We start from the raw sequence: 144,179 nt of genomic DNA, 5'->3' as shown, positions 1-144,179 counted from the left end.
AGTTATCTAAGTTCAATATGGTCAAACGAAATCATAGAAAGACTCATAGTGTACATTTCTACCTACCTATTTCTATGATGAATAATGTACATGCATAGGATAAACTTGATTACTCTTAATAAATTCATAGTTTTGGGTGGTCTTGGTGAGAAAGACTTGATAAATTTACCAAATTTGGCTCAATATCTATTCTTAAAAACTTCACAACCCAGAGTTAAGTGGTAGTCCTAATTGAGAAGGATAAGATGAACTTACCGCTAGAAATGTCGAGTTTTATGAAAACTCATAATGAATTCAAATCCAAGAGATTGGATGGTCTTACTAAGAATGACAAATTTAATTCATCGATTAATAAGGTTGAATATTTATTCTTAATGATTTCTTATCTCATAGTATGGGTGGTTCATTTATAATGAATTTGACGAAAATCACCATAACCTTTGAGAGGTTGAGCTATTGTAAAATGCTCTTAATTATTTCATAACCCAATTTTAGGGTGGTTTATGTTGAGATAAACTTGATGAAATAACCTACGTAAGTGAGAAGGACTAGCCACATTATATGAAAAATATTGGGTCGTTTTTCTAATACACTTATTAGAATCATAAGGTAAGATGGACAAATATACACTTGTGTATATATATATATTACACATCGAGGATTTTGGTAGATGAAGGTGTTAGTTGTGCATTATGAGTTTACCCTTATCTTAGAAAGTTCAAGACTAGTTTCACTTATCTAAGAGAATGATTGCTCATTATCACTATGTACTAGTTCAAGATACGTTCACTAGAACTTAAACAACTAATTTCGCTATTGTTCTTCTCAGAAGATTATTTTTTTGAGTTTTAGAAGAATTCTTTCGCATTAGTGGGGGAATATTAGTAATGCTTAAAAACACTATCCCACATTGATTGGGAAATACCACGGGATTGAGTATTTATAATGTTCATTCTTCCTTCTTTTGTTGAGTGATAGAGAACAAGGGACAATCTCGCGTGCCACTGCCCATCCGTCTCGTCTCGACTCGTGGCTCGTGGCAATATGTGTCTTCGACACGTCCACACAGATTCTATCTTTTTGTAGAAAATTCGTAAGGATTTTCTTGAGCATAAAATATTGTGAAAGAATTGTTCCTAATATTTATATGCTATAAAGTGTCATGATTCGATTTAAATTTCAGAGGGTAACAACTAATTAATTAGTTGTTAAATTAATTTCTGAAATTTTAAAACTTGAACCGTCAGTTTCTGAAATTATGTATGTGAAACGTTGGATGTATATGGACAATTTTTCAGCTCTGTTCAGAGTGTTTATTGTTCCAGTTACAGAGTAATTATAAGAGTTACAAAGTGTAATTACATGAGTTACAAACGGCGGAAAATTAAAGGACGAATCTAGACTGCTTTGAGGCTATATTCATTCAATTATAACAACAATCTCAGACAGAGTTTTCATTCAGAAAATTAATCGGATTAATATATGATTTAGTTGTGGATGAGTTTACCCCTAGACTAAGCCTATAAATAGAGATGGTTTCTAAGCTTCTCAACTTACTCTCATTCTCACATATCCTCTCATCCTAAAGCATTTCAAAGTTTCTTTCCTCTACTACTATCAGAAGAGCAGTACCATGTTAACCTCGGGGGACGATCTTCCTGTTGCAGCGATTACACACATCGGGGGGAATTTATTACTAAAGCAGTGGTTTTGACTACAACACAGTTTTGGTTGTTCTTTTTTTCAATATTTTTATATTGTCCTGTCATTACTAACGTCTCATTTTGCAGTATATATTTTCAACAGGTCATGCAGCTAACTCCAGTGGAAGACTGCAGCTGATGAGTTGAAGTATCAAGTGAGATTCCTTCAAACAATTTGATTCACTAGAGGTTGAAGTGGTGGACAAGGGATTGTTCCAGTTGGTAATGCAGGAAAGGTCAAATATCTCATCAATTAGTTGTTTTGTTTGGTGGCGATGACAACTTTTTAGTCCAAGTTGTTCCATGTTTAAGTATATATTCTGAACATATCGAGCAACTTTTAGCCTACTACAATGAAGCTGTAGTGATGGTACGGAGTTAGACTGACTAGGCCATTTCACTCCAGTTACAGGTGAAGATGCACAAATTTTTCAATTTGTCACATTTTGGGATTAGGACCAAGATCATTCTGTTCAGCTCAGGCTTAATGGTGTTTCCAAAAAAATTCCTTATATCATCTGACAAATAGAATTACCCACTATAGGCCATTGTTTCCGAAAAAACTCTGCATGAAGGCCATCCCATCCCAAGGATTTCAAAAGAACCATGTCCAATATGGCTTTATGAATTTCATCGACTGATGGAATATCATCAAAGTGCTACATTTGCTCATAAGGAACGGTCGGGAAAGCTACCCGTAAAGGGAATGAATCGGTTGATGGGACGTCAAGAGTAAAAAGAGACTTGAAGAAATGTGTTGCCTCCATTTTGAGTTCGTCATCATCATCACGCCATGTCTCTTGGACTTTGAGAGCTACGATTCTATTTTTTTTGCTTACGGTAAATCGCTTTTCGATGAAATAACGAGTATTACGATCTCCTTGAGAAATCCATTCAGACCGGGATTTTTGACGCCAAAGAAGATCTTCTTGGTTGAGGAGATGTTCCAACTCAATAAGTAGACTAGATTCAAGATTATGGAGGAAGTTCAATGATTTCATGCAAATGGCTTTTGAATACCGCGAAGCCTCACTAATATGATGCGGTTTTTTTTGCCAATGTAGTAAAAAACATGCATATTCCAAGTATCTGTAGCCTTTGTAAAATTATGGATGGTTTCAGTCATGCTGAGATTACTATTCCAATTGTCTCCAACCATTATAGAGAAGTCATCGTGTGATAACCATCCCATAAAATAACGAAAGCTATTACATAATTCTCATCCCAATAGCTATTACATATAAATTGATCTTGATGGACTTGGGAGAGCCCTCTTGACCACGTAAAATCGGGGCCTTGGTAGTGCATATCTCACAAACCATAATAAAAAATGAGTCTTTGGAAAATTTTGCATGGCTTTGCCGAAATAGAGCAGTTTTTTTTTTATCAGAGGGAAAGAGGGTGGCGTTGAAATCGACAAAGAGAATCCAAGAAGAGTGAATTGTTGAGGCAAGACTTCTGTGGTAAGGCCATAAGTTCTTTCGACCCAAAGCCGAAGGGATAGCATAGGCTGCAGTGGCCAAGAAAGAAGAGTTTGTTCCCTTGAGAGAGATATGATAATGTAGAAATTGAAAGTGATGGAGGAAGTCGACTGTTACAGTATCATACCAAGCAACCCATATTCCACCCAAAAAATCGATAGCTTCAATCCGATTAGAATTTGGGAAGCCGAGAGAAGAAATAGCTGAATCCACTTTTATACCACTGATTCAGGGTTCAACAAATACCACTACATCAAGATTATGATCCTTTAGGCATTGTTTAGCAGCCAAGAGAAAGCGAGAGTGTCGCATTCCTGAACATTCCAACATAATAATTTAAAATCCATAAAACGAGTGGCGACATAGACATACATCATTCAATTATTGCTACAACAAGCTCACTGCCCATGTCATGACTAATTGCATTTGGATTGCCACCCATTTGAATTTTGAGGTCCGTGGTCGTGGGGGTAGTTTCAAAATGAGTAAAGCTGGTGTCATTTGTTGCATCGGGGGATCTCTCAGAGGTTTATTCGGGTCATTTATAGTATCCATGGGGATGTTTGGATTAGCATTTTCATTCATGGTGATGGTTGTATGTTTTCCTTTGTCAAGTAAAGGCCCTTTTCGGCTCAACGTTCCCGAGTTAGAACTGTTAGCTTTGTTCATGTTACGTGATAATATGGGAAAATATGAAATCTTAAGGGTCATGGGTTTGCGATGAAGAGTGACTCTAGTTTGCCTGGTCGTGATTTTACCTTTACTCTTGTTGGTCAGTCGAGAAGGAATATTAGATGTTGGTTCTTTTGATGGCTGTGAGGGTTAAGTTTGAGGGGGATCAGAGGTGTTTACATGCTCATGGTCTCGACCACTGTCTTCTTCAAATATAGGATTAAATCTTGAACCATTGAACATAGTTTTCTCAACTACCGTTGCTTTCCATTAGCAGTTTTTGTTGGTCGACGGGTAGCCACCATCCAAGGACCAAAGACTGCATCAGTGTTGGGAGGACTCTTAGCAGTAGCTTCGGATTGATTGGCTTCAGTATCTTTTTTCGATTGAGGAGAGAGCAAGATTCTTGATGATGACCATACTTCCCACAATGAAAGCAGATTATAGGTAGAGATTCATACTCTACAATTTGTAAGTTACCATTCACCAACAATTTAGATATCAACGACTTGGAAAGATCAATCTGAATCGCCATACGAGTAAATCTTTCGCGTCTGCCCCATTCAGTTTGATAATCTAGTTTAAGGACTAGTCCGATATACTCACCAATTTATGAGATCAGACTTTTTTATATAACGACACAATGAGGCCAAGTAATCTAACCCAAACCATCATCGTGCTTGGAAAAAAAGTTGTTGTGGTGAAGTCTGATGTCCACGGGTCTTCAGTAAGGTAGTGTCCGAAAATTGTTTACGAGAGGATGTAGGTAGTCGTCACGGGTGCAGAAAGTGACTAGGAAGTAGTCGTTTTCAATATCCATCAATTTGATAGCCTGTTTTGGCTTCTATTTTTCGTTGAGTTTTGATCCCAAAGTAGTATATCTTATTCATCTCCCAATGAGTTTGATAACCATCGTTTGATCAAGGCTCTTCTCGGCGAGAGTTTGGATACATTCGGAAAAGTCAATTGAGACAATACCATCAACAATCGAACGAGTGACGTCACCCTCTTGAATCTCAATATCTTCTTCGTCAAGAATTTCCTCAAAGTTTTCTGGATTAGCAGTGGAATCAGTCATCAAGGAATCTTTATAGGACAGTGCGTTGCTTTTTTTGTTCACCAAGTTTTCAGTATGGGGTAAAGGGGATGGAGTGGGGTTTTGTTGTTCAGACAGTGGCCTACTACGATCAGGTGGATCATCGTCGATCCGAAGATGTTTTCTGAGGTTGGGATTAGGGGTGGCTATGGCAGGAGTGTTGAAATTTCTTCAAGCAATCGACGACTGCAAAAACAAGTGGAGGCTGCTAAATTTTTTTTATTTAATAATAGGAATAATTATAAAATTGAGTCATTAAACTTTAAGGTATTTATAAGATTAGCCCTTAAACTTCAACTATAAATACCCTAGCTCATTTAGCTTCAAAATTTTTCCAAAATCAATTACTTTCTCCCAATACTAAAGAGTTTAGAGAGTTCTCTTGTGAGTAGTGAGTGTTTTGTAAACATCTGTAAATTTTCACTCTTTAGTAAAAGATCTGCAGCAGTCCGGAGACGTAGGCAAAAATTGGTTGAATTTCGTTATCAATTTCGGGTATTATTTTTTCGCTTTTATTTCGCATTCTCACTAATCTGGTTATAGGGAAATTACTTGTGGGTTTATTTTTTCTAACAACTGGTATCAGAGCTTTTGGTTGTGAATTTTGTCAATTTTTTGTGAGGTTACTATTCATCACTATTTATGTGAATAGTGAATTTCGTGAATAGTAAAAATTTTGTCGACGATACGAGTTTGTTGACGGATGTGTTATAATACACGGTGGTTCGCATAAATTGTCAAAAACGATCCAAAGAAGCCAGATTCGAGTGGGAGCGATGGCTGTAGACGAAGGGAATGTGAAAATTGAAAAGTTCGATGGTGCGGACTTTGACTTTTGGAAGATGCAGATTGAAGATTTTCTATACCAGAAAAATCTATATCAACCTCTCTCATGAAAACAACCAGAGGGCATAAAGAATGAAGACTGGGCCCTTCTCGACAGACAAGCCCTCAGAGTTATCCGACTGACGTTATCCCACAATGTTGCTTTCAACATAGCAAAGGAAAAGACCACGGCGGGTCTTATGTCAGCTCTCTCCAGTATGTATGAGAAGCCATCGGCCTCAAACAAAGTTCATTTGATGAGGCGATTATTCAATTTGCGGATGACGGAAGGGGCATCAGTGGCTCAACACCTAAATGAACTCAATACAATCACAACCCAGTTGAGTTCCGTGGAAATTGAATTCGATGATGAAGTTCGAGCTTTAATTCTCTTATCATCTCTACCAGACAGTTGGAATGTTACTGTTACAGCAGTCAGCAGCTCGTCGGGAAACAACAAATTAAAATTCGACGATGTTCGGGATCTGGTATTGAGTGAAGAAATTCGACGGAGAGAAGCGGGTGAAGCATCAACCTTGCACACGGAGTCCAGAGGGAGAACTTCAGAAAGAAATTCAAATCGTGGCAGATCGAAATCCAGAAAGGGCAAATCAAGAACAGGAAAGAAAGAATTTACCTGTTACAATTGTGGCAAGAAAGGTCACTTTAAAAGAGATTGTCGAGCACTGAAGAAAGATACCGGCGCACAGGAATCTGCCAACATGACAGAGGAAATAGGTGATGCCATGATTCTAAGCATCAACAGTCCGATTGAATCATGGATCTTGGATTCAGGGGCATCTTTCCACTTTACCCCATGCCGAGAAATCATGGAGAACTATGTCAGTGGTGATTTTGGGAAGGTTCATCTAGCCGATGATGAAACCTTAAAGATCGTCAGAAAAGGAGACATCCGATTAAAGTTGCCAAACCAGACCACCTGGACGCTGAAGGGAGTGAGACATATTCCTGGCCTCAAAAGAAATTTGATTTCTGTAGGACAGCTTGATGGAGAAGGATATAGTACAACCTTTTCAGGCTGTGAATGGAAGATTACCAAAGGAGCACTCGTCATTGCTCGTGGTAAGAAGAATGGTACTCTCTATGTAACCTCAAATTTAGAGAATATCATTACAGTAGTAGATGATGATGGAAAATCAAACCTATGGCACCAAAGGCTTGGCCATATGAGCGAGAAAGGGATGAAGACACTTTTGTCAAAAGGGAAGTTGTCGGATCTAAAGAGTGTAGATGTCGGACTATGCGAGGATTGCATCTTTGGCAAACAAAAGAAAGTTAGTTTTGCAAAGATTGACAAGACACCCAAGGTAGAAAAGTTAGAGTTGGTTCATACTGATGTATGGGGACCATCTCTAGTTCCATCCCTTGCAGGCTCATTATATTATGTCACCTTCATCGATGATTCAACAAGGAAGGTGTGGGTTTATTTTCTGAAGAAAAAATCGGAAGTCATTGATACCTTCAGAAAATAGAAAGCCATGGTGGAAAATGAGACTGGTTTGAAAGTCAAGTGGTTGAGGTCTGACAATGGAGGAGAGTACAAAAATCGTAGATTCAGAGATTTCCGCGCAAACAATGGGATCAAGATGGAGACAACAGTTCCCATGACACCATAACAGAATGGCGTAGTAGAGCGCATGAACAGGACTCTGAATGAACGTTCCAGAAACATGAGGATACATGCTGGATTACCCAAATTTCTATGGGCTGAAGCTATCAACACTGTAACTTACCTGATCAACCATGGGCCCTCAGTTCCTTTGGATGGCAGAATACTAGAGGAAGCTTGGAGTAAGAAAGAAATAAACCTTTCACACTTAAGAGTGTTTGGTTGTATTTCTTATGTACACATATATTCTGCTGAAAGAAGTAAACTTGATGCTAAGTCCAACAAATGTGCCTTTGTTGGTTATGGCAGTGATGAGTTCGGTTACCGATTTTGGGACTATGAAAATCGGAAGATCATCAGAAGCAGAGATGTTATTTTCAATGAGAATGTGATGTACAAAGACAGGGCAACCATAGAATCAAGTAGCTCCAATACTGAAGCTGAAACAAAGGAATTTGCTGAGTTCGAGGAGATTTCTAGAAATGATGTTCAGATCAATCCTGAAGTAGTTCAAGAATAACCAAACACACCAGAACTGAGACGCTCCTCCAGAATTCCTAAACCAACCCAACGATATTCTCCTTCTTTGCACTACTTGTTACTGACTGACAATGGTGAATCAGAGTGCTATGATGAAGCAATGCAAGTGGAGGATTCAATCAAGTAGGAGTCTTCCATGAAAGATGAGATGGACTTGCTTATGTCAAATCAGACGTGGGAATTAGCTGAATTACCACCAGGCAAGAAAGCACTCCATAACAAGTGGATTTATAGGATCAAAGAAGAGCATGATGGGAGTAAACGTGTAACACCCCCAACCCGCACCCGACCTGGATTCGAGTTCTAGGTGTCACATTGACTTTTCAAAACATTTACTTGTATAAAATAGTGAGTAATTTAAAAAAAAACTTTGATAACATTTAACTTATTCAAAACGTTTACAAAATATATCAGAGTTCATACAATTTATATCCTTAGATTACATGCCAACTACACTCTATAACCAGTACATATATTTTCTGATCTGACATTTGGTAAGGAGAACTGACCTGTCTTGATCCGCATTACTCTTTACTCTTCCCGAAACCTACGTGTGAAACAATCACACGCTAAGTCGAAGACTTAGTGAGGTATAACAACTTATAATGCACTTTATAACATATATCAATACATGCATGTTATGTTCTATCATGGTATACCAATTCCATGCATTCTTCGTATCATATAAAATCATATCAGATTAACTACAGTAAATACATACATACACATAATTCATCCTTAACAGTTTATCATGTAATCACATATTTTTATGGTTAATCTTTTCAATCAAACACTATACACACACAACATCATATCATTTCTATAACATTTATCATACCACTAACATATATTTGTTCATATCTCTGGATTAGCCCATGTACATATGTGAGAACTATCGATATGTGAGTCTATAGAGGTTGTGCACTAATGCTGTCACCACAGCTCGTATAAGTCCCACTGTGTGGCATATGAAATTTGTCCCGAAGGACCTGTGAATTTGTCCCGAAGGACCTATGAGTTGTCCCGAAGGACCTATGAAACCCTCGACTCTTGGCATGCCAACTATACCCCTAGCTCTCATGACACATAACATGGGCATTATCATTTATTTCATTTCAAATATTCACATAACATGTAATTCACTTTCACATATCACGTATCACATAGCTTCTTTCATATTATCACATAGTCACATAGTTCACTTACACGTAGATCATTTCCATATAATTCACATGTCACATATCTCATGTTCTTGTATAATTTCTATCATTTCTCACCCAATCACATTTATTCATGTAAACATACTTATCATATCTTGTTCACATAAGATCATATACTTCATATAACATATAGAAACACCTAGAACACTTTTACGTAGCTTATATCAATTTTCAGAGTCCTTTCATATTATCTGATGACATATATCATATAGATATATAATAGCTGATATAATATTATCTACCTTATGCTCCATTTCTTTGTATCCCCTTTTTCATATCAGCATACATTTACATATTCTTATATGTCCTATCAATATCCTATACACTTACTCATATTCTCATATATCATATTTTAATATAATTTGAATAGTAATACTCTATAATTGTATCATATAATGATTTTACCCAAGTACTCCTTTATAAAGTTTATATTACATGTTCAATTAGTCTCATGCTATCTTATAAATAATTTCCATTTATTTTATATCATTTACCTTTTCCACTCACATAAACCATCTATTTATTTAGTTCCATTTCTCATGACTTCCACAATACTCTTTAATAAAACTTTGTAGCTCTTCACTATAATACATAAACCATAGTTTCCTTTAATTTATCAATCTTCCCTATATTACTTATGTATCCTTATTTATGCCCTCGAATTCATACTATTCTCTTAGAGTCTCCTAATATTTCTCGTATAATTACTTATACCATATCATATAACTTATACTTGATTATCTTATTCTCTCATATTCATTTCATTTCTTATGACTCTATCATATAACTTATTTCATGTTCTTCCATTATTACATATTAAAGTCTTACATACATCATATAACATATACAAAGCATATCCTTATCTTTAGTCATGCATACATACAATCAATGTAATACAGATAATCACATATAATTATAACTACACATAATCATGTCCATGACTTCATGCATATTACTCTAGGAAATAGACTCATCACAAGTCTTATTTCCATTAAACACCTCATATCACTAGTATGCACTCACCTGGGCCTCGTTGTTTAAATCAATCCTAATCCTTAGTTTGTTCCGGAACAAGCTTTCATTCTATATCTACATAATAATACATTAATACTTATCAGTGTACTGATTGATATATTCGAAACTATCACTCCTTAGTCTCAAAGAAAAGCCAATTTCATCTTTTAATGAAGGTATGCATCGATGCACTACACCAAGCATCGATGCATAAATCCTATTCGATGTTTGTATTTAATGGGGATGCATCGATGCACTCCTTATGCATCGATGCATAAATCATATTCGATGCTTTATATTTAAAATTCATGCATCGATGCACTGCATGTGCATCGATGCACCTTAAACAATTTCTGGTATTTATCATCGATGCATCGGTACACAATGAATGTGCATCGATGCACATTGCCCAGAACTGACATTTTAGCACGTAAATCATCAACTCTTCCCTTAATTCTTCTCTTTTAAGCCCCTATTTTGACATTAAACTCAACTACTATAACTTGAACCAACTTATATCCATGTAAATCATCTTTAACCTCAAAATCATATCTTCTTTATGAGATTCAAGAATCATACCAAATTTCTATATGTTCTAAATCCAATTCTAACACTTAATACTTCTTAATTAAGCTGATGACAAGTCAAATCCAACTTTAGAACTTCAAAAACCTTTCTATAACAAAAGTTCATTTATAAACCCTTAATAGAAATTCCTTTCTAATTCTATCTCTTTGGTGTTTTAAACTTATATAAGCTTTCCTTAAGCTTATATAACCCTCAAAGACTCAAATCCAACTTAAAACTTTCAAGAAATCATAAGCTAAATCAAACTTACCTTTGCTCTTGGCTTCCACGTGAAGAAGAAGAAGAAAGGAGAAGAGAATTCTGGAGAATTTCTCCCTCTCCACGTGTATAATTCCTTTTTTTTTAAATGATCAAATGACCATTTTACCCTTTATTTCCTTTAATAATTACTGAATAACCTTTATCATATTTCCAAGAAGTCATTGAACTATTCAATTATCCTACTTTAGTCACCAAATTCTGAAACTTTACAATTTGGTCACTAACCCGGTAATGCGGATGTTACAAATCTCCCCTCCTTTTTAAAAAAATTCATCCTCGAATTTTCACTGAACATATCAATAAGAACATATCTTCTAATGTTCTCATACTACCTCTTTCACTTAATTTCTCCTTCCTTTATTTCTTCAGTTGCCTTTTTCCTTTATACATTCATGTACTGACACTTATCATATAAACAGTAACTAGTAACTTTAATCCATTTATGGCTTCTCTCTCCTTCCTTTATGCATTTTCCTTTGACTATTTCTGAAATTTCATATAATGTCACTAATCACATAGACGGTAACATCAATTTTCATCACTTAACATCATAAATTCATCTTTAAATACTTTATAATAACCAAATTCATTTTCCATCATCATTTAACCAAGAATACGACCTTAAATCTTCTTAAATACGATTCAACCTACACTTTCTTACTCATTCACAATGCAATTTTCCTGGGTTTAAACTCAGGCATTACAACTTCCTTTATCTTATAAATCAATCTTAAACCCTTGCAAAACAATACATATATCACTTGATCCTTTGATATGGAATACAACTAATTCAAATCGAGTCTGTAATTGAAAATCATAATCTATGTCTCTCTTCGAGAGTGTTGATGTTTACAAGGTACTAATTCTCTTAATTCTTCTGAGATCTCTCTAGATCTTTAATACAATTCATCACTTCTTGAAAAGAACAAATTTTAACATCAATAATATTCTTTTCGTCTAGGCACAAACCCTCCATACCTCACTTACATACATCATTTTTTCCCCTTCAAATAACTTAATAACAATTTCTTAGACTTATCAAACTACATTCATATCCCTATACGTTACGATTCCTCAGTTTTCAAACTTAAGCATTTTAACTTTCTCTGTCTTATAAACTAATTGCTGATATAATCCTTCTTCAACTTTTCTATTACTTTATAACTTTCCTTAACCATACGAATCCTTATCTCCTTCACTACGTCACATTTACATGATCGAGATACACAACTATATCCATATCCGTTTCATATTCGGTTAACTTATCCTAACAATATCTTCAAATCTCTTAACTCCAATACACTTTTCGTCACATAATCTGGTTAGCCAACGCTAACTCTTTTCATCTAGAATGCAAACCCTTATAATAAACATACTCTTGTTTATGCGCAATACTATCACTTCGTTTCAAACTCATAAGCTCTGACTTTATACATCTTATACACTTGTCACTGATGCACTTATCCTTGAGTTCTTCTATACGTACTCATCACGTCCTTATATCTTTTTAACATTCTTATGGTGACACCTGTTCACCATATTCTATCTTATCCACATAATAACAAAACTACTATATATCGTGTTTCCGATTCCAAACGATGAAAACTTTTATCATTATTCAGATATGATTTCAGCTTTCTGAAATCAACTTTGATCTTACTAGGCATTTCCTGAGGTGTCCGCTCTTCCCCCTGCCTGGCCAGGGCAGGTGAATTGCTATCACAATCAGGAATATCGCATCTTATTTCACTTTGAAATTACTATAATCATACTTCTATTATAACGTAGCAATCTAATTCTATTAGCAAGACAACACACTCTTTACACTATCAGATCAGAAATGTTTCACCTTATGTTGGCATGTACACATTTTATGACACTTTAAACTTCGGTTTATGCCGAGAATCGACTAAACCATAGCTCTGATACCATTAAATGTAACACCCCCAACCCGTACCCGACCTGGATTCAAGTTCTAGGTGTCACATTGACTTTTCAAAACATTTACTTGTATAAAATAGTGAGTAATTTAAAAAAAACTTTGATAACATTTAACTTATTCAAAATGTTTACAAAATATATCAGAGTTCATACAATTTATATCCTTAGATTACATGCCAACTACACTCTATAACCAGTACATATATTTTCTGATCTGACATTTGGTAAGGAGAACTGACCTGTCTTGATCCGCATTACTCTTTACTCTTCCCGAAACCTACGTGTGAAACAATCACACGCTAAGTCGAAGACTTAGTGAGGAATAACAACTTATAATGCACTTTATAACATATATCAATACATGCATGTTATGTTCTATCATGGTATACCAATTCCATGCATTCTTCGTATCATATAAAATCATATCAGATTAACTACAGTAAATACATACATACACATAATTCATCCTTAACAGTTTATCATGTAATCACATATTTTTATGGTTAATCTTTTCAATCAAACACTACACACACACAACATCATATCATTTCTATAACATTTATCATACCACTAACATATATTTGTTCATATCTCTGGATTAGCCCATGTACATATGTGAGAACTATCGATATGTGAGTCTATAGAGGTTGTGCACTAATGCTGTCACCACAGCTCGTATAAGTCCCACTGTGTGGCATATGAAATTTGTCCCGAAGGACCTGTGAATTTGTCCCGAAGGACCTATGAGTTGTCCCGAAGGACCTATGAAACCCTCGACTCTTGGCATGCCAACTATACCCCTAGCTCTCATGACACATAACATGGGCATTATCATTTATTTCATTTCAAATATTCACATAACATGTAATTCACTTTCACATATCACGTATCACATAGCTTCTTTTCATATTATCACATAGTCACATAGTTCACTTACACGTAGATCATTTCCATATAATTCACATGTCACATATCTCATGTTCTTGTATAATTTCTATCATTTCTCACCCAATCACATTTATTCATGTAAACATACTTATCATATCTTGTTCACATAAGATCATATACTTCATATAACATATAGAAACACCTAGAACACTTTTACGTAGCTTATATCAATTTTCAGAGTCCTTTCATATTATCTGATGACATATCATATAGATATATAATAGCTGATATAATATTATCTACCTTATGCTCCATTTCTTTGTATCCCCTTTTTCATATCAGCATACATTTACATATTCTTATATGTCCTATCAATATCCTATACACTTACTCATATTCTCATATATCATATTTTAATATAATTTGAATAGTAATACTCTATAATTGTATCATATAATGATTTTACCCAAGTACTCCTTTATAAAGTTTATATTACATGTTCAATTAGTCTCATGCTATCTTATAAATAATTCCATTTATTTTATATCATTTACCTTTTCCACTCACATAAACCATCTATTTATTTAGTTCCATTTCTCATGACTTCCACAATACTCTTTAATAAAACTTTGTAGCTCTTCACTATAATACATAAACCATAGTTTCCTTTAATTTATCAATCTTCCCTATATTACTTATGTATCCTTTTATGCCCTCGAATTCATACTATTCTCTTAGAGTCTCCTAATATTTCTCGTATAATTACTTATACCATATCATATAACTTATACTTGATTATCTTATTCTCTCATATTCATTTCATTTCTTATGACTCTATCATATAACTTATTTCATGTTCTTCCATTATTACATATTAAAGTCTTACATACATCATATAACATATACAAAGCATATCCTTATCTTTAGTCATGCATACATACAATCAATGTAATACAGATAATCACATATAATTATAACTACACATAATCATGTCCATGACTTCATGCATATTACTCTAGGAAATAGACTCATCACAAGTCTTATTTCCATTAAACACCTCATATCACTAGTATGCACTCACCTGGGCCTCGTTGTTTAAATCAATCCTAATCCTTAGTTTGTTCCGGAACAAGCTTTCATTCTATATCTACATAATAATACATTAATACTTATCAGTGTACTGATTGATATATTCGAAACTATCACTCCTTAGTCTCAAAGAAAAGCCAATTTCATCTTTTAATGAAGGTATGCATCGATGCACTACACCAAGCATCGATGCATAAATCCTATTCGATGTTTGTATTTAATGGGGATGCATCGATGCACTCCTTATGCATCGATGCATAAATCATATTCGATGCTTTATATTTAAAATTCATGCATCGATGCACTGCATGTGCATCGATGCACCTTAAACAATTTCTGGTATTTATCATCGATGCATCGGTACACAATGAATGTGCATCGATGCACATTGCCCAGAACTGACATTTTAGCACGTAAATCATCAACTCTTCCCTTAATTCTTCTCTTTTAAGCCCCTATTTTGACATTAAACTCAACTACTATAACTTGAACCAACTTATATCCATGTAAATCATCTTTAACCTCAAAATCATATCTTCTTTATGAGATTCAAGAATCATACCAAATTTTCTATATGTTCTAAATCCAATTCTAACACTTAATACTTCTTAATTAAGCTGATGACAAGTCAAATCCAACTTTAGAACTTCAAAAACCTTTCTATAACAAAAGTTCATTTATAAACCCTTAATAGAAATTCCTTTCTAATTCTATCTCTTTGGTGTTTTAAACTTATATAAGCTTTCCTTAAGCTTATATAACCCTCAAAGACTCAAATCCAACTTAAAACTTTCAAGAAATCATAAGCTAAATCAAACTTACCTTTGCTCTTGGCTTCCACGTGAAGAAGAAGAAGAAAGGAGAAGAGAATTCTGGAGAATTCTCTCCCTCTCCACGTGTATATAATTCCTTTTTTTTTAAATGATCAAATGACCATTTTACCCTTTATTTCCTTTAATAATTACTGAATAACCTTTATCATATTTCCAAGAAGTCATTGAACTATTCAATTATCCTACTTTAGTCACCAAATTCTGAAACTTTACAATTGGTCACTAACCGGTAATGCGGATGTTACAAATCTCCCTCCTTTTTAAAAAAATTCATCCTCGAATTTTCACTGAACATATCAATAAGAACATATCTTCTAATGTTCTCATACTACCTCTTTCACTTAATTTCTCCTTCCTTTATTTCTTCAGTTGCCTTTTTCCTTTATACATTCATGTACTGACACTTATCATATAAACAGTAACTAGTAACTTTAATCCATTTATGGCTTCTCTCTCCTTCCTTTATGCATTTCCTTTGACTATTTCTGAAATTTCATATAATGTCACTAATCACATAGACGGTAACATCAATTTTCATCACTTAACATCATAAATTCATCTTTAAATACTTTATAATAACCAAATTCATTTTCCATCATCATTTAACCAAGAATACGACCTTAAATCTTCTTAAATACGATTCAACCTACACTTTCTTACTCATTCACAATGCAATTTTCCTGGGTTTAAACTCAGGCATTACAACTTCCTTTATCTTATAAATCAATCTTAAACCCTTGCAAAACAATACATATATCACTTGATCCTTTGATATGGAATACAACTAATTCAAATCGAGTCTGTAATTGAAAATCATAATCTATGTCTCTCTTCGAGAGTGTTGATGTTACAAGGTACTAATTCTCTTAATTCTTCTGAGATCTCTCTAGATCTTTAATACAATTCATCACTTCTTGAAAAGAACAAATTTTAACATCAATAATATTCTTTTCGTCTAGGCACAAACCCTCCATACCTCACTTACATACATCATTTTTTCCCCTTCAAATAACTTAATAACAATTTCTTAGACTTATCAAACTACATTCATATCCCTATACGTTACGATTCCTCAGTTTTCAAACTTAAGCATTTTAACTTTCTCTGTCTTATAAACTAATTGCTGATATAATCCTTCTTCAACTTTTCTATTACTTTATAACTTTCCTTAACCATACGAATCCTTATCTCCTTCACTACGTCACATTTACATGATCGAGATACACAACTATATCCATATCCGTTTCATATTCGGTTAACTTATCCTAACAATATCTTCAAATCTCTTAACTCCAATACACTTTTCGTCACATAATCTGGTTAGCCAACGCTAACTCTTTTCATCTAGAATGCAAACCCTTATAATAAACATACTCTTGTTTATGCGCAATACTATCACTTCGTTTCAAACTCATAAGCTCTGACTTTATACATCTTATACACTTGTCACTGATGCACTTATCCTTGAGTTCTTCTATACGTACTCATCACGTCCTTATATCTTTTTAACATTCTTATGGTGACACCTGTTCACCATATTCTATCTTATCCACATAATAACAAAACTACTATATATCGTGTTTCCGATTCCAAACGATGAAAACTTTTTATCATTATTCAGATATGATTTCAGCTTTCTGAAATCAACTTTTGATCTTACTAGGCATTTCCTGAGGTGTCCGCTCTTCCCCCTGCCTGGCCAGGGCAGGTGAATTGCTATCACAATCAGGAATATCGCATCTTATTTCACTTTGAAATTACTATAATCATACTTCTATTATAACGTAGCAATCTAATTCTATTAGCAAGACAACACACTCTTTACACTATCAGATCAGAAATGTTTCACCTTATGTTGGCATGTACACATTTTATGACACTTTAAACTTCGGTTTATGCCGAGAATCGACTAAACCATAGCTCTGATACCATTAAATGTAACACCCCCAACCCGTACCCGACCTGGATTCAAGTTCTAGGTGTCACATTGACTTTTCAAAACATTTACTTGTATAAAATAGTGAGTAATTTAAAAAAAACTTTGATAACATTTAACTTATTCAAAATGTTTACAAAATATATCAGAGTTCATACAATTTATATCCTTAGATTACATGCCAACTACACTCTATAACCAGTACATATATTTTCTGATCTGACATTTGGTAAGGAGAACTGACCTGTCTTGATCCGCATTACTCTTTACTCTTCCGAAACTACGTGTGAAACAATCACACGCTAAGTCGAAGACTTAGTGAGGAATAACAACTTATAATGCACTTTATAACATATATCAATACATGCATGTTATGTTCTATCATGGTATACCAATTCCATGCATTCTTCGTATCATATAAAATCATATCAGATTAACTACAGTAAATACATACATACACATAATTCATCCTTAACAGTTTATCATGTAATCACATATTTTTATGGTTAATCTTTTCAATCAAACACTACACACACACAACATCATATCATTTCTATAACATTTATCATACCACTAACATATATTTGTTCATATCTCTGGATTAGCCCATGTACATATGTGAGAACTATCGATATGTGAGTCTATAGAGGTTGTGCACTAATGCTGTCACCACAGCTCGTATAAGTCCCACTGTGTGGCATATGAAATTTGTCCCGAAGGACCTGTGAATTTGTCCGAAGGACCTATGAGTTGTCCCGAAGGACCTATGAAACCCTCGACTCTTGGCATGCCAACTATACCCCTAGCTCTCATGACACATAACATGGGCATTATCATTTATTTCATTTCAAATATTCACATAACATGTAATTCACTTTCACATATCACGTATCACATAGCTTCTTTTCATATTATCACATAGTCACATAGTTCACTTACACGTAGATCATTTCCATATAATTCACATGTCACATATCTCATGTTCTTGTATAATTTCTATCATTTCTCACCCAATCACATTTATTCATGTAAACATACTTATCATATCTTGTTCACATAAGATCATATACTTCATATAACATATAGAAACACCTAGAACACTTTTACGTAGCTTATATCAATTTTCAGAGTCCTTTCATATTATCTGATGACATATATCATATAGATATATAATAGCTGATATAATATTATCTACCTTATGCTCCATTTCTTTGTATCCCCTTTTTCATATCAGCATACATTTACATATTCTTATATGTCCTATCAATATCCTATAAACTTACTCATATTCTCATATATCATATTTTAATATAATTTGAATAGTAATACTCTATAATTGTATCATATAATGATTTTACCCAAGTAATCCTTTATAAAGTTTATATTACATGTTCAATTAGTCTCATGCTATCTTATAAATAATTTCCATTTATTTTATATCATTTACCTTTTCCACTCACATAAACCATCTATTTATTTAGTTCCATTTCTCATGACTTCCTCAATACTCTTTAATAAAACTTTGTAGCTCTTCACTATAATACATAAACCATAGTTTCCTTTAATTTATCAATCTTCCCTATATTACTTATGTATCCTTATTTATGCCCTCGAATTCATATTATTCTCTTAGAGTCCTAACATTTCTCGTATAATTACTTATACCATATCATATAACTTATACTTGATTATCTTATTCTCTCATATTCATTTCATTTCTTATGACTCTATCATATAACTTATTTCATGTTCTTTCATTATTACATATTAAAGTCTTACATACATCATATAACATATACAAAGCATATCCTTATCTTTAGTCATGCATACATACAATCAATGTAATACAGATAATCACATATAATTAAACTACACATAATCATGTCCATGACTTCATGCATATTACTCTAGGAAATAGACTCATCACAAGTCTTATTTCCATTAAACACCTCATATCACTAGTATGCACTCACCTGGGCCTCGTTGTTTAAATCAATCCTAATCCTTAGTTTGTTCCGGAACAAGCTTTCATTCTATATCTACATAATAATACATTAATACTTATCAGTGTACTGATTGATATATTCGAAACTATCACTCCTTAGTCTCAAAGAAAAGCCAATTTCATCTTTTAATGAAGGTATGCATCGATGCACTACACCATGCATCGATGCATAAATCCTATTCGATGTTTGTATTTAATGGGGATGCATCGATGCATCCTTATGCATCGATGCATAAATCATATTCGATGTTTTATATTTAAAATTCATGCATCGATGCACTGCATGTGCATCGATGCACCTTAAACAATTTCTGGTATTTATCATCGATGCATCGGTGCACAATGAATGTGCATCGATGCACATTGCCCAGAACTGACATTTTAGCACGTAAATCATCAACTCTTCCCTTAATTCTTCTCTTTTAAGCCCCTATTTGACATTAAACTCAACTACTATAACTTGAACCAACTTATATCCATGTAAATCATCTTTAACCTCAAAATCCTATCTTCTTTATGAGATTCAAGAATCATACCAAATTTTCTATATGTTCTAAATCTAATTCTAACACTTAATACTTCTTAATTAAGCTGATGACAAGTCAAATCCAACTTTAGAACTTCAAAAACCTTTCTATAACAAAAGTTCATTTATAAACCCTTAATAGAAATTCCTTTCTAATTCTATCTCTTTGGTGTTTTAAACTTATATAAGTTTTCCTTAAGCTTATATAACCCTCAAAGACTCAAATCCAACTTAAAACTTTCAAGAAATCATAAGCTAAATCAAACTTACCTTTGCTCTTGGCTTCCACGTGAAGAAGAAGAAGAAAGGAGAAGAGAATTCTGGAGAATTCTCTCCCTCTCCACGTGTATATAATTCCCTTTTTTTTCTTTTTTTTTTTAAAATGATCAAATGACCATTTTACCCTTTATTTCCTTTAATAATTACTGAATAACCTTTATCATATTTCCAAGAAGTCATTGAACTATTCAATTATCCTACTTTAGTCACCAAATTCTGAAACTTTACAATTTGGTCACTAACCCGGTAATGCGGATGTTACAAAACGCTACAAAGCGAGATTGGTTGTCAAAGGTTTTCAACAAAAAGAAGGTATTGACTACAATTAAATTTTATCTCCAGTCGTGAAACTGTCTACAATCAGACTGGTGTTGAAAATTGTAGCTGCAGAAAATTTACATCTTGAGCAGTTAGATGTAAAGATAGCTTTCCTTCATGGTGATTTGGAGGAAGAAATCTATATGAGGCAGCCAGAAGGCTTCATAGAGGCAGGCAAGAAAAACCTGGTATGCAGGTTGAAGAAGAGCTTGTATGGTTTAAAACAAGCTCCTAGATAGTGGTACAAGAAGTTCGATAGCTTTATGAGTAGTAGTGGTTTTACCAGATGCCAAGCAGATCATTGTTGCTACATCAAGAGGTTCGACAACAGCTTCATTATTTTATTGTTGTATGTTGATAACATGCTCGTTGCAGGCTCAGACATGCAAGAGATTTTACACTTGAAGCAAGAATTGTCGAAGCAGTTTGCTATGAAGGATCTGGGCGCTACAAAGTAGATTCTTGGGATGAGGATTAAGAGAGACACAAATTCGGGGACTTTGATGTTATCACAGGCTGAGTAAATCAACAAATTACTCTCCAGGTTCAACATGCAAGATGTTAAACCAGTAAGTACACCTTTAGGTGTTCATTTTAGACTCTCCAAAGAACAGTCACCAAAGACGGAGGAAGAATGTGCACACATGGTGAAGGTGTCGTATGCCACAACAATTGGAAGTCTGATGTATGTCATGGTTTGTACCAGACCAGATATATTGCTCATGCAGTGGGAGTTGTTAGCAGGTACATGAATAATCCGGGCAAGGTACACTGGGAAGCAGTCAAATGGATCCTCAGATATCTGCGGGGTATTATAAACAAAACACTTTGTTTCAAAGGTGGAGATACAATACTGACATGCTATGTAGATGCTGACTTAGCCGAAAATGTTGACATCAGAAAGAGCACTACATGGTATGTTTATACTCTAGGAGGTACTGCAGTGAGTTGGGTTTCTCAACTACAGAAGATAGTTGCTCTCTCCACAACTGAAGCAGAATATGTCGTTGTTACGGAAGCCAGCAAGGAGATAGTCTGACTCCAAAGTTTCTTGGAAGAGTTAGGCAAGAAACAAGAAAACAATGTCTTATATTGCGACAGTCAAAGTGTTATCCATCTAGCAAAGAATCTGTCTTTTCATTCCAGGACGAAACACATACAATTGAGATATCATTTTATCCAGCCTCTTCTGGAAGATGGGATTTTGAAACTTGAAAAGATCAGTGGAGCTCAAAATTTGGCAGACATGTTGACAAAGAAGGTGACTACGGACAAACTGAAGTTGTGTTCAGTTTCAGTTGGCATGCTAGAATAACAAGACTAGAAATGCTGCTGCATCGATCGAGGTGTGAAGACAGATTAAAATTAGTCTTCAAGTGGGAGATTGTTGAAATTTCTTCAAGCAGCCGGCGGTTGCAAAAACAAGTAGGGGGCTGCTAATTTTTTTTATTATTTTATAATAGGGATAATTATAAAATTGAGTCATTGAACTTTAGGGTATTTACAAGATTAGCCCTTAAGCTTCAACTATAAATACCCTAGCTCATTTAGCTTCAAAATTTTTCCAAAATCAATTTCTTTCTCCCAATACTAAAGAGTTTAGAGAGTTCTCTTGTGAGTAGTGAGTGTTTTGTAAACACCTGTAAAATTTCTCTTTAGTAAAAGATCTGCAGCAGTCCGGAGACGTAGGCAAAAATTGGCTGAACTCCGTTATCAATTTCGGGTATTATTTTTCCGCTTTTATTTCGCATTCTCACTAATCTGGTTATAGGGAAATTACTTGTACTAGGTTTATTTTTCCCAACAAGGAGCAAGGAACATGTTAGGTTTTTTTTACAAAATTCTATTATAATTTTCTTTTAGTTTAAGTTTTTCTTGAGTTTCATCTTCTTTTCTAATTTTATTTCTTTTGATTAATGTTGGTTTTTTTCTATCCACATCAATATTGCTAATCATAGTCTCGTTATATATAAGATTTGAAGATTTATTTTGAAGCATAGTTGAATATAGTAGAGGCATTCCAAGAAAAAATCAAAGTCAAAAAATGGATTTTGTTATAATTTGACATGTGGACTAGAGAAATGATCAACACATGCCCTTGAATTAAACAAAGTTAAGCATGAACCAATTTTCTTTAGTGGTTAAAAGAATCGTTGTTGTTTATAGAGGTCACGGATTTGAACACCAGTGACTGCAGTAATGTAATTGAGCGTTCATTATCAAATAATTAAGGGTAGTTAAAATATATATTACCTTGTAATCACTTTAATTTAATAATAAAAAAAAAGACAATTATGATTGAATTTTTTACTATCATAGCAAAATGAATGTAAAAAAATATTTACATTAAAAAGTTAGTTTGACATGAAAGCGTTTGATGGAGGAGGGAGGTGTTGATTGTGAAGTCTGGAAACTGTGGCCTAATCATCTCTAATTTTTTTAATTTTTTAATGATGAACAATTAAAATGAAATTAAAATATACTATTAAATATTTAAAAGAAAAAAAAAGAATTAAAATAATAATTTAATGACTAAATACTTAGTTTACCATTTAATATTTATCCGATTTTTTTAACTAAGAAATTAATTTACATATTAAGTTTTGATATTAATCTTGAATGAACGAAGGCCCATTGAGTTTATTGTGTTAAGCCCATTTATGAAATTGTGATTAAACCAATAAAAGGCGGGAGACCAAAACGTTACGTTGAGTTTCCCGCGAGAAGAAGCATTTAGCCGCTCCTCGTTTTCATCTTTTCCCCCTAAATTAAAAATGTTCTTTTATATATATATACCACCAATATTTTCCCACTCGTCAACCGAATCGAAGCACATTTCTTTTTGTACCAGTTTGTCTAAATCGGTGAAATTTTTTAACAATGCCTGCAATCGCAGATCGCAGCTCGTCTCCCTTCAAGGGGGTGTCGCCCGGATCCAACGGCTGTTGTACTCCTCAGAAACGACGGTTAAGGTCTGACACGGCGGCGGACAAACAGAGTCCGGTTTCAACGCCGATGAAACTCAAGTCACCTCGCCGTCGCCTAATTTCAAGTCCAAACAGCCCTGCAAATGTGGGATATTATTGCTTTTAATGTTTCTTTTTTGTAACTGTATGGTTGTTTTTGTCTGAATTGTTCTTATAATGTCTTGTGAACAATGTTCGGGGTAAACAATGTGAAATTAGTATGATACTTGTTTAGAATTTTTGACAAATTAAAAGAAAAACTAGTTATTTATGTCTTCGTTCCTTTTTAGTGTTTGATGAAATTCATGTTCTGCAAAAACATTGGATGGGGTTTAAAAGATTGCTAATGTTGTTTTTTTTTTTATTTACAGCAAATTAAGGAAGATCTGAGTGGTAAACTAGTGAAGAGATGCTTGGATCCGAGAGGTAGTTTTGTACATAGTCCTCCCCCCCACACACACACATCAACCAACGTGACTTTTTTTTAGCAATCAATGATAGTATTGAATTGGTTTTTGTTTATTTTGTTTAAAGATGTTGAGCAAATGAGGGGTGTGAAGGAGGCTTTACATGTTTCAACAGCCCCATCAACTGTTGTGTGCCGAGAAGATGAGCAAATAAGGGTTTTGGATTTTTGCAAGACGTGTGTTGAACAAGAGAAAGCTGGGAGCTTGTATGTGTGTGGATGTCCTGGGACCGGTAAATCATTATCCATGGAGAAAGTAAAACAGAAAGTTATTGATTATGCATCAATGGTATGTTCATTGTTTTATAATTCCTTTTACCTTGAAACCTTATTGAACTGAGTTATCAGTTTCAATTATTCCCTCTTTTTGTAACAGGAAGGTTTGCAGCCACCTGACATATTGACAATGAATTGCACTTCTTTAGCAAGTACATCTCTGATTTTCAGTAAGGTATTGTTATTGAAACCTTAACAACATTTAAAGCTTTCTATTTTGTAAGTTTTTGCCTGATGAGTATCTTGGCAGATTCTTGACATGCACCAATTGAAGAAGAAAACTACAGGGTCAATGTCACCTTTACAGCATTTACAGAAACTCTATTCAAACAAGCAGGCGTCATCAGGCTCAAAGATGATGTGAGAAATGTGCCCTTAACTACCTTGAAACATCATTCTTATCCTCTACGCAGGCCTTAACAAAATCACGAGGTTTTGCAGGTTAATAATTGCTGATGAGTTGGATTATTTAATTACAAGAGATAGAGCAGTACTTCATGATCTTTTCATGCTTACAACTTTTCCGTTTCAAGATGTATATTGATAGGTATCATTTTGTCCTCTGTGTTATGAATATGCTATTTCTATGTTGCTTGTCCTGATTCATGCTGACATTCACTCATGAATGTTTTTTTTACAGGAATAGCAAATTCCATTGATCTAGCTGATAGATTCTTCCAAGACTTCAGTCATTAAACTGTGAGCCCTTACTTTCATTATTTGGTTAACATTGATATTAGGCTTGATCATTTTGTGATATTTGTTCTTTTCTCGTTTTCATGAAGCCATCCTTGCTTCTAAATAGCCATAACTTTACATTTTCATTGTCATTTTCAACTATAAATAGTGAATTGTCACCATCAGCTTCCTATTTTCCCAACTAAGCAGTTATTTTCTAGGCTCTTTATTGCTAGTCTTGAAATTTTCACTGCTATTTATTTCTCTGCTGATATTTACTTCAATGAATGATGCAATACGGTTTATATTTATTAAACTACCACTTCTACATGTAGGCAAACCTATAGTTGTAACTTTCCGTGCTTACTCAAAAGATCAAATCCTTTCAATACTTCAGGAGAGGCTCTTGGTAATTACTACATTTCACTTTCATTCATGATTCTGAATTACTTGAGTTTGATTTGTGTGGCAAATTCAATGTTTTTGATTTCTACCTATAGGTACTTCCATTTATTGTCTTCCACCAGCAGGCATTAGAACTTTGTGCCAGAGTAAGTTAAACGGCTTCTTTTGTAAACCTAAGTTATACGGCTTCTTTTGTAAACCTCTTCCTGCCTTTAGTTAGTCTACTCTCAATAGATGCTAATTACTTGAATTTAGCAGAAAGTTGCTGCTGCATCTGGAGATATGCGGAAAGCTCTTTCTGTTTGCAGGTTAGTGTTTCATGGTTTAACGGGGATACTAAGATAATGACCTCGTTGCTAGTTCTAGAGTAGATGCTTTTAGTTCAACTAACATTCTTCTGTTGTTCCAGGAGTGCGGTGGAAATTCTTGAGGTAGAATTAAAGGAAACTACAAGAGGTGTCAGTTTGACATCTGCGGAGGGGGATTTCATCAGTCCACCGATGCCTCCTCATGAAGTCTTCCCATCACAAGATAATATTACAGTAGGCTTTCTCCAAATGCTAACCGTTACCAAGCTTGAGCTTGTTACATTTGTGCTTAACCTTCTTCTACAGTTCCTTACATTTAATGATATATTTCAGGTGAGGATTGACCATATGGCTCTTGCATTGTCAAAGACATTCAGATCACCTATAGTTGACACTATACAGTCTCTTCCACAGCATCAGCAAGTAAGCTTGAATTGCATACAACAGAAAATAATTAATATAATAGTCATGTCATCTTTTCTCATGCTGTTAAATTTTGCAGATTATACTTTGCTCTGCTGTGAAGTATTTCCGTGGTGGAAAGAAGGATACAACTGTTGGGGAGGTGTGCTTTCCCTTAAGTTTGATAGTAATGAGCTGAATCATTTCACAGTTTCATAATTGACTTATAATGGCTGTATTCTGCTGCAGCTAAATAAGTCTTACATTGACATTTGTAAATCAGCATTGATCCCACCAGTTGGAATTTCAGAATTTTCAAGTCTGTGCAGAGTGCTAAGTGACCAGGTAACTAAAGTATGCCTATTCTTCATTCTGAATGCATAATTATGTCAAAACACAGAAAGGGAGGTTGACATGATTCAATATACAGGGGCTATTTAAACTGGGCCAGTCTCGAGATGATAAATTCAAAAGGGTAACACTAAAAGTTGATGAAGCCGACATCTCCTTTGCTTTGCAGGTAGGGATTCATCACTTCAGGGCAGATCTCGAGTATTAATCTGTTTCTTACCATTAATCATTTATCTTGAACAGGGAATTCGTTTATTTCGGACTTGTCTGCAGCAATTGTGCACAAACGTATGATGAATTGTGATAGCTTGATATGGTGGCTTAAAAATCAATTAAATACACATTTAGACAGGCATTGCAATCCTAGTTGGTGGTCAAGTTCAGTCTGTTTCTGAAGTCCATGCCAAACCGTAAAGGAAATGACTATGTAATACAAATTGTAAATTTTTCTTTTTCTTTTTTACATGTTGGTTATTTTATTTGTTTATTTTATAACAAAAAGATATAAATTGATTATGCAAAATCCACATCATTATTTATTAACCACTATCTCTCCTCTAATTCCAAACTAAGCCAAAAAGGCAAGCAACATGGTCCTCATCATAGTATACTCCTCTAACTCCTCATATGCCTCCTCTACCTCTTTCTTTGCTGCACCTGAATCTGCCGGGCTGTAGGGGTGCACAAAAAATTCGAATATCCGATTTTGCGAAAAAAATATCCGAAATCGGATTTGGGAAAAACCGGTTTTTTTTAACCGGATCGGATTTTTTTAAACCGGTTATTTTAACCGGTTTGGAGAAAAAAATCCAGACCGGTTTTTTTACCGGATAAAAAACTGGTTTGAAAAAAACTGGTTAAAAACCCGGTTTTTATCCGAAAAAAAAACCGGTCTGGGTTTAAAAAACTAGCCGTTAATATAGCCGTTTGTGATCGTTTTTGACCGTTTTTTTTCTTTAAAAAATTACCATTTTACCACCCTAAACATGTATAAATAGGTTGGGGATGTATTTGGTTGATTACAACTTTCTCAAATCTTATTACACAACACTTAAACATCTCTCAAATCTTAGTTTTGTAATTTTTTGTTCATCATGAGTAACACGGCTGAATCTTCCGTCGGGGGAAACCTTGAAGTCGTGAGAGTGATCGAACACACTCGAAACAAAGATATTTGGGATCACTACGATTTATGTGAGATGTCAAATGGCTCGAGGAGGGCGCGTTGTAAACTTTGTCTAAAGTTTCTTGTATCGGAAGGAAACACAACGTTGAAGAACCATTTGACAAAATCATGCAAGGCACTTCGCTCAAGATCGGATCCTAGTCAATCGAATCTTACACCGCAAGGTGGTGTTTTTGTTTACGACAACGAAAAATTACGAGAAGCGTTTACAAAGTTCGTGATTACAAAACCATTGCCGTTCGACCACTTTGATGATGAAGATTTCACGACAACAATTCAACAACTAATGCAACCACGTTATACTCAAGTAAGTCGTACTACCCTTAGAAGAGATGCTATAAAAATGTGGCGTACGGCGAGGGAAAAAATGATTTTAGGATTCCAAGAACACCGTTATGGTGTGTCGCTTACATGTGACGTTTGGAGTTCCCCTCATAATACCGGAAATTTTTTTAGCCGTTACGTCACATTGGTTAGATAAAGATAATTGGCAAATGATGAAAAGAACAATCGCGTTTGAATTATTCGGTGAGCCGCATACGGTGCTAATTTATTTACACTTTTAAAAAGGGTAATTTGTCTTTATAAATTAGAAAATAAAGTTTTTTCTATATCCTTTGATAATGCATCGAATAATACAAACGCGGTTCCAAGATTGAAAATATTACTTTCACCGATTTTAGATGGTGCGTTTTTCATACCCGTTGCGTTGCACACATAATTAATTTATCCGTGCAAGCCGGTTTGGAGGTTATGAGCCAATTAGATTAGAATTTAAAACAATGATAAAATCAGTTCTTTGTAACAACAACAAAAGACTAAATGATTATAAACGATTTGTAAGTCTGTTAATAAAAAGCTTTGGGTCCTAATTTGGATTGTCCAACTCGTTGGAACTCAACTTGGATGATGATGCATACTGCCTTAAGGCAAAGGGAAACATTGCAAACATTTCACGATCGGCTTTTCGAGAGGGGTCATGTCCCAAACATTTATCCGGATTCGAGTTGGGAAACTATAGCCAAAATAACCGATTTGCTTGAGGTTTTTAAAAATGTAACAACTTTTTATCCGGTGTTTATTACCCTACTAGCCGTTGGTTCTTAATCAAATATTTTGTTGGCTACCCGACTAAATGACTTTGAATTTGAAACCGAAGTTTTTCAAGAAATTGGCTTTGCAATGAAGGAAAAACTTTTAAAATATTTTAAGGAGATTCCCCCCATTTTACTTGTGCCGCCGCTTTAAACCAACGTTAAATGTTGGTGGGGTTGAAACACTAATTGAACAAATTGCGTTTGCTTTAATCTAACCGATGATGAACCCAACTTTGTCCAAAACCAAATAAATTATTTTAACAAATGTTTTCGAGACATGTTTGCAATTTATTTAACTAAATACGGATCAAGTAGTGTAATACACGATCAAATGAGAATGAATGCGGAATCATCTAGTAGACGTCCAAGTAACATAAATTTGAATCTTTTTAACACTCTTGTAAATTCCCAATCCAAACGATCACGTACTACCACCCCAAGTAGCGAGTTGGGAAATTACATGTCATGCGATTTTCTATCAGAAATGACATTTGAAGAGTTTGAAAGTTTGGATATTTTGGCTTGGTGGAAAGAAAAGGAAGCACAATTTCCGATTCTAGCCGCCATGGCCCGTGATTTACTAACCGTCCAAGCTTCTACGGTAGCTTCGGAATCCGCTTTTTCTGTTAGTGGCAGGGTTATATCGCAACGGAGATCAAGACTAAGTCCCGAGTCGGTGGAAGTATGCATTTGTTTAAAGGATTATTGGATGGAGCGGCTCGTAAGCAACATATCACCACCCTAGAAGATGCAATTGATGCCGATTTGGAAGCAAACTTACACATTGAAGAAGTCGAACTTGGAATATCCCTCCAAACGAAGAAGGCGAAGATGATGAAGAAGAGATGGCAATGTAGTTTATTTTATAACTTTATTTCAATTATCGTAAACTTTGTTTCAATTATCGAACTTGAAGTTTTTAAGTATTTGAATTTATCGAACTTGGAAGTTTTTAAGTATTTGAATTTATCAAACTTGGAAGTATTTAAGTATTTCAATTATGTTGAGTTAATTAAGTATTTCAATTAAATATTTGAATTTATCGAACTTGAGGTTTGATGCTTTCTCTTTGATTCTCTCTTGATTCTAGTTGCTTGATGTTTCTTGTCTTTGATCAATGGCTTCTAAGCTTGCTTAAATACACCTTGAATCACTTCTGAACGTTAGTGATAATTAATGAAGATAATATAGCCGTTTAAGTGTGAAAACATTTAATAAAAATGCTTGGAGCGTGGGGGAATCGGTACCCTCTCATAGGGAATCGGTTTCCTCTCATAGGGAATCGGTTCCCTAAGTGTAAAATTCAAATATTTCGACCGTTGAATAGAGGGAATCGGTACCCCTATGGGGGAATCGGTTCCCTCCGAGCATTTTGGAAATCTCGGAGCCAAACCATTCAGTGAGGAATCGGTACCCCCTTGGGGGGGAATCGGTTCCCTATGAGCAATCTGGAATATTAAAATCGGTTTTTTTATAACCGGTTTTTTTAAAAAACCGATTTTTTTAAAACCGAAACCGGTTACACCGGTTAGGATATCCGGCCCTCTAAACCGGTTAGAAACCGAACCGGTTATTTTATAAACCAGTTTTTTTTCTATGAGAAAAAACAGGATCGAATAAAAACCGATCCGGATCGGATTGAAATCCGACAAATGTGCACATCTACCGGGCTGCACGCCCACCAACTTGTTTGGATCTCATCTTTATAAGCATCAAAGGTCCTCTCAGCATTTAAGACAAACAAAAACAAATTAGGGTGTGTTTGTTTGTCATAATTGGAATTACGGAATTGGTTTTCCTCGAATTTTCGTGTTTGTTTCACGTAATTCGTTTTTCGGAAAATATTTTCCCGTGTTTGTTTCACGTAATTCGTTTTTCGGAAAATGTTTTTTCGTATTTGTTTCAAGTAATTGGTTTTTCGGAATGTAATTCATTTTCTTAGTAATAGAATTTTTTCTGTGTTTTTTGTAAAATGACTTGCGAATTCATTTTTCGTAAGTTATTTTTCGAACTTTTTACTTCAAAGAATAAATATTCAAAATAATTTTATTTTATGAATTTAATATTAATAAAATATTTTAATATCATTTTCATCAAAATATTATTTATTTATTTATTTATTTATTAATATTTATAATAATATAATAATATTTTTAATTATATAAAATAATCAATTATATTATAATAATATAAGATATTATTTTTATTTTAATAATATATAATAAATTTTTTATATATTTAATAATAATATTATTTAAATATTTAAAAAATATTTTAATAAAGATATTTAAAATATACTAATTAATATTTTTAAAATATAATATAACACTATTACTTTAATAATAATTAATATAATTTATAAATTTTATTTCACTAAAATATACAAAAATTATTATTTTATAATAAAATTATAAAAATAATATTTAAATAAATAAATTATTTAATATTTTAAAATAATAATATTAAGTTTTATGATAAATAATATTATTTATTATATGTAATATTGTAATAAATAATTTTTAAAAAACTCTTCAACTAGTGGAAAAAATATTTAAATAACATCTTTTAAACATCATAAAACGTTTTCCAGAAAAATATAATTCATTTTACGGAAAACATTTTCCGGAAATGTAATTCATTTTCTAGAATTCAAATTCCAGTAATTCATTTTCCAGTTCCAGTAATTCAAATTTCAGTAATTCATTTTCCGAAAAACAAATTACAGCCAAACAAATAGACCCTAAATGAAATGCATTTTAAGAAATCAACCTTGAGATTCTCTGACTTTCTCTAACTGAGGGAAGGTGTACTCTGTAGCCGAAGCAAGAGCATTCTTGTAGGCATGAATCGCCACAGCAAGAGCATTCTCGTATGCAGGGTTTCAAGTCGCGGTCGCATTTTCGGTTATTTCGGATTTAGACGTCTTTCACTATCTCGGCTATGCTCCGACATGTTTGTACGACTTCGAATTTACTGCTGTAGCTGACGACGACGATGAGTTGGAGTCGGGTGTTGTTTTTCGTGCTCTCCTCGACTCCGTTGATCAATCTTAGCAGCGATGGCGGGAAGCTTGGACGAATCACCGATTACAAACATCCGAATACCACTTCTGTTGGAAGCAAAATATGGTATCAATGAGATAGTTGACTTCCAGCATGTCATGAAATGGAGCTATACTATTTGTCTAAAATTACATTCTAAAGACTCCATCTCCGACTTCAACGCTCTCTCAAACAAACTCAGCCTCCACCTGCACTTTAACAACGCCCCCGATTAATATTCACTCCTTTCTCTTGCCTTAAGTGCGAATAAATTAGTTCCATCACTTTAAATCTAATGTGATCTGAGTTTATTTTGTATAAAGCTTGATTTAAATTTATTTTTGGGTAAATTATGTGTTTAGTATCCAAATAATAAGTTTTAATCCGTTGTAGTATCTAAACTTTTCATTATTTTCAAAAACCATATTTAAAGGTTGGTTTTTGTTTCATTTTAGTACCCGCCGTTAAAAACTTTAATTTTTTTTTCCATTTTAGCACCTCGTTTAAAATTTAGTGTTAAAAAAATTTAGATACTAAAACAAATCAAAAATTGACAATTTAGGTACTAAACATGTTTGTTTTTAATGGTGGATACTAAAATGAAATGAAAATTAAACATTATATATGATTTTGAAAAAAAATGAAAGTTTAAATGTTAAAACGGATCAAAACTAATAGTTTAGATTTACCCATTTATATTTTAAAGAAAAATCTAATTCTATGAGATTGGATCAGATTAGCACTTGTAGGATCCAATCCCATATTCATCCCTAATTACAATTGCATGTATAATTAAAAAAATATTGTAGCATTTAAAAAACAAATCATTTGTAACGTACTTAGCATCAACAACAAATACTACAGCGTAATTTATTAATATGATCATGACATGACGCCGATAAAAATAAATGGAATCAGTAGTATATAATTTACCTTTGGACGAATCCAGTTCTCGGAAGAGAAAGCGAAGACAGTGAGAACCTGGATTCCCCACTGACCGCACAGCTCCACCATCTCCCACAACGACTTTACACCGGCTTCGTGCCCCGCCGAAGTCGGTAATTTCCGCTGGCGAGCCCACCGGCCGTTCCCGTCCATTATCACCGCAACGTGCTTCGGCATCAACTCTCTGCCGCCGGCAGCCCCGCCGGCATCAGCGAAGACTCTATTTTTAGTTCATTTTCATTCAAAATGGTGTACGTGTCATCTACTTTATTTCATTTAAAATGTTATATATTTGAATACGATTTCTAACTTTTATGTGATAATAGAATGTAAATTATAAGATATTTTTATGTAAGGTTTGACAGTTAATTTTAATGTTTTTAATGGATTATTCAAATTCTGTTACCTCCTTACTATTTGAACTGATATTTTCTAATATGATACTCACTTTTTTATTTATATGTTTTAAAAATTATATATTTTAGTATTAGAAAATAACACATAATGTTATACATTTAAGTGATTGTATGAGCAATACTGGCCCGAGAGGGCATGGGACGACCGTTCCCATGATTTTTTTTTAAAAAAATTCATTTAATTATTTTTTATATTTTTAAAATTTTATAATTATGTCTCTTAAATTTACAATATAAATTATTAAATATAAAATTGACAAAATTTTGTATGTTCCTAGTGTGACACTTTTCTTTTATCATATGAACGATTGTGAAAATACAAATATTATAAAGTTTAAATATTAAAATAAGTAAATTTATCAATTATAGATGTTCAAAATGATTAAAATTTTATATCAAAATAAAGAAAATATAAATACAATATTCTAAAAGATGGTCAAATATTAAATCTAAAATTATTGGATTAAAATGAAAAGCACAAGTAGGAAGTTTTGAACCCTAATAAAATAGTAAAAATATCAACTATTTTTAAGTATAATATATATATAAAAAAGTTAGGTTTATTCTGCATAGCTCTAGTAGTCTCTTCTCTAAAATCAGCCACTTTTGTTGTTTTTGTTTGTTTGAACGTTTGGGAACTAGTTTTCATACGCAAATTGGTCCAACTAATATAAAATCTCCACAATTTAATGTAGTCTTTTAATATGAAAGGTACCTTAATCGACTTTTTTCTTTACAGTAGAATGTATGTGTAGGCATTTATTTTCGTCCGGAGCTTATTTAGTATATATATTAATATTATATTTTATCTTTGTATTTTAGTTTAAATAGATGTTAGTATTTCAATTAGGATTTAGGATATTATTTTATTTTATCTTTGTTTTAGGTATTTTAGTTTAAATAGTTTTAAGTGTTTTAATTAGGATAAAAGATATTATTTTAGGAATTATCTTTAGCTTGTTTTTAGGAATTTGAATGCTATAAATACCCGCTCAGGGTGAGCCTAGAAAGACATCTTGTTGAGTTAATCGATCGACGAATCAGCCAAGAGGGGGGTGAATTGACAATAAAAATTTTGATGGAAGCTTTTGCAGAAAATTGAAAATATTTGCACAGCGATTTAGAGTGGTTTGACTTTCTCAACCAAAATCTACGTCCACTACCTTAGCTATCCACACTAAGGATTTTCCAACAAATTCACTAATTTGTTCTTTCTTTTGATGACAAAGAGTAACCTTACAACTCCCTCAAGAATTGTACTCCAAATTCTTGAGAACATTATTTCCCAAAGAGAAGAATACAAATTTCGCAAACTTACAGAAAAACCTCACTAGGCAAGATGTTTGCACAATTCTAGAACAATGAAAGAACACTCAAGAATGAATACAATTGAGTACAAATGGTGTTCTTGAAAGCAAAATGAATATTGAATAAAAAAATAGGCTTGAAATGCTCAAACTTGATGTTTAAGGTTTTCTCTTTGATTCTCTCTCAATTCGTGTTGATCAATGGCTTCATAAATTGTTTAAATACACATTGGATTGATTCTAGCCGTTGGGAATCATTTGGGTGATGTTAGAGCCGTTGTAGTGTGAAAACCCTCTTGAAAAGGATGTTGGGAGCATGGGGTATCGGTACACCTTCAATGGGTATCGGTACCTACAGTGTAAAATTCAAATATTTTGGCCGTTAAATGACTAAGGGTATCGGCACCTTTAGGGAGTATCGGTACCCATTGGGCATTCTGTTTTTCTCAGAGCCAAAATTAACACAAGGGTATCAGTACCCGTTTGACATTCTGCTTTTCTTGGAACCAAAATCAACATTAGGGTATCAGTACCTATGACTTAGGTATCCGTACCTTCTTATTTAAAACTTATTTTTGGCTCGATTAAGGTTCGAAATACTTTTTAAAAATTGTTTCAAAAACATTTGAAGTATGAACCAAAATTTTACACTTAAGTAAGGATTGAAAATGACCTTTGAAAAACTTGGAGTAATATTTTTGATATTCGAATAATTTAATCGAATATACTTCAAAAATGATTATAAAATCTTAAAATTCAATAACACTAAATTTGTTATATTGAAACATCAAAATGTTTTCAACAATCTCCCCCTTTTTGATATAACAAATAAGATTTTCTTTGAAATTCATTTTTGAAATCAATTTTGAAAATTACTCCCTTTACTTTATTCTCCCCCTTTTTGTTAAATCAAAAAGACTCTATAAAACCGTTTAAACAAGATTTTGAAAAATTAGCCAATTGATATTTATATAAAGCTTAAGTTGCTAAGATCACAATCAAGAGAAAGATTAGCCATTAGTCCATAATCAATATTCATGAATGACGTGTAACGGTAATTGGTCATATATGTCTAAAATGTAAATGATGCAAAAACTAATAAAACCAATATAAACATTAAATTCAAACCATTCAAACAACCAAAACCAAAGAAAAACATAAGTTCAAACATCTAAACATCCATATCAAACAAATCCAAAAACATCAAAGTGTTTTAACAATAAGTTCTATCTCAACCTAAGAAAACAAGAATTTCGGATAGTCATCTCGGAGTCATCAGGGTTAGGATTTTGTAGTTGAATAGGAGGTGGATTTGGAGGTCGGTTTGAATGACTAGACGATGTCCTAGAGCGTTTTGAATGAGACATGGTTCAAGAAATCGAAATATGATAGATACTTGCAATTTTAAAACATATGTATGCAACAATTATCAATCCCAAAACTCAATATGAGTCTTCAATATTTCAAGGTTCCCTAAAACTAATCATAATGACAATTTGGAAAACTATTTGAAAAATGATGTTTGAAAAATCATAAGAAGTATAGTTTTAATGAAAACTACATAATTAAATCAAAAACAACAATTTTTTAAAAAAAATTATTTCGAAAATTTCAAAAGATTTTGAAAAATCTGTCTTTTTGATGAAATTAGTTGTAGATTCTTGTTTTAAATCAAAATCTAGTCAATGCCCAATATCTAAATCAACCTATAACTAATTAAAACTAGTCCTAAGTTCAAAAATTAATAAAATAAGAGTTTTGTTTTTAAAAAAAATTACCTTGTAATTTGAAGATTGAGTGGATTTTGATGTTGTTTGCACTAGTTTGATGATAGTAGCAGGAATATATGTTGAAAACTGAACTAATTCCGACTTTGAATCGTTGAAAATGAGCAAAGTGGAGAATTTAGGACAGGAGAGGGGTGAACGGCGGAAGTGTTTATATTTTGGGGGTTTTCAATAAAAATGAAGTTTTTAGGGATTTAAAACCCAAAACCCTACGGGGGTATCGGTACCCTTATAGGGGTATCGATACATATTCAAAGAAGGTATTGATACACGTTGAAGAAGTATCGATACCTAGCAAGGGGGTATCAATACCTGTTTTTGGGGTATCGATACACTGTACACAAAAATGTCAAAATCTGATCTTTAACACTTACAATGCTAAATTAATTAACTCTAGTGGTATTGACAACTCATATATTGAAAATTAACGATTTCAATCAATTAAATCTATCCTTGAATTTTATTTGAACATAATATTAATTTTCATTAAAGATCATAAACTCCCCCTAACTATTAGCAAAGAATGCAATCAAAAACATTATTTTTATAAGCATTTTTCAAAACTAATTAAAAGTTCTAAAATTATTTTAAACACTAAGTCAAGGTAGGTTAGTTAAACCTAATTCTCTCCTAAGTATCCAAAATCTTTATTTATTTAAAGGTTTTGTAAAAATATCAACTAATTGATGCAAAGTATCAATATATTCTAGAACTACATCTCCTTTAGTGACATGATCTTTAATGAAATGATGTATAATTTCAATGTGCTTAGTTCTAGAGTGTTGTATGGGAGTTTTAGTAAGACAAATAACATTATTCACACTTGATAGGTATTGTACCTACTTCAATTTAAAAAGTTGTTGTTTCATCCATAAAACTTGTGCACAACAACTATCGGCTGAAAGGTATTCCGCTTCAGTGGTAGATAACGCAACTCAATTTTGTTTCTTTGAAAACCATGAAATCAACATATTTCCTTGGAATTGACAAGTACCGGAGGTGTTTTTCCTATCTATTTTGCATCCTCCATAATCCACATCAGAGAATGCATGTAAGATAAAGCTAGAGTCTCTAGGATACCAAATTCCTAAACTAGGAGTGTCCTTAAGGTATCTAAAGATTCTCTTAATGGCTTTTAGGTGTGATTCCTTAGGACATGATTGAAATCTAGCACATAAGAAAACACCAAACATAATGTTCGGTCTACTTGCAGTTAGATAAAGCAAAGAGTCAATCATTGACCTATACAATTTATCATCCACGCATTTACCTCTTTCATTTTTGTCAAGCTTTGTAGATGAGCTCATTGGAGTGGCTTGTGGTTTTCCATTTTCCAATCCAAACTTTTTGAGCATATCCTTGATGTATTTTGCTTGATTGATGAAGATGTCATCTTTTTTTTTCTTGATTTGGAGTCCCAAGAAAAATGAGAGCTCTCACATCATGCTCATCTCGAATTCACTCTGCATTAACTTAGAAAATTCTTGGCAAAGAGCATCATTAGTAGAACCAAATATTATATCATCAACATAAATTTGAACTACTAATAAATATTTACCTTTTCTCTTTAAAAACAATGTAGTGTCAACCTTCCCTTTTGAAAAACCTTTTTCTATTAAAAGGTTTGACAATCTTTCATTCAAAGTTCTAGGAGCTTGTTTTAAACCATATAAAGCTTTTGTCAATTTAAAAACATGATCTGGAAATTTTGTATCTTCAAAACCAGAAGGTTGTTCCACATACACTTATTCTTTTATAAAACCATTTAAAAATGCACTTTTAACATCCATTTGAAATAATTTAAATTCATTGAAACATGCAAATGCTAATAACATTCTAATTGCTTCCATCCTAGCTACGGGAGCGTATGTTTCATCATAGTCTATGGCCTCTTCTTGAGTATAGCCTTGAGCAACAAGTCTAGCCTTGTTTCTCACTATATTACCACTTTCATCAAGCTTATTCCTAAATACCCATCTAGTACCTACAGTAGATTTATTACTAGGCCTTTCAACTAATGTCCATACTTTACTTCTCTCAAATTGATTTAACTCTTCTTGCATAGTCATAATTCAATGTTCATCATTAAATGCTTCCTTAATATTCTTAGGCTCTATGCATGATATAAATGCAACATAATTGCATATATTTCTAAGAGAAGATCGAGTTGTTACCCATTTGGATGGATCACCTATTATCTCACCATCCTTGACATAGTTATATTCTCTTGGGTAAGAGACTTTCATTTCTTAAATGGTTGGATTCTCGAGAACATCGTGAGTTTCCTCATCTTTCATTTCTTCCTTTGATGATGGTTCTCCAATTTCATGTCTAACGTCATTTGTATTTACAATACCTACGTAATCATCAACACAAGAATCCTTCGCCGGAAGGGGATTATCATCGAAAACAACATGTATAGACTCTTCTACCACTAAAGTTCTTTTATTAAATACCCGATAAGCTTTAGAATTTAAGGAATAACCCAGAAAAATTCCTTCATCACTTTTAGCATCAAATTTGTCAATGTTGTCTTTACCGTTGTTTAAAACAAAACATTTACATCCAAATGGATGAAGATAGCTAATGTTAGGCTTTTTATTTTTGAAAAGTTTATATGAAGTTTTCTTTAAAGTATGCCTAATCATTACTCGATTAATAACATAACAAGCAGTATTTGAGGCTTCCGCCCAAAAATATTTTGGCAAATTGTTTTCACAAAGCATGGTTTTAGCCATTTCTTTTAAAGTTCTGTTTTTCCTCTCAACAACTCCATTTTGTTGAGGGTTTTGGTGCTGAAAAATTATGGTTAATTCCATTAGAATTACAAAACTCAGTAAATCCAAGATTTTCAAATTCAGTACAATGATCACTCAACACTAGAAATGGAGTAACCTTTTTCGTTTTGGATTACTTTTGAAAATGTGATAAATTTTTCAAATGCTTCATCTTTAGAACTTAAGAATATAACCCAAATATACCTAGGATAGTCATCTACCAATACAAAACAATATTGTTTTCCACCCAAGTTAACAATTCTAATTGGCCCAAAAAGATCTATATGGATCAATTGTAATACTCTACTAGTTGATACATTATTAATGGACTTAAAGGAAGTTCTTTTGTGTTTTCCTTTAGCACAAGCATCACAAATTTTATCTTTATCAAATTTTAGCTTTGGCAACCCTCTTACTAAATCTCTTTGAATTAGTCTTTGTAAAACACTCATGCTAGTGTGTCTTAGTCTCCTATGTCATAACCAACTATCATGTTCATCCTTAGCAACTAGGCACAAATTAGTCATATTAATAGAATCTAAATGCATCATATATATGTTTCCTATTCTATGACCAACAAGCATAATCCGATTAGATGCAATGTCAACAATTTTACAATCATTTGTTTCAAATAAGACATTATATCCTTTATCACATAATTGACTAATACTCAATAGATTATGCCTTAATCCATTCACATATAAAACTTTTTCTATTTGTATAGAAGAGGTATTACCTATAGTACCTATACATTCAATGTAACCTTTTGAGTTGTCACCAAAGGTTACCACTCCTCCATTTTTGTCGTTAAACTCTATAAACCGGCTCTTATCTCTGGTCATGTGTCTTGAGCATCCACTATCAAAGAACCATGAATTTGAACTTGTATTTTGCACCTTGTAGCAATGCTCATTTTCCTACAAACATAGATTAATTTTTTATTTTTGGTACCCAGATTTCTTTGGGTTCATATTCATTAGTCTCTAAAATCCTAGTCCCATTGGGTATCCATTTGTGTAGGATATCCTTATCTTTAGTAGTAATGAGTTCTTTAGGAACCCATATACTTCTAATGATTTTTCCATTTGAGGTTTTTTGGAGACCTCTATGATTAGAGTTTCTAAAACTTTTTCTAACAAAGTTGGATTTTGAATTCTCTCATTTTTCAAAAAGTTTTGTTCCAACTTTATTAAAAGAACCATTAAGATCATCAATTTTCTTTTGATGATCATCATTCTCTCTTGAAAGTAGGTTATGCAAATCAATATTTTTCTTTTCAAATTCATCTAATTTGATTTGCAATTCTTTGACCTTACTTTCAAGATCAATGTTGGTCTTGGATATGAGATTATTTTCGTTTTTCAATTTTGAAATATCATTTTTGTATTTTAAAAATAATTTTTCATAATCCGAAGCCAACCCAGTATATTCCTCTAATAGCTCATCAAAAGAATAATTTTCAAAATTAAATGAGCTAGAGGTTACCTGAGAATCCTCCCCGAAAGCCATCAAGTACAGGTTTGCTACTTCTTGTTCCTCTTTATCGGAAGCTTCATCATCGCAACATGTAGCCACGTGTGCCTTATGCTTCTTCTTGGATTGACCCTTTTTCTTTAATTGTGGGCAATCGTATTTGACATGCCTTGGCTTTTTGCATTAGTAGCAAATGATCGGGTCTTTCTCTTTTGGTTTATTCTTGAATCCTTCATTACGTTTGAATTTTCTTCCTCTATTGGGCTTCATTAATTTTCTGAACCTTTTGGAAAATAATGTCATTTCCTTGTCATCATCATCTTCATCAGAATCACTCTCATCTTTTATGGATTTGAGAGCAACTCCAATGTTCTTCTTCTTCTCCGTCTCCTTTTTTGTCTCGTCCCTTTTCTCGAGGTCTTCCTCATCTTGAAGCATCATTTCATGCGTGAGGAGAGAACCAATAAGCTCATCGAGAGTTAAATATTTTAAATTTTTAGCCTCGATAATCGCCGTCTTCTTTGATTGCCAAGCTTTTGGAAGAGAGTAAACTAACTTCCTTATAAGCTTCTCATTTGAAATGATCTCTCCATATGATTTGAGACTATTGACAATCACAAAAAATCTATCTGTCATAGCTTTGATGTCTTCATCCGGTTTCATCCTGAAATTTTCATAGCTATGAGTTAGAAGACTAATTTTAGATTCTTTTACCTCGTTTGTGCCTTCATGAGTGACTTGTAGTTTATCCCATATTTCCTTGGCTATTATACAAGATGAAACTCTCCCGTATTCATCTGGTCCAAGATCACAAAAAATAATATGGATAGCCTTTGAGTTGAGCTGGAACATTCTTATCTCTCCTTCACTCCATAATCTTAAATGAGTGGAAGGTATGATGTATCCGTCTTCTATGATATTCCAAGCTCTCATGTCACTTGCTTGAATGAAGTACCTCATTTTATTCTTCCAATAAACATAATTTGCTCCATTGAAGAAGGGAGGCTTGTTGACATGCATTGAATCAAGACCGAAGTCGAAGTTTGAAGTGGAGGCCATTGATGACTTGAATATCGATATAACTCTTCCCGAATCGACTCAAGAGGTGGTTAAACCTTTAAATGAGTGTAGCTCTGATACGAATTGTTGAGTTAATCCATCGACTAATCGACAAAGAGGGGGGGTGAATTGACAATAAAAATTTTTGGTGGAAGCTTTTGCAGAAAATTGAAAATATTTGCACTGCGATATAGAGTAGTTCACTTTCTCAACCAAAGTCTACGTCCACTACCTTAGCTATCCACACTAAGGATTTTCCAACAAATTCACTAATTTGTTCTTTCTTTTGAGGACAAAGAGTAACCTTACAACTCCCTCAAGAATTATACTCCAAATTCTTGAGAACACTCTCTCTCAAATAGAAGAGTACAAATTTCGTAAACTTACAGAAAAACCTCACTAGGCAAGATGTTTGCACAATTCTAGAACAAAGAAAGAACACTCAAGAATGAATACAATTGAGTACAAATGGTGCTCTTGAAAGCAAAATGAATATTGAATGAAAAATAGGTTTGAAATGCTCAAACTTGATGTTTAAGGCTTTCTCTTTGATTCTCTCTCAATTCTTGTTGATCAATGGCTTCATAACTTGTTTAAATACACCTTGGATTGATTCTAGCCGTTGGGAATCATTTGGATGATGTTAGAGCCGTTTTGTAGTGTGAAAACCCTCTTAAAAAAGGTTGTTGGGAGCGTGGGGTATCGATCCACCCTCAATGGGTATCGGTACCTACAGTGTAAAATTCAAATATTTCGACCGTTAAATGACTAAGGGTATCAGTACCTTTAGGGAGTATCGGTACCAATTGGACATTCTGTTTTTCTCGGAGCCAAAATTAACACAAGGGTATCGGTACCTATGGGGGGTATCGATACCCTTTTGGCATTATGTTTTTCTTGAAGCCAAAATCAACATAAGGGTATCGGTACCTATGACTTAGGTATCAATACCTCCTTATTTAAAACTTATTTTTGGCTCGATTAAGGTTCAAAATACTTTGTAAAAATTGTTTCAAAAACATTTGAAGTATGAAACACAATTTTACACTTAAGTAAGGATTGAAAATGACCTTTGAAAAACTTGGAGTAATATTCGAATAATTTAATCGAATATACTTCAAAAAATGATTATAAAATCTTAAAATTCAATAACACTTAATTTGTTATATCGAAACATCAAAATATTTTCAACACATTTGAGAACAGACACATACATCAGAGAATAAAACCTTCTTTTTCTCTCTAGCTTTCTCTCTATTTTCGCATATTCCTTTATTTTCCTTTAAATTTCGTTTTCAAATATGCTAAGTATGACATTGTTCATGCTTAGTTAATTTTCTTTTAAGCTGAGGGCTAAAGTGAATGCTCAATTCCAAACGTGAGAATTATAAGAAGGATTGGCTTATTGAAGCACATTCGACTTCCTAAGAACACACTTAGCAAAATTGTTTGCTAAGAGGAAACTGCGATCAGAATCAGTTATTGTTGAAACAACATAATTCAAGTCAGTATCGAAGAATTGTCCTTGTAAGCCAACATAAATTTTAAAGTAAATATTTATTTCAATGGTCCAAGGAATTTGAGGCAAAGCTGAAGTCTGAGGTTACTTTCACTTCTTTTTTATTTTATTTTGTTTTATTTTTTATTTTCTCTTTTAATATTTTTTATATTTTATTATTTTTCTTTTCTGAAATTTAATATTTTCTTTATTTTTTTCTTTTAACATTTTTTATATAATATTTTTAAAAATTTAATATTTCCTTCTTTGATTTTTTTAAAATTAATTTTTATTTGATATTTCTTTTATTTTATAATCTAACGTTTTCAACTTTTTAGAGGTAATTTCAATCGATCAAAGGTAAATAATTCGAATCGAGTATTTAAATTTATTTTTCGCAATTAAGACAACCGATAAATTAAAATGGTACTGAAATGGTAGTTCAATGGTGCTAATCATTCCTTGACTGTAACCGACTCCTGAATCCGACATATTTATGGTAAAACGCAGATCAGGTAAAATGGTGTCCGATCAAGCTAAATATTTTTTAAATGATCGGTGGCGACTCTGACGTATTTTTATTTAAGTCGAAGCCTAATTCCAAACCCACCCAAAAGACAATATGATATCAAAATTACTCCATTCATAATAAATATTTATACATTATATGAATATCCTGTTCGAACTTAACTTTTTTAAAACTTTGATAACTCAATTAACAACTTTGAACAACAAGACATGCAATAATAAAAGAACCCCACCATGAGTTCAAGTCTTATTTATTAACTTAAAGTTATAAATCACTCTTCCCAACTCTATTTCTTTTTCTTATTAAAGCTATGTGATGAAGATGTAATAATAAAATTTGAATTTTATTTTGGGTAAATTACATCTGTGGATACCAATTTTTTAAGACGTCAGTATTTTCATTAATAAAATACTTTTTTTAATCACTATTATCAAAGAGCATTTTCGTCCTAGTGACCCAATTATTAAACCAGACGCATGTGATTACAATATAACAGCAGCGTAGTTTCTTATGATTCTTGTGTTACAATATAACAGCAGCGTAGTTTCTTATGATTCTTGTGTTACAATATAACAGCAGTGTAGTTTCTTAAGCTATATTGCTAAACTTAATGTGCCGAGCTTATTCATTTTAGGGTACACTTGTCCCTTTGTGATGCTTGTTAAAAGCTATGTTATTTAGCTTCGTGTCCGACCTGTATTCGGACATGCTTATGGGGGATATGATAATCTAAACTTATGTAAAGAATTTGAGTTTGTCCTTGTTAGACACGTTTCCGATCCGACACCCATGCCTTGAGAAATTTCCCTTCATGTTTCTGTGAAATTGAAGTTAGTTTCATTACAAGTTTCAGGCTTTCTCTCCTGATTAAGATATTGGTCGGACGTTTTCCATTTCAGCAAGCTGTATTACAATATGTAGCTTTACCTTGTTTCATTTTGTATTTATTTAATGTGGATCCATAGTTTTTCTTAGATTTTCCAGCAACAGCTGTCCCAGTTACATGTATTTATATTCACGCAAATCTCCGAAGAAAACATCATCAGAAGTTGATAATGTAATATGCATTTATAACTCAAGCCCCGTATTAGCTAAAGCTTGATCCGCTTATGTTTCACATGAATGAGTTGCGACTCATCTATCGTAATTAATTATAGGCTTTTGGAAATTACTTTTCTCTAGAAGTATGAAATCTCACATGAAGCTGTATGTTGCGAATTTTGTTATACTGGTGATGTAACATAGGTTAACCTTTGGTTCTTCGATGGTATCTTGTTGCTCAGTGTATGAGGTTACCAGCAGCAAAATGAAGCTGGGCTTTAGAGTGAAAAAAAAAGGCCATCATATACTGTAAATGACGTCTCTAACCACTAATAGGTGAAGCGTTGAATAATGACAGTTAAGGTAGGTACAACCACCGTAAGTAAATTGTCTAATATACTATGTAGTGACATAAATAATACCCTATATAGAACAAAGCAAAATTAAATTAATCAAATAAAAGGGAAGTTTCTTTGAAGAAGCTGGCTTGTGGATAAGATGAAGATATCATCTATAAATGGGAGTTCACTCTGTTCTATATTAGGTTGGTTCAGAGTTGAATCTTTTTTGCACTGTAAATGGAGTACTAGCCCCAATACCCCACGCGGGTAAATTATTTGGCCAATAAGTTAATATAGAATTTAATTTGCAATCTATGATATTTGTAACAGTAAATGACAAATTCATCACATCGAGGGGATGAGTTTGCTTGAAAATATTTTTTACTTGTCTCAAGTATATGGGTCTCATGGAAGAAAATATTTTAATATATTCATTGGGATTTATCACCTCGACGTGACAATCTATTGAGAATTTAATTTTATTTTAAATTCATTAAATATTAATTTTTTTTATAAAAATATGTAAATTTCGTCACATCAAGAAAATAAGTTTACCTTAAATTTAAAATAAATATTCGTTGGGCAATGAGCAACTTTTGAAATTTAAAACATTAACCGTTGAAATTGTCACGTCGACTTGATGAGTTTCGTCGGATATAATTTTTAAAAAAATATTAATTAAAAATAATATTAAAAAAAACTTAAATAAATACAAAATAATTTTATTACAACCTAATACAATGTATAATAATATTTATTTATATTTTCGTTGTTCTTGACAATGTTGAGGAGTGATCAAATGATAATGGCATGTGGCTTGTCGAATATGTCAGGGCCGTCTGCTTTGATCGTATACGTCTTCATCTTCGTTTGCTTCTTGAAGAGCACGTGTACTGAACATCAGTCCACTTTGAGATGCACCTTTGAAATACAGTGATGAGCTTATGGTATTTGACGCTATCATTGTCGTCATTGACTCGACTTGACTATGTTGTTGACCATATATAATATTATCTCATTCATCCTCACCGACATATTCGGTCGAAGATGCTTGGGTGTTTTGCATTACATCCCATGAACCTCTAACACAATTCGGCTAAGTCTCCGTTGAAGAATGATATAGAGAATAAAAATCAAAACTGATCTGAGATGGAAAATAATTGACAGAAGTAGAAGACGAAGATGTTGGTGATTATTATTTGGGCTTTGTGAATTTGACCTTTCCTTGTTTCCATTCTTCTTTCACTTTTGATGTCGTTAAATATGAATTCCCATTTGCTTCATAATTTCGGAGGTAGAGATAAATATTGAAATTAAGGTTAAGGGATGTAATATCATAATGTATAGGGATTGATAAATGACGTTGATTTTATTGCTCAACGTAATTAACATGCTTCCTTGACCAATTGTCTTTATGCTTCCCACGCAAATCAATTCTATGGAGTTTGTCCATATCAAATATTTGAGTAGGAATCGGTTGATGAAACCCAAACTGTATCAACACTCTATCTACGACGTGCATCTCAACAATTGCAAAGTGTAGCAAAGGCGTAACGACACACTACAACTTTGACCTTTCAAAAAATCCCGTGGCAGTAACCAATATATCTCATCATCCTAATATGGGATCCAAGAAAAATATAAACATTAATAATAAAATTTAGTATAAATAAAGTGAAAAAAATTAATTAAATTTTAGTAATTTAAAAAATTAATATTTACTACATGCCGATCGACGATATCGATTCTCATTCGTATATCTTTTTTAATGGTGTCCTACAACTTGGTCTCGACAATTTTATGTTGTCATTTAAATAATATAAAAATATCAAAAAATAAAATTAAAAAATTACGGAAAAAATAATGTTAAAAAACTACCTTGCAGCGAGAGGAAACTCAACTAGGCTGCTATAATTAGCATAAAAACGGGAACTGGTACCACACCCACGATTGTAGCAGGACTAGACAACTAGTTATATCTACTTTGTGATCTCATTCGATGATTGTAGCCTTGTAAAGTTTTGGTATAAAAAAGTCAAAATTATCAGATCTGAATGGGCTAGTTGTTTTTGTAATTCCTCCAGTTTCAGTGGAATTTAATCATGTCCCTTTGACAGCTCTAATGCCCTTTAAATTCTTTTAAATTTTTCTTGTTAGTTTCATGTTTCTTTTAATTTCGTCCAAGTTTATGTTTATTTATATGCTATTTAATCATGTTATTACCATTTATCCTTGTGTGGGTCGCTTAGATTTATTTTTATTTCATTTTAATACTAGATGATGGTTTATTGTTGGTTCAGTCTTGTTCATTTGTTTTTGCATTTCGAATTTGATATGTATTTTTTTTATTATGTTCATTTTAATCTAAATTTGGTTTATTTTCGTTGCCTTCGAATTTGAGTTTATTTTCATTTTTTTACTTTTATTCTATTTCTTCATTATTTTAATATCCATCTTTTATATTTTGTTATTTAACTTATTTAGGTCCTAGTTTGTTCATTTATATTTTTCAAATACGAGTTGCTATGTTTGCATCTTCGTATTTGTGTCCTTCGTCTACCTATTTGTTTAATTTCTTGTTACCTGTTCCAGATTACCATGTTTATGTCATTAAGTCCCAGTTGTCTTCTTGGTACATACGCATGCCATACGTGTAAATATATACCATATAGTTGGATCATAATATAAATATCTGCTACATGGTGATAATTTTTTTAGGAATTACTTTTATTTCAAGTGTTAAACAGGTCTAGTTTGACATTCCAAACAGGCATTGTGATTTGTGAGAAGGGGAATCATAGCTGATGAAGCAGAATCATATTCTTCTTTTGTCTGGTCATTTTTTATGCCATGCGATGCGTTGGTCGTTGGTTCATTCCATATTTTCTTTTCAAAAATGGGTAGTCATTTAATTGTTTCCATATTTAAAGGTTTCCTTTTTAACAACTTTCAATTTCTAAATTTAGTGGGGGATATCTGACTTGTACTGGGTTCGCAGTTCAGAGCAGATCCAAAGCAAGAAGGTGGAGTATTTTATTTTGCTTGCTTATAAATAAATGAATGGATCACACCGGCGATTTTCCTCATAAATCATTTTTTTCCTTTTATTTTTATCTGTCACACATGTATTTTTCGATTTAATACCTCTTGTAGAAAGATACGACTCATGCACCACATCTTATACTAATGCAGCATCACGTGTTGAAAGGTGCGGCTCGTGCACCGCGCCTTATGTAAACATGTAAAAATCATGTGCTAATTTTGTAAATTTTTAAAATGATGCCTAATATGTAAATATTTTTTGTTAGGGTAATTTTTGTGTAAAAACGTCGATTTTTTTTTTTAAATTTGTGTAAAAAAAACTTTCTAAGTTAAAATCTTTAAATTTTCTTTACAAATTATTTTATAACTCGACAATTTTTTTTTGCATAAAATTACACAATATATATAATATAGTATAGTAAAACTTTGAAGGTAAGTAATTTAAAATATGAATAATTTTATAAAAGTTTTATAACTAGTATATCTTTTACAAAATGATGATGATGGTGATAATAATAAGAAATATTTTATAATTTAAAAAATAATAAATTTTATATATTTTTGAAAAATTTATTGACTTTTAAAATTAATTGTTTAAAAATATAAAAAATATTAAAATAAACTTTTAATTATAATTACGGATCAAATGAATTATTATTTATTATTTTTTAACAACAGTTAATAATGTTTATTCATTTTTAATAATGAATGAATAATAATTCATTTGATCTCGCAGTTATAATTAAAAGTTTATTTGATCTCGCAATTCTAATTTATTAAAAATGAATAAACATTATTAACTGTTGTTAAAAAATAATAATTAATGAATAATAATTCGTTTGATCCCACAATTGTAATAAAAATTTATTTTAAATTTTTTTATATTTTTAAACAATTAATTTTAAAAGACAATAAATTTTTCAAAATTATAAAATATTTATAATTTAAATTACTAGTTATAAAATATTAAAAGTTTGAAAAATTACACAATAAATTATATGAAATTTATTTCAAAATAAGTTTTTATAATTTTTCAAATTTTTTTTTGCATGAAATTACAGAATATATATATAATATAGTATAGTAAAACTTTCAAGGTAAGTAATTTAAAATATGAATAATTTTATAAAAGTTTTATAACTAGTATATCTTTTACAAAATGATGATGATGGTGATAATAATAAGAAATATTTTATAATTTAAAAAATAATAAATTTCATATATTTTTAAAAAATTTATTGACTTTTAAAATTAATTGTTTAAAAATATAAAAAATATTAAAATAAACTTTTAATTATAATTACGGGATCAAATGAATTATTATTTATTATTTTTTAACAACAGTTAATAATGTTTATTCATTTTTAATAATGAATGAATAATAATTCATTTGATCCCGCAGTTATAATTAAAAGTTTATTTGATCCCGCAATTCTAATTTTATTAAAAATGAATAAACATTATTAACTGTTGTTAAAAAATAATAATTAATGAATAATAATTCGTTTGATCCCACAATTGTAATAAAAAAATTATTTTAAATTTTTTTATATTTTTAAACAATTAATTTTAAAAGATAATAAATTTTTTAAATTATAAAATATTTCTTATCATCATCATCATTTTATAAAATAAATACTAGTTATAAAATTTTTATAAAATTATTTATATTTTAAATTACTTATGCTCAAAGTTTTTTTATATTAGTTTATACGTATTGTGTAATTTCATGCAAAAATTAAAATTTATCGAGTTATAAAACCATTTGTAAAAGAATATTTAAAGATTTTAATATATAATTTTTTTCACACACACATAATAAATAAAAATTAATTTATATTTTTACACAAAAATCACCCTAATAAAAATATTTACATATTAAATTTATTTTAAAAATATTTACAAAATTAACATTTAATTTTTACATAGAGACATAATACGCGATGTATGGACCGTGAATTGCAACACACGTACGCGGTGTATGGGTCATGATTTTCTACAAAAAAAAAAGATAAATGATCAAAAAATATATCTGAAATTGTATCATAAAAGTAATATGTGACTTTTGGGAAAAATCGCCGAATATCACCCTGTTTGTTGACTCCTAGATTTTTGTCTTCCTTTTAAACCTTCCATGTCTTCCCTCCATCGTTTTTAAAACTGGATCGGTTAACGAACCGGTCATGTTATCGATTCACTAGTTTAATCAATTGAATCGGTTTGATCGGTTAGAAGAATCGAACGATGTGAAAATTATTTAAAAAATTAAATAAAAATATCAAAAATATTTAATAAAAAATAATTTTTTATATTACAAATCATATTTAAAGCAATTTATAATATATATATATATATATATATATATATATATATATATATATATATATATATATATATATATATATATATAAAGTTAAAAGTTCCCTCTAATTCTCTCTCTCTCTTTCCTTTGTTATTGCCCCTTTCTATTTTAAATGAATTCCCTCAATTCCTAAAAGCTTCCCCCATTTACTTTTCCTCTTCATCTCCATGAGCCCAGAACCAAGCTCAACATAATCCCTCCTTTTGTCGCCTTCTCTCCGCCATGGTAACCACCACCATCCCTCAACCCCCAAACACCCAAATCCAAAGCGTTCTCATTGTCGGTAACTACTGCCACGATGTCCTTCTCCAAGGGGGCGCCTTCGTCGCCGAAACCCTCGGCGGAGCCGCCACTTTCATCTCCAACGTCTTTAGCGCTCTCTTCGTTTCTTTCCATCTAACATCGAAAGTCGGCTTCGATTTTAGATACCCGGTTAATCACGACCCCATCGTGATCCCCACCTCTAAAACCACCGTTTTCCACGCCTATTTCGATCAGGGCCATTCCGAGAATGCTCATCAAGATCGGGTCTTGAAACGGGTCGAGGTTTGCGATCCGATTAATTCGTCTGATCTGCCCGACAAAAGGTTCGTTTTCGGAATGGCGGTTGGGGTCGGCGGGGAGATATTGCCCGCAACGCTGGAAAAGATGGTTGCAATATGCGACGCCGTCTTCGTCGATGTTTAAGCTTTGATTCGTACTTTTGACATAAACGACGGGACGGTAAAGCTTGTGGGGTTAAAAGAGAGTGAGTTTTACCATTTATTACCGCGGGTAGAGTTTTTGAAGGCGTCATCGGAGGAGGCGCTCTTTATGGACGTTGATGAAGTGAAGCAAATGTGTTGTGTGGTGGTAACGCATGGGAAAGATGGGTGTGAAGTTCATCGGAAAGATGGGGTAGTGAAAATTGAGCCTTTTGTGGCTAACCAGATTGATCCGACCGGCGCTGGAGACAGCTTTTTGGGTGGGTTTGTGGGCGGATTGGTCCATGGTTTGGTTGTTCCCGATGCTGCTCTGATGGGTAACCTTTTTGGTTCACGTACTGTTGGTCAAATTGGCCTCTCTAAGTTCGACTCGAGATTGTTACAGGTTTGTTGCTTCATATTTTCGGGGTATTTTGGTGTTACATTCATTTCATGAATATGAAATTGTTTCTGCTGACATTTAGGTACTATTTCATTGGATTTGTTCTTTTCCCCCCCCCCCCTCTCAAAATGTGCAGTTTCAGTGATTTGATAGTGAAATTTATTGTGTTATTGTTGGCAAATGGTAATTTTTTTTTACAATATTGATGCTGGTTGCATGCAATGGAACAATTTGAAATGTCCATTGATTGAAAGTGTCATTTTGTGTAGCACAAGTACATGCATGGCAATATTCTTCAAGCAGAGTGAATTATGTGGATCTCTGTGTTGGAAGTTGGGTTAAATGTCTAGAATGTCCATTGTATGTAGAGTCGAATCGATGTAAACTGGAAAGGTGGACCATATGATAGTCATGCTGCTTCTCTTTTATGTAATATCTGCAATTGGAATCCAAGTGCATGATTTCTTCCCATAGTTAAAAATATAGGAACCTTATTTTTGTCTATAGTATATGTTCAGTCGACTGTAATGCGTCATAAGTTGTATATTACTGTTATGTATACGCTTTCGAAACTGAAATTTGCAACTTTCGTAGCTCTATCCTGGAGGAACTGGATAGTATAACTGTTAAATAAATCATTTTTAGGGAACTCTGGTTAGTTTTTGTGTGTATGTTTTTCGACGGATACAACTACTTTGCGTATTTCTCTCCCTTTGCTCTATGATGATTTGTTGATTCAAGATTTTCTGAAATGGCACTGCTAAATTGCTTTCCTAAATAGTTGCTGTGAATTTGTCTTCGTTGAATTATTTATAAAGTGTAAAAGTATTGCTCTATCTTCCCCGTTGTGTCTTAAATGAAGACGTTAGGTTGTTTTTATTATCCCGAGCCAGGCTCTATTTATGCATCGACATTCATGTTAAGACATTACTCTCGAGTCTCGACCGGCATGAGAGGCTTCTTCTAGAAAGTCTTACTCTTGAAACAGAACACATCTGCTTCCTATTTTTTTTGTTCTTTCTATCATGGCTTCTTGGGGAACTTGTAATGTGCTATAGTTGTATAGCATTTGGCTCCTTCAAATGATCACACAATAACTGTCTTCTTTAGGGTTACAGAGTGAAAACCATGCACTTGAGACTCCATAAAACCTGGCGAATGCTTCTTTCATGAAGTGGTGTGTTACTAATCAACTTTTTTTTTTTTTGTCTCTTTGACATTTCAGAGAATTAAGGATGAAGTGCAAAGAAGGAAGCTGCACAGTACAAGCTGGTTTGAGAGCGGAGATGATGATTCGATGAGTTTTACAAAGCCAGGCGGGCATGAAGAATTCCATGGTTCCCTTCCATCGAGTAAATTAGGTTTAACATGCTCTGTTCCAGGGAGCGTAGAGCAGGTTACCAGGGCCCCATGTAACGGGCAGCAGCAGTTGTTAGTAGTTTCTGTTAATGATAACCGATTTAAGCATTAGCGGGAGCATTTCCCCTTTGTGGTGTATTAATCATCAAATAAGTTGGGGGCGAGTGAAGAGCCTTTAAATGAGAAGCGGGTAAATACATGTAGCAACAATGCTTGCATGTTAATGTATATTTTAGAAAAAAGCTGCAGTTTCATTTAATTTAATTAATGGTTGAATTTGCGATTTTATTATTATTAACTAGTAATCAAAATTGTTTTCAAGTCTTTATTTGGAGGTTTGACTTAACCAAAATCACCCGTAATCTTAATGTCATCTTACCTGTCACCCTGGCGAATTGGTTGTAATTGTTTTTATTAATTTAAAATCTTACAAATGATTAAAGATTTTTAATCAATTAACAATGAAGGTATAAATATTTTACAGTTTTTAGTGTTCGAATCTGGGACTTAAATTTGAGACTTTTAGAATATTATTTAGTTCTTGCAATGACAACTTATTGAAAAATTTAGACTAATTAATATATTATCTAAAATTAAATATAATAAGTAATAACTTAATTCTATATATTAAATCAAGTAATAGAAAAAGATGATATATGCATTTGAAAGAAAATTCTAAAATGCATGTCATTCATTATAATTCACCATTAATTTACAAATAGTCATTATGTCAAAATTTTCTTTTTGAACATTAAACTTTTAAAAGTTACATAATGAATATTAAATTTTAACTTTGTTACAAAAATGGGCACAAAACCATTAAAAATATCTCATTTGACCCTTCAGTTATAACTAAAATTTAATTTTACTCTTAATTTTAATTGAAATAATTTTTATTAGGTTCATTGAATTGAAAATGAAAATAGTTATAGATAAAATAAAAATCATCTTTTAATTTTATATTATAAATATTAAATTTATACCATATAAATTAAAAATTATTTGATATGATACTATAATATTATGGATGCATGATTTTTAAATTACATTTAAATTTGTTAAATAAAAGTTAAATGTTTAAATCAAATCATTAATAAAAAATAATTTTATTATTTGATAATATAAATTTTCGGACATCAAAGATTAAAAAAATTATTTTAAAAATACGAAAAATATTAAATAAATAATTAGTTATAAAATGATTTTTTAATAAAAAATTAATTTCATTGTTTGATTACTGAACTTTTTGAAAAAAAATAATTTTAAATTTATTTTCATATATTTTTTAACAAATTATAAAATTTTTATTTTTTTAGAATTATTACTTAAAATCTTTGAAAAATATTAAAATAATTATTTATTTTTAAGAGGTTAAATAAGATATTTCTCATTAATTTAGTGATTGTTATTTTTTTTTTTGACAAAGTTTAATCTCTATTTTGTATCTTTTAAAAATTCAATGCCAAATAAAATCCAATTTAAAAATTTTGTGACTATTTTTAAATTTTATCATATTTTATATTAGTGATGCATTTTAATATATGTTATTAGTAGTGCATTTTGATGGATGTCACTCATGGTAAACTCACCCCGCATTTGAATATATATTTTTAACATTATTTTTCATATATACATAAACATTATTACCTTTGTCTCTAAAATTTTTCTTTATTAACTTTTTAAAAGTTAAAATTTTGAAACTTTGATTATAATTATTTTAAAAATTTTTAAAAATTATATTTTATATAATATATATTTTAAAACTACTAGATTGAAAGTTTTTAAAATATATTTTTTATATTTTTATTAATAATAAAGTTTAAATAATAAAAAATTAAAGTTAAAAAATGACTAAAAATAGTTAATAATGAACATTTTAAGTAGGACGGAAGAATTATTTATAGAGCGCTTTTTCATACGCATATTAGGGGCGAAATCAGACAACAAATAATGTAAATGAAATAATCAATTGACAAAATAAAACATCTTTAAATATATTTTTAGGATTTATAATGTTTATTATAACATTTCAAAACTCATCGCTCTCACATAATGAGTTTCAAATTATATAGTAAATAATCATAAATCCCAAAATAAATTTTCACCAACGATATATTTTAAATTTTTTTAACGCTATGGTTATTTTGCGATAATTTTGCCATATTTTGGGTATAGCCAAAATATGTAGACTCGGTTATGGATAAAGACGCAGCTTTCTTCCAATTTGGCAAGTTTTCATGAATCCCAAGAGGCCGTTTCCACAAGTCCTAAACAACAGCTTATATGTTCAACGTGTCATAAAGCAAGTGAAAGATGTGATTTTCATCAGCTAAACAAAGTCTGCTTTAAAACTCTCCCTAAAAACTCCCAAAGATCTTAAATAAAAAGTTCCATCTCCAAGGATTTATCAAGGACTTAACTGGGAATAAAGAAAGACTCAAACTTTGATATTTATAGAGGGATTTCACCACTATCAGCAATCACAACTTTGCTCTTGGGTGTCCCACTCTGCTTGCCTTCGGCTTCGATTTTGTAGACCACATCCATACCGGACAGCACCTTTCCGAACACGACATGTCTGCCATCCAACCTGTACATGGTACTCATTGATTAGGAACAATGTAAAACTTAGAAACATATAAACATATTAACTGTTTGCGACTGTCAAATTGTAAATTACCAGCTCGTTGTCACAGTTGTAACGAAGAATTGTGACCCATTTGTGTCAGGACCTGCATTTGCCATTGACAGAAACCCTATATTTCCACAAAAAGAAGAGAAGGAAAACAAGGTTCATGATTGTCATAAAATTTCAGTCTTTTCCTTTATGCATAGCACTTGATATAGTGACATATTGGCTCTCACCAGGTCCAGTGTGCTTCAGCTTGAAATTCTCATCGGCAAATTTCTCACCATAGATTGATTCTCCACCTCTTCCATCACCAAGTGTAAAATCACCACCTTGAATCATGAAGTTTGGAATAATCCGGTGAAACACACTTCCTTTGTAGTGAAGAGGCTTCCCACTCTTTCCAACACCCTTTTCCCCTGTAATGGAAACGGCTCTACATTAAACAATTGTTGCTAGTGGTTTTTCCTAGTCCTACAGCCGTTACATCTTTAAGGTAACTAAGGTTGATCAAAGAGATAACTCATACCTGTGCAGAGTGCTCGGAAATTTTCTGCATATAAGAAAGTTTAAGCCGATCAGAAAAATAACTGCTAAGATAATTGTAGACTAAATCCGTTAATTTAGCCATAACAACATCATACCTGCTGTTTTTGGAACTGCCTTTCCGAAGAGTCCCATAACAACTCGACCTATGAACAATAGTTCAGTAATCTTTTAGCAGTCTAAATCGAAAGCACAAGCAGCTATAATGCAAAGCAACATATAATTTCTATACGGAAATCCATATGGAATGATTAGTTTGCAGTTCTCTCCCAATATCAAACTAAATCAGCATTCCTTCTCAAGATAAGTTGCTTCTTAAGCGAAAAACCCTTCTTCGAAGAAACATTTAGACATACACCATTGGCAATTCATGACACATCTTAAGGGATAGCATTTAAGCTTTTATCACAACAGATCCAATGGGATTAATCCATAAGTAAGAGAAGTGAAGCATACCAGCAGGTTTTCCGGCAATTTCAACATCAAAGTAAACTTTGTGAGTAACTTCTTTCAGATCTTCCTTGGACTTTTTTGCCTGAAAATTCCAAGAAAAAAACACAACAAATAATGAAATTCACTAATCATATCAGATTATCGTCAAATTCATCTATCTAATTGTAAGCAAACCACAGCATCAGTCTTAAGCTCAATAAACTGTGCGAATCAAATAAAAAAAATCATCGAACAATCAGTCAAGAAAAACAAAGAAACCCAGAAGACCTTAACAAAACATAAAGCGATTTTCACATTTTATTCACAGACCAAGACGAAAAAAAAAATCAAAACCCAGAACTAAAAAAGGGAAAACCATGAATAAAAGGGTGGACCTGAGTAAGAGCTAGAGATCCAAGAAGGACCAAAGTGCAAAGCAAGGTGAGAGGCAGCAATCGTGATCTATCCATCTCTTTGAGTATTTTGTTTTTCAATTATCTACGGAATGCGATGAACTGAAGCGAGAAAAAAAACAAAAGAACTATATACTGGGCAGGACGTCACAGGCATACTGATCAGCCAATAACCGTTCGCCGCGTCCTTTAATGGTTGATCTGTTTGATTGTCATTGGTTCTAGGGTTGTTTTGGTTTTGAAAAAAAAACTATTAAATAAACTCCTCTAATTATTTATCTATTAAATATACTGGGTAGGACGTCACAGGCATACTGATCAGCCAATAAGCGTCCGCCGCGTATTTTAATGATTGATCTGTTTGATTGTCATTGGTTCTAGGGTTGTTTTTGTTTTGAAAAAAAGAAACTATTAAACAAACTCCTCTAATTATATGTTATCTGCAGTTCCACCAATAAAAGTTATCCCACTCATCCTTTTTCCCTTCATATTATATTTTTTAAGAATGATTTTTTACTTTTTTTTTCATGTAAATATAAAAGTGAGTGATTACTGGAAAGTTATTTACACGTGGATTAGTGACATGGTAAAAAAGTTTGAGATTATTAATGGAGATTATAGACTATATGATAATAAAAGTTTGTCACACCCTAAATTAGGGATAAAATTTTGTGAATTTTATTTTTGGGATTAAATTAAAAATTCAATAAAATTTGGGGATCCAACTTAAAATTTTAAATATGATAGGGATAAATTTATGAATTATGAAAGACTAGAAGACCTACGATATAATGTTATCATTTTTTTATATTGGGTTTAAAATACCCAAAATTAAAAACCTTAGTTTTTCTCTCTCTCCAATTTTTTTTGGGCATTTCTTCTCTAAGAATATTTCAATGTCGTTTTATCGTTGATCGTTACTTCGTTTAGTGCATCGCCCATATCGTTGGATTCCTTGTGTCGTTATGAGTTCATCAGTTTCCACTTTGTCACCAACATCACCGGCGTGTGAAGGGGTGAAGGAAAAATAAGTTCTTCGACATTACCAAATTAAGTTCTCCGTTATTCATTGTTGTGAACCGAACTAGGTAAGTGTCTTAAAACGCTTAAAAATATTTTTATAAAATTTTTCGTAATTTTTTAGAATTAAGAAGACCCCGCACGCAGCTCCAAGCACCGTCGCTGATCGTGGGGCTTGTCATCGCCCTAGTGGGCTTCTAGAAGTAGGTCAACCTGACCCACTACCCAATTCGTACCCGTATTCGACCCGAACCGTATACCTGTATAGCCCAAACACAATCGAATCGGTCCAACCCAAACCTGCCCAATCGAGCCGAGACGAGCTGAGTCATTGACTGTTGACCGGCGTTAACTTTGACCATTAACCGACATTGATTTTTTTCAAAAACCTTCTTCTAGATTTTTTTCGACGTCCTGAGTTTGATTTTGCAGTTCGTTTTTCCAAACTCTAACCCTAAAACCCTGAATCGAGCTTGTTAAACAAAAAATACTTAGTATTTTTAGCATTTCTGCAAAGTTATTTGGGATTTGATTATGGAATTAATCTGAAATTATATTTTTATGAATGTACTCGTGATTCCCTTGACCGAGGGTTGACTAGGTCTGACGCTTTTTTGTCCAGTAGATTTGTACGACTCACGTTCTTCGAGAGCTACTTATAGGTTTCTATAAATAGTTGAATTAAAGGTTATTATTTATTCTGCTAGGATATTTATTCAGTTATTCTGATTCATAGGATCTAGCACTGTCGCTGACCGTGATAGGCAGACCCAAGAGTAGGCTACATTATCTGATTTCTCTGAACAATACATGTGTTTCCCTATTGGTGTTATAATACTTGTAACACCCTAAACCCGAATAGACCTAAGGTGCCACATTGGGATACCGAGGCAACCCTTGGTTTTCAAAACATGTTTATTTTCTTTTCAAATATATTGAATTGTATCAATAATAAACATAAATAACAGTTATAAAACATTTTATAAACTAAAGCTCCATGACACATAATTTAAATCAAAATAATAAAACCATGTCTCATAAATCTGAATACATAAGTAAGGTCCCATGAATACATATGCCCACTAAGCTACGGTATAGTACTCTAAAGGAGATCTAGAAGTCCTACTGCGACGGTGCTCCACGAACTGCTCAGCTACTGACATGCCAACGAAAAACATCTGAAGGTTGAGCTTACAAAGCCTAACAATATAATAGCTAATCTAAAGCAGCATTATGAGTTCCATAAACGTAAACATGCTAAAGACACGATACTAAGCAGTAGGTACATGCATGGTCTAAATCAAGTACTACCTATTTAGGCTTAATTGTTCTATCACTGAGTAAGAGTCTCACACTCCCCTTAATCCTCTATTAAGGGCCTCGCCATGAGTACACTATTAGAGGGTCTCTAACCCTAAAGACTATAATTGATATACATTATCTAAATGCGGTATTGACACTCATGTGCATTATCCGAATGCCATACTGACTTCACTATGCATTATCTGAATGCCATACAAACTAATATATGGTTTCACATAGCCATCAAATACTAGCTAACAGAGGGAGCCCGGTGTCACATAGCATCGATGCAATTCCTACTAGTTGCTGAATAATCTCCTGGTCTTCACATAGTCATCAGGTAGATCATTGAGGGGGGAACCATGCCATCACATAGCAATTGGTAACTCTAATTTTACAAAGAATTAACTCAGTCTCACACAGCCGTCAAGCCAAACTTTGAGGATATTTGTCGTACTGGACTGATACAACTATACATGCATACCTAAGGCCTAAAGGCCATACAACACTAACATTGCTAACCCACTCCTTACAAGTGTTCAGGCCTCGCGTTCTGGTTAGCCCTTGAAGTGCTTCGCGCACTAACAACACCTCACTAGGGAAACTAAGTAACCTGGTTATACCGTAACATAGCTGGTCTCACTAAAGTGATATCATCCTTTCACTAGCTGCTACCTCGCTTGTTCTCTTATCTAGAACGTTATGTAAGGGTTTATTAGTCTGTTGCTACTGTTAATTCATTAAGTTTCTATATTCTGATCGTTTGTTATTTAGGATGATTAGTCATTCAATCTCTAAAGAAATCTCTACGTGTTACTTGATTTTATGATAATTTATGTGATTGTTGTTCATGTCTTTAGTGTTGGCTAGTCTGTTATCTAATCAAGTTCATTACTGGGTAATGATTCTCTAATTGCTTTTATTATGCTTCCCTAAATTCACTCTCTAATTGGAGGGACAAGTGCACATTCACAATTCGTTGACATTCTTGTTGTACACGACTCCGTTACTTCGAATTCTGACTAATCTATCATATTGCTTGTCGGTATATCCCATGTTACGATCCTTAATCCTTAGATACTCATTACGTGTTCGATTGATAATACTTCGGTGCATTATACCTCCCATGGTTACTCTGATTGTAACTCGCTCCTATGAGTTTCTCTAGGGCCTCTTCGACCATTTATGTCCCCTACGGACTAAGTTTTATCATCACAGACCATTCTTAGCTCTTATGAACCTTAACTGGGTTGAATCTGATCATCCAAAATGGGTAGTATCGATACTCTACTTGTAGTATCGATACCCCTATGAGTATCTATACCAAAAATAACTTTGAAGTCCTGAAAAATAGCCAGTATCGATACCAGACACCCTTAGTATCAATACTGTAAGGGCAATATCGATATCTCCCCATCAATATCGATATTCCCTTGCTGAAATCCCTAATTTTAGCCCTAATTCATCTAGTATTGTTACTGTTCATCCCATTATCGATACTCGAACCCATAAATGGTTTTTATAGGCTCGAAAATCATCTAAAAATCACTCTAAAGGCCATAGTTTGGTTCTTAAACATGTTTTAAAGTTGTAGGATGTTATTTAGGGTCTTATGGTAGCATAAAAGCATATTCTTTACAACTAAAATGTCCTTTGATCATAAAATTATGTATAAACCCTAAAATGCTTATTTTTCACAAAGCATAGCAATTTCTCATATTTATGAAAGTCTTAACACTCCAAAGATTAAAAATACACTACCTTGATGTTTGAATCCTGAAATTGAGCTCCTTGCTTAGCCACACTCTTCTCCTTGGTGATTTGGATGGAAACCCCCATTTTTCTTTAGCTAGGAATAAATCAAGGCTTTGATTCTTTAAAACTATGTTGCAAGGGGGATTAAGAACAAAAATGAAACAAGAAAAAAAGGTTCAAAACCTTACCTTGGAACCATGGATACTTAGAGAAGATGAAGGAAGAAGAAATGAAGAGAAGAGAAATATAATGAGATATAAAACCCTCGTCTTTGCAAAATGAGGAAATTGTACAATTAGTCATTCCTTGTTTTTCTACAATTTTAAATCCCTTTTTAAGCCTTATTGGGCCCAAATCCAAACCTAATTAAGCCTAACAACTTTACTTATGAATTTCACGAGGTCCACTTACCTCTCGGGTAAACCTGAAACCACTAGCCCGAAATTTAGGGTGTTATAATATTGTTTTGAACTATCTGTCTAAACTATTTTAAAATTCTATTTATATTAAATACTCTAATTGCATGATATCTGATTTACCGTATACTTTTTACATGATCTCTGGTTATTGTATTTCTGTACTGATTCTGGAAAATGTCATAATCTCATGTTTTAAAGTATTAAATTATCATTTTCACTCAAACACATGCATATTTACTGTCATTGGGGGTATGATTTGAGGAAGTATCTCAGGCTTAGTCTATGACTTGTAAGACCTTACCGCATGCTCCTCTGCTTTGTGCATAGGGTAAGTCCTTACCGCATACCTTTATGCTATCAATATAAGGTCCTTACCGGGTTTACATGTGGGGTGTATGGTTTAGGAGAATCTACACATTCTGGTGATTGGATGGGGTAGTGTTCATGTTTTCAAAACCTATTTTACAAATAAACTTTTATCGAAGTATTTTATTTGTATGTTTTATACACCGCAAGGAGCACACTAGGCTTTTTAGCTCATTCCTTAATTTTTAACTTTTCAAATAGTACAAGACAGTAGGCTAGCAGACTCGTCATCAATAGAACCGATCTCTCCTCGCTTTTGTACTATTGTATATTTTTGTATGCCCTTTATGATTATACTTTGGTGACATATGTTTTTACTAATGTCTTCACGTATCTGTATTATCAATATTTTGTTTTCCGACGATGATATCTCTGTATATTTACCGCATAGACTTTTCTGATGGTTATATCAGCATTTTACCTTTACTTGAATTTTATTTATTGAAATAGATTTGGACCACATTTTAAATATGAAAAAGACTTCTAAATAAGACATGTAACCGCCTAGATTCGGTCGAACTCTCAGGCGAGTTAAAAAGTTTATGAAACAATTTTTATTTTTTTAGATAAAATATATATTTTTTGCCGTCTTATTTTTGAGTTAGAAGTTTTGATGATTAATAGATTTAAATTATAAGACAATTTTACCTTTAAAGGGCTTAATTGTCAAAATACTAAAGTTTGTGGATCCAGTTGCATAATAATTAAGAGCTAAATTGAATAAAATCTAAAATATAATGTGTAAATTCAAAACTCAAGGACTAAACTAGTACAAATGCTATGTGACAAAAAAAATCTAGCTAATACAAACGCTCACATAATTACATATTTATACTGTATCAAACACTAATCGATCCTTGCAATTTTGTTGAGTTTATTCATCAATCTTGAGCAGCATTTAATGGATAATGGAAACAAAAACAAGGGGGAGCCAAGATGTATCTGCATAATATGGTCGCACCTACAAACCACAACGTAATATTTGATGAGATCATGGAAATATATATAACAATTTAATTCAATCGACATTAAAAGTAGGAACCTTAGCGATTACGAAGACGGTAACGAGGTACAAGATACAGTTGCATAATCTGCATAACATATATGGTTAGAATCTCTGAAAATCGCCATGTTAGAGCTGTACAAATTTGAGGCTTCATTCCAATATATGGATTCATGACGAGTTGAGCAAACAAAACAAACCATCTTCCTTGCTACATCCAAACCTGTTCGATTCTTCAATGAGGAATGGCCAATGAGCACCATCTCTGCTGCCTTGCACTTGTTCGACTCCTAGAGATCTGTCCGGTGGCTAAGTTGACGTTGACAAGACGAATGGTGCATTCATTGTACGAAATTCTATTGACGTAGTTCAGCCCGAGTCCGACATGGGAGTTAAGGGTGGTTCGATTGCAGTAAAGCTCATAGTCAGGGTCTCCGCAACCCAGTGGATCAAAATGGATATCCGATATTGTGGATATCTTCATATTTTCTTAATTTTTCTATTGAAAATTTATTTTCGCTCCCTGAAATTTTATTAACTTGGCTCCTCTTAAAATTTTAAAAGTTTTTCCCCTAACATAACATCCTACATCCATCCCTAGAGAAATAACTCCATCCTAAAAATTTTAATTTGTTATTCTGATAGTTTTAAAGTGACTACATTATAATATATTCATCCCTAGAGAAATAACTCAATCCTAAAATTTTAAATTTGTTATTTTCATAGTTTTAAAGTGATTACACTATAATATTTGTTTATAATATTTATTAACAATTAATAATGCATATTTCTTCTACCAACTTCAATGTCTGAATTTTTTTATCAAGTATTTCTTTTTTATTGTGTTTTTATTTCTTCTACAAATAAGCGTATATCCCGTCTTCGGTGACTCAAAAAGGGAATTAACTAAGTGTAGACACTAATTTCCGTCCATATTTTTTTTATTTTATACATATATACACATATATATTATACAGTTTGCAAAATTGTTTTTGAAAATACATATATAATATATAGTTTAAAACATTTTTTGAAATATGTATTATATAGTTTTTAAAATATTTTTGAAAATTATATAATATATAGTTTTTGAAAACGTTTTTAAAATATATAATATATACTTTTGAAAACGTTATGAAAACATTTATATAATATATAATTTTTAAAAACCATTTTGAAAATATATTTTTTGAAAATTATATAATATATAGTTTTTGAAAACGTTTTAAAATATATATAAATATACTTTTGAAAACGTTATGAAAACATTTATATAATATAATTTTTAAAAAACCATTTGAAAATATATAATATATAGTTTTTTAAAAAAAAACATCTTAAAAATTTATATATTATATGTTTTTGAAAACATTTATATATATAATTATTATTTATTTTTATTTTTTAATTTATTTATTTCTCATTTATTTTTGTGCAGGGTCCATGTCCAATAACAGTCCAAGTCTGGTCCAAACACTGGGCCTGAACCAGCCCAGCAGCAAGATAGGGTTTCATCTAAGTCCAGCGCCGCAAAATCAGGAGGTCAAGAGCCATGCGAAACGGTCGGACGTTGGCCGAGGATCCCGGGACTGAACCATCCCGGGATTTCAGCAGTAACGTTCATGACCCCGTTATCATCGGAGTAGACCACCGGTGGGGTGGGTATAAATACCCCACCACGGTGACCGACACAAGGGGCGAACTAGGGAACGAGCAAAACACAAACCATCAAACCACCATCACCGGGCATCAACAGTACCCAACAGGATCCACAAAACCCACGAGGACGTCACTGAACAAAATCATCGAGACCCACGTCGAACATCAAACACAACCAGACCAACAGACAACACAGTAAACCAAAACCATCATCGGTACAACACAGCCAAATATCACAACACCAAAAACCACGAACCACAAGGCAAATACAGAAACAAAACCCAAAAACAAATACCAAAAAATACCGAAGGTAGCCCCGATCGAAGCGTTGGAACCGAGAAGAAACCACCAGAAAAGGCGAAAGGTCTCCGGAAAAGGTAAAAACCCGAAGGGTTTTTCTTTAGATCTACTCCGATAAGGGGGTTGTTTGGGTTTGAGTGTTGATTTTGGGTTCACGGGGACGTGAGGTTTATTTTGGTGGGGTTCGGGTTTTCATAGGCCGCCGGCAGTGGCGGCCGGCGCGGTGGCCTGAGCGGCGGAGGAGACACGAGGCGGCGACCGGAAATCGCCTAGGGAGAGTTTTGAGAGTTGAGAGCATTCTCTCAGCTGAGGGAGGAAGAATTCGGGCGAAAATAAGAGAAATGAACTGAATATTGGTCTTTTGGACCTTTTATATACGGGGGACCATTGTGCAATTATAGGATTGTTAAACTCTTTCCGCCATCCCTAAGAGTTTGAATCGCTTTACAATCCGGTCACTACATGCAATTTGGCCTTTGGATTTTCGAGTTATTCAGTTTGGTCACCGTTTATGTTTTTTACATTTTGCAAATTAACCCTCTAATTTCTGGTTACTTCAATTCGATCCTTTTTTTTATATTTTATTTTTGTTTATTTTATCATTCTATTTATTTTGTTTATTTCCCTTTACTTTATTTTTTATGTTGTTTATTTATTTCGTATTTATGCATTTTCCATCTTAAGTTGATTTTGCACAGCTTTACAAATCTAACAATTTCATCTTTTTAAGGGTCTTCGTTCAATCGATCAAAGGTAAGTAGTTTGAATTGGGTTTTTAAATTTCAATTTAAATTTTTAATTTTCGCCATTAAAGACAATCGGTAAATTAATTGGTACCGAAAGGGCGGTTCAAGGGTGCTAATCCTTCCTTGACCGTAACCGACTCCCGAGCCCAACATATTTCTGGTACAATGCAGATCAGGTAAGATGGTGTCCGACCCACCTAAATTTCGTTTTAAAGTGGTCGGTGGCGACTCCAACCCAAATATTTCAAGTCGAAGCCCAATTCCGGGCCCAACCGAAAGACGGTTGCGACAGCTTGGCGACTCCGCTGGGGACCGATAAGTGAGTCAGGCCAGAATTAATTTTTGGTTGTCTTTTTATGCGAAAATTGTAAATTTAAATTTTAATTTATTTATTCGATTCCAATTATTTACCTTTGATTATTTTTCCAAGTAAATAGTTGTACTAACATTTTTTCAATGATTTCAGATTTTCAAAAAGTTCTCCATTTAAGGCTCTATACCCGAGCTCCGAACCCTATTTAAGTGGGGGGTGAAAGCGACGCCTTCGTGTGAATTTATTCACCGTATGGGCCTAGCAAGTAACCTTCGGGATTCATATACCTTATGTCTTCGTGTGAATTTATTCTCCCTATGGACATAAGAGAATGTTTCCTCTCAAGTTTAACTTAGTCCACATAAGCTTGTAACAGGCTTAGGACTAAGGGTCTGGCAAGCCCAAGGGGGCACCGGCAAGGAGAACTCGAGTACCTTTTTAGAACCTAAACCGGGAGAGTGCAGGGAATTAGAGCTCACCCCAAGACCTCATTCCAAACCCTAGGCTGTTTTATTTCCTACTTTATTTTCGGCTCAAAAAGCATGCGAACTAGACAAATATGCGGTTAGGATTTGTTTGAAATTAGCATGCGGGATAGAGATCATGTCCGGGTAGAAATTAAAGCATGTGAGGTAGATATCATGTGGGGTAGGATTTTTCATTTTTTTTTTATTGTTTTGATTTACCTCACTAACCCTTTTATTTTTTGTTCTATTTTATTTTGTGTTCATCGTTTGCATCATTTAAAACGATGTGTTGATCCACCAAAAATGTGTTTGTTAAACATGAATAATCTGCATTAATGGACGAATGGGTTATAATACAAAGAGATAAAAAACAAAAAAACTCAGAAGTCCAACCGTGGTCAAAGAATACTCAAAGGCAAAGTTACAGGGGCAATACGAGGAAAAGGTCACTGACCCGGTCGATCCTTTCGAAAACTACAAGAACAAGATGGTAAAACACTAGCTGAACTGGATGTCATTACTGACGAATTCAAGAGGCAAGCTTCGGATAATTTCTCTCGATGGAAGGCTCCAATGACACTTTCGTTAGAAACAAGCTCGGTAGAAAGTGAAAGTCGAAGATGCAGTCCTTCGAGATCTTTTTTTTTGGGGCAAGCATCTCATTATTTGCACATTTTAGCCAAAGGAGCCGGAATGGTGCAACAGGATATTCAACTAGTGAAAAAGACGAATTAACTTGTCAGAAGCTGTACAAGATTTGTACCATCAAAAGAGTTTTTTTGTCTCTTCAGACGTAACACTTTTTTCACCAATAAGGGTTATTCAGAATAACAGGCACATTTTTTGGATCAATGCCTCGGACATTTCATGCATCACATATTTAGACATTTTGCATTTCTTATTTTCTTTGCATTTTGTTATTTTCTTTGCATTCACATTAACTAATATATACATGTCTCATCAAAAGGAGTAAATACTGGATACACCGCCTCAAGTATTGGACACACCCCATCCACATAACACTCGTTTGAAGAAGAAGAGGATGGAAGCCAGAATTACACAAATCGAGGAGAATATGTTAAAACTACAAAAGGAGCTAGAAGACAAAATAACCAGAACAGTCGAAATACTCTAGAAACAATCACAAAGAACCAAGAGTCCTTGGTTGATCAGATCGTTGCCAAGTTAATTGGCCTACAACAGACCAGTGCGCCTGGGGCAGGTTCATCGGAAGGGGTAACTATACAACCTACCCCACAAGTGGTTATCTCACCTGAAATCTTACCAGAACTTCGAGGGGACTCATCTGCTGCAAAATCAAAGCCCTTGTCCTCTGTATTTAACCCTAAGAACAATCCGGGTTATTACCATGTACCGGATTTGGATGAAGAGGAAAAAGCGAGGAAGATGGAGGAAAAAATCAAACAATTGGAGGACCAAATGAATATAGTCAAAGGAGACCGTGACTACCATGAGATCGATGCAACGGAACTTAGTCTAGTCCCGGACTTGGTTCTTCCCCCGAAATTTAAGTCCCCGAAGTTCGAGAAGTTTGACGGGAATAGTTGCCCATCCGCGCACATCACCATGTTCTGTCGAAAGATGACAGGATATGGAGGAAACGACCAACTCCTGATCCACTGCTTTCAGGATAGTCTGTCGGGCTCAGCCATTCGGTGGTACAACCAGCTAAGCCGATCAAATATCAAGACCTGGAAAGACCTGGCCAAGTCATTTCTGGAACAATACAAGCATAACAATGATATAAGGCCAGATCGAGTTATGCTACAAAACATGGAAAAGAAGCATAACGAGAGTTTCAGGCAGTACGCACAAAAATGGAGGGACTTGGCTGTGCAAGTTCATCCACCATTAGATGAAAAGGAAACCCGGAAACTTTTCGTGCAGACTCTGAAGGCTCCATACTTCGGGCACCTAGTGGCCATCACGTCAGGAAGCTTTTCAGACTTGGTTATGGCCGGAGAAATGATTGAGTCGGCCATAAAGCAAGGCAAAATTAAGGATGGGGAAGCCAGTAAGAAGCCTCCTATGAGGGAGAGGGATGGAGAGGTTAACAACATCAAACACTCCAGCAAAGGTGTTACAATCTCCAGCCCAAAATCAACTGCAGCTGTACCGTTAGGTACTTCTAAACAAGATTCCAGGAGAGAAAGGGAACATTTCGACCCAATTCCCATGACCTACAAAGAGCTTTACCAGCAACTTCTTGACACCCATGTGGTGTCACCATATCCAGTAGAACCCATGAAGCCCCCATACCCCAAGTGGTATGATGAGAATGCGTATTGTGAATATCACGGCGGAGTCCCAGGGCACACAATTGAGAACTGTTACGCATTCAAGAGGGTTGTACAAAAGATGCGTAACCAGAATTGGATCGACTTCAACAACTTGGGGGCATCCAAGTGAGGAATATCATTTCATCATTTGAGGCATTCTGTTTGACTTTGTTTTTCTTCCATTTTTTTTCTCAAGTTTTTGTAAAGACATCTTAATCAAATTTATGTTACTTTAAAAGATGTTAAGCAATGGATCATATTTGCAAATTTGCAATTCTTTGCATATCATTTGAATTAAGAAACTCTGTAAACGGTTCAAAGTTACGAATCTTTGACGAAGTAACATGATTTAAAACAAGGACTTTGACCTTATCCAGAATATACCCTCAAACACCATTCTTGGAATTAACCAATCTTCCTTTCATAAGGTACGGACAACATGGGGCATCATTTGCATATGACAATTACTATGTTTTTTATTTAAGATGTTCAATGACGATGAAAGAGTCGAGTAAGTGAATCTAGTTTAGGTCAGTTGCTTGAAAATTGAACTCTAAAGATGAAATTGTTGACTTTCAACAAATACCTAGGCTATAACAGGTTCTTCTTAACAATCTTAAGAAATTAAATCCGTAAAAACTGAGCTATTCCACTAAGGCAATTGGTTATAGAGGAAACTTGAAAGCCCTGGCCTTATGAGTAAATTACGTTCAAACCATGACATTGCTCGGACACTTGGCAATTCGGTGTTTGCTCCACTGCTCTTGTCAGGCTGAAGACTCTGTGATGAGATGAACCCTTCAGTTAACTTGATAACTGTGATTATAATATTAAGCTGTCCCTCTAAAGCAATTGGTTAAACACCCCGGCTTTATGGATTCAGCTAGTCAGATAACGCCAAATTAAATCAAATTTATCTAAGCAAGAAATTTTCGGTAAAATGGACTAAGGGAGTTAAGGAACACTTGTTATAGTCAACTACACACGAGCACTCAAGAATCTCATTTTTAGACCGATATTTTTTGCACTGCCTTTGTTGGAAGAACCTACAAAGCTTGAACAAATGAAAGATTCCAGAGGACTGAGATAAAAGGTCTAGTAATTGATCATGCTAGTTGCGTCATTTTGTCCGCACCCAATTAAAGTACCAAAGCATGTTGTGATATTTAAAAAATGACATTTTTTTACCAAAAAACCTTAGAAAGGAGGCCAACCTAAAGCCGACTCGTCCCTTTGAACATTTGTTAAAGATTTGTAACTCTGAAAGCATTAAAAGAGCTCTTGATTCCTTTGATATTTTTTGAACTCACATTTACAATTTGATTCAATTGCGAACTTCTCTCTCCTGAAACAAGAAAAAGGAGAAAAACGTTTTCAAACAGAACAATCTCAGATATGAAATGTCTGTAAAGCCCAAGCTCAAGAAGCAAATGGGGCACGATCGATTCCATGGACCAGATTGGCAGACAAAGCACGAGACTCCATCCAAGAAATAAATCATAATTCATTCATGATTGCATGCATCTTAGACATACTTAGGTGCATCACATTCATCATTTTAGCATACATAATTTTGCAGCTTTCAGAATCAAGCTTCGACTTCAGGATGAAGGTTACTCGACTTGCAAGCACCTCTAAAGAACGATGGTGTAACTCAGCAGCAAGAAGTTACACCTCAACCGACTTTACATAACTACAGATCTCAGAACCAATGTCAGATGGGTTCGAGAACCAATTCAGATCGAATCTAGTTCGGTTCAAACTCACCAGGAGCAACATGTTTTCAGTTAACACTTTCAAGCCAGATTTCAATTCCACGACAGAAGATATCCGGCTGTCAGAATTTATCAGTAGGTTTTCCCAGACCAGCTTAGGGGAACCACCGGAAGAATCATGACCGTTTTCGACCCGTAAAGGGAAGCCATTTTTAAACATAACATTTACAGCATAACTCAAGGCTAGAAGGGTTATCTGTGACCAAAAGACCTTTGAGTTCGACTACGCTCAGCTCCAAGGCACATCATTTGCAGAATAGCTTAAGTCGAAGAAGGGCTATCTGCCAAAGACCCTTAAGTTCGATTACACTCAGCTTCAAGGGCATAATATTTACAGCATAACTCAAGGCTAGAAGGGTTATCTGTGACCAAAAGACCTTCGAGTTCGACTACGCTCAGCTCCAAGGCACATCATTTGCAGCATAGCTTAAGTCAAGAAGGGCTATCTGCCAAAGACCCCCGAGTTCGATTACACTCAGCTTCGAGGGCACATCATTTACAGCATAACTCAAGGCTAGAAGGGTTATCTGTGACCAAAAGACCTTCGAGTTCGACTACGCTCAGCTCCAAGGCACATCATTTGCAGCATAGTTTAAGTCAAGAAGGGCTATCTGCCAAAGACCCCCGAGTTCGATTACACTCAGCTTCGAGGGCACATCATTTACAGCATAACTCAAGGCTAGAAGGGTTATCTGTGACCAAAAGACCTTCGAGTTCGACTCCGCTCAGCTCCAAGGCACATCATTTGCAGCATAGCTTAAGTCGAGAAGGGCTATCTGCTAAAGACCTCCGAGTTCGATTATATTCAACTTAGAGGCAAATCAAGCTTACAGAATAGCTCAATGCAAGAAGGGCTATCTGTCAATAAAACTGTCGAGTTCGATTCTAATCAGAATCACACTACTGTCCGGCTGTAATCGAGATTTTCAAGTCCAGAAGAAGACCTGGGTTAACTGTGCCTCAGTGATAAAAAATCGTTTTCCAGCAACATAGCTTAAGTCGAGAAAAGCTATTTGTCAACAAAGACTTTTCGAGTTCGATTTTATTCAGCTCGAGGGCTTGTCAAACCAGATGGTGAAGTCAAAGAAATATTTTCCAGCCGAATTTTTAACCAAGGTCCTTAAACTGAGGAAAAGACCGAGGTTGACTACAATTGGGCAACAAGAAGTCGCATTCCGATTCAATTCCATATCATTTCAAGATTGACTTGACTTCACGACGGAGGGGTCATCCGTAGCTCAATCCGACAGGGGGTTTTTCTTCAACCCCACTGAACGAAAATTTGTGTCTTTTTATCTTTGTCCTATTTTTCGTTCCACGAAAAAGGACAAAGAGGGGCAGCTGTAGACACTAATTTCCGTCCATATTTTTTTTATTTTATACATATATACACATATATATATTATACAGTTTGCAAAATTGTTTTTGAAAATACATATATAATATATAGTTTAAAACATTTTTTGAAAATATGTATATTATATAGTTTTTAAAATATTTTTGAAAATTATATAATATATAGTTTTTGAAAACGTTTTTAAAATATATATAATATATACTTTTGAAAACGTTATGAAAACATTTATATAATATATAATTTTTAAAAACCATTTTGAAAATATATTTTTTGAAAATTATATAATATATAGTTTTTGAAAACGTTTTAAAATATATATAATATATACTTTTGAAAACGTTATGAAAACATTTATATAATATATAATTTTTAAAAAACCATTTTGAAAATATATATAATATATAGTTTTTTAAAAAAAACATCTTAAAAATTTATATATTATATGTTTTTGAAAACATTTATATATATAATTATTATTTATTTTTATTTTTTAATTTATTTATTTCTCATTTATTTTTGTTCAGGGTCCATGTCCAATAACAGTCCAAGTCTGGTCCAAACACTGGGCCTGAACCAGCCCAGCAGCAAGATAGGGTTTCATCTAAGTCCAGCGCCGCAAAATCAGGAGGTCAAGAGCCATGCGAAACGGCCGGACGTTGGCCGAGGATCCCGGGACTGAACCATCCCGGGATTTCAGCAGTAACGTTCATGACCCCGTTATCATCGGAGTAGACCACCGGTGGGGTGGGTATAAATACCCCACCACGGTGACCGACACAAGGGGCGAACTAGGGAACGAGCAAAACACAAACCATCAAACCACCATCACCGGGCATCAACAGTACCCAACAGGATCCACAAAACCCACGAGGACGTCACTGAACAAAATCATCGAGACCCACGTCGAACATCAAACACAACCAGACCAACAGACAACACAGTAAACCAAAACCATCATCGGTACAACACAGCCAAATATCACAACACCAAAAACCACGAACCACAAGGCAAATACAGAAACAAAACCCAAAAAACAAATACCAAAAAATACCGAAGGTAGCCCCGATCGAAGCGTTGGAACCGAGAAGAAACCACCGGAAAAGGCGAAAGGTCTCCGGAAAAGGTAAAAACCCGAAGGGTTTTTCTTTAGATCTACTCCGATAAGGGGGTTGTTTGGGTTTGAGTGTTGATTTTGGGTTCACGGGGACGTGAGGTTTATTTTGGTGGGGTTCGGGTTTTCATAGGCCGCCGGCAGTGGCGGCCGGCGCGGTGGCCTGAGCGGCGGAGGAGACACGAGGCGGCGACCGGAAATCGCCTAGGGAGAGTTTTGAGAGTTGAGAGCATTCTCTCAGCTGAGGGAGGAAGAATTCGGGCGAAAATAAGAGAAATGAACTGAATATTGGTCTTTTGGACCTTTTATATACGGGGGACCATTGTGCAATTATAGGATTGTTAAACTCTTTCCGCCATCCCTAAGAGTTTGAATCGCTTTACAATCCGGTCACTACATGCAATTTGGCCTTTGGATTTTCGAGTTATTCAGTTTGGTCACCGTTTATGTTTTTTACATTTTGCAAATTAACCCTCTAATTTCTGGTTACTTCAATTCGATCCTTTTTTTATATTTTATTTTTGTTTATTTTATCATTCTATTTATTTTGTTTATTTCCCTTTACTTTATTTTTTATGTTGTTTATTTATTTCGTATTTATGCATTTTCCATCTTAAGTTGATTTTGCACAGCTTTACAAATCTAACAATTTCATCTTTTTAAGGGTCTTCGTTCAATCGATCAAAGGTAAGTAGTTTGAATTGGGTTTTTAAATTTCAATTTAAATTTTTAATTTTCGCCATTAAAGACAATCGGTAAATTAATTGGTACCGAAAGGGCGGTTCAAGGGTGCTAATCCTTCCTTGACCGTAACCGACTCCCGAGCCCAACATATTTCTGGTACAACGCAGATCAGGTAAGATGGTGTCCGACCCACCTAAATTTCGTTTTAAAGTGGTCGGTGGCGACTCTAACCCAAATATTTCAAGTCGAAGCCCAATTCCGGGCCCAACCGAAAGACGGTTGCGACACTAAGTGATTTCATGATGAAGAGTGGGTCTCAAGAAGTAGATATGGTTCCTCAAAAGTTGTCATTATTATTGGAGTTGTCGGCTTCGAATGATATAATTAGCTTTCAAACTGCAATTGAAGAAGGGTGTCATGACATGGATGAGCCAAGCTTATGGTACGGAAAGAGAATTGGTTCGAGGAAGATGGGGTTCGAAGAAAGAGTACCCCTTTTGATTGCTTCTCTGTTCGGGGGCAAGGACGTGGTGAATTATATTGTCAAGAGCGGTCGTGTCAATGTTAACTAGACTCGTGGTTCTGATGGTGTCACTGCTCTTCACTGTGCTGTTGCTGGTGGATCATTTTGTTCGACTGAGGTTGTAAGAATCTTGCTTGATGCGGGTGAAGATACCAATTCTCTTGATGCTAATGGAAATCGACTTATTGATTCGATCGCTCCAGATCGTAATTCAGCTTTGAGCTTGAAGAAGATGTTGAAGTCTTTGTTGAAAGGAAGCGGACGTGATGGTGAAATAGAAAGTTTGCCTGTAGAAATAGAGGGTTGTAATTCAAGAGCTCGAGTTTTGAAAGATGGAACTGAGAAGAAAGAGTACGCTATTGATTTTACTCTTCCGGACATTAAGAGTAGACATATGGCACGGATGAGTTCAGGATGTGTAATTTCTAGGTCACGCCTTGCTCGAGGGCTTACTCTCATGACTGGACCGAGTGCGCTTTTGTTCATCTCGGAGAAAATGCGAGGAGACGTGATCCTAGGAAATACCTATACAATTGCGTTCCTTGCCCTGAATTCCGTAAGGGTTCTTGCAAGCAGGGCAATAACTGCGAGTATGCATATGGTATTTTCGGGTGTTGGCTTCATCCTGCCCAATATCGAACTCGTTTATGTAAGGACGAGACTAATTGTAGCAGAAAGGTTTGTTTCTTTTCTCACAAGCCTGAAGAGCTTCGCCCCATATATGCTTCAACGGGTTCAGCAATGCCTTCCCCAGTATCTTATTCAGCTACCGGTTCCTCTTTAGACATGGTTCAATGAGCCTCCACGGTCTTGACTCCCTCATCTGTTTTGTTACCTTCAACATCAACACCACCCTTGACCCCTACTGGTACTCTTAGTACATCTTCACCTATGGCTGGAGTGATGTGGCCTAACCAGTCCAGGGATTTAAATAGTGTGCAGCCGCATTTTCGGTCGACGCGTTTATCGCGGTTGCGGACATAACGAATGACATCGCAGTCATTGCGACCGCGGTCGTGCATTATTTTAAATTTCGCACAACTTATCATAAAACATAATAATTATAATTATAACTATAAGGAATCATTTTTAATGATTTTTAGAATGTTGCTAAGCTAAAATGACATATATATATATATATATATATATATATATATATATAATATAGTTTAACCATATAGAAGACTTTAAATTCCGATAATAGGATAAGATAATTAATTCATGATAACATTGTGAACACATTATTATTTAAATTAAACAAAAATTAAAGTTTACATTCTAAACTATAGATTAAATTATAAATTTTTAAAAGTGGAAGGATAACAAATTAATATATTTCTTAAAGATATATTTTATAACTTACTTAAAAAAGTTGACCCAAAATGTTTTGTTTTAAGCCTAATAAACCCTAAAATATTTTAATCCTAAACTCTATCCCCTCCCATGCACGTTCTCTCCTTTCTTCCTCATTTCTTTCTACTCTCTTCTCTCAACACTCAACATGCATGTATCAAAAACTGGTAAAAACTCCAAAACCATAACATGTTCTAGTCTAAATCCAGAACGTGAATGCTTTTCTATTTTTCTTCAACAATCTTAAGCTTCGATGAAGACTCCTTTCTCTGATTATAGTGAATTTCACTCTGACGAGACCTACAAAACATGTTCATTCTTCCTTTTTACTTTTTCATTTTCTTTTTTCTTTTGAATCTCAACCTGCATGTATAAAAACGCGAATTTGAAAAGAAAGGAAAAAAACAAGCTTGGTGACAATGAACACAAAAAAACATCTTTCCTTAAGTTTTTTTTTTTTGCAGTAACGGTTGGAATAACGGTGATTGGGTCTCGTTACCGGCGCAATCGTTCGTTTCTCGTTAAATTGCAGGCGCAATCAACCGCGATCGGTGTGAATCCGTGGCCCACCGCAAAAATCATGAATAGCGGTTTCAGACGGTGAAGCGACCGCTATAGCATTTTCGGAACGCTATTTGATACCCTGAACCAGTCTAACAGTGTACCGTCACTGCAGCTTCATGATAGTAGGCTTAAAAATGCTCGACGTGTTCGGAATATGGAATTGGACATGGAACAACTTGGACTGGAAAGTTGTCGCCGCCGCCAAACTCAACCGCTAATTGATGAGATGCCCGGAATTTCCTCCACCACTAATTGGAACAATCCATTGTCCACTACTTCAACCTCTGGTGAATCAAATAGGTTTGGAGGAATCTCACTCGATACTTCAACTCATCAGGCTCAGTCTCCCACTGGAGCTAACTACATGACCAACCTAACATCCTCTCCCATGAGGGCATCTCAATCCTTCGGTGTCGACCCATCTAGGCCGACTGCAGGTACAATTTTAAGTCCAAATGCCTTTGCAAACCGGTGGCCAAGCTTTATGGAACTTACTTCGGTAAATCATCATTCGGGGTTTTCTTCATTAAGTGCAGTGCCTTGTAACTTCTCAGATTGGGGTTCGCCTAATGGAAAATAAGATTGGGGTATACACGAAGAAGAGGTAAATAAAGTAACGCAAGCTTCGTGTTTTGCGTTCCAAAGCAATTTGGGAGATCCAACACGGTCAATGACATCAATTCAGATGAGCCAGATGTGTTATGGGTCCAGTCTTTGGTGAAGGACACCCCTTCCGAGTAGTTCAGTTTCGAGGACGAGCAACACGAGCAGCAGTTCAGTCTTTGGTGAAAAAGATAGGTTAATTTCAAGTGTATATTCCTTTTTTTTTCATTGGTGGGTTGTTGTATACTTTTTATGTACTAAAATGTTACTGAAATATTTATTAAATACGTGTATATGGATTTTATGTGAAAACTTACCTTTTTACATATTGTAATATGGAAATCCAATAGTCTATATATTGTTACTAAATAAATTATAAAAGAAAGAAAGAATTCTTAATTTCTATATCTTCATCTATGATGAACTTAGGATTATTTTATAGTATAGGTGTGGAAAATAAACATCTCACCTTCAATTCAGCTTAAAATTGTCATCATATTCTCAGTTGACTCCAAAAACGTGTTAAACTTTTTCTTTAAAATAATCACTTTATATAATGATAATTATTCTTTAAAGACTCCAAGTCAGTTTTCTAATTTAATAACAACTTTTATTTATTTTTTCTTGAATTTTATTTATTTATCTTTAGAAAAGTAGCATTATGGTTTTACTTAATAAATTATTCTTTTGGGTTAAGTACACAAATGGTCCTCTGATTATAGTAGAGTATTGTTTTATTAAGTTCATCGACTATTAAAAGTTATAAAAATATTCTTCGACTATAGAGTGTTGTCTTGTTGAGTCAATTGACTATTAAAAGTTACAAAAAAGTCACCCAAATATTCATTATTTCCAAACTCATCATTTTCTGTTAAAAAATTGATGTTATTCTGACCTGAATGTTAATCTACTGACTATGATATGATGAAATATGATCTCATCATCTCAAACGACTATCATATCTTAGTCATCATGTTAACATTCAACATAGACAACCATCATGTTTTAATAGAAAATGACGAATTTGAAAAATAATGAATAGTTGAGTGATTATTTTATAACTTTTAATAGTCGAGGACTTAATAAAACAACAATCTATAGTCGGGGGATAAATTTTTATAACTTCTAATAGTCAAATGACTTAATAAAACAATACTTTATAGTCGGGACCATTTGTATACTTTATTCTTTTAAAATTTTGTATATTAAATTCACTCCTTTAATTATACCCAAAACTGAAGTAAGTGGAGTTATTTTTTTTTCTTTTTAAAGTTTTACCGTCTCAAGTGAAGTAATTTTTGTGGTTTTAGGGAGAGTGGTGTATTGAAGATGGTTGGTTCCCAGTCCAGAGACAAATCTTAAACCCTAAAAGGCTAAAATTTTAAATTAAATTAGAGGTTTATGTAAGTTTGTTTTTAGTTTTGATTATGATTTTTGTAAAATAATATACATTTGTACTATGTGCATGGATTTATGTAGCTATCCAATGAGAAAAACCACCATGGAATGGATATGCATCAACACTGATGGTGTAAATTTCGAAAGACGTGTCGCACAGCTCTGTTGGAGGTGTCATAGGCGATTGTGCAGGGGCTTGGATACTTGGTTTCAAGGGCATAGAGCTTGTAAATTTTTTTGTTTAGAACACTTTTTGGGTTTGTTTTCTTCTAGTATCTGTATTAGAAGGTGATGTTGAGCGGCACATCAACATAAGTTTTGTTCTTTTCTCTTTGCCTTTTTATTTATTCTTAACATCAGTGATTTGTGTAGAAAATTCAATGCACCGAAAGGTGCAAGTTGAAATTTGAAAGAAATAAAATAAACAAATGCACCGAATGATGCATAGTAAAAAAGGTGCAGCAATTTGTTGAAAAAATGAAAGGGGAAATTACAAACTTTAGTCACTAAACTTTAGGGTATTTACAAATTAGTCCTTATGATTCAACTATAAATACCCTAGCTCATTTAGCTTCAAAATCATCCCAAAGCATTCTAACTTTCTTCCAATACTAGAGAGAATTTAGAGAGTTTCTTGAGTGTTGTTTTCTCCTTTTTATCAAGAGAGAATTATAATTGTTTTCTCCTTGGTAGATCGAGAGAAGTTGTAATTCCTATTTTCTTATATTGAAATTCTTCTACCGTTGCCCGTGGTTTTTACCCTATATTATTCAGGGGTTTTCCACGTAAATTTTGTGTCTCTTTTATCTTCATTTTTATTTTCTCATATTATCAGTTGCGATTTTGCTCTATCCGATAGCCGTCTTCCGCAACAATTGGTATCCGAGCTAGATTAGAGTATGTAATATCTGATTATTGTCTTTGTGGTTGCCAACAAAAGGTGGATCCTCCAACATAAGAAAGTAAGAAGGTATTACCCATTCTTTGAAGGTTCCAGAGAACTATTCACAATAGTAAAATAGTGGGAGCTATCCGTAAAAGAAGCTATGGCAACGAAATTTGATATTGAAAAATTCAATGGGAGAAATTTCTCATTGTGGAAATTGAAGATGAAGGCCATCATGAGGAAAGACGGGTGTCTAGCAGCTATCAGTGAAAGGCCAGTAGATTTCACAGATGACAACAAATGGATCGAAATGGACGGGAATGCTATGGCAAACTTTCATCTAGCATTAGCAGATGAAGTATTGTCAAGCATCGAGGAGAAGAAGACAGCTAAGGAGATATGGCATCATCTCACCAAATTGTACGAGGCCACATCGTTGCACAATAAAATTTTTCTTAAGAGAAAATTGTACACTCTCAGTATGCCAGAATCTACTTCAGTGACAGAGCACTTAAATACGCTGAACACTTTATTTTCTCAGCTTACATCCTTAAGTTGTAAAATAGGAGAACAAGAACGTGTTGAACTTCTACTTCAAAGTCTACCTGATTCGTATGATCAACTCATCATCAACTTGACAAACAGTAATGTCACCAGTCTAGTCTTCGATGACGTTGCAGCTGCTGTTCTACAAGAAGAAAATCGGTGCAAGAACAAATAAGACAGACAAGTAAATCTGCAACAAGCAGAAGCGTTGACAACGACGAGAGGGAGATCAACAGAACGTGGCCAAAGCAGCAATCACAAACATGGTAGATCGAAGTCGAGGAGCAAGAAGAATTTAAAGTGCTACAACTGTGGAAAGAATGGTCACTTGAAGAAGGATTGTTGGAGTCTAAATAAAAACTTCAATCCACAAGGCAATACCGCAAAGACTTCAGATGATGGAGATGCTCTATGATGTGAAGCGTCAACCACCGTGGAAGGCAGAAAAAGATTTGCAGATATATGGCTCATTGATTCGGGAGCGACATAGCACATGACCTCAAGAAGAGAATGGTTCCATCATTATGAACCTGTCTCAGGAGGATCTGTGTATAGTTGCAATGATCATGCCTTAGAGATAGTTGGTCTGGGAACCATCAAATTAAAGATGTATGATGGAACAATTAAAGTTGTTCAAGATGTGCGGCACGTGAAAGGCCTGAAGAAAAATTTATTATCCTACGGATTGTTGGATAATAATGCTAGCAAGATTGAAACATAGAAAGGAATCATGAAGGTGTTCCGTGGAGCGCTTGTGGTGCTGAAAGGTGAAAAGATAACTGCAAACTTGTACATGTTGAAGGGAGAGACATTGCTAGAAGCAGAAGCCTCTGTTGCCTCATGTAGTTCAGATTCTGCAATGCTATGGCATAAGAAACTTGGACACATGTCAGAACAAGGAATGAAAGTCCTTGTGGAGCAAAAACTACTTCCAGGCTTAACAAAGGTATCACTTACTTTATGTGAGCATTGCATAACAAGTAAGCAGCACCTGTTGAAATTCAACACATCAAATTCTAGAGGCAAAAGTGTTCTAGAATTGGTTCACTCTGACGTATGGCAAGCACCAGTAACATCCCTAAGTGGAGAAAAATACTTTGTCTCATTTATTGATGACTATTCCAGGAGATGTTGGGTGCACCCTATTAAGAAGAAGTCAGACGTGTTTTCAACTTTCAAAAACTTCAAAGCGCGGATGGAACTTGATTCTGGAAATAAGATCAAGTGTTTCAGAACAGATAATGGAGGAGAATACATAAGCGAAGAATTTGATGACTTTTGTAGGAAAGAAGGCATCAAAAGACAGTTCACAGTGGCGAACACTCCTCAACAAAATGGAGTGGCAGAGCGGATGAACAGAACCTTGTTAGAAATAACAAGAGCAATGTTGAGGGATGCAGGCCTAGAAAAATCATTATGGGCAGAAGCAGTCAATACCGCCTGTTATTTGGTGAATCGAGCTCCATCAACTATAATAGAGCTGAAGACACCAATGGAGATGTGGACTGGAAAACCAGCTGATTATTCAAACCTCCATGTATTTGGAAGTATAGTGTACGTGATGTACAACTCCCAAGAAATTTCAAAGTTGGATCCAAAATCTAGGAAATGCAAATTCTTGGGGTATGCTGATAGAGTAAAGGGGTATCGCTTGTGGGATCTCACTGCCCGTAAAGTGATCATCAGCAGGGATGTTATCTTTGTAGAAGATAAACTACAAAGAAAAGAAGACGATGATAGCGCTGAAAAGTCATAGACTACACAAATACATGTGGAAAAAGAGTTTGAACAAGAAGATTCTTCTGAAGCAGAACTAGCACATGATGAACAAAAACTAGAGAGTTCTGAAGCTCCAACACCTCGTCAATCAGATCGTGTGAGAAGACGTCCCAATTGGCACTCATATTATGTTATAGAAGGTAATATTGCATACTGCCTTTTAACAGAGGACGGTGAGCCATCAACATACCAGGAGGCAATAAACAACTCAGATGTTTCACTGTGGATGATGGCGATGCAAGAGGAAATTGAAGCCCTTCATAAAAATAATACATGGGACCTTGTGCCACTACCACAAGGAAGGAAGCCAATTGGTAACAAATGGGTCTTTAAAATCAAGCGAAATGGTGACGATCAAGTGGAGAGGTATCGTGCAAGACTAGTGGTCAAAGGATATGCTCAAAAAGAAGGTATTGATTTCAATGAAATTTTTTCTCCTGTGGTTCGACTAACAACAGTTCGAGTAGTCTTGGCAATGTGTGCTACATTGAATTTACATCTAGAGCAGCTAGATGTTAAAACAACTTTTCTTCATGGAAATCTTGAAGAAGAGATTTACATGCTTCAGCCTGAAGGTTTTGAAGAAGAAGAAAAGAAGAACTTGGTTTGCAGGTTGAACAAATATTTGTACGGTCTAAAGCAGGCGCCGATGTGTTGGTATAAGAGATTTGATTCCTTCATTATGTGCCTTGGATACAACAGACTTAATGCAGACCCTTGTGCTTATTTGAAGAGGTCTAGTGATAACGATTTTGTTATATTGCTGTTGTATATGGATGACATGTTGGTTGCAGGACCTAACAAAGATCATATTGAAGAATTGAAGGCACAACTAGCTAGGGAATTTGAAATGAAGGACTTGGGATCAGTAAACAAGATTATAGGGATGCAAATTCACCGAGACAAAAGTAATAGGAAGATCTGGTTTTCACAAAAGAATTACTTGAAGAAGATCTTGTCACGATTCAACATGCAAGATTGTAAACCAATTTCTACCCCTCTTCCTATTAACTTCAAATTATCCTCCAGTATGAGTCCTAGCAGTGAAAAAGAGAGGATGGAGATGTCTCGAGTACCGTATGCATCAGCAGTGGGAAGTTTAATGTTCGCTATGATATACACAAGACCAGACATTGCACAAGCAGTGGGAGTGGTTAGTCGGTACATGGCGAATCCAGGCAAAGAGCATTGGAATATTGTAAAGAGGATCCTAAGATACATCAAAGGGACCTCAAATGTTGCATTTTGTTACGGAGGATCAAACTTACTTATAAATGGGTATGTCGATTCTGACTATGCAAGGGATTTGGATAAAAGCAAATCTACTACATGATATGTGTTCAAAGTTGCTGGTGGAGCTGTAAGCTGAGTTTCAAAATTACAGTCAGTTGTGGCTATATCCACAACAGAAGCAGAATATGTAGCATCTACACAAGCCAGTAAAGAAGCAATTTGGTTGAAGATTCTATTGGAGGAGCTTGGGCACAATCAAGAGTATGTCTCTCTATTTTGTGACAGTCAAAGCGCCTTGCATCTAGCAAGGAATCCAGCATTTCATTCAAGGACAAAGCACATACGAGTTCAGTACCATTTCATTCGTGAAAAGGTAGAAGAAGGGGCAGCAGATATGCAGAAGATCTATACTAAAGACAACATAGCAGATTTCATGACAAAGGCGATCAATGCTGATAAATTTTCTTGGTGTCGATCCTCTTGTGGCCTGTCAGAAACGTAAGCAACATGAAGGTACAAGGTAGAAAGAATGGTGTGAAGATACAATTGTTATAATCAAATCTTCAAGTGGGAGATTGTAGAAAATTCAATGCATCGAAAGGTGCAAGTTGAAATTTGAAAGGAAAAAAAATAAACAAATGCACCGAATGATGCATAGTCAAAAAGGTGCAGCAATTTGTTGAAAAAATGAAAGGGGAAATTATAAACTTTAGTCACTAAACTTTAGGGTATTTACAAATTAGTCCTTATGATTCAACTATAAATACCCTAGCTCATTTAGCTTCAAAACCATCCCAAAACATTCTAGCTTTCTTCCAATACTAGAGAAAATTTAGAGAGTTTCTTGAGAGTTGTTTTCTCCTTTTTATCAAGAGAGAATTATCATTGTTTTCTCCTTGGTAGATCGAGAGAAGTTGTAATTCCTATTTTCTCATAGTGAAATTCTTCTACCGTTGCCCGTGGTTTTTACCCTATATTATTCAGGGGTTTTCCACGTAAATTTTGTGTCTCTTTATCTTCATTTTTATTTTCTCAAATTATCAATTGCGATTTTACTCTATCCGATAGCCGTCTTCCGCAACACTTTGTTTGTTCGTTTTTTTCGTTTAACTGGTGTGATAATAATAAGAAAAAGACTTGGAGGTAGTCAGCTTTTCTTACATGGTATGTGCTAGATAATTTTGTTTGGGTTTTTCTTTTTCCGTTTTTGCAATTGATTCTTTGTTTCTTACATGGTTTTGTCTAGTAGTTGCTGGATAAGATTATTCTTTATTTATCTAATTGTTGCGATTTTTAAGGATTGGTTTTTTTATCTGTCAAAATGGTTACTTTAGGAAAAAATATGATGTTGTTTGCTTTCATTTCTGTTAATTTAATGAATTGTGGTGGAGGGTGTTTAATATCGTTACTCTTGATTTTTCCCCTTTTTATACCAATCTCGGTGTCTGAATCTTTTCATCAAGTCCTTGAATATTTCTTCTTCTCTTGTTCTTTTTTCTCGTACAAATAAGCGTATCTTCCAGCTTCGGTGACACAAATTGGTTTCATGATGAACGGTAGGTCTCAAAAAGTAGATATGGTTCTTAAAAGCTGTCATTTTATTAGAGTTATCGGCTTCAAATGATATTGTTGGCTTCAGAAGTGCCATTGAAGAAGAGTGTTATGACATCAATGAGCCGAGCTTGTGGTACGGAAGGAGAATTGGTTCAAGGAAGATGGGGTTTGAAGAAAGAACACCTCTTTTGATCGCTTCCCTCTTCGGGAGCAAGGACGTGGTGAATTATATTGTCGAGTGTGGTCGTGTGGATGTTAACCAGACTCATGGTTCCGATGGTGTCACCGCTCTTCACTGTGCTGTTTCTGGTGGATCATTTTGTTCGACTGAGGTTGTAAGAATCTTGCTTGATGCGGCTGCTGATATCAATTCTCTTGATGCTTATGGAAACCGACCTATAGATTTGATTGCTCCGGCTCGTAATTCAACTTTCAATTTAAAGAAAAAGATGTTGGAGTCTTTATTGAAAGGAAACGGATGTGATGATGAAATTGAAGGTTTGCCTGAAGAAATAGAGGGTTGTAGCTCAATGGTCCAAGTTTTGAAAGATGAAACTGAGAAGAAAGAGTATACTAATGATTTTACTCTTCTGGATATTAAGAGTGAGATATATGGCACAGATGAGTTTAGAATGTATAATTTTAAGGTTACGCCTTGCTCGAGGGCTTACTCTCATGACTGGACCGAGTGCCCTTTTGTTCATCCCGGGGAAAATGCAAGGAGACGTGATCCTAGGAAATACATTTACAGTTGCGTTCCTTGCCCTGAATTTCGTAAGAGTTCCTGCAAGCAGGGCGATAACTGCAAGTATGCGCATGGTATTTTTGAATGCTGGCTTCATCCTGCCCAATACCGAACTCGTTTATGCAAGGACGAGACTAAATGCATCAGGAGGTTTGTTTCTTTGCTCACAAACCTGAAGAGCTTCGCCCTGTGTATGCTTCAACAGGTTCAGCAGTGCCTTCGCCAAGATCTTATTCAACTACCGGTTCCTATTTAGACATTGGTTCAATGAGCCCACAGGATCTTGGCTCCCCATCTGTTTTGTTACCTTCAATATCAACACCGCCCTTGACCCCTACTGGTACTGATAGTACATCTTCACTTATGACTGGAGTGATGTGGCCTAACCAGTCTAACATCGTACCGTCACTTCAACTTCATGGTAGTAGGCTGAAAACTGCTAGACGTGTTCGAAATATGGAGTTGGGCATGGAACAACTCGGACCAGAAAGTTGTCGCCACCTCCAAACTCAACAACTAATTGATGAGATACCCGGTCTTTCCTCCTCCACCAACCAGAACAATCCCTTGTCCACTATTTCAACCTTTTCTGCATCTTCAAATGGAACTGATGAATCGAATTGGTTTGGAGGAATCCCACTCGATACTTCAACTCATCAGCTGCAGTCTCCCACTCCCACTAGAGTAAGCTACATGACCAACCTACCATCCTCTCCTATGAGGGCATCTCAATCCTTTGTGGTCGACCCATCTAGGCTGACTGTAGGTACGATTTTAAGTCCAAGTCCAACTACCTTTGGAAACCGGAGCTCAAGCTTTATGGAATTTACTTCAGTAAATCACCATTCGGGGTTTTCTTCACCAAGTGCAGTGTCTTGTAACTTCTCGGATTGGGGTTCCCCTGATGGAAAACTAGGCTGGGGCATACGGCGAGAAGAGCTAACTAAACTAACAATGGATTCGTGTTTTGGGTTCCAAAGCAGCATCAACAACTTGGAGATCCAACACAATCAATGTCGTCAACTTCAGACGAACCAGATGTGTCTGGGTCCAGTCTTTGGTGAAGGATGAGCAGTTCAGTTTTGAGGACGAGCCCGTAACTAACTCATCTTAACACCGATGGCTCGACAGTATCCCCTGCCTGGGTAGAGCAACATCATATGAAACATTAGCAATTGCGGCGTAAAAGCAAAGCTAGCAAAAGATTTCAACTAATACCCAGTTTTCTCCATGAATGATTTGGTGTTGTAATATGGAAATCCAATGGTCTAAATATATTATTGTTACTAAAGGAATTAGAAAAATAAATCTTAATTTCTATATCTAAATATTCATCTAGCTATCAAGTATTAAAACAAAGAGTTAATTGTATCACATGTCCTCAATATGACTCTCATTTTAAATTAGTCCCTAAACTTTTAAATATTTAATTTTATCCCTAAGCCTGACTATGATTCTAAATTATTCCTAAAACTTTTGAAAATTTTAATTTCATCCCAAAACTATGACCTTCATTCTAAATTGGTCCCCAATTTATTTTTTTGAAAATTTCAATTTCATCCCAAACTATACATGTGTACTAATTACATCCCTTGTTAATATAATTGTAATTAGTTTGGGATGAAATTGAAATGTTCAATAGTTTAACGACTAATTTAAAATAAAATTCATAGTTTGGGGATGAAATTGGAATTTTGAAAAGTTTAAGGACCAATTTTTAAAAGAGTTATAATTTAGGGACATATGATGAATATAACTCAAACAGATATTGAGTTTGTTTCAATCCTAATTAGGGCAGAGTAACTTTGGAGATTATGAGGTTTGTTGACTCCATAAATAATTTATTTTATATAACACATGAATAGTTACTTTTATTTTTCTAACATGGAATGAATTTTTTTTAATATAGTTTCTGAAACATATTTTTTTTTATATCTATAGTCAAAATAAGATAATCACCATATTGATATATGTAATTTTATGCGTGTTTAAAGAATTAAATAAAAAATGAAATGTATTTCGGTGTCCTATTGTCAGCATTTTTGTGTTTTGATGAGATTACTGAAACTTGAACGTTAATCATTTGAAGAGAAAAAAGAAACAAGAAGAAGCACCAAGTCCTTTAAGCGAAAAGAATAAAGGCTAAAGGCCCTTTGTTTTAGCTATGTGTTTTCTGAAGTAGTTAAAATTATTCAGATTTGCGAGTCCAAAACATGTTTGGATCCGACTCATAAAATACTACATCTCCGCTGTTGCTCACATAATGATCTTCCCTAAGGCTTGACGCTAGAATTTGTAGCAAGTGAATCGGAATCGGCCCTGATTTCTGCGGCTCCCGATAGTATTTTCCAATCACCGGTTTCGCTGCTTTCGTCTGTGTAGACACCCGTTTTTGTCCGGGTCTTCTCTATTTAATTTAAATTTTATTATTATTATTATTATTATTATTTAACTTACACTTTACATATTACACTGTTTTGCAGGCCAACCCATGCCCAACAAACGAAGCCCAATTGACCCGAGCCCATACTCATCACTCAGCAGCCCGGTTACAGACCCTAACCCAATGCACAACCTACACCGACCCAACTAAACCCTAACCTTAGGGTATCAACATCCCAGTGCCGCACCAACATAGACCATTCGATCTGGACCCATTCAACGGTCCAGATCGATGGTAAATAGGGTTTCACAACCCTAAGCCAATCCAGCCGTCGCGCCTCTTCAATGTTCCAGTAGCCGTTCAAGCCGAATATCACCGAGCCTCAAGCTACCGTCGAACCTCTCATCGAGTCAATCTATCATCCACAGTGACAACAAGGCCATCAAATACCAAATCAGTCAGAGCAATCAGAGAAAAATAAAGGAAAAAATCAAAAGAAAAATCCAAATGATATCCTAAGGTACATCTAGCCTCTGTCGACCCTAGTGTCTCGGGCAGCAAAGTCAATCATCACAAATCATGGAAGCTAACATAAAATCAAAAAAGAGAAGACAGATAAAAGGGGGACCATTCGGGGTTCAAAGAAAAAGAAAAAAAAAGGAGATAGAGGGAGTTTTCAGAAAAAAAAAAGGAGATAGAGGGAGTTTTCAGAACCAAAAAGAAAATATAAAGAAAACAGAGAGAAAAAGGGAGAAGAAAAAAAAGCTTACCGAGGAGAGAGGTTCGGCGAAGGCATGCAAGGAGTTCAAAGGTCACCGTGTCTTGTTGTTTCGAGAGGTAAATCGGTAGATTTAGGAGACTGGGTAGTGTTTAGGCAAAGTGGAGTGGGGTTTTGAGTAGTGGGGGTTGAGATGTTTCTTTTGAGGGTTGTTGGGCATCTCCGACCGCCGTGCGCCGCTGTCGTCGCCGCCGTGAGCGCCACCGTCGACGACGTTATTTCTTTTCTCTTATGTGGGAGTTGAGAGAGTTCTGAAACTCTCTCTCTCCCTCTGTTTTCTGAATCAAAACCAAATGAGAGAGGGGAAGCAAAGAAAGCCCGTTTTGGGCTTATATTCCCCAACCAAAACGCCGCCGTTTCAAGGGTCTGGGCACCCGTGTTTTGCAAGCATGGGGTAACTACACTTTAGGTCCCTTCTCCTTTGTAATGCTTTATTTAAGTCATTTAATGAAATTATTATTGTTTTATTTCGAGCCTTTTAGTTTTTAATGATTGCATTTCAGTCATTAATTTGTATATTATGTTTGCTGATATTATAATTTGGTTGTGATATTTATATTTATTTCGTTTTAGTCACTGTTTCAGTTTATTGTGCATTTTCCTTTGATATTCGGATTTGGTCATGAAATTTGCAAATGTTATATATTAGTCACTGTTCATGTTTTATATCATATTTGTCTATATTTGATTCTGGATTTAATATTTTTCAAATATTTCAATTTAATCACTGATCTCATGCATTTTATTATCTTTACTGTTATTTGAATTTGGTCACCATATTCGTATATATTCTATTTTAGTCATTGTTTGATGTTTGGTTTAATTACTTTGTGATCTTTTATGTTTCTGTTTATTTCATTTTAGTCCTTACTCTTTTATATTACTACTTTCGTGAATGTTTGAATCTGATCTCGTATTGTGTAATTATTTTATTTTAATCACTGAATATAACTTTGAATTTTTGGCTTCAAGTTCTAATTGCTTTTATTTTAGTCATTTTCTGTTTTTTAATATATTTGGTTTAATGTCTATTTTATTTTCTTTTGTTTTGGGCATCTATGTTTCCTTGTTTATATTTTAGTCCTACTAATGTATGTTATGTCATTTTTGTGGATATTTGACTTTGGTCCCAATGTTTGTAATAGTTTCATTTTAGCCCCTGATTTTATATGTTAGGTATTTTGGTTGATGTTCGAATTTATCTCTGACATTTGTGAATATTTTATTTTAGTCATTTATGTATGATTTTATTGTACTTGTTATTCGGTTATTTGTATTATGCAAATAATGTTCTTAATTTCATTTAACGTAAATATTTTATTTTTGTATTTGCAATTACATTTTTTATATTATATTTTTATCTATGTATGAAATATTTGGTTTTTATTTTCAATAACACGTATGCGTAGAATGAGCGTGGAAAGTATCACTTGGTCGAAGTGGTGCGATCCCATACGGTATTTTAACGACATAGGAACTTGAAATAAATTGAGTATATTTTATTATTTAATTTGTTTAAATGATGCAATGTGTGTAATAATTTACTTTATTTTATGTAAACTTCAAATTTTTTCATTTTATTTTCGATTCATTTTTTAGTTAATCAATTTATTTTGTTGTATGCAAATGTCAATTTTATTTATATTCGATTCGCATTTTATCAAGAGGGAAATATTCTTTATAGATAAGAAATAGTCGAGTTAGCTTTTCCGATGGAGGATTGCTAATTTCGAGATTTCTTTTCGAGTTAAAGAATTTTTTTTAATTATTTAATTCGAAGCAAATTAATCAATGTTCGATAAAGAGATCATATTTTAACTTTATATTCGATTTATAATTTCCACTATTTACAACGATGTGTAAGCGACACAGTACCAATTTTGGGCGTTGTGGGAGTGTTTATCCTTCCCCGCACGTAACCGACTCCCGAATCCATTTAAATGAATCTTTGGTAATGCAGACCGAATCTTGTCTTAAAAAATGATTTTTCTTAAAATTGTTTTAAAAGACGTTTTTAGGTATTCAACCTACCTAAACCAAAGGTCGATGGCGACTCTTTTCAATTTTATTTCAAATTAATCAAAAACCACCAATTTTTCCAAATTAAAGTCATAATTGTTTTTAAAAATAATATTTAATTGTTTTACGAAAAAATGGTTATGACAGCTTGGCGACTCTGCTGGGGAATTTTTTTAGAGTCGAGCTGTAAGTCGCTTACACATTGTCGTTGTGGTCGGATTTATGAGTTCGACTCTTTAGTTAATCTATGATCCGTTTATTGAAGTTTTTAATTGCTTCATTTTTTATTTGTCATACTAACATTTGATTTTTTTTTTCTTTCAGATTGGTCCAAGTTTTTGTCGTGTTTTTTTCTTTTCTGTTTTGAGTCAAAGGTAGGTACGTTCCTCCTCACACACATCACATACATTTTCATAACATAAGCTCTAGACACGAGCTTTGATCCAAATTAGTCGAGGTGAATGCTTTACTCTCGTAAGAATTTATTCTTCGTATGAGTTTTAGCAAATAACCCATGGGATACATACCTTATACCTTCGTAGGGATTTATTCCTCGTATGGGTATAAGGTAGTGAATCCCCTCGAATTGAACTCGTTCCGTTTGAAACCTGTAATGGGTGAGGATTGAGGGTCTGGCAGCCCAAGGGGGCACTGACATCAAGGACAATTCGAGTTCCCTTTTTCTGTTAGAGCCGTAACCATGCATATAGTGAACCATAGAGCGATCACCCTAGGTATAGTGATACTGAACCTTTGTCCGTTAGTAGGTACCCAACTTAGGTGTACACAAAGGAGGATCGTTTCTGAACCTTTCCTTTTCGTTTCATATTCTGTTGAATAAAAGCATGTGAACTAGATACCATGCGATCAGGACCAATTTCTTGAAAATAGATAATTTTGGGTAGAAAGCATGTCCGGGTAGGATTGTTATCTATTAAAGCATGTTAGGGTAGATATCATGTCGGGTTGGTGTTATATTCATCTTTGAATAACATTTTTATCCGTATAAATTATTTTACACATACTAACTCATTTTTCTCTTTTGTTTTTATACACTAACTTATTTATTTTGTTTATGTCATTTTTTATCCTTCTTTGCATTGCATTGCATCGTCATGACATAATGTGAAAAGTGTTGTTCCGCAAGGGGATATTCGAGAGAGAAATTTTCACAAGAAGAAGTAAAAGTTTTCAATCAAGCAGTCTCGTATACAGACATGCACCGAGGGTTAAAAGAAGCTCAGAACACAAAAATGAGATTTGCTCGAAGATCGTCCATAATTCGAGACTGGAATGGTGATCTACTGATCCTAGAAGTAATCCAGCAGTAGATTCTTATTTACAATCATGTCATCGCTACACATCAAAGAGCGACGCAATGGCTTCAGCACCGGCTAGGCATTAACAAAGTTAGTTTTACAGAGCATTGAGGGGCATCAGTTCCAAATATATCCTAGACGAAGCAGTGAGCTCGAAGATTGTGCAACATTCGAGACTAAAAAGATGATCCATTGAGACAAAGAGTAATCCAACAGTATATTCTCATCTACAATCATTTCATCACTATTTATCAATGAGTGACACACTAACTTCAACATTACTGGGGCATAAACGGAGTTAGGTTACAGAACGCTTGAGGGGCATCGTTTCAAGGACGAAGATCCGAGACGAAGAAGCGATCTACTTCAGACTCAACCATCTAAGCGAAGACATGTCTGTGAAGTGGACTGCCTTGTAATGTGAAGGCTTTTATTTCTGGTGAAAATTATTCTATGATATTCATCGTTGGGATCAACATTTTTTGCATCTGCATTCGCATCTTTGGATTTTGCATTTTTATTTTTTTGCATTTTCACATGCATCGTTCATGAAAACATGGAATTAATCAGTGGAGGATTCGATGAAGTGGTTCTAACCACATTGAGAATAGAAGTAAGAAGTTGAAACCATTACGACGAGAGCTTGTTCGGCTGGTTGTAGGATTGAGTCTTCCAAGATGATATGAGAAAAGAGTCCTCGTTCCTGGAGATCCATGATGTTGATCTCGTGTACAACTACAACATAGGAAGCTTCAGTCATTCCGCTGAGAATTGTAAGACACTGAAGATCAAGATCCAGAACGTGATGAAGCCAGGGCATGTACAATAGAAGAAAATTGGGGCATTGCATTTAACACTTGAACTGAGAGATTGTTTTGTTTGAACTCGTTTGTTATATCTTTTATATTTGCTTAAATATTTTTAATCTTAATACTTGAATTTATACTACCTTTTAAGGTTGAATAATGGAACAAATTTTAATCTTGAGTTCTTTGAATATCAAATGAATTACATTCTCTTAATTCTTCAAGAATTATAGATCTTTGACATATGCCAAGATTGGACCTATCTTATCCCGTCTAAAACCCAAAATAAAATCTCGATTTTTACCCGAAATAATTCCTGGTCACTACCAAATAACCAAATTTTGACATTCTATCTCTTTGAGACCTTGAAATATTCTTTTCGACCTTGAAACATTCCCTCTCTTTAAGGCCTTGAAACATTCTTTCCACCTTGAAACACTGCATTTACTTTTTTGAGACACAAAAGTCATACCCATACCTTTCTTTGAGTCAATAAAGTCACAATCGTCTTCTTAGACGTAAAACCAACATTTTTCTACCAATAAAACCTACAGACATTGAGTACAAGATGTTCACTTGAACATAAACCTTCCTACAAAGAAGACACAGTGTGGGGCATCTCGCATCAATTTTCTGAAGACGAGCATGAGCAATTGAGACATGCTGAGAGTAAAAAAAAAAGCGAAAATAAAAAATAGAATTCATTCAAAATAATTCTATCATGCATTAATTACATTGTTTTCATTTAAATAAAAATTAATCCTGAAAATATATCCCTCTGGGGATACCTCTTCTGCAAGGACTTCTGTGTATGAGATGATGAACGGCTTTCTTTCTTTATCCCTTCACAAAAGGAGAAAATATATCCCTTGTGTCCCCCTTTTGAGCCTGAATTATCACGTTTTCTTCTGATTCAACCCTAACCAAGGATCACCCTCCATACTAGGGGGGCAAGTTGGAGGAAATCTGCTCGCATGATTGAAGACCATTGATATAAGATACCGAAAGGTGAGCCAAATGCCAAGTGTGAATGTCAAATCAAAGCGAAGAGAAAAGAAAAAAGAAAAACAAAGAGAAAATCAAAGAAAAAAAAAGAAAAAAAAGAAAAAAAAAAGCAAAGAGAAAAAAGAAAACAAGGAGCATAGACAAAGACTCCCTCGACTCAAATGACTCATCAAGCTTCAAACTATGAGATTGATCAAGCACAATCATTTCAGAATTACTTCACTCGAAGATCATAGAACATCAAGAGTAAGACGCATACGAGCATATCCAAATTGAGAAAAGCAAGATTGAAAGCATCAGAACGAATTGATCCTTGGTTCAATTACCCTTAAACACTTGTTTGGGCCTTTTATCCCTTTCTTTCATAACTCTGAACCATGGCCTACATCACGTACCTTAAAAGTCCCTTCTAATCATACATGAATTTCTAAACAGAAGAGACTATCTTCAGATTTCATTCCGCCCATCAGAATTAATCTTTTATTTAAAAAAAGGTTTTCTAAAATCTTTAATGCATGATAGATGAGAAAAATAAAAAAGGGGGTTCAAGACGTAAATTCTGAATAGCGTCTTGAAACCAAAGGAGGATTCGAGAAAACCTGAAAAGGCGGCTCGATTATGAGGATGGTGCAACTTTTGCATAAGAGGCGATCGCACAAATCCCTTGATGAGACATTGCACAACCCGAGTGTGATCATGAAAACTGGGAATCGGAGAACACTTCCAATAAATAAGTACAACAGCTACTCCATCAGTTCAGTGAATAACAAATAAATGAGAACTATATACCTTTGACCAAAAATAGCAACCTGAGACATTTTTATCATTTTCTTACTTAACCATACCATGTAGATGGCATTGATCTTGACACTTGTCAAATAGCTATAATTTATTGAAGGATTAAAAGAGTAATTAATTCTTTGATATCCAATGAACTCTTGTTTTATGATTTGTCAATTGTGAAACCTTGAAAGGAGCAATATTTTCAAAACTTTTGATTAAACATTTTTCAAAATTCTTTTAATTGATATTTTCATACTGTTGAAAAATACAAGAAGAAGAAAAACGTTTTTCAAACAAGATAATCTCTCTGGAGGCATATCTTGGAATTCAAGATTGAAGCTGGGGCAAGAAAAGACAAATTTTTAGGGCAAATTTTGATGGGGCAAGGAAAACAAATTGTCTCAGGTTGAGGTTTGCAAGAATACACCATATTGGAAATGCAGACAAACTGAATCAATGATAGAGTGAAGACTGCCCTCGCAACCATTCTCCTTACAGACTAAGAAAAACATACATCAATACATACATACATACATACACATACATACATACATACATACATACATACATATATACATACATATATACATAACACATGAAATTTGTGTCTTTGCATTCATCATCATGTGTATTAAATACATTTTTCTCCTCACTTGAGGACAAATTCAATAAAAAATTCAATAAATTTCATCTTGACATCCATCATAACATCCAAGATAGTCGGTCAAAAATGCATCATTTTGATCTTTTCAGGAAATAAGAGCTCGGAAATAACCAGATGTTTTCAACCTGAAAGAACAATGCAATCCACAGATTTGGCTTCTTGAAATCAACAATTAAGACATTTCCTCCGCCAGCAGGAACAAACAGACTATCAGTATCCTTTGATGTTGTTTCTCTCGAAACAAAACTTTGTCTCGCTTGAGACAATTTCTCAAAAACAAACTTTATCTCGCTTGAGACAATTTCTCAAAACAAATTTTGTCTCGCTTGAGACAGTTTTCTTAAAACAAAATTTTGTCTCGCTTGAGACATTTCTTGAAAAACAAATTTTGTCTCACTTAAGACAATTTATCTTAAAACAAACTTCGTCTCGCTTGAGACATTTTTCCTTTGTGATACAAATTTTGAATTTGTTTCACTTAAAACAAAATTAATCTCACTTGAGACTATTGTTTCTTTCAAAATAAATTTCGTCTCGCTTGAGACATTTTTCCTTTGAGATACAAATTTTGAATTTGCTTCACTTGAAACAAAATTAATCTTACTTGAGATTGTTGTTTATTTCGAAACAAATTTCGTCTCACTTGAGACATTTTCCCTCATAATACAAATTTCAAAGTTGTTTTACTTAAAACAAAATTAATATAACTTGAGATTTTTAAAGCTGATTCGTCTCGCGTGAGACAGTTTCCCATTTAAACAAAAATCCTGAAATTGTTTCCTTTGAAACAAAATAAACACTTTGATATTGTTTCCCTATAAACAAAATCGACAATCTTTGAATCTTTTTCTCTTAAAACAATTTTTGTCTCTCTTGAGACAGTTTTTCTAGAAATACAAAATCTTTGAGTTTGTTTCTCTTTAAATAAAACCATCTTTGAGTCGTTTCCATTGAAATGAATTTTGTCTCTCTTGAGACAGTTTCTCTTAACAAAAACATATTTGAGTCTGTTTCTTTTGAAACATCATCTTTGAGTCGGTTTCTTTTGAAACCATTATTCCTAAAGATGACCAGAACTCTTCATCACGTATGAGCCGTGTCATCCACCGACCAGATCTCTTCATCACGTAGGAGCTGTGTCAACCATAGATAACCAGTCGTCCTCATCACGTAGGAACGTGCTATCTCCATTCCTAAAGATGGCAAAGAACTCTTCATCACGTATGAGCAATGTCATCCCCCGACCATACCTCTTCATCACGTAGGAGCCGTGTCAACCATAGATAACCAGTCGTCCTCATCACGTAGGAACCGAGTTATCACCCTTCCTAAAGATGGCCAAGAACTCTTCATCATGTATGAGCAGTGTAATCCCTCGACCAGATTTCCTCATCATGTAGGAACCTTGTCACCTTTAGACGACTCAAACTCTTCATCACGTATGAGCAGTGTCGTCCCCAACAACCAACATTATCCAATTTCTAAGCTTAAAAAGGAGAGAACCAGACAAAAACGTGTTGTCGTGTCGTCTTTTCCCTATTCTTGTTAACACAAGAATGTGCAAAGAGGGGCAGCTGTAGACACCCGTTTTTGTCTGGGTCTTCTCTATTTAATTTAAATTTTATTATTATTATTATTATTATTATTATTTAACTTACACTTTACATATTACACTGTTTTGCAGGCCAACCCATGCCCAACAAACGAAGCCCAATTGACCCGAGCCCATACTCATCACTCAGCAGCCCGGTTACAGACCCTAACCCAATGCACAACCTACACCGATCCAACTAAACCCTAACCTTAGGGTATCAACATCCCAACGCCGCACCAACATAGATCATTCGATCTGGACCCATTCAACGGTCCAGATCGATGGTAAATAGGGTTTCACAACCCTAAGCCAATCCAGCCGTCGCGCCTCTTCAACGTTCCAGTAGCCGTTCAAGCCGAATATCACCGAGCCTCAAGCTACTGTCGAACCTCTCATTGAGTCAATCTATCATCCACAGTGACAACAAGGCCATCAAATACCAAATCAGTCAGAGCAATCAGAGAAAAATAAAGGAAAAAATCAAAAGAAAATCCAAATGATATCCTAAGGTACATCTAGCCTCTGTCGACCCTAGTGTCTCAGGCAGCAAAGTCAATCATCACAAATCATGGAAGCTAACATAAAATCAAAAAAGAGAAGACAGATAAAAGGGGGACTATTCGGGGTTCAAAGAAAAAGAAAAAAGAAGGAGATAGAGGGAGTTTTCAGAACCAAAAAGAAAATATAAAGAAAACAGAGAAAAAGGGGAAGAAAAAAAGCTTACAGAGGAAGGTTCGGCGAAGGCATGCAAGAAGTTCAAAGGTCACCGTGTCTGTTGTTTCGAGGTAAATCGGTAGATTTAGGAGACTGGGGTAGTTTAGGCAAAGTGGAGTGGGGTTTTGAGTAGTGGGGGTTGAGATGTTTCGTTTGAGGGTTTGTGGGCATCTCCGGCCGCCGTGCGCCGCCGTCGTCGCCGCGTGAGCGCCACCGTCGACGGCGTTATTTCTTTTCTTATGTGGGAGTTGAGAGAGTTCTGAAACTCTCTCTCTCCTCTGTTTTCTGAATCAAAACCAAATGAGAGAGGGAAGCAAAGAAAGCCCGTTTGGTTATATTCCCAACCAAAACGCCGCAGTTTCAAGGGTCTAGGCACCCGTGTTTTGCAAGCATGGGGTAACTACACTTTAGTCCCTTCTCCTTTGTAATGCTTTATTTAAGTCATTTAATGAAATTATTATTGTTTTTATTTCGAGCCTTTTAGTTTTTAATGATTGCATTTCAGTCTTAATTTGTATATTATGTTTGCTGATATATAATTTGGTTGTGATATTTATATTTATTTCGTTTTAGTCACTGTTTCATTTATTTGTGCATTTCCTTTGATATTCGGATTTGGTCATGAAATTTGCAAATGTTATATATTATCACTGTCATGTTTTATATATATTTGTCTATATTTGATTCTGGATTTAATATTTTCAAATATTTCAATTTAATCACTGATCCCATGCATTTTATTATCTTTACTGTTATTTGAATTGGTCACCATATTCGTATATATTCTATTTTAGTCATTGTTTGATGTTTGGTTTAATTACTTTGTGATCTTTTATGTTTCTGTTTATTTCATTTTAGTCCTTACTCTTTTATTACTACTTTCGTGAATGTTTGAATCTGATCTCGTATTGTGTATTTTATTTTAATCACTGAATATAACTTTGAATTTTTGGCTTCAAGTTCTAATTGCTTTTATTTTAGTCATTTTCTTTTTTTTAATATATTTGGTTTAATGTCTATTTTATTTTCTTTTGTTTTGGGCATCTATGTTTCCTTGTTTATTTTTAGTCCTACTATGTATGTTATGTCATTTTTGTGGATATTTGACTTTGGTCCCAATGTTTGTAATAGTTCATTTTAGCCCCTGATTTTATATGTTAGGTATTTGGTTGATGTTCGAATTTATCCCTGACATTTGTGAATATTTTATTTTAGTCATTTATGTATGATTTTATTGTACTTGTTATTCGATTATTTGTATTATGCAAATAATGTTCTTAATTTCATTTAACGTAAATATTTTATTTTTGTATTTGCAATTACATTTTTTATATTATTTTTAACTATGTATGAAATATTTGGTTTTTATTTTCAAGAACACTATGCGTAGAATGAGCGTGGAAAGTATCACTGGTCGAAGTGGTGCGATCCCATACGGTATTTTAACGACATAGGAACTTGAAATAAATGAGTATATTTATTATTTAATTTGTTTAAATGATGCAATGTGTGTAATAATTTACTTTATTTTATGTAAACTTCAAATTTTTTTCATTTTATTTTCGATTCATTTTTTAGTTAATCAATTTATTTTGTTGTATGCAAATGTCAATTTTATTTATATTCGATTCGCATTTTATCAAGAGGGAAATATTCTTTATGGATAAGAAATAGTCGAGTTAGCTTTTCCGATGGAGGATTGCTAATTTCGAGATTTCTTTTCGAGTTAAAGAATTTTTTTAATTATTTAATTCGAAGCAAATTAATCAATGTTCGATAAATAGATCATATTTTAACTTTATATTCGATTTATAATTTCCACTATTTACAACGATGTGTAAGCGACACAGTACCAATTTTGGGCGTTGTGGGAGTGTTTATCCTTCCCCGCACGTAACCGACTCCCGAATCCATTTAAATGAATCTTTGGTAAGGCAGACCGAATCTGTCTTAAAAAATGATTTTTCTAAATTGTTTAAAAGACGTTTTTTAGGTATTCAACCTACCTAACCCAAAGGTCGATGGTGACTCTTTTTCAATTTTATTTCAAATTAATCAAAAACCACCAATTTTTCCAAATTAAAGTCATAATTGTTTTTAAAAATAATATTTAATTGTTTTACGAAAAAAATGGTTATGACAGTCTGCAACCTTAGAATTAACCCGCATTAGTCTAGGTTGATAAACTTGGATGATATAATAGAATGATTTCAAAATTTGGATACTAGTTTAGAGTTTGAGGACACTTGTTGCAATTAACCCCCAGAAAAATTAAGAGTGCTTACAGCTTCAACTAAATGATAATGGGGGATCTGAGGGAATAGATGATGAATGACATGGGTGCCAATGTCATGCTGGATTTTGTTGAATGCACCGTAGTCACGGTCAACTGTTGTAAGCCCTCCTCTCAGGTAACTCCATTCCTGAAAGTTCCAACACCAATTTTCGAGTCAATTTTGAACATAAATTGTATGTTGGATGATGGAGGTTTAATGAATTAATTACCTTGCCACGATACCAAGGAAGTTTCATGGTGATGAAGGTAAGTCACTAAATGCAGCCATAAGACGAAAATCTATGGAAATTGGTAAACATCATTTTCCAATCATGCTAAGTTAGTATTACCAGATAAATTCTGCATTTTTGTAAAACTGGGGCATACCAAGTAGGGAACGCCGTAGAGCTTGAATGTCATGGCTGAACCGAATTCAAAGGATAAATAGACAAGGAAACCGACCATTGCAATCCAACAGGCTGTTGAAGTCATTATTTGTTTCCTGTCATGTGGAGAAAACAAGCTGCTGTAGGGGTTGAAGTGAGATCCTGTCTTTCCTGGACTTCTGTACCACTGTAATAAATGCACCAAATTTAATTACTTCACTTTGATTGTCGAGCAGCATATATATATATATATATATATATATATATATATATATATATATATATATATAGCGCGTGTGTGTTTAGATCTAGGTCTTTTTTTTAATAAAAAAAAATCTAAGGTATCTCACCAAATATATAGGGTATGCAAATAGGGGAAAGGGGATAGAGAATCTCAGAAGTTTCGTTCTGATGCTCAAATCTTTCTAAACCTTCTCAGACATCGGAGAATTGTCGTAATCGGTTTTTTGTTCGGGCACAAATTTTTACTTGGCGGAAAAATTAAAATGAATAAATAAATTATTTTGATTTAAAAAATATTTTAGGAGTCGCCATCGATCTTTTTGGGTTAGGTAGGTTGAATACCTAAAAATTATCTTTTAAAAGAGTTTTTAAGAAAACATCAGTTAAAAGATAAACTGATATGCGTTTAACCAAAAATTCGTTTTTTAGAAATAAAAAGGGATTCGTTTTCGATTACGTTTAGGGAAGGATTAACACCCCTATAACGCCAAAAATTGGTACTCATTAATTATAAATCGTCTCTATTATTGAAAATTTAACAATTCAAAAATATATTTAATTCATAATTTTTTTATTTCAAATTTATTAATATAATTTTAAGAAAATATATTAATATCTATATATATATATATATATATATATTTATTTTTATAAATAAGTTATTCATTTATTTAGAAATATTAGAAAATGACTTCTAGGTGTTTTAAGACAACCCATTTCTTAATATTAAAAAAATAATAAATATTAATAAAATATTCTATAAAAATAATTAAAATAAATTAATATATATAATTTATAAAAATAGGATATTTGTTTATTTAAGAATATCAAAAAAGGACTTCTAGGTGCTTTAAGATAGTCTATTTCTTAATATTAAAAAATAAATAAATATTAAAATATGATTATTTTTTCTCAAAAATAATTTATATAAAATTAAATCTATAATAGGATTTTTATTTAATATACATTAAAAAATAAGTAAACAAATATTATTTATTATATATGTTATATGACTACATAATAATAACAATATATTAAAGTAATAATTTAAACATATTGAAATTGAAATGATAATAATACAAATTAAATTGCAATTAAATAGTGAATAAAATAAATAAAATTAAAACAATAGGATTAAATATAAAAGTAATAAAACTTGTAGTTAAAAATAAAAGTATTAAAATTAGTGATTAAATACAACATATTAAAATTAAAAGCTCTAATTCAAATATTATGAAATATAATAATTAACAGTGTAATTTAGCCATATATATTTATTCGGGATTAAAATAAAAGTCTATTAAATCATAAGGGTTAATTATGATATTTACCCTAAAATATTAAATATACTAGTAATGACTAAATTGTAGATAAAATAAAATTAAAAGACCAAATCAGAATATTCATAAACTTAATTTAGTGACTAAATTGCAAAGAATGCAAACTTGGAACACTACGGACAAGGTTTACCCCTAATGTAAATTACGCACACACCCCTCCCCAAAATGACGTCATTCGGGGATGGGTATATAAAGCCTTTTAACCGGCCCCTTAAGGGCCAAACCTCTCATTTTTCACTTCTCATTCTCTCTATAACTGAGAGAGATGAGAATTCTCTCTCGCTTCTCTCTAGCTTCCTTCGCCGGAGGGAATTCTGGCAGCCACCGTGCTCCGGTGGTGATGGCCACCATCAACCACTATTCATGGTGGCCGGAATTTGTAAACCTACCCTAAATCAAAGCCCCGATAACCCTAAAGCCTATTTCGAAGCCCTTTTATCCTAAAAAATTGCCAATCGGCCTAGATCTAAGCAATAACCGAAGGTTTTTACCTCGGTTTTTATAAGGATTTCGCCGGCGTTTGAGTTCTCTGAGGGTAAGTCTTTTTCTCTTTTTGCTTTCGATTTGCTGCTGTGGGTGTTGTTTGGCTTGCTGGGTTTCTGTCGTGGTTGCTATGGGTGTCTCTCCTCATGTTTTTGCTCTGTTGGTATCTTGTTGTTTGTGTGTTCTCCTCTTCTTGCTCCGTGTCTTTTTTTCTTACAGGGGATGGTGGCTTTTATAGCCACCACCGGTGATGGCTTCGGACCGGTCCGAAGGAGGTTGCCTAGGTGAGTCACCATAGCTATGGTGGTGACTCACCATAGAGCTCGACATGTGGAAGGGCAGCTGGCCTTCTGGAGGCTTCGGAGGCGGCGAGGCGTGGCAGCAGCTGGAACGTCGGTGTGGAGACAGCAGGGGCGGCGGCCGCGTGGCCCTAGGGTTATGATACCCTAGGGTTTCTTTGCTGGATTGTATCAGGACCGTTGGATCAGATTAGATCCATCGACTGAGGATCTGTGGCGGCTGTAATGAGATGAAAACCTTAATTTGGTTTTAGGGTTTAGTTGAGCTATCTGGGCCGGTTCAAGTTGGGTCTGGATCCATTTGTAATTGGGCTCCAGGTTTTGGGCCTTGTAATATTTATTTAATAATAATATTAAATAATAATAATAATAATAAAAGCAAACTAAAAATTAGTGTCTGCAGCTGCCCCTCTTTGTTCATTCTTGTGTTAACAGGAATAGAGCAAAGACGAAAAAGACAATAATTTTTCATTTGGCTTTTTTGAGTAGGATGGAAATGTTGAAAACATTATGCCTCGAGGTCTTATGAATGACCATGAGGTCTTATCATCTTGCACTGAAGGGCTTACAGATGACCCGAAGGTTTTTGAAAACATCATGCACTGAAGGGCTTACAGATGACCTGAAGGTTTTGAAAACATCATGCACTGAAGGGCTTACAGATGACCCGAAAGTTTTGAAAACATCATGCATTGAAGGGCTTACAAATGACCCGAAGGTTTTGAAAATATCATGCACTGAAGGGCTTACAGATGACCCAAAGGTTTTGAAAACATCATGCACTAAAGGGCTTACAGATGAACCGAAGGTTTGAAAACATCACTGAATGGCTTATAGATGACCCGAACGTTTTGAAAATATCATGCACTGAAGGGCTTACAGATGACCTGAAGGTTTTGAAATATCATGCACTGAGGGCTTACAGATGACCCGAAGGTTTTGAAAACATGCACTGAAGAGCTTACAGATGTGGGAATAGTTACTAAGTAAGAAACTATGGAAATCATTTCTTACTATTCAACAATTCATTTCAGAAAAGATTAAATGAGAAACTTTGGAAATTGTTTTCTCATTGAAATAATTTGTTGATTGGGCAACATTCCCCAAAATAATACTTCTTCTGTGGATTGCGTCCATCTATTCTTCAGATTTTTGCGTGATTCCTGTATTTGAGTTTTGAATTCTACCTTATTTATAAGGTATTTTTCATCATGAATATTCTTTTTCATACGAAACCTGTAAAACTTCATGTTGATGCAATGAAATGTATCAATGTAATGCATTATCTATTGTGCAATGATGTTCTTATGAATACATGCATGTTGATGCAATCTTTATTGACTTTAAGTGGCAAACTCGATCTTCTTTCACTTGATCATTTATTACCAGGGTTACCTTCGGATATCAGTGTAGCTACTTATGCTATATTTCTGAAGAACCATTGATCAACTGGTATCTTTGTGTCTTCTTTGCTTCATTTAAGTATCAGAAGAAATGTTTCAGTTATAGAACTCTTGCCGTAGTCAGAACTATGACCTGATGCCTCATTTTGTCTTTGATAACATTGGCTTTCTTCGTGGACTTGTGTAGAAATCCAATAAAGCTTTCATCTTTGAAAAAGAATCTATATCTTTGAGAGAGAATCTATCATCTTTGAAGAATGTAGATATGCTAAACGCAGAGATTAATTAAGAGAGTAGAGTCTGTTCTGATTTAACTCTTGAAACACATCATAAGGAGGATTTATCCTAATTCCTTTCATGTCTCTACATCTAATTGGATCTTGAACAATGTAACTTGGACCATATCATGTCAAGATGTTTAACAACAACCTGTCGTTCAACATTAGTTGGCTCTACTAGTTTCTTGTTGTTAAAATTTCTGCTTCCTTTATGTGGAAAGAAATCTTCATCATATCTCACTTCTAACCTTGGGGTTGAAGAAGTCAAACTTTATTTCAGATCAAAAAATGAAAACACCATATGATAGCAACATTGGTTCAGCACCATAATCACTGGTTCGTAAAACATGTGACAATACATTCATCATTTCTCGTGGCTTCTGCCCGGATTTTCGTAAAGCTTTTGATAACACATGCATCCTTTCTTGTGGCTTTTGGCCAGATGTTCATAAAGCATTTGACAACACATTCATTATTTTTTGTGGTTTTTACACATATTTCTTATCAATGAAGTTCTTTGCACAGTATTCAAGCTTTTGTATGATGTCCCAAGACCACTTGAGAACAAAACTCAGTGGTAATAGAAGTGAGATGTTGGTGTTTCATGACCAAAATGTTGGTCAAATTCACAAATATGATAGTGCTGAATTGAAAAAGAGATACCAACTGATCTTGATATCATCTTGAGCAAGTGTGATACCGATCACGTTTTCTTCTGTAATGAGTGTTGTAGGAAGTAGAAACACATCAGCTATAGGATCTATGTACAGAAGGAGGTCCATGGAATTCTCGCTTCTGCAGATGAAACGCACATGATAAACCACATAGATGAAAACTCAGTTCATCCTGACTGTTAATGATAACCCCAGTAACAACGGGAAAGGGCGTAAAACTCAGTTCATCCTGATTGTAAATGATAACCCCAGTAACAACGGGAAATGGCAATATACGTAAGCTGAGCCTCTTTATTTAATGTCATCAAGTAAACAAAAACTGATGTGAAAAAAAGCTTTGTAACCTCAACAATATGGTTGAAACTAACTGCCATGAATCTCAAAGAAATATTTCTAATCATCATCGACACATGGAATACAAAATTCAAAGTCGAGATTTTGAGGAACTGAACCCTAGATTGAATGGTCTTCCTGAGGACCGACTTTATTCATGCAACTGTGATGTAGCTTAACAAAGAACATGATGTCATGTGATACGTGGTTAAGAAGATTGGGTATTTGAAACCATACTTGTTGAGTAAATATTTGTTCAACATCAGGACCCTAATGCAACTGTTTGATGAACGAAGCAATTTCGTATAGTCAGCTCGACTGTCACTGCTTCTCCATTTTCATTCTTCATACATTTCTATCTCATTGGAAATATTTGCTTAAGTCAATGATATTTCCATAAGATGATATGGATCTTCAGCATGCCCCAACATTGGCTAATACAAACGTTCAAAATGTGTCAATATTCCTGATTATGATTAAAATGGGCTTTCAGCATGCTCCATCATTTGCTTCTTGTTAATCTGAGCCTTCAAAATGCTCCACATGGATCTGTCTGAATTAACCTTTAAAATGCCCCAACATTTGCTGATATAAATATTAAAAGTGTGCTCAACATTACTTCTTGCTGAGATGAGCCTCCAAGAATGCCCAAATATTCATATTACTATGAGCCTTCAAAATGCCCCACCATTCTATTTCTGGTTGAAATGGGCTTTCAAGATGTCCCGTATGGATCTGTCTGAATTGGGCCTTCAGAATGCCCTTAATCTTCTAAACTGTAAGGCTTACTTTCAATGTTTGTTTGATTTCAATATCATGATCCCCACGAGGTCCAATTTTGACAATGTACTATTGTGGGTACTTGCGGCTTTATCCGTGCCCCAAATCTGTTTATCTTGAATACTCTCATTCTGGTGTCACTAAATAGCAATTGTCAAGTAACTTGAGGAATTTTCTTCATATTGTCACAAATTTAAGAAGTACTCAATCATTCTGACGGAAATGTCTGAGATATGTGCATTTTTTGAATGAGGTGCCCATTTTTTAGATCTGGAGGGATCTAGTCAGACAGAGTGGTATAAATCGCTTGGTAATTCATTCCAAGCTGACACAATGAACCTTGTTTTCAGTGAAAGCTATTTATGGAATATACTTTTCTGTGGGAGAGAAACCAATTTATATGAACAGTAATCTGATGCAATAGCAAGACTACATATACAGTAGTACATGCTCTTGAAAAGTCCGCACCCATGTAACATGTTGATTCTGATAACTACTCATCTGATTATGAAGCGATATTTCAGGATGATTTCATAGATATTAATAGTTCTTTTGATACCGAGGAAATCCTAAATTCTAATTCTGATGAGGAGAATAAACTGTTATACTTGACGAAAATGGGGTACTCAGAGGCTGATACTTCAATAGCCATGGATAGATGTGGTCCAGATTCATCACTTGCAGAGTTGACATATATTTTATATGTGCTACTCAAATGGCTAAGGCTGTTGATGCACTTTTTCCGGTGGAAGATAGGAAGCCATTATGCAATGACCCCAATTACAAGAAAAGACGAAACTTGGGCTATGATTTTTAGAAAAGGAAGAATCAGAGGAAGCTTGAAAAGAAGCTTCTTAATGAAGACGATCATGTAGTTCATCTTCTAAATCCAATGATTGGTTTTGGGGTTTTTACCGAACCAGATCAGATAACTCAAAGAACACTTCCAGAAGATGCTATTGGGCCTTCTTATTTCTACTACGAGAACGTGGTACTTGCTCCAATTGGTGTTTGGATCAAAATGTCATGGTACTTATACGATATAGAGCCAAAATTTGTAGATTCGAAGTATTTTTGTGCTGCTGCACGGAAAAGGGGCTATATTCATAATCTGTCAATTGAGAACATATTTCCTCTTATTTAGATTCCTCCACGCACCATACATGATGCTTTTCAATTGACAAAAAAATGGTGGCCTTCCTGGGATCCAAGAACAAAGTTGAACTGTTTACAAACATGTACAAGAAGTGCCAAATTGACAGAAAGGATCTGTAAGGCTCTTGAAGCTTATGACGATGAGACACCTTCGAATGTCCAGAAGTATGATCTTGATGAGTGCCGAAAATAGAATCTGGTATGGGTTGGAATGAATAAAGTTGTTCTACTTGAACCTGATGAGGTGGAAATGCTTCTAGGTTTCCCTAAAAACCATACACGATGAGGAGGATCTGCTAGATACATGTTCCCCAATAGTATCATTGTCATGTCTCTTTTCTCTGAGATTGGTGGTGCAGAGGTTGTCCTTTACCGGCTCAGCATACCTTTGAAAGAAAATGTGCAAGAACTGAATGGTGATCAGTTGGAGCAATTGATGAGTAGATTTGTCGAATTTGACCTTGTTGTCGGTGGCATTACGTGTAACAACCTTACCAAAAAGAAATAAACATCATCAGGATGAACTAGAAGATTTTTGTTGGTGCCTTTTCTTGCAATGACTGCTACAACAACTTTCTTTTTTGTAACTGCCATATATCACTCTTCCCAAAACATGGAAAGGTTTAGTTGATAGAAAAACTTGGTAATCCTGTAACCAAGGTTATCCAGTAACCAAGGTTATCCAATATGAAAGATCTATAAGTGTAGAATCTGTTCCAATGTCTTATTCTTTGCCATAAGTTCTCAAATTCAAGTTCAACAATCTTCTGAAGGACATAATGGATATAATCCTGACAAAGAAAATGATCGACATGGAAGAGGCAACAATGATGCATCAAGATCTGAACCAGTATCACGGTATAACCAGAGTGCAAGTGGTGACTTGTTCATTCCCATAATACACCTTAATGGGACTTATGACTCTATGATTGGAGAATCTGCTAGAGACATGGATTGATGGCTGGGGAAAATAATTTGTCTGGTGATGCTTATCGCCCTCAGCTTGAGATAAGTGATAATCTTTCTTGATGGATTGCTAATGATGTCACAAGAGAGCGTCATAAGTTTAATTCTCCAAACTTTCTGGCTTCTTGGACCACTTACTTTCAAGAAAGTGAAATGCTTTATCATTATGTCCTCGTTTATTCTTTTTCTTCAATAGAGGTAGAATATGTTATAACTTGCTTCAAGGATCTTCCTCATTTGAGACTGTCCTGTTTAAAAATGTGTTTTTCCTCCTTTCTTTATCGAAGAATGAAAGAATTTTGTAAAGTGTTGCTTATCACAGATTCATAATAGAATCAAATCATAATCATGAATTTAATGAATATCAAATAAATCAATTACACTTTTAAATCAAAAAATCATAGTCCTATGGCAAGTGTCAAAATTATTGACTGATTTAGGGCTTAGGTTGATTCTGGTAAAGTAAGGTATGTCAGGTTGATTCAGGATATATGTCTTATTTGAGCTTCCATTATCTTGAAAGAAGGGTTATTATGCTCATCTCATAGGGATACTTCTTAGTTCTAAAATCTCAGGAACGTCTTTAGGGTGTGTGGTGCTTCATCAAGAGCTTAAAATCGTCTCTTATGTCGTTATTGCACCATTCGATATTCGAGCCGCCTTTTTAGGTTTTCGATTTGAATCCTCATTTGGTTCCAAGATGTTATTTAAAAATTTACATCTCGAAACCCCTTTTATCATTTTTCATATCGTGCATTAAATATTTTTTTTAAAAATAATTTTTGCAAATAAAAATCAATTTTGAGAGGCGAAATGAAATATGAAGATAGTCTTTTTCACATAAAAAATCCATGTATGATTAGAATGAACTTTTCAGGTATGTAACGTAGGCCAAGGCTCAAGGTTATGAAAGAAAGGGATAAAAAGGTATAAAAAGGCCCAAACAAGTGTTTAAGGGTAATTGAACCAAGGATCAATTCATTCTGATGCCTTTAATCTTGCCTTGCTTGACTTGGATTTGCTTTGCTGGGGATTTTTCCATAAGATTCATTCATCTCCAGCATTTCTTGTAATTAGAAAAGAATGAAGAAATAATATGTCTTATTTCTTGAATGAGTACAAGGCTCATTTTATACAGAGGGAAATTACAACAACAAAAAAAGAAACTAATTAGAGCCAATATTTTACGGCTTCTACTTTCCTACTTTTTCTTGATTTACATCTTTTACTTTCTATATTTACATAGAAAACAAATCCTAGAATATCTCACAGATTATGACTAAATCAAGGCTTTCAATGACTGAATTTCCAACACTCCCTCTCAAGCTGGTTTAAAGATATTTTCCATAGCCAGCTTGCTAGTCAGATTACCAAATTGCTTCTTGTGTAGTCCATTCGTTAGTACATTAGCTAATTGTTCATCAGTTGGAAGATATGTCATGCATATTATTCCCACATTGACTTTCTCCTTGATGAAATGTTTATCCACTTCTATATGTTTCGTGCGATCATGAAGAACTGGATTATGAGCAATAGCAATAGCAGCTTTGTTGTCACAATATACCTTCATTGGAGTCGAGTAAGAAAACTTCAATTCTTCAAGAATCCTTTTTATCCACATCGCCTCGCAGATTCTATGGGCAACGGCTCTGAATTCTACTTCAGCACTACTTCTAGCTACCATATTTTGTTTTTTACTCTACCATGTAACTAGGTTTCCTCCAATAAAGGAACAATATCCATACGTTGATCTTCTGTCTGTAACACTTCATTCCCAATCTGCGTCTGTGTAGACTTCAACTTGAAGATGTCCATGTTTCTTGAACAATAAGCCTCTTCCTGGAGTTTCTTTCAAATATCTTAAGATCCTATAGACGGCCTCGAAATGCTCCGCCCCTGGTGAGTGCATGAATTGACTTACTATGCTAACTGAAAAAGCAATATCAGGCCGTGTGTGAGACAAGTAAATCAACTTCCCTACAAGTCTCTGATATTGTTCCTTGTCCTTTACTTCTTCAACCTTAGCAGCTTGTAACTTCAAGTTTGGCTCAACCGGAGTTTCAACCATCTTACAACCATGTAGACCTGTTTCTCCAAGGAGATCAAGAACATATTTTCTCTGATTGACAAATATGCCTTCCTTAGATCTTGCAAATTCCATTACAAGGAAATACTTAAGAGCTCCCAAGTCTTTAATTTGGAACTCCTTTGCTAGTCTTTTCTTCAGAATAGCTAATTATGTTTCATCATCACCAGTGAGAATAATATCATCAACATAAACAATAAAAATTGCAACTTTACCATATTTTGAATGTTTATAAAATACTGTGTGATCAGCTTGACTCTGCAAGAAGCCATAACTGATAATTGTCTTTCCAAAGCGGTCAAACCAAGCTCTTGGTGACTGTTTAAGTCCATATAGTGACTTATGTAATCTGCATACTTTGTTACTGCCAAGTTTCTTCTCAAATCCTGGCGGTAGGCTCATATACACCTCATCTTCCAGATCACCATTGAGAAATGCATTTTTAACGTCAAGTTGATGTAGAGGCCAATCGGAGTTCACTGCAAGAGATAACAACACTCTAATAGAATTTATTTTAGCAACAGGAGCAAAAGTCTCTTGGTAGTCAATCCCATATGTCTGAGTAAAGCCTTTAGCCACCAATCTCGCCTTGTATCTCTCAACGCTTCCATCAGCTTTACTTTTTATTGTAAACACCCATTTACACCCGACTATTTTCTTTCCTTTGGGTAGATCGACAATCTCCCATGTACCACTTCTCCTTAGAGCATTCATCTCCTCCATGACTGCTAATTTCCAATTCGGATCATCCAATGCTTCTTGTATATTCCTTGGAACAAACCAATGTGAAATCCTAGATGTGAAAGCTTTATGGTTTTTTGATAGTCTGTGATAGGAAAGATATTTTGCAATGGGATATTGAGTGCAATTCCAGACACCTTTCCTAAGTGCTATAGGGACATCAAGATCAGGAATCCTAGGTGAATTGTTGGACAAAGTGGAGGAAATAAAAGGTGTAGTAGGGATATGATTACCTGAAGTTTCGACACCAGAACTTAGATTTTCAGATTGGTTTCGTGCAGGGTTGATATTTGAGTCTTTATTTCTCAAATGAAATCTCTTCCTAGTATAAAACTGAAGCTCAGAATTCAAATCATGTTGATTAGTTTGTAGTACTTCTCCCCCTGAACGAGAATCTCCTTCATTATGCACCAACAAACCTGGTTCTCCTAGGCAATCGTTATTAGAAACACTTGAATTTGGATTTTCAAAGCGACCACTCTCAGAAATGTGTGGTTTTTGTGTAGGATAAATGACATTAGGTAGTGGGATAGAAATGTCCCAAAAATTGTTTTCTACATCACTTGTCTCCCCCTGAAGAGAATTGTTTGTGAAATAAGGTTTTGTTTTCAAAAATGACACATCCATACTCACATGAAATTTTTTTGTTTGAGGATCAAAACACTTATACCCCTTTTTATTTGAAGAGTACCCCAAAAAAATGAATTTAATAGCACGTGGATCAAGTTTTGAACGAAATTGGCCTGAAACATGAACATAGACAGTACATCCAAAAACTTTGACATGTAACTCAGAAAATAACCTTGTTTCAGGAAATGATGATTTTAGGCAATCGAGTGGTGTTTTGTATGTTAACACCTTGACAGGCATCATATTTATCAAGTAAGTGCCTGTTAAAACTGCTTCACCCCATAAGTATTTGGGAACATGCATGTAAAACATTATGGCACGTGCTACTTCAAGTAAATGTTTATTTTTTTCGTTCTGCAATGCCATTTTGTTGAGGGGTATCCCGACATGTAGAGTAATGAAAAATCCCTTTCTCTTTCAAAAAATCACCTAAGTGCTCATTAAAATATTATGTTCCATTATCAGAATGTAAAATTCTAATCTTGGTTTAAAATTGGTTTTTAATCAGAGTGTAAAATTTTTTGAATAAATCTTTCACGTCGGACTTTTTATTCATTAGATAAATCCAACATAACCGTGTTTGGTCATCAATAAAAGTAACAAACCACCTTTTACCAGAAATAATAGTAACTTTAGAAGGGCCCCAAACATCACTATGAATCAGATAAAAAGGTTTGGAGGCCTGATAATCTTTTGGTAAATAAGGGGAACGACGATTTTTTGAAAAAATGCAATTTTCACAATGAAAAGAAAAACAATCAATCCCTTTAAATAATTCTGGAAATAAGTGTTTCAAATAAAGAAAACTAGGATGTCCTAGTCTATAATGCCACAACATTATTTTTTCTCGAACAAAAATTGAACAAGTACCACTAAAGCTCTGAACTTTTTTATTACTGATAGATACTTCATCAAAGTAATAAAGACCTTCAATCATACTAGCACGTCCAATCATCATCCCCGAGTTCTGGTCCTGAAATTCACAATGTGATTCAAAGAAGGTAATGCAACAATTAGAATCTCTAGATAGTTTACTGACAGAAAAAAGATTACAGGCTAATTTAGGGACATGAAGAACATTATTGAGATTAATTTTCACTGTCAGTTGAATGAGTCCTTTTCCTGCAAAATATTTATCAAATAAATGAGAAAAACTAGTCATGTGATCTGAGGCTCCAGAATCTATTATCCACGGAGAAGAATTTGGACAAGAAAGGGCTTTAGGATTACTACTTGTTTGTGCCAAAGAAACACTAGGAATACCGTATGAGAAATTTTATTTTATCAGTTTCAAGAGTTGATCAATCTGCTCTTTGTTGAAGAGACCTGAGTCAGCTTCACTTGCAGTAGGAATTCCATGATTCTTCTCTCATTGCTTGTTGCTTTTCCAGTTAACAGGTTTGCCATGAATTTTCCAACATGTCTCACGTGTATGGCGGGGTTTGTTGCAAAAATCGCACCAGACCCATGGTTTATCATCAGACCTGCGCTAGTAGTTTACTGCCTTGTAGGTTACAACATCACTCAATAAGGCAAAATTTTCAATTAACTCACCAGTACTCTTCTTTTTGAGCATGACATTCCTTCGGCTTTCTTCTCTTCTAACATCGGAAAATACTTAGCCAATGGATGGAAGAGGAGGTCTGCCAATAATCATTCCTCGTACTTCATCAAACTCAACATTGAGGCTGATAAGAAACTTGTAAATACGACTATCTTCTACAGTTTTCTTATGGTGATTACAGTCGTCAATACTTTTCCATTCGTATGTGTTGAAGAGATCAAGATCCTGCCACAAACTTTTCAACAAATGGAAATATGTGGTGACAAAATTATCTCATTGACGAATCTCCTCCAATTTTAAAGTCAACTCAAAAACCTGAGATTGGTTGCCTAGGTCAGAATACATCTGACTAACATTATCCCACAATTCATTTGCAGTAGGATAACACATGTAATTGGAGCTTATGTCATCCTCCATAGAATTGACCATCCATGTCATAACCATGGAGTTTTCAGCATCCCAAGTAGCATACAGTGGATCATCAACAGCAGGAGCCTTCTTGTCACCAGTGATGTAACCGATTTTCCCTTGCCCACGAATATACATCCGAACTGATTGTGACCATCGGAGGAAGTTGTCACCTTTTAAGCGGATGGTGGTGATTTGGAAAGAATGAGAATTGGAGTGGTGCTACGGAGTGGCCACAGTAGGGGTTGAGGTGATTTCTGACGCGACTTCGGATATGGTTACAGTGATTTTGGAACTACTGTGTTTTAGGGTTAAGACACGATTATGGCTCTGACACCAAATTAGAAAAGAATGAAGAAATAATATGTGTCTTATTTCTTGAATGAGTACAAGGCTCCTTTTATACAGAGGGAAATTACAACAAAAAAAGAAACTAATTAGAGCCAATATTTGACATCTTCTACTTTCTTACTTTTTCTTGATTTACATCTTTTACTTTCTATATTTACATAGAAAACAAATCCTAGAATATCTCACAGATTATGACTAAATCAAAGGCTTTCAATGACCAAATTTCCAACACTTGTGCTTCTTGTTGAATATGAATCTTTGAACTTTATTGCACTTGATCAACCTTGGAACTTGAGGCTTAATGAGTTACTCATCTTGATTCAATTTTTCCTTTTTTCCTTTTTCCTTTTTCCCTTTTCCTTTTTCCTTTTTCCTTTTTCCTTTTTCCTTTTTCCTTTTTCCTTTTTCCTTTTTCCTTTTTCCTTTTTCCTTTTTCCTTTTTCCTTTTTTTGATGAGTATAGGACTTCAATTGCTTTGAGCACCTCCTTTTCCTCTTGCATTTCGAAAATTCTTTCGTTATTCTTGAATGGATTGATCTTCAAGCACTTTGCATTTGATCTACCTTGCAGTTCAAAACTCTCTTCATTTCATGAAGATTTTCCTTCGTAATTGACAATTTTTATTCCTGTGAACAGTTATCATTCTTCTTGCCCACCAATGTGGAGGGTGATCCTTGGTTAGGGTTGAATCAGAAGAAAAATATTATAAGCTCAAAAGGGGACAACAAGGGATATATATATATATATATACGTATATTTGAAAGGATAAATGAAACAATGTCGTTCGTCATCTCATACACAGAAGCCTTTGTAAAAAGAGGTGTCCCCAGGGGGATGAATATTCAAGATTAATCTTTATTTACATGAAAACAATATAATTAATGCATGATATATTTATCTAAATCAATATTTTTTTCTTCTTCTTTGAGTATGCCCCAATCATTTTCCGATAAGCTGATCCATGATGCCTCATCTCGTCTCTTCTTGCAGGAATATTCATGGATAATTTGAAAGTTTGGTTCTTTTGATTTCATTGTACAAAAATGATGGTTTTGTATATGGAAGGACAAATGTGTAACTTTGGAAGTCATGTATGTAGTGAAAGGTAATGAACCAATCAACTCTACCCAAGAAGGTAAATATCTGGATTTGGTGTCTCAAAAACAGGTAGAGACATGACTTCAAAGTCTCAGATATTTGTATGGTCAAAATTTGGTTTTAGTAAGGATCAAATAATTGGCATTTGGATGGGATATGGAATGTATAATTTTACCACTTGCCAAAGATCTATAATTCTTGAAAAAGAATATTTAATTTACTTGATACTAAAAAATTTCAAGATTAAAATTTAATTCCTTGCTTATAACCATAAAAGTAACACAAGTTTATTTATTTCAACAAGACAGAGAAAGGAACAAAAGACAAGTTCAAACAAGATGCTGAAAATAGAAAGTACTACAGTGGTAGATAATACTTCCACTTGTTTATGCATCATTACTCCTCTAATGTTGGGTGTGTAATAGGATCAGGGCCATTGTCCTCAGTTGCCCCCTATTTCTTGATCATTTCTCTTTTCTGGGCTCGTTTGGATGATTACTCAGACGTACCAACCTTTACTTCTTTCTTAGCAGTTTTATGGTCAAATTTCATCTCCTCGTTTATCAGTTGAAAATTGGGCTCAAAACAATTCTTATTGGTGACAATAGCTTTGCCCCGGTTCTGAACACATATTGCAGCTGTGATTGGCGTAGTATTCGTCATGTTCTCTAAAATACCCAAAGCCCCACCTGTCCTCAAGAAGTCTGATATGGGTGTTTGAGATGTTTTCATGGTTGCATCTTTCCAGTTTATTTTTAGACCTACAGGCCAATCTCTTATTACAACCATGGGAACCTTTTTGCTTTGATTCCTTTCCCATTTTCTTGTGTCTGATATTATTCACAGGATTTGATCACATTAGTCTCAGTTGAGGCAATAATTTCTGAGCATTGAACTTTAACCCCTTCTTCTACCTTGCATTTTTGAATTTCTTGTTCTAAAGGATCTTGGAAATTTCTCTCAAGGTTACTAGGAACCTTAGCTGAACAATTTGGAATTCCGGTATGGTTTATCCAAAGAACCTCCTTATAGGTCCAATTCTCATTTGGAGGCCACTGTGGCTGAACAAGTCGTGGAGTAGTTAATCTGACTGTTTTAATGCAATTTTTCACCTGAAAAGTGGAAGGGAAGAAATTGAAAACCCTACACATTCTTTTTCTTCTTGATCAACATTTTACCCTTTTCTATGCCCCTTTTCCTTGGGTAAAGCTTATTTCTTACAACGAAACTTTTTTCTTTCATTGATTCTTCATTCACCATTAATTCACCAGTGCCTCTTGGGACCAAATCTTGAAGCTGTCTTGAATTACCATACTCACTAATAGGTTCTTGATCATCAGACACTATCACGTCGAACTCATCATTATTTAGAACCTCATTCATAGCCTTCACAATGAGATCCTCTAAGGGTTTCCCTCCATGGATCATATCATTCATCATGTCCATTAACATAATCATTTGTTCTTTTGAAAAAGCCTGGAATTTTTTTGCATGATCAGTCATTTCTCGTTGAGTCTTGATAAGTTGCTCCTGCAGTTTCTCGATTCTACCAACCCTTAATAAAATCTCATTCATAGCTCTTATCCTTCTTTAGGAAGCCGAGTTAGCCCCAATTTGATTTCAGAAATTCTGTTATGGAATCCTCCATGAATTATTCCCATATTGTAATGATTGTATGTAAAATAGTTTGAAATAAAATGTAATTATGCAAAGATGCAAATGTGAAAATGAAAATGTAAATATAAACGTAAAAATACAAAAATGGAAAATGCAAATGCAAATGTAAATATGTGAATGTAACAATAAGAATGCAAATTGTGCAATACAAAAGAAAACATAAAAGTACAAATTCAAAATAAAAATGCAAAGATGCAAAATGCAAATGCATGTATGAAAAGGTGTTACTTAAGAGTGATCATCTTAGAACATATTTCATTGAACATAAAAGTTTTCGTGCATCAAACAAAACTTTTACATGTAGGGGATAGCTTTCAGTCCTAACTTCAACAAAACGTTACATATATGGGAATACTTTCCCATTTTCTTCTCTAAATCCGAGTTAGTCTATCAGCTTATGAGCCACATTGCTTGTCTGGACTGCAGCTTCTTCCATGATATTCTCTTTTTCCTTCATCTTCCGTGTCAATTCTCGGAGTTGCTCATTTTCCCTTGTAAGAGAACCTTTGTGTCCAAGAAGTTATTGGATAAGATCTTCATATATGTTGCAGTTCTTTTTCAGTTTGGTGACCCATGTTATCCACTCTTCTGGGGTGTTTCCTATGCCAGCATTTTGAAAGGCTTGACTGATCTTATGGAAATCTTCATGCATGGTTTCCATTTTTGTGCTCAATTTCTTGTTTTGATCCTTCAAATAACATGTTTGAGCTTCATAAAAACCTCCTTTATTTTGAATTCCCTGACTGATACTCTTGCCCTAGAATGATTTTGGTATCAATCTAGCAAGATCTTTTCGTAATACTTTTGGTATTAATATAACAGGATCTTTGTGTGCATAGCTCGCTTTTATCCTCGGTGTTTTCTCAGGATGTCTTTCCTTGGCTGCGTCATATTTTGTTTGATCATAAAACTTTTTGTCCTTTTATGAATTCTTTCCAATTTGATGAACAGTCTTTCAAGTTAACACCTTTTTGGTTATGCCATGACCATACAATGCAAACAAAAAAATCAATATAAACAAGTTAGAGCAAAATAACATGCATGAGAAAAAATAAGAAAAAAATAAAATGGTTAGTACCAACTAATGGAAAGAAAAAAATTTCTATCTATCAAGGTATAAATCCTAACCTCATGCTTTCTAGTTCCATGCTTTGTTTGGAAAAATTAACCTAACTGCATGATTTCTAGTTCACATGCATTTATTCAGGAAAAAGAAAAGAAAAGAAAATAAATTAAAAGCTAGAGCTTATTTCTCCTTTGTGTACACCTACGGACAGAGGTTTAGTACAGTCTTAGATCAGGAGAATTTTTAAGGTTTATTATATGCAGGGTTTCAATTCTAAGAGTAAAGGTACTCGAATTGTCCTTGTTGGTGCCCTCTTGGGCTGCCAACCCCTCAATCCTAGTCCATACAGACTTAAATGGATCGAGTTCAATTCGAGGGGACACATTTCTCTATGCCTGACACGGAGAATAAATTCTCATGAAGACATAGAGCATATAAACCCCGAAAGCTACTTGCTAGGCCTGACACGGAGAATAAATTCTCACGAATACGTCACTTTCACTCCCATTTAAAAGGGACAAGCTTGATTATAAAGCTTATGTTATGCAATGCAAGTGTTGTGTGTAAGGAGAAATATTCAAACTTTTGACAAACAAATAAAAAATAAATTTAATATCTAAAATTAAAATAAAACATTAATAATAAAAATATAATAAATATTATAAGTAATAAAAATTTTGAAAGAAAAGAATTATAAATTAAATAAATATGAATTTTTAATTTCTAATTGATAGAGATAATTTATAATTAATTTCAAAGCTTGACCAGTCCTCAGCGGAGTCGCCAAGCTGTCGTAACCGGTTTTTGCCCGTGCACGAATTTTTACTTGGCGGGAAAACTAAAATGAATAAATAAATGATTTTGATCTAAAAAATATTTTGGGAGTCGCCATCGATCTTTTTGGGTTAGGTAGGTCGAATACCTAAAAATTATCTTTTAAAAGAGTTTTTAAGAAAACATCAGTTAAAAGATAAACTGATCTGCGTTTAACCAAAAATTCGTTCTTTTTAGAAATAAAAAGGGATTCGTTGTCGATTACGTTTAGGGAATGATTAACACCCCTATAACGCCAAAAATTGGTACACATTAATTATAAATTGTCTCTATTATTGGAAATTTAAAAATTCAAAAATATATTTAATTCATAATCTTGTTATTTCAAATTTTTTAATATAATTTTAAGAAATATATTATATATATATATATATATATATATATATATATATATATATTTATAAATAAGATATTTATTTATTTAGAAATATTAGAGAAGGACTTCTAGGTGCTTTAAGACAACCCATTTCTTAATATTAAAAAATAATAAATATTAATAAAATATTCTATAAAAATAATTAAAATAATTAATATATATAATTTATAAAAATAGGATATTTATTTATTATTTAAGAATATCAAAAATGACTTCTAGGTGTTTTAAGATAGTCTATTTCTTAATATTAAAAAATAAATAAATATTAAAATATGATTATTTTTTCTCAAAATTAATTTATATAAAATTAAATCTATAAATAGGATTTTTATTTAATATATATTAAAAAATAAGTAAACAAATATTATTTATTATATATGTTTATATGACTACATAATAATAACAATAATAATTAAAGTAATAATTTAAACATATTGAAATTGAAATGATAATAATACAAATTAAATTGCAATTAAATAGTGAATAAAATAAATAAAATTAAAACAATAGGATTAAAATATAAAAAGTAATAAAACTTGTAGTTAAAAATAAAAGTATTAAAATTAGTGATTAAAATATAACATATTAAAAATTAAAAGCTCTAATTCAAATATTATGAAATATAATAATTAACAGTGTAATTTAGCCATATATATTTATTCGGGATTAAAATAAAAGTCTATTAAAATCATAAGGGTTAATTATGATATTTACCCTAAAATATTAAATATACTAGTAATGACTAAATTGTAGATAAAATAAAATTAAAAGACCAAATCAGAATATTCATAAACTTAATTTAGTGAATAAATCGCAAAGAATGCAAACTTGAAACACTGCGGACAGGGTTTACTCCTAACAGAAATTACGCACACACTCCTCTCCAAAATGACGTCGTTCGGGGAGGGGTATATAAACCCTTTTAACCTTCCCCTTAAGGGCCAAACCTCTCATTTTTTCCTTCTCATTCTCTCTATATATGAGAGAGATGAGAATTCTCTCTCGCTTCTCTCTAGCTTCCTTCGCCGGAGGGAATTCCAACAGTCGCTTGCCACCGTACTCCGGTGGTGATGGTCACCGCCGGCCACTACTCACGATGGCCAGAATTTGTAAACCTACCCCAAATCAAAGCCCCGATAACCCTAAAGCCTATTTGGAAGCCCTTTTGTCCTAAAAAATTGCCAATCGGCCTAGATCTAAGCGATAACTGAAGGTTTTTACCTTAGTTTTTACAAGGATTTCGGCGGCGTTTGAGTTCTCTGAGGGTAAGTCTTTTTCTCTCTTCTCTCTTTGCTTTCGATTTGCTGTTGTGGGTGTTGTTTGGCTTGCTGGGTTTCTGTCGTGGTTGCTATGGGTGTCTCTCCTCATGTTTTTGCTTTGTTAGTATCTTGCTGTCTGTGTGTTCTCCTCTTCTTGCTCTGTGTCTTTTTTCTTGCAGGGGATGATGGCTTTTATAGCCACCACCGGTGATGGTTTCGGACCGGTCCCAAAGGGGCAGCTGGCCTTCTGGAGGCTTTGGCGGCGGCGAGACGTGGCAGCAGCTGGAACGTCGGTGTGGAGACAGCAGGGGCGGCGGCCGCTTGGCCCTAGGGTTATGATACCCTAGGGTTTCTTTGTTAGATTGTATTAGGACTGTTGGATCAGATTATATCCAACGTCTGAGGATCTACGACGGTTGTAATGAGATGGAAACCCTAATTTGGTTTTAAGGTTTAGCTGGCCATCAGAGCCGGTTCAAGTTGAGTCTGGATCCGTTTGTAATTGGGCTCTGGGTTTTGGGCTTGTAATATTTATTTAATAATAATAATAATAATAATGTATAATAATAATAAAAATTGAAAAATTAGTGTCTACAATAATAATAATAATAATAATAATAATAATAATAATAGAAAATAACCTCAGTGACCAAAAATGCCTTATAATATACGATTTTAACCAACTTTTTTTGGATTTGCCAAAATGACCAACTAAATCGCAATGCGATCGATAATTCGCAACGCGATCTCCGGTATCGCAAATCAGTTTCCAGATTCGCAACGCGAACTTCAACTATCGCAACGCGCACTTGGACTATCGCAATGCGATTTACATATTCGCATTGCGATAGTCCAAGTTCGCGTTGCGATAGTCAAAGTTCGTGTTGCGATTTTCCAAATTCGTTGCGATAGTCGAAGTTCGCGTTGCGATTTTCCAAATTCGTTGCGATAGTCGAAGTTCGCGTTGCGATTTATTCCAAATTCGTTGCGATTTATTCAAAATTCGTTGCGATAGTCCAAGTTCGCGTTGCGATTTATTCCAAATTCGTTGCGATAGTCCAAAATCGCAACGACTGGTGGTATTGTATTTGTTTCTTAAGAATTTTCTTTAAAAAGATAGTATTCGCGCGGACGTGTCGAAGACACGTATTACCACTACCACGACCACGACCACGACCACGACCACGACCACGACCACGACCACGACCACGACCACGACCCCGACCCGACCCGACCCGACCCGAGACGAGACGAGACGAGACGGACGACGGCAGTGGCGGCGCGCGAGAGTCCCCCTTGTTCTCTATCACTCAACAAGGAAGTGGGAAAGCCAAGCCTTAAATATCATTCCCAATAGTGTTTCCAATACTATGTGGGATTGAGCATTACCAACACTTGTTTCCAATTCAATGTGATTATTCAGGAAACAATTAACAATCATGCACCTTAAAACAATTTAATCAGCAACCAATTGCATTAGTATTATACGATTAAATATGTCATAATTAAAAGTCAATTTACAATCAATCGCGATTATTGCAATTTTAAGCAAAACATTCAAAAATAATATCACTATTTAAGGCTCAATCCCACATAGTATTGGGAACAAGTGTTGGTAATGCTCAATCCCACATAGTATTGGAAACACTATTGGGAATGCTATTTAAGGCTTGGTTTTCCCACTTCCTTGTTGAGTGATAGAGAACAAGGGGGACTCTCGCGCGCCGTCGCCGTTGCCGTCTCATCTCATCTCGGGTCGTGGTAATACGTGTCTTCGACACGTTCGCGCGAGTACTATATTTTTAGAGAAAATTCTTAAGAAACAAATGCAATACCACCAGTCGTTGCGATTTTGGACTATCGCAACGAATTTGGAATAAATCGCAACGCGAACTTCGACTATCGCAACGAACTTGGAATAAATCGCAACGCGAACTTCGACTATCGCAACGAACTTGGAATAAATCGCAACGCGAACTTCGACTATCGCAACGAACTTGGAATAAATCGCAACGCGAACTTGGACTATCGCAACGAATTTGGAATAAATCGCAACGCGAACTTCGACTATCGCAACGAATTTGGAAAATCGCAACGCGAATATGTAAATCGCAATGCGATAGTCGAAGTTCGCGTTGCGAATCTGGAAACTGATTTGCGATACCGGAGATCGCGTTGCGAATTATCGATCGCATTGCGATTTAGTTGGTCATTTTGACAAATCCAAAAAAAGTTGTTTAAAATCGTATATTATAAGGCATTTTTGGTCACTGAGGTTATTTTATCTAATAATATTAATAATAATAATAAGAGGGTAGTTAAATCTTATACTGTTTTAAAGAGGATTGTATGAACCGAATGAACTAAGTTAGATACATTACCGGAACCCAAGACTCGTCCTTTTCAACGTTCCCATGGTTTTGATGGTGAGTTTTATGGCTTATTCTCCTACAAATTTTCCAAACGATGTTTGATGTAATTGCATATATAATAGAAAGATCAAACGTTAAACCTGATGAAGTACTGAGCTTTTACCATCCATGGTAAGGAACGAGGGTTGCAGAATGTAAAATATGACCCACCACATTATTAAGAATGGGATCATCAGAGAAGCTTCCATGGCCACTGCAAAATCCAAAACAAATCAGAGTTGATTAACTGATACGAACAAACTGTCAAACCCAGAACTGGGAATGGATGTTCGATTGGTACCAATCGTGTCCGAGGACGAAGAGAGCCCAAAACATGGTTCCTTGAGCAACCCAGTAGACAGGCCAGAAGAACCACTTGTCCAAATAAGCAGCAGCTGCCAATAATGAAAAGACGACGATGACATCCCTGAAGACATAACTCATTGACCTCCATTGATTTTTGACCCAACAGTGCTTTGGGATGCAAGCTCGGATATCAGCGATACGAAATGGAGGGGCTGCACTTGGATCAAAATCATCCTGGCCGTTCATCCCATTAACACCATTCTTGTACTCTTTTTTATCCTCCATTGTTTTTGCAAATGAATCGTTGATTGAAGGATCCATTGTCTCTCAAATCCCAGTATCTCTCTCTCTCTCTCTGCAAATCCCAATTATAAGACATAAAAAGATGAAAATGAAAAGAAAGAAGAGTAAAGGGTGTTTTCGGTGTTGTTGGAAGAAAACATTAATATATTCCAAACATTCAGACAATTACTTTTCAATGTTTGTTCTTTATCATAATAACCAGAAAAAAGAAACTCAATAATTGAGAATCTGTGTTCATGCATGTTTCTGTTATTGTAATGATTTCCCGACAAATCAAGGAAAATTGTGTACGGATCAAAGGCCTTTTCCTCCCCCCCCTCCACCCCAACCCCATTGAAAGTTGCAGACAACATGGGTTTAAAAAACTTCCACATTTTTCGATTATTTGAAACTCGTATGGAAAAAAAATCGATTTCTTTTGGATTCTTCGTTTTCTTACTTATTATTCCTTTCCGATAAATAATATTATGGGATGTTTTGGCAAGTAAAAATATTTACTTCCATTTTTGTTTCTCCTATATAAGGTAAATGATTCCAATATCATGTTTAGGAATAAAGTAAAGAATTTTATATTAAGTTTAGGGTTCAAGGTTTAAGCTTGACATTCCCATAATAATATGTACTCCAATTGATAATGTGTACCAAAAAAGAATAATCAGAAAAAAAAATTAGGGTTCATCCTGGACCACGATGCAACAGTAACCGTTAATGCAGGGAGAAGGATACGAACATTTAGTACAATAATACAACATTTAAAAGCAAATAACCTAGTGGTTAAAGAATGTGTTGTTCTCCTTAAAAGTATTGAGTTCAAATAGTTGTGTATGTGAGGGTAAGTGCAGTATAAATAACAAGAAAGATTCTAAACAGATATTACTTTATAATTAATTTACATTACTAAAAAAATGCAACAACAAAATTTCGGAATAAAAACAAATTCTTTAAAAATGAAGCTTCAATATCAAGTACTGATTATAGAATGGACCGACAGAACGATTGTTTTAAAATTAGGATTTGAAAATTCAAATAAGAAAGAATTTATAAAAAGGACATATAAAATAAGAGCAAAGCAATGTAGAACGTACCGAGATGAAACATAAATTATCAAGTTTTCAATGCAATGAAAACTTTAACAATTTCTTTCGTTTGGTGTTTTTGGGTACAGATTTGTGTAGTTTTATTACAAGTATAACTAAGGGAACGACTTATTTCATGTTGGTCGTTACCTTAAATTTTTAAAAGAAAAATATTGAAAATGAAAAACTTTAGACGGTGGAGGAGCATGTAATTCATTGTCTTAGGAACCGTTTCCTTGGTCACGCTTCACTTTAGGCTTTTGAAACCCTAGTCTATTATTGATCTCTTCCAATTCACGGATTCTCCCTAAACTGTGCATTCTGTCTGAAATTTTTTCTCTCTTTATTAGCCAAGTGGATATGTTGTTTATGATTAAAATTTTAATTGTTTTTACTGTGAAAAAATTTAGCTTCACCACTTGTCTACTTCCGTATGATATGTGCAGGCACGGATGCACTTATTCAAATTGCATTAATAGTGTTCTTTTTTATACATATTTTATATGTCTATCTTATTGTTTTCCAATATTATTATTTTTGAAACTTGAACATGGATTTTCTTATTAAGAATACAATCCAAACATTTATTGATTAATTACATTTTAATACTCTACATAAAATATCTCATTTTAATGTGCAATATCTTATTTTAAGATGCTACATTTATTGATTTTTTTTTCCTTCTTCTTAGTTGCAGTAAAGCTTTTCTTTGTAAATATTTTTAATAGTATGAGTTCCAAACACTTCTGTATTGTATTTTATCCATCTGCATACTTAAGGTGTTTTTTTCCTTCCAGTTTAATCTAGATTGACCCACATCAAATACCTATAAGAATTAAGTACTTTAGTGACCATTTAATCATGACACTAAAAATTTTCGTCAGTATGTTATTAATGATGAAAATTATTTTTATCACCTTTGAAATAAGTAATTGTGATTTATTTTTATTTTGTCACTCTTTAAATAATAATTGTGACAAATTTGAAGTCCATCACAAGTAATTTGTCACTAATAGTGTTTTATTGTGACCAAAGCAAATTATCGTTATCAATTGGTCACTAACAGAATGGTCGAATTGATGACAACTTAATTTTCGCGGGAAAAATTGTAATAGTGACAATGTATTACATAGTCACTATTATTATTCATAATTGTGATGAAAACATTTTGTCACTAATCTTAGTTGGTGATTTGTGATGATAATTGTTTGTCACTAGCCTTAGTTAGTCATTTGTGTCGATAATTGTTTGTTACTAGTCTTAGTTGGTGATTTATGATGACAATATTTTTTATCACTATTGAAGTGAATAGTTGTGTCCTACTTGTATTCAGTCACTAATAAAATGTTTGAATTAACATCACATTTTTTAAATAAAAAATAATATAATAGTTATAACATATTAAGTGGTCTCTATCATTATTCATAATTGTGATAATAACATTTTTTTCCACTGGTAAGTTTATCATTTTATAATGGTATACTTGTGACGGTCTTAAATTACGTCACAAGTATCACTACAAGAGTAAAGGTTTTTACTGGCAAATTGATAACTATTAGTAATTTTTCTCAAATATCAAACTTTTGGCGACAAAAATTTTGTATGACTCTATTAGTAAAAATAATTGTGATATATTTCTATTTCGTCACTGTTATAGTAATAACTATGATAACTATATTTTTTTCATAATTAAATTCTCACTATAAGTATATAATTGTGATACAAATTTTACCGTCACAAAAATTTTGACACTATTAAAATATGCAAATTGACACAATTATTTTTCTTGTCGATATATGATAATGATAATATATAAAGTGATAACTATTATTTAATATTTATTGGGACAATAAAGTTGTTTGTCACTTAAAATTTTATTTTTTTGTTGTGATAAATATTGACATCAATAATAATTATTTTTTTTGTTACGATAAACTAGTTTGTCAAATGGTCAAATTTTGTTATTAGTCTTATGGTCTAATTTGATCAATTTTAGTCTATATATATATTTTAAAATTTTAAATTTCAATAACCATTCAAATTGTACAATGGCTATACGACTAATAAAATTACCTTAACCTTTTAAATATTTTATTTTATATTATTATGAATTTTTTATTAACAAAATAAATTAACAATGATACTATAAACTTTGATAGTATCATTTAATCTTCAATTATCATTAGTTTTTTCTTAAAAATAATTGATTAATTTTTTATATGTAATTTATGATCTTTATGGAGATATATATGAATTTTACAAACATCAGTTAACTATTAGTACTTTCTTTTTTAATTTAGGATTTTCACTACAAGGGATTAATACATTGTCAAATATTTTTATTTTATTTTTTAAATATAATTTAAGAACACTTGATATTATTTTAGATTTAATTCTTACTATTTATATGATTATATTTTAAAAAAATCTATTTTTTATATTTATCTTCCACGATTGTATTTCATATGAGAAATCATAGAAAATTTAATTAAATTATTATAATAATAATTAATAATTAATATTATATATTAAAATAAATAGAATTAATTCCAATAATAGTTTAACATAAATATTATTTTTTGTCAACAACATATATTTCTTTCTCAGCACAATGACTAGACGTTGCACTCTTTCCCTGAACCAACCCCATTGGTTGTGTTCTTAAGGTGCTCTGGTTGTACATACCCCTTGCCTTTGGTTAGTTGGATGTATTTGCTTTATATATTTTTTTTCATTTTAGCCAGAAAAGTCGCTGCAAAATTATTGCAATTCATAGCCAATGGTAATGGTAAGATTTCGAAGCTCAAGACATTTACTAATTCAAGAAAGGGAAGGAAGCAAAGACCTGGGTGAAGAAAATAGAGGAAATTCACTTGGTTTTGATGGTCTATGTCGGATAAATGGCCAACTCAACTGTGTGGCCGGCAACTTGTTTCGCTTTCCCTCCTCTTTTATAAACATGTTACTTTTTCCCCATGTTGTCGACTAATGACATGGAAAAATATGCTCCGAAGAAACTTCCTTTTATTCCTTCATAACCAAAGTGGAAAACAAGAGTGAGTTGTATGTATAATGCGTACACGTCAATATTGATTTTTGTTGACGGGAGAAATAAGATTGAGATGATTTTTTATAATTCATTGTTTTTAATTTAGATTTTTTAAATTAAGAATTGTAATTAGTAACTTTGTAAAAAAGAATGAGAATAAATAATCTGAAAAAAATAATGAACCATGAGATAAACTCAGAGTCTCCTCCGGTTTTATCCGATGATTTATATATGGACCTTTAATATGGTGTTAAACATATATAGTTGTCAAATAATAAATTTAACTTTATAAATCACCTGATCCTATCAGTTGTTGTGCCAAAAGATTGTAACAAAACGAGTAATATAAAACTTCAGAGACTTTTAGAAACTATACGATTGACTAAGGAATGACAACAGAAACATGATTTCTGGAAAAGGTCCGAGGTACAACACTCTTTGCAACCTCATTGAAATCACTCAAGTAGCAAGTCCCCAAAGAGATTTCAAACTCAAATTCGTAGTTTGTTCATCGCATCAATATATTCTTGACCTCATTGCGGTTAATGTTGTACGAATGGAACCTCCGACCACTAGAAGCGTCTCGTTCATCTCTACTCTTTTCTCCAGATTTTTCACTCCCTTCACCACTCATTCATCGTATAAAGAAAAAAATTTGAAGACAAAAGAAGCATTATAACAAGACGCAATGTTGACAGAAAAAAGTAGAGATAATTAGTATCTTTCATTGCTACTTACTACCTCGGCTGCCGAGATTGACAAAAGGCTTTTCTGCTTACTCCTGATGTCTGTTTCAGGTTGGTAAGAGCATCCGGGGCATGTCTTTTTGCATTAGCATTTCCATACTCAATAGCTTCTACCAAAGCTCTAACCAGTGATTGATTGAGTAATTATAAGTATGACCAGGAACCACCCTATTGAAAGTCAAGAAGGGGGCACCGTCGAATGGATAAAAAAAAGGGCACCGATTTTGGTGGGTGATTTTGTTGAATTTTTTGGCATAGAAAAATTGCAACTTTAGTCCCTACACTTTTGGGTATTTACAAGATTAGTTCTTAATCTTCAACTATAAATACCCTAACTTATTTAACTTTAAAATCATCCCAAATCATTTCTTTCTCCCAAATACTAAAGAGTTTAGAGAGTTTTCTTGTGAGTTGTGAGTGTTTTGTAAACACCTGTAATTTTTCTCCTTAGTAAAAGATCTGCAGCAGTCTGGAGACGTAGGCATAATTGGCCGAACTTCGTTATTAATTTTGGGTATTATTTTTTCGCTTTTATTTTGCATTCTCACTAATCTCGTTATAGGAAAATTACTTGTTACTCGTTTATTTCCCAACATATGGTATCAGAGCTTTTGGTTGTGAATTTATTTCAGTTTTTTGTGAGGTTACTATTCACATGAATAGTGAATTTCATGAATAGTAAAATTTGGTCGGCGATATGAATTTATCGACGAAGGTGTTCTAATACACAGTGATTCGCAAGAATTGTCAGAAACGATCCAAAAGTAAAATTTCGAGTGGGAGCGATGGCTGCAGACGAAAAGAAGGTAAAAATTGAGAAGTTCGATAGTGCAGACTTTGCTTTTGGAAGATGCAGATTGAAGATTTTTTGTACCAGAAAAATCTATATCAACCTCTCTCAGGAAAACAACCAGAGGGAATGAAGAATGAAGAATGAAGATTGGACTCTTCTCGACAGACAAGCCTTCGGAGTTATCCGACTGACGTTATCCCGCAATGTTGCTTTCAACATAGCAAAGGAGAAGACCACGACGGGTCTTATGGCGGCTCTCTCTAGTATGTATGAGAAGCCATCGGCCTCAAACAAAGTTCACTTGATGAGGCGATTATTCAATTTGCGGATGACAGAAGGGGCATCTGTGGCTCAAACCTAAATAAACTCAACACAATCACAACCCAGTTGAGTTCCATGGAATCTGAATTCGATGATGAAGTTCGAGCTTTAATTCTCTTATCATCTCTACCGGACAGATGAAATGCTACCTTTACAACAGTCAGAAGCTTATCAGGAAATAGTAAATTGAAATTCGACGATGTTCGGGATCTGGTATTGAGTGAAGAAATTCGACGGAGAGAATCGGGTGAAGCATCAAGCTCCTCAGCCTTGCACACGGAGTCTAGAGGGAGTACTTCATAAAGAAATCCAAATCATGGCAGATCGAAATCTAGAAGGGAAAAATCAAGAACGGTAAAAAAAGATTTTAACTGTTATAATTGCGACAAGAAGGGTCACTTTAAAAGAGATTGTCGAGCATCGAAGAAATATATCGGCGCACAGGAATCTGTCAACATGACAGAAGAGACAGGTGATGCCATGATTCTAAGCATCAGCGGTCTGATTGAATCATGGATCTTGGATTTAAGGGTATCTTTCCACTCCACCCCATGCCAAGAAATCATGGAGAACTATGTCAGTGGTGATTTTTGGAAGGTTCATCTAGCTGATGATGAAACCTTGAAGATCGTCAGAAAATGAGACATTCGATTAAATATGCCAAACCAGACCAACTGGAAATTGAAAGGAGTGAGACATATTCATGGCCTCAAAAGAAATTTGACTTCTGTAGGACAGCTTGATGGAGAAGGATATAGTACAAAATTTTCAGGCTATGAATGGAAGATTACCAAAGGAGCACTCGTCATTACTCGTGGTAAGAAGATTGATACTCTCTATGTAACCTCAAATTTGGAGAATATCATTATAGTAGCAGATGCTGATGGAAAATCAAACCTATGGCACCAAAGACTTTGCCATATGAGCGAGAAAGGGATGAAGACACTTTTGTCAAAAGGGAAGCTTCCGGATCTAAAGAATATAGATGTCGGACTATGTGAGGATTGCATCTTTGACAAATAAAAGAAAGTCAGTTTTGCAAAGATCGGCAAGACACCCAAGGCAGAAAAATTAGGGTTGGTTCATACTAATGTATGGGGATCATCTCCAGTTCCATCTCTTGCAGGCTCATTATATTATGTCACATTCATCGATGATTATACAAGGAAAGTATGTGTTTATTTTCTGAAGAAGAAATCATAAGTCTTTGATACCTTCAAAAAATGGAAGGCAATGGTGGAAAATGAGATTGGTTTGAAAGTCAAGCGGTTGAGGTCTGATAATGAAGGAGAGTACAGAAATAGTAAATTCAGAGAATTTTGCGCAAACAATGGGATCAAGATGGAGACAACATTTCCCATGACGCCACAGTAGAATGACTTAGCAGAGCGCATGAACAAAACTCTGAATGAATGTGCCAGAAGCATGAGGATACATGTCGGATTGCCAAATTGCTATGGGCTGAAGCTATCAACACTGCAACTTACCTGATCAACCGTGGGCCCTCAGTTCCCTTGGATGGAGGAATACCAGAGGAAGTTTGGAGCAGAAAAGAAATAAACCTTTCACACTTAAGAGCGTTTGGTTGTATTTCTTATGTACACATAAATTCTGCTTAAAGAAGTAAACTTGATGCTAAGTTCAATAAATGTGTCTTTGCTGGTTATGGTGGCGATGAGTTCGGTTACCAGTTTTGGGACTACGAAAATCGAAAGATCTTCAGAAACAGAGATGTTATTTTCAATGAGAATGTGATGTACAAAGACATGTCAACAATAGAATCAAGTAGCTCCAATACCGAAGCTGAAACAAAGGAATTTGCTGAGTTTGAGGAGATTTCTGGAAATGATGTTCAGTTCAGTCCTGAAGCAGTTCAAGAAGAACCAGGCACACCAGAACTAAGATGCTCCTCCATAATTCCTAAACCAACCCAGCGTTACTTGCCTTCTTTGCACTACTTGTTGCTGACTGACATTGGTGTACCAGAGTGCTTTGATAAAGCAATGCATGTGGAGGATTCAGTCAAGTGGGAGTCTTCCATGAAAGATGAGATGGACTCGCTTATGTCAAATCAAACGTGGAATTAGCTGAATTACCACCAGGCAAGAAAACGCTCCATAACAAGTGGTTTACAAGATCAAAGAAGAGCACGATGGGAGCAAATGCTACAAAGCAAGATTGGTTGTCAAAGGTTTTCAGCAAAAAGAAGGTATTAACTACAATGAAATTTTCTCTCCAATCATAAAACTGTCTACAATCATATTGGTGTTAAAATTGTAGCTGCAGAGAATCTACATCTTGAGCAGTTAGATGTAAAGACAATTTTTTTCTTCATGGTAATTTAGAGGAAGAAATCTATATGAGGCATCCAAAAGGATTCATAGAGGCAGACAAGAAAAACCTGGTATGCAGGTTGAAGAAGAGCTTGTATGGTTTAAAAAAACTCTTAGACAATGGTACAAGAAGTTCGATAGCTTCATGAGTAGCAATGATTTTACCATATGCCAAGCAAAGCTACATCAAGAAGTTCGGCAATAGCTTCATTATTTATTGTTGTAGATTGATGACATGCTTGTTGTAGGCTCAGACATGCAAGAGATTATAAACTTGAAGCAAATATTGTCGAAGCAGTTTGCAATGAAAGATTCGGGTGCTGCAAAGCAGATTCTTGGGATAAGGATTAAGAGAGACACAAAGTTGGGGACTTCGATGTTATCACAGACTGAGTACATCAACAAAGTACTCTTCAGGTTCAACATGCAAGATGCTAAACCAGTAAGTACACCTTTAGGTGTTCATTTTAGACTCTCCAAAGAACAGTTGCTAAAGACGGAGGAAGAAAGTGCACACATGGTGAAGGTGTCGTATGCCTCAGCAATTGGAAGTCTGATGTGTGCCATGGTTTGTACTAGACCAGATATTGCTCATGCAGTGGGAGCTGTTAGCAGGTACATGAATAATCCTGGTAAGATACACTAGAAGAAGTCAAATAGATCCTCAGATATCTACGGGGTACTACAAATAAAACACTTTGTTTCAAAGGTGGAGATACGATACTGATAGGCTATGTAGATGCTAACTTAGCCAAAAATGTTGACATCAGAATAAACACTACAGGGTATGTCTATACTCTAGGAGGTACTACAGTGAGTTGGGTTTCTCAACTATAGAAGATAGTTGCTCTCTCCACAATTGAAACAGAATATGTCGTTGTTACGGAAGCCAGCAAGGAGATGGTTTGGCTCCAAAGTTTCTTGGAAGAGTTAGGCAAGAAACAAGAAAACAATGTCTTTTATTGCGATAGTCAAAGTACTATCCATCTAGCAAAGAATCCGTCTTTTCATTCCAGGACGAAGCACATACAATTGCGATATCATTTTATCCGGTATCTTCTGGAAGATGGGATTTTGAAACTTGAAAAGATTAGTGGAGCTCAAAATATGGCAGACATGTTAACAAAGACGGTGACTACGGACAAACTGAAGTTGTGTTCAGCTTTAGTTAGCATGCTAGAGTAACAAGACCAGAAATACTGTTGCATTGATCGAGGTGAGAAAACATATTAAAATCAGTCTTCAAGTGGGAGATTTTTGAAAGTTAAGAAGGGGGCACCACTGAATGGGTCAAAAAAAGATGGCACCGATTTCAGTGTCTAATTTTGTTGAATTTTTTGGTATGGGAAAATTGTAACTTTAGTCCCTGTACTTTAGGGTATTTACAAGATTAGTTCTTAAGCTTCAACTATAAATATCCTAACACATTTAGTTTCAAAATCATCTCAAATCATTTCTTTCTCCCAATACTAAAGAGTTTAGAGAGTTTTCTTGTGAGTTGTGAGTGTTTTGTAAATACATGTAATTTTTCTCTCTTTAGTAAAAGATCTGCAGTAGTCTGGAGACGTAGGCATAATTGGCCAAACTCCGTTATCAATTTCAGGTATTATTTTTCCGCTTTTATTTAGCATTCTCACTAATCTGGTTATAGGGAAATTACTTGTTTATTTCCCAACACACCCAGGATTTTAGGTCAAGGGTAAATTAAGACAAAAACATATTATAAAGGAAATAAATAAATTATATTAGAATTTAAAATGTGTAAATATATTTTATGTCCCAGCCGTCCCTCCCTCTCGATCCATCTTTCAGCAGGGACATCCATTGGCAATACCCTCTCTTAAAGTATCCCAGGGCAAATTTCTGTAAAAAGTTGGATGACTGCTGAACTTACGTGCTCTCTTGTAAGATAATAGTGCCTCAATTGCAGCAATTTGAACAAAGGTATCTTCGTCATGAAGAAGGTCAACCAATGGTCTGATACAATTCGATTTTAATTAGCACAGTTGACTATTGTTTCCACTTGGAGCATGGTATTGAATACTGAGAATAGAAGCTTGGCATTGGGAAGACGAATCACCAAGAAGCCTAACAAGATTAAACACTACTGATTCGCCGATATTTTAAATACTGATACAATTCATCTCATCTAATTTAGATTCTTTAAGAAATGACCATCCAGCTCAGTTGGTAGAGCACAAGGTTCTTAACCTTGAGGTCGTGGGATCGAGTCCCATGGAGGACATTTCATAATTTGGAGGTCTCCTACGGAAGCTGTTCTCAACCTAGTGTTGGGGGCAGCCTACTATCTTACCTCCCCCTTACCCCATATATATGGGAACAAGGGACAGCCATAATTTAGATTCTTTAAAAAAATGTAAATTTATGTCTATTTTAAGATATTGATAAAAAGATGGGAGAAACTCCGATATTCCTCGTCTTATTTACTGAAATGGTTCGAAAATATTAAACATTTTACTAAATTTACCCACATTATGAAACTATATAAACCGCCTAATCTCGTCTCTTGTGAAACAAACAAAGATATCGTAGAGGTTTGATTTTGATTAGAAAATTAAATAATGGTGATTAAAAGAAAGAAATATAACAACCGTTACTAAATTAATAGTGTGCTAAAAGTTTTAACGACTCAGATTATAATATTTTTTATTAAATTAAAAATATCCTAAAAATTAAGTGATATTTGAATAGTTTAACTCTATTTTATATAGACTTTAACATGTTTTTTTTTAATAATTCAAGTTTCATTAATCCAAAGAATACAACCAAGCTGTAACGACAAACTTAAATGAGGGATCAACTAAATCTCCCAAACAACGCATAGCCTGGAATGAACTCCATCAGACCTATTAACATAGCAAGGCAGCAACCGAATGCCTATCACATCCCTAATATAATTGACAATCTCCTCAACTGGACCAATATCCTCCCTAAATAGCCTACAATTACGCTTCTCCCAAATATAGTATAAAAAACTCGCCCGATCTTGCTTTAGTATACTAACAATAAGAGACTTATCCTTTAAGCTACCAATAGCCCAACTTACAGCAGCTTCCCATGTTGGGACCGTTGACGCACCCCATGGCGCAGCGGAAACAAAATTCGACGGTCTCACCAGCGATCCAAGTACGAAAAACTGAAATTGGGAGGAAGGGATGCGAATACTCACAACGGGTTCCTTGAAAAACAGCAAGGATAACAGTGAATGCTGGTGGTGTAGATCGGTTCGAATCGTAAGCCTCCACGAAATCACGTCTCGGCCTCTACTCAGTTCACCTGATTGAGAGCAATAATTTTCTTCCCAAAACCGTTTTGAGAGAAAAACGACTTAAGGTTTTGTGTGTGTTCTAAAACGACTGCTAGACCTAGCACACCCTTTTATGGCCAAGTTACCCTAATCATATTAGGGTTTTATTATTTCAAATTAATTAAATCTATATTTAATTAATTGGAATTTAATAATCCATTTATATCCAAGTTACCCTAATCATATTAGAGATTTTATTATTTCAAATTAATTAAATCTATATTTAATTAATTGAAATTAAATATTCAGGATTATTAAAACATATATTTAATTAACTCTAGATATATATTTTTAGTAACATACAACAAATTGTACATCTTTGCTCGTTTCAATCCTAGGGTGTGACCCTGTAGGTTCTTGTAACGTTAGCAGCAATTATTAGAACAATTCTAATATTACATACAATGAGTGACATCTAGCAATATGTCATTGTCACCTAAGTTACAAAAAAATATGATTCGACATATCATCTTGGTGATTAACTCTTTTATGTATTACATCCTTATGTCCTTTATATCTAGAATATGCACAAGTCTTGGAATAGTCACACTTGTATAGCCTATCTATTGTTTCTTGATATCTAGAGTAGACTTTAATTAACGAATAGTTTATGATATCTCATATCAACTTATTCGAGCATGGCCATGCGTTTCCAGTCTTACTCAATCAAGTGGCCTGTGATATATATTTCCTATTATGTAGGAAGGGCAAATCCTATCTTAATCATACACACCCACTACATATATTGAGATATATTCAATAACAGTCTTTATAGAGCAACCAGTTATGGAGCTTGTTTAGCTGCATCAAAACATACAACAATATATGTTGGGATAGTATTGATCTCAAGTCTGAGGATCATACATATAGTCATCACCATGAGCAATGTTATGACTGTCACATAATAATCCAAGACATATGCTCATGGTGGGTCAATCCAATACATTGTTCTCTAACAATATAATCATGTATCAATTCTGACATCTCTATGTCAATGACAACTCGTTGTCATCAATCAATAACATGTTAGTCTTAAGCATATTATTATTGTCCATGCCCATAATAATACTTGACTAGGGATCTTTTATTAATAACAATTATGTCATTATATGGACTTTATTATCTTCCACTTTATGTTAAACACATATATATAACTAAAAATAATAGCGGTAATGAATTTATTCAATAAAATTGGTAAATAAAAGTATTATTACAATCATCATATGATTGTTCTTTGGGCATACTCTAACATCCCAGTCATACTGCCCTGCATGCAAACAACAAAGTTGCAACAGCTTCCTCTAAAATCCACTTGCAAAGGAACACCCCATAAACAAATGATCCCTCGACTCACCATCATTGATAACTCTCCAAAAAAGTTATCTTTAGTAGCCTTTCTCACCTAAATTTACTTGAGGAGCATATTTGTTTAATTTTACATATTTTGCATGTTGAGAATTTAATGGGTTGTCTAGGGCTGAATTTGAATTTGATTGCTACAAAATTGTTACACTGATGTTGTAGCATTATAGGAGATGATGCAGCAGCCGATGAATCACCAAACGGTTAGGAGAACTTTCTGGAATGCGACAGCTCACTTGGGCAGTTGTTAATGGGTTGGAAACCAGTTGAAACGTGAAATCATTCCATTGGAGGATGAAAAATTCCTCAAGACTATAAATGGGAGTACTTTGCAAGCTAATGAGGATTTTGGAAAACCATTTTAAAAAGTACTCATTTCCACTTTATTCCGTCATATGCCATGGAAGCTTAAGCCACTTGCCAGGGACTACTGCAAGAAAAGGAGAGCTCGCTGAATAGCATTGGTAGCCAGCATATCACCATCCGAAGCTTACCGTTTTAGAGAGGGAGAAACTTTGGTTGTTTTTAAAACTTTGTAGATGATAGTTTGGATTGATTACTTTATTTTTTGTTTTCCTATTACTGTTATGTGCTATTTGCTTTATGATTACTATTAGAAATAGTAGTAATTAAAGGTATGGTATTTTGATTAATTTTCTAGAAACATAGTTGATTGATTTGCTATACACTTTTGATAGCATTGATATTGCTGAGCAACAATGCGTATGCTAAAAGTCGTACAACCATTTGTTTAGCTTTGTTAATACTTTCGATAGTATCGATATCATTGTTTAAAAATCTTCTTATTTCTACATATTTGAAGAACAATATCGGTATTGTTCCTCCAATATCGATACTGACGCTCAAAAGTGTCTTATTTTATGCACAAAAAGTGTTACCTTCCCACTCTAAAGGCCTCAATGAGGTCCCTAATTATTAGTTAAGCATTATGTATGACTAGAGTGATCAACAAGTTGTAGGTACATCAAGGGACCACACCTTTTGGCTAATTCCGTCAATCTGATTAGAAACTCAATTTTTTTAGGGTTTTGTTGAGGAAGAAAGAAATGAGACTATTAGTCTGTTTGCAAAAATTAAAAATTTAAACTGTCATTTAATATTTATAATAGTTTTGTTAGACCAATAACAAGTTCTTGAGTTGGTATAGTGGCTAGGTGTTTAGCTTTGGTTCCTAATGGTTTATGGTTTGAATCTTATAGAAAATATTTTTTCCATCAATAAAATAATATGGTTTTGAGTTTTTTTAGCATCAAAACGGTCGTGCCAAAACAACGTCGTTTTGGTGAGGGACCCAAGTCATTTCCATTACGGAATATAGATACCATGTCATCATCCCATTAATAGATTAACGACGGATTGACATAATTACAGTTAAACATAATTATCAATGCTAAAATTAACAAAATTAAAACGCTAGTGGTATAAACGAGCTCGAACTTAAAAGTAAATGGTAATTGAAGTAGTTTACCCTTTAAATTATTAATGATTACATTGTAATCGATGTTGCGGTAATTTTTATTAATTTAATAATATGACACATTAATAAAAGGTAAAACGAGTTTCGATCTAAAAACGGACAGTGTTGTTAGTTTCGTAGCTTATTAACTTCCCATCTTCTCTTTACTCTCAATAAGTTCCCAATCTCTCATTGGTTTTTCGCGCCAGCGTATTGGATCGAGCCCAACTCCTTCTCGTAGGATTACCTCTCTTCCTCTTCGTCACCGATCTCTTCAGCCTCTTCACTCCTCCGCCGCCCAAACAGCCGTGCCACCACCATCATACCCACTTACCCAAACCTCATCTCAATCCTGAAACCCTGGATATTCCTTTACAGGTAAGTAAGTTTAATCATTGATCAATTATATTAATTTAATTTCTCATTCGATTTTTCCATTTTTTTCTTTCGAAGAAACCCAGCACTATTGGATGAATCGGCTATGGCAGCACCGTGAATATCAATTTCTGCGCTTCATGCTCTTACAGGTTTCACTTGATTCTCACTTTTTATAGTCAAAGTCGATAATGTTTTTGGAGGAATTAAAAAGAAGTAATTGATGGAAACTTTCAGGGGAAATGCCGTGACAATGAAGAAGATGCTGGAAACCCAGTTCCCTGGAATTGATATGATCCTTGATAACTATCCACCACCTTTGCCTAAGTGGTTGCTTTCCAAAGTGGTTCCAGTTTTCCAGTTCGGAGTTATAGGGATTGTAATGGCGGGTGAACAGATATTTCCTATGATCGGGATTATGACGCCGTCCCCATGGTATTATTCCTTGCGTGCAAATAGGTTTGGGTCCATTGCAACTGCTTGGCTTCTTGGCAATGTCATGCAGTCTTTTCTGCTAAGCTCTGGTGCTTTCGAGGTTTATTGCAATGGTGAATTGGTTAGTGACCTTTCTGCTATGAATATGTCTAATGTCCTTGAGCATTTTAGAACCCAAAACTCAGTTTCTTATTGCTTAATTGATATATGGAGTTTTTTTAGCTGGTTAGAAAACCTTAGATTCAGTTCTGGTATTATTACAAGTTACGCTTCTCTTAATATTTTGTTTGAAGATTCTAGTAGTGTTGAATCTCCTCAAATTTTCAATTACCTTTTTAGATGCAGGAATTGGTGTTTCTTGTTGCTTACCTTCTTTCACTTTCTGAAATTAAAGGTTTTCTCTAAGCTGAAGGAGGGAAGGTTTCCAGGAGAGATCGAGTTAAAAAATCTCTTCGGCAAAACATTGGCTAATTCGAGAGTGATGGGCAACCTTGGAGTAGTGTGGTCTTAGCTCAGTGGCTGGACTGCCACAGTTGGATTGAAAGCACTCGACCTTACCGGTTCAAGGTGTGAGTTTCTTTTTGGTTATTACTTAGATTGCTTTATCTGAACTGTTCATTGCACTTATTGAAGCCATTTTATTAAAAAAAATCATTATCAGCCTAGAATATCGGTGCTTGATAGTTTTCCAATTAGGCTAAATTTTATATAGGTATTTTGTTTACATAAAAATTCAACAGTACTATTTATGGAATAGGGTGCAAGTATTTGGATCAACTGAACAAAGTTAACTCAGATAGAAAGTTAGAATCTATAATCTGCTAATGTCGCAACCAAACACAGACGTAGTAAGCCAGTTAATAAGCACATAGAATCTGTTCCTCCAGCTAACAACCCGTGTTAGATATGCTGAGCGCCATATAAAGAAGCTGAAGAATCCTGCTAGAGATACCCCTTTCGCCTCCTATAAAATCAATCATAGATGTCTCTTTAAAATAACCTAAACTAATTGCTCCCAAACATGAACAAATAAATAAATAAATCACCTTGCTCTGTCTTAGGTCAACAAGAGCCTTGAATCTGCCAACAGTTGCCATGCTTCCTAGATGCTTGTACTCGAATGGATCCCCAAAGTCTAATTCCTTAGCACTGTTAGCATGTCCCCCGCCATCTTTACCAATTTTGTTCAGTAGGTTTGCCAAGTATTTTCCCTGTCGCTCTGCAACCTGTTCATGAAAAAAACTTTAGCTCCACAGTTTTTTGAAGCCTCAATCATGTACACCATCTGGTCTGAAAACCTAGTAAGAAAGTTCACCATATTGCTTTTGACCACCAATTCATAGCTAAGTAAAGGTGAGGAGTATATTCTTTAAGGCACAATGTCAAAATTAGCCCCCAACGTTTACCAAAATGGTCATTTTGGTCCATATTTTTTGGAGCTTTTTGGCCCCCAACGCTTTATTTTTGGACAGAAAGACCCATCTATGAATGGAAACATATAATTAACAAACGGTTAACACTCCAAAATAGGGGTCTTTTACCCTAAAATGAAACGTTGAGTGCCAAAATGCTCTAGAAATAAAGAATAAAGGTCAAAATGACTATTCAGTCAAACGTTATGGGTCTTTTTATCCTAAAATAAAACATTAGGGGTGAAAATCTTTTAAAAAAGAATAGGGACCAAAATGATCATTTTGGTAAACAATTGGGACTAATTTTGATATTATGACTTTCTTTTAACACTTTTTTTTTTATTTGTATGAGGTGTTACAAGATAGTATATATTCAGAATTTTTCATTGCTAATTGACAAAGCACTTTGCAGATTCAACTACTTGAACTCAGATCCTCCATAAAGAACGTCATTTTCTTTGATCACTGATGCCATTCAATATATTCATATTCTTAACACTTACCTGTGCTAAAGCGGGAAGAACTGGTTTACCAGTACTCTCCAGAAACCCACTGCAGTCACCAATTGAAAAACACATCTTGCACTGTGGGAACTCGAAGCCACTCATCAATGCCAATCCTGTCAGTCATAAAATTAAAATCAACTCAATTATACAAGGTAAAGTAGGATCATTCCTTTTAGTTGTTACCATGAAAACCAAAACTGTTTACAATTTTACCAAATTTTTTCCTTTTAAAAGAGTTCACTTTGAAATTGTGGCTTACCTTCCTCCATGAGATTTAGGAAGGCCAAGAGAGTTTACAAAAGGAGAAGGACCGACACCGGTTGACCATACTAGCAATCCATAAGGAACCTCTGAACCATCACTAAGGATTACATGTTCAGGTTTAACGTCCTTTACGATTCCACGAACTAGACGAACTCCTGACTGAGAAAAAACTACTAAATTAAACATGAATAAAATTTTAAAAATAAAATAAAAATAATATTTACAACAATGGGCCCTTTATTTTTTTTCACCTTTGTTAACTGTTTGATTGCATAGCGTCGGAGGCGATCATCAAAGGAAGACAGTATATCATTTGCCTGGCAAAACAGAAGTATTCTATATTACAATTGGAAAATCAGCTTAAGAGAACAACTCCTGACGAGTTTGATTGGGAACTAACCTCAATCAGTGTAACATGGATATAGTCTTTTACATGGGTGTATCTTTGGTGAACATCCTTCCCAATAAAATCACTAAGTTCACCACTAAATTCGACCCCTGTAGGACCTCCTCCTACAACGACACAATGCAGGAATCTACGTTTCTCTTCTTCAGATATCCCTGCCTCAAGCACCAAACTAGTAAGCCTTTGTTTTCACCGTGAAAAAAAGAAGGTAAAAACCACCAAAGTTGTCATTTCTTTTAACCTGGCACATCGGAAAGCATCAAGTTAAGAAGAAGCTTCCTACGAATTGCCTGAGCATGGTGAACTTCACGTAAAAAAACTGCATGTTCTTTAACGCCATTGATTCCAAAAGTAGATGCCTGGGCTCCTGATGCAATCACCAACTTATCATACGAAATCTTGAATTTCCACGGCTCCAAAGTTTGAGCTCCTTCAGTAACAGTCTCACAATGCACCTTCAACGCCCAGCCAAAACGTTCCATGATTAAAGCAATTGAAAACTCATTTCCAACGAACAACAGTAACCATTTTTAACCAATTTGCACATACCTCATGGCTGTGGGCATTAACAGCTGTACAATTAGCAAGAAAGAAATAGGAGCCAGGTGCTGTAGAAACGGAGGGTTGAATCCTGGCAATGGGTTCGGCAACGGACCTGAACTCGAGAGTCCCAACACAAGTCGAAGCCAATAGGGGAGTAAACACCATGTGATTCCTAGGTGAAACACAAACGATGTCGTACAGCTTGGGATCCAAGCCTTTCATTAGCCTGCAACCAGCCCAACCCGAGCCTAACACCACCACCCTTGGTTTCTCATCTGCCTTGGTGGGTCCAAGACCTAAAGGCTCAGCCGCAACTGGGGTTTGGTTGGAGGCGGTGCTGAAATGGGATAAAGATGTTAGTATAAGATTTGTGGTGTTGGGGCTCTTAGCTCTGGTAGCTGTCGAGATTTTGATAAAATTTCTAAACCAGAACATGGCTGGTTAAGTATCATTCACAAAAGAAAAAGAATGTTAAAAGACTTATTAAAGATGTGTTTTTAGGTCCAAAGATTGTGGATATTCTGTATTTTCTGCAGAATTTATGTGTCATGGTAGATTGAGTTTTGTTCGACCGGAGTAGGATTTACTGACGTGGTAGACAAAGCTGATAGGTTTGTGCCATGTGTCCGATTTCAGAACTCATGTTTACCAGCAAAAGACAATACTCATTGGCTAAACTTATCCTTGTGGAAAGAAAAACGCATAATGCAAAAAAAAAAAAATACTCATGTTGACTCCATTTTTTTAATTAGGATTTTCTTCTAGACTGCTGTCATCACTTTTAATGGATCCGGATGCTGCCGAAATAACTGTTAAGCACTCCATGAATGTGTCTCGAGGCATCTATCTTTCACTTTCCTTGTTACCTAAGTTGAGTAACATTTACTAAGCAATTACTGTAAAAAGAACAAAATTAGTAGGCCAGATCAGACATAAACAAGTTACAAGGAATTGGGAAAATGGAATACGTTGAAAATATGACTAAGAAACGACAAACTTGTGGTAGCATCCAACCATTGCCAACCTCGGTAACGATGTCAAGCTAAAAGAGAATTAAAATTAAGATCACAAAAACAACTTGTGGTATCAAATCTCACGATTACAAAAGCTAAACAGATGTTTTCATACCATATTACCTCCTTTCTACATGCGACAATATTACATTTATGTGTGATTTTATGTAGGTTTACTACATCCTTTGTTAATTAACGATTTTTATCCACAAAGAGATTTAATGGCGGAACTGATAGTGTTTGGAGGACAACTTAAAACTATAAAAGTTCAAAGGTTTACATTAATTTTTTTAAAATTTTTGAGAGGTTCAATTTACAATTTTTTCCAAAAAATTATAGTCTAACTAATTTTTTTTTTTAAATTTCAAGAGGTTTAATGAGATTTTTTTTAAAAAAATTACGGGAGGGAATTTAACATCAAAAAAATTTATAGTTTAATCTAGATTTCTAAAAATTTGAGGGGAAACAAAATAATTTTTTTTACAAATTTTAAGGTCTAAATTATAATTTTAAAAAAATTGGGGACATAGCCCCTCTTGTGTTCCGCCATTGAAGAAATTATTTTGATCTAAAATAAAACGTTAAGAGTTAACATGCTTTAAAAAAATATAGATTAAACTAACTATTCAATCAAACATTATATACCTTTTTGATATCATGTCAAAGAAAGATTTTGTGTTTTATATAAAGACAAATTACACCGTTGGTTATAAACCTATTGTTTCTTTCTTATTTTTTGCCACTATTATTTTTGAAAAAAATATTTTTTAATAATTTTATTAAAATCAATAAAATTGTGGTATGTGTCTTCACCTTATCCAATTAAAATAAAGGGTAAATTACACTCATTATCACTTAACTATAGAAAGATTCTAATGTGACCATTGATCTTTTAAGTTTTGTCAGCCAAACCATTCAACTATTTAAATGATGTCAATCAAGTCGTGCCGTTAACATTCGACGAAATAGTTAATAAAATTGATATAACTATATATTTAGTCCTCTTTACTTATACATTCAATTAATTTGATATTAATTTTAATTTAATTCAATAAATTTAATCATTCAATTAAACGATGATGTATTTTAAAAATAAAAAGTAGCACATGTCAATAAGCTATTGTTCAGTATAATTTATTTTATTATTTTTCAATTAATTTTTTCTACTTATATAACTTTTACATTCACTTTTCAAATTCCTCTACTTTTTTTTTAATTTCTTTTCTTCAAATTATTCTTTAAAAAAAGTCGGACAACTTCAGCAAAACGAAAAACAAAGTACTATCAAACATAAAAAAAAAATTCAAATCACATCTTAATCACAACATTTGTAAAAAAAAATCATCTGTCGACCAAATTTTCGTTTGTAAAAAGATCCATGGCTGTCGAAGACGTACGGATAACCCGTAGAGATATTCATAGTTCACCTTATGTACACACTAAAGGCTAATTTGTTCTCCTAACCTTTCTTTTTCGTTCAAAAAGAAAAAAATAATAATAATAAGCACATCAGACCCGGCAGTGGCAGGCAAATGAGGAAACAAGAACACATACAATTTACAAACACCAACATCACCTCTCTATATATTGTCTCTCGTTAACCTCTTCTTAACCAAAACAAAGAACACATACAATTTACAAACATGCTTGAAATGGGCAACGTCGGATCCTACCCTCCTGTGTTTCGCCAACTGAATACTGTTCTTCCTCAACCTAACAACTACTCCATTTTTTATTTTTATTTTTTCATTTTTAAAGTCTTTTTGCATCATACTCTTGGTGTGCTTATCCCTCGTATAATTATTTAAATTTCATATATATTGTGTCACGTGACACATTTATAAAATGTCGCATTGATTTTTATAATGAAAAGTAGATTGAGATAACACACATCACAATTGGAAAAATCAGAGTTAAATTGTATTAAAAAAAACTTCATGTATCAAAATGATAATGATATACCGCTTCAGAAGCTAAAATAGCATTAAACACTTTAATGATATTAAAATTGAAATGTTTGATTAACATTATTACTATAGGAACTAATTAAACAGTAATGCTTATAACACAAAATGACTCTTTAAGTTGACAAGTATTGTGAAATTAGTCTCTAAACTTTTTTTTTT

At 34.2% G+C, this 144,179-nt stretch overlaps 5 protein-coding genes and 5 pseudogenes across 6 annotated transcripts; 6 read left to right on the top strand and 4 right to left on the bottom strand.

Annotated features, from left to right (window-relative positions):
* The first annotated feature begins 23,659 nt into the window (after window positions 1–23,659).
* LOC120159999 (cell division control protein 6 homolog B-like) lies at window positions 23,660–27,039 on the top strand. Its single transcript, XM_039170469.1, is given in 18 exon segments — window positions 23,660–23,917; window positions 24,183–24,237; window positions 24,346–24,566; window positions 24,654–24,728; window positions 24,804–24,913; window positions 24,995–25,080; window positions 25,083–25,100; window positions 25,194–25,226; window positions 25,229–25,252; window positions 25,567–25,640; window positions 25,732–25,782; window positions 25,895–25,944; window positions 26,046–26,178; window positions 26,278–26,367; window positions 26,447–26,509; window positions 26,596–26,691; window positions 26,777–26,866; window positions 26,941–27,039. Coding segments are annotated over 18 exon segments (1,512 nt in total). The 5' UTR covers window positions 23,660–23,725; the 3' UTR covers window positions 26,992–27,039.
* Window positions 27,040–31,895: 4,856 nt separating this feature from the next.
* Window positions 31,896–46,167, bottom strand: LOC120159953 (annotated as a pseudogene).
* A 4,525-nt stretch (window positions 46,168–50,692) lies between these two features.
* LOC120160023 (inositol 3-kinase-like) lies at window positions 50,693–53,229 on the top strand. The gene is made up of 2 exons (XM_039170494.1): window positions 50,693–51,687; window positions 52,910–53,229. The coding sequence occupies exons 1-2, from the start codon at window positions 51,412–51,414 to the stop codon at window positions 53,153–53,155; spliced, it is 522 nt and encodes a 173-aa protein (XP_039026425.1). The 5' UTR covers window positions 50,693–51,411; the 3' UTR covers window positions 53,156–53,229.
* On the top strand, window positions 50,821–51,285 carry LOC120159952 (inositol 3-kinase-like). The gene has a single exon (XM_039170439.1). It carries the CDS (start codon window positions 50,821–50,823, stop codon window positions 51,283–51,285), a length of 465 nt encoding a protein of 154 aa, XP_039026370.1.
* A 2,096-nt stretch (window positions 53,230–55,325) lies between the features above and the next one.
* LOC120159995 (peptidyl-prolyl cis-trans isomerase CYP19-4-like) lies at window positions 55,326–57,185 on the bottom strand. Its single transcript, XM_039170467.1, has 7 exons — window positions 57,046–57,185; window positions 56,675–56,753; window positions 56,317–56,364; window positions 56,202–56,225; window positions 55,909–56,091; window positions 55,724–55,799; window positions 55,326–55,633 (listed from the first exon to the last, which is right to left on the bottom strand). Exons 1-7 carry the CDS (start codon window positions 57,118–57,120, stop codon window positions 55,495–55,497), a joined length of 624 nt encoding a protein of 207 aa, XP_039026398.1. The 5' UTR covers window positions 57,121–57,185; the 3' UTR covers window positions 55,326–55,494.
* Window positions 57,186–73,942: 16,757 nt separating this feature from the next.
* Window positions 73,943–76,660, top strand: LOC120159951 (annotated as a pseudogene).
* Window positions 76,661–84,074: 7,414 nt separating this feature from the next.
* LOC120159950 lies at window positions 84,075–85,996 on the top strand (annotated as a pseudogene).
* Window positions 85,997–86,975: 979 nt separating this feature from the next.
* On the bottom strand, window positions 86,976–122,632 carry LOC120159949 (annotated as a pseudogene).
* Window positions 110,244–138,533, top strand: LOC120160037 (selT-like protein). 2 transcript variants are annotated; one of them, XM_039170504.1, is made up of 4 exons: window positions 110,244–110,258; window positions 113,096–113,098; window positions 137,654–138,030; window positions 138,304–138,533. In XM_039170504.1, the coding sequence occupies exons 3-4, from the start codon at window positions 137,698–137,700 to the stop codon at window positions 138,418–138,420; spliced, it is 450 nt and encodes a 149-aa protein (XP_039026435.1). In that variant the 5' UTR covers window positions 110,244–110,258; window positions 113,096–113,098; window positions 137,654–137,697; the 3' UTR covers window positions 138,421–138,533. The 2 variants fall into 2 exon arrangements, with proteins under 2 accessions (XP_039026435.1, XP_039026436.1); XM_039170505.1 differs by lacking the exons at window positions 110,244–110,258; window positions 113,096–113,098 and adding exons at window positions 137,244–137,477; window positions 137,553–137,626 and having other exon boundaries at window positions 137,712–138,030.
* Window positions 138,534–138,693: 160 nt separating this feature from the next.
* Window positions 138,694–141,563, bottom strand: LOC120160034 (annotated as a pseudogene).
* Between the last annotated feature and the right edge of the window lie 2,616 nt (window positions 141,564–144,179).

This window comes from Hibiscus syriacus, unplaced genomic scaffold, assembly GCF_006381635.1.
Source record: "Hibiscus syriacus cultivar Baekdansim isolate YM2019G1 unplaced genomic scaffold, ASM638163v2 tig00111388_pilon, whole genome shotgun sequence".
NCBI lineage: Eukaryota > Viridiplantae > Streptophyta > Magnoliopsida > Malvales > Malvaceae > Hibiscus > Hibiscus syriacus.
Note: the sequence above shows the minus strand (reverse complement) of the source record. Positions and strands in the feature narration are given on the sequence as shown.

Bases quoted from the DNA above. Each gene is read 5' to 3' on its own strand.
- LOC120159952 (XM_039170439.1), top strand. From the start codon at position 50,821: ATGGTAACCACCACCATCCCTCAACCCCCAAACACCCAAATCCAAAGC.
- LOC120160037 (XM_039170504.1), top strand. From the start codon at position 137,698: ATGGAAACTTTCAGGGGAAATGCCGTGACAATGAAGAAGATGCTGGAA. The intron at 138,031-138,303 runs GTTAGTGACCTT...CTGAAATTAAAG, and splicing joins TTTATTGCAATGGTGAATTG to GTTTTCTCTAAGCTGAAGGA.
- LOC120159995 (XM_039170467.1), bottom strand. From the start codon at position 57,120: ATGGATAGATCACGATTGCTGCCTCTCACCTTGCTTTGCACTTTGGTC. The intron at 56,754-57,045 runs GTCCACCCTTTT...TGGAATTTTCAG, and splicing joins GATCTCTAGCTCTTACTCAG to GCAAAAAAGTCCAAGGAAGA. The intron at 56,092-56,201 runs GTATGAGTTATC...TTTCCATTACAG, and splicing joins TTTCCGAGCACTCTGCACAG to GGGAAAAGGGTGTTGGAAAG.
- LOC120160023 (XM_039170494.1), top strand. From the start codon at position 51,412: ATGGACGTTGATGAAGTGAAGCAAATGTGTTGTGTGGTGGTAACGCAT. The intron at 51,688-52,909 runs GTTTGTTGCTTC...TTGACATTTCAG, and splicing joins TCGACTCGAGATTGTTACAG to AGAATTAAGGATGAAGTGCA.